The sequence below is a fragment of the Myxine glutinosa genome, chromosome 2 (genome assembly GCF_964187855.1).
Source record: "Myxine glutinosa chromosome 2, kmMyxGlut1.1, whole genome shotgun sequence".
Taxonomy (NCBI): domain Eukaryota; kingdom Metazoa; phylum Chordata; class Myxini; order Myxiniformes; family Myxinidae; genus Myxine; species Myxine glutinosa.
In genome coordinates this window covers 247,571,484-247,715,662 of record NC_136262.1, presented here as the reverse complement: position 1 = coordinate 247,715,662, position 144,179 = coordinate 247,571,484, and the positions used below count along the sequence as shown (strand labels likewise).

General features: G+C 45.8%; 1 protein-coding gene across 1 annotated transcript; it reads left to right on the top strand.

Moving 5' to 3' along the window:
• Nucleotides 1–39,352: 39,352 nt before the first annotated feature.
• On the top strand, nt 39,353–103,637 carry LOC137420682 (alpha-1A adrenergic receptor). The gene is made up of 3 exons (XM_068105946.2): nt 39,353–40,585; nt 50,118–50,370; nt 102,112–103,637. Exons 1-3 carry the CDS (start codon nt 39,959–39,961, stop codon nt 102,630–102,632), a joined length of 1,401 nt encoding a protein of 466 aa, XP_067962047.2. The 5' UTR covers nt 39,353–39,958; the 3' UTR covers nt 102,633–103,637.
• Nucleotides 103,638–144,179: the final 40,542 nt, after the last annotated feature.

Here is a 144,179-nt window from a genome sequence, read left to right as displayed (position 1 = left end):
CCAGTGTATATTAAATACCACATTTGGAATGCCTTGCAGTAATCGAAGAAACACAACACAAATAATAATAATAATAATAATTCATTTATTTTGTATAGCGCTAGGACAACACAATTGGGTTGACAACACAATAGCGCTAGGACAACAACACAACACAACACAACACACCACAAACAAAGGCACAAGTTTCATCACGACAACAAATTTGTGAATGCATTATTTTTTGTTTTGGGTTCAATTTGAATATTTCACCAAAATGCCAACATTCGAGGCCTGTTGTTCTCACAGTGACAAAATAAAGGTGTGATCCTTGTGGTCATAAACAGTCAACGGTCAAATAAATTCAAAATGCACGATGTTTTGGGTGGATATATCAAACTCAATGTGTCCATGAATGTGTTTATAAATCTATGTCAGTCGAACTCCTTTCTATTACATAATCCTCCTTTGTGGTTCACTATATTTGTTTTCATTACATGTGCACATGAGAGGGTATGTGCCAAGGGTATGTGCCATGTGGTAAAGTAGAGAAAAGAAGGGACATTCAAAAAATATCTTGTGTGACATCTAAAAAAAAGTTTTTAAATAATAAAGTTAGTATGTACTATGAACCAACCAATTCCAGACATGTTGGTTGTGATGTATTCTTCGGGACAAGCGTTGGACAAGCGCAATGTGTGTACACATTATAGGCAACAATTGGATAAGATGAAAGAATTGTACACATGTGCAGTGCGGCCTATTTTACCAGTCCCTTTTGGACCATAACTGCACATTCCATAAACTTGCAAGTGTTGGCATTGCAGACATATTGGACAACCGTGATATGTACATTATGAATACTGATGATAATTAGAGATGATGGATGAACTGTATATGTACACCCACTTCTGCAATAGAATAGAAAACTAATATTATGTTTAGCATTTTAATTTTTTACAGAAAAATGAAGGACCACGCAAAGGTCCCTTTGAAATCAAGAGACCGTAACTGCATTGAAAATACATTCACTTCTTCATGCAGCTGGATGAATCAAATTGGCACCCCTTTATTTATATGAACTTTTCTTGAGTATTACTTGGTTCTCCTAAGAACACAAGGGTAGTCCAGCATGCACACAAGATTTTTTTTCAATGTCCCTTCTTTTCTATCATTTTCCACATGGCACATACCATCTAAAGGGGCCTTTTTTATGCCCCTGGCATTTTCCCCAAGACTGTCTCTTCTTTTCTATAGTTTTCCACATGGCACACACCATCTAAAGGGGCCTTTTCTATGCCCCTGGCATTTTTCCCAAGAATGTACACAGCAATTCACCAGCACACAAATAAATACATAGGCTCTCTAGTCTCTATTTGTAATGAAATTCCCCTTCCTGTAAACATGAATGACACTTCCTGTTAAATTAATAAATTACAAAAAAATCATAATTCCGGTTTTGGTTTCCGCTTCCGGTTTTGCCAGTGAGGTCGTGTGTTTTTCCAAGCTGTCCACGCTACCAAAGTTAAGAATTTTTGCCATTTGTATTTTTGTCAAAACTGTATTTTTATTTTACGGTGTATGTGCTTACTGTGTGTTTCTAGTTAGATATCGGTGTAAATCGTGCACACCTGTGTATAATCGTCGGTTGGTTCCTGCCGCATTTTTCAGGCCTGGTTTTCCAGGCCTCGAGGCTTTGTTGTCTCCTCTCGGCGGTCGTTTGTGGTCCATTTACTTTTGTTCTCTCACTGTTTTTTCCAGTCTTTTTTTCACCCCATACTTCCCCGAACATCTTCCCCTTTGTTTAAAGTCTTAATACAAAAAATATATAATTCAATTTCCTTCTCTCCCCATGTTTGTTCGTTCTTCGACCATACGTTTCGCTCCACCTGTTTTTTTTCTCTACTTCCTTCATAACTCAATCCTCTCCAGCCGACACCTTTCCAATTCCAGTTCTCACCATACTTCTTCAACTTTATCCTTCTTCCTCTGATCCACTTTCACCTAACCTTCAAAAAAGCATTAACGAAGAATTTAAAAAGTAGGCCTCTCATCCCGTACTAACACATTTGCTTATACACCTCCCTGTTCCTTCGCTCTCTGCTCTCCTGGCTATCAATCTCCTATTCTTCTGTTCCTGCTTCTGAACCTGTGCTGGAATCCTTAATCCCCTTAGGAATCCTTCATGCCCTCATTTAGGAAATTTCCTCAGATAGTTTTCACGGTTTAGTATTAAAATGTTTAAACTTTCCACTGAAGTGTTGTATTCTGTTGTATTTTCTCCCACCTCTGGAACAAATTCCCTCACTCTCTTCAATCCCACTCTTCCCTCCAGGTCTTTAAAACAGCTGTTCACCACCATCTTTTACCTTGATATTTTATCCCCATCCAAAACCTTGATATTTTCTACCCCCATTAATTCACCCCAGATACACTTTTCTGAAATACCGACTTCTCTCCTGGAAGTCCTAGCTGTGTCAATGTGGTTTTTGCCTCTCCCACCCCAACCCCCCTTCCCACGCTTCCCCCCCTACCCCCCTCCCGAGCCCTCTCCCTCCCACAGATCTCCCGATGTCCCTGCTCTCAAATGTTGTACTTGTGTGCTTCACCCGCTCTTCCCATCTTGTCTCCCGTTCCATCTATTATGTCTTATGTGTCCGTTTGTTTTTTCGGGGTTTGGTAAACGATGAATTCGGTATTCGCAATTTCTCCATTTACTGCATGTGGAAACATTCGCTGGTTCAATGATATATCAATACAATTATGATTTTAAGTTTCCACCCAAACATCGCCGCTTTTATCTTCCACCCAAACGATGCCACTTTTATCCATCTCAAAGTGCGTGGAAGGTTTCATAAATTTCTCAATACAATAATCTTTTGATTTTGCATCCATACGAAGCGTTTCATATCCGCCCTTGCTCGCCAGCAGATTTGTCTGTATTGGTCATCATGTTTGAATGGCATTTATATTAGTTTACCTCACGAGTATTTGTAACGTTGTATTTTGTTATATTAATGGTATCGTATTAATTTGTGATTGGAATGAAGCTGTTTGGAATGAAAATACAGAAAGATTGAGTTGGAAGGGGAATGAGGAAATTATGTGAGGGTTTCACCAATGAGATGCCGCAATTTTCCACTCACATTCGCGAATTCGGCATTCACAGTTTTGCCATTGACCATGTGTAGAAACATTACCCACCTTTACTGTTTTACTGATTACTGATTGTATGTACATGTAAAAAAAAAAAAAAAAAAAAAAAAAAAAAAAGCCTTTCGTTTAACTTTTGTGACTTTTGTTCTAATGTTTTCAACATTATAGAATGAAAGTCATTACAATGTCGGAAATTGGCAAGACCCAATAGCAACAAATTTTGTAATTTCTGGCCAGTGAAAACACCAAGTTCATTTCTGCTTTTCACAAAGCATCATGCTGTCTTGTTTGTTATTTTTCCCATGCCTTCATAGGCAACAAACCTTCAGCACCGACCAATCTCTACCTTTCAACGGGTAAGCTTCTTGCTTATTTACTTCTGTTTCTAAATTTTAAACCCTTATAATTGTAGTTCTCCTTCCATGTTTCCAACATCAACTAGTTTTGACTTTCAATGCATTAGATGTGTGGAAGTCAACATGAATACTGCACTGCAACAGCTATGTGTTTGCCATGTCACATCTGTTTCTCATGACTTTCCACAATGATCTGAAAAATTAGGACTCATGAACCTTAACTCAATTTTTCATCGATTTTATTATCATTTTACTACAGCCTTTGAAGGTAATACTTTGAAGTCCATTTTTGAGTTCAGACTTACATTATCTAGTGATAAATAGCCATATTTAGACTTAAAAGCTTTTTGAGTGTTCATTGTTTGGTTATGGCTGTCCACTTACCAGGTCTAGTGAGAAATGAGGGCAGCGGTGTGCTAAAAAAGTGATCAATGCAGTGATGTGCTCAAATAAGAAAATTGGGGCCTCAGAAACCACAAAGTTCTGTTTACAATGTCATCACATTTACATCACTAAGTAATGTACAATTGATTTAATGTAACAAAAAAAATTTCAGAACATATGCTTGTTAAGTGTGACTTCAGAGCAAGTTTTTCAAGTGTGATCAGGTACACATGGATTGAAAGATCGATCCGAAGGTGGAGGTGGAAGTTTTAAGGAAGCACAACTAATTTAACAAATCGTAAAATCTATCTAATCAAATGCTACATGAAGTTCCACCCAGACACGTTTTGTATTTCCACATTATCTCTCCAGAAGTGTCGCACTTCAAATGCTCTGAACAACTTTTGTGGTCGAGGGTCTCCTAAGACATCAGCTGAGACGTGCTCTGGTCAGACCGGTATTTCAAAGATTTAATGAATAAGCAGATTTCACCCAGCAGCCTCTAAAAATGGAAGCTATTTTTTCACACTCCTCTGATGCTTACAAGGCATGACATTGTAACTCAGAATTTGTGTACTCATCTGCTCTGGGTTGGATTTGGCATCTTTGAAGCTGAACATGTCAAAGACTTCAGTCCACAGGCAGAGCTGCAGATAGCAGAATGTCAAAGTTTGTGGACAGAAACTAAAATATGGAGTCATCATAGTTGGAGTGACAATGGAAAACTACACAAATAAACATGTTTTTACTTGTGCGATGAGATACACAAAGCCGAAATGTACTTTCTACCAGTGAGGGTCATGGGTTGTGGGGAAGGAAAGAAAGAACATACACAGCAACACCACCACCAGTGTTGGGATCAGGCCTGCCAGAACAGAGGAGACAATAACCAAGGAGACACACCGAAGAGTCTGGGACATCCTGTGAAAGAAACGTTTCCATAAGACATATTATATTTGTATTGTCAAAACTGTGTGTCAAAACCGCAAATGCCAACACATGGCAGGTTGTTCCTGGAAACCTTTTTTTTCTCTTCCCCCATAGATTAGCCATTACAGCAAAGATTGGTATTTCCATCAGCAAAGCGACGGGTCTTATATTCTAGTATACTATAAAAGAGATGTTTGTCTGTCTGTCTGTCTCTGCCTGTGTGTGTCCCCATATTTCTTAGAGAATTAGATTTCTGCAAAATGTCAACAGGATTGGAACTTCACTGAGCAACACTGGTGGAAGTTTCCTTCTGTATACATCTTGTCCACCCCATGCATCCTCTCCTGCCCCCATTCCACCCACACCCATTGTTTGTCCAAGTCTTCCTCTATCTCGGCCTTCATCCCTGCTGTTGGTGTTTCCCCACTCTCTCTACTGTTCCTATTGCGTCCTGTTTTTGTCTGTTACGTCCTGATCCTTCTGTGCACTAGCTCTTCCATGTATACCCCTGCAAGTTATTGATATCATATTGTTTATTAATTTATGAAGCTTGGTGTCACCTTCATTTATGATGTCACCTACTACAGAAAATATAAAAGTCTTTTTTGTTTATACCTCATTGGGGCAATTATTATCTTTTTTTCTGTAAATAATGTTGTGAAATAGTACTATGATTATAGTACCAATATATTCTGCATTTTAAAAAAGCATACACACTCACTTTCGAGTTAATGTTAAAACCTTCTGCGAGGGTCATAATACATTCGTTGCCAGATTGTAGTTATGTTCGTGCCAGTCAGATGAAAAGGAATGACTGCATAAGGTAATGTTTTTCAGATAGAAATAAATTCAAGATGCATCAACTTTAAATACCCCTCATTACCTTCCTCATGTCAGGTTCATTATCACGCTTTCACGTTCAATCAAATGGACCACCATCATATGATCTCCTCCACTCTCTCTACTCCCCCCACCTCTCCCCAACTTGCCCCTTCTCTGGTATACACCCAACTAATGTGGCGGAGCCAAACAGCACAGTACGCTGATACAAAGAATGTTCAGAGGTGATGTTGATCAACAAACGCACATGCCTATTCACTATTTACAATGGAAATAGCATCAAAGTACTATTACCCCTCGCTTTGCGGTTGTGACGTCGTCCCCCTCACTCTGCTGTTCCTTTTGTCCTGTTATGTCCTGATCTGTTCAGTGTACTCGACTATCTCTTTCACGAGCCCTGTACTCTGTTTCACAAAAAAAGAAATATTTAGTATGCAGACTTTTGGGATCTTGTTGGTCTTTCCTTTGTCCCAATCATGGCTGGACTCCAGCATCTGCTTCCAGTTTTCAATATGTAGGTCGTGGGATTTTCTCTCTTTGTCTTCCCTTGCAAGTGCATCCTCAATGTATTTCAGATGTTGTTAGGTTTGTTGTCAAGCCTAAAATTGCCTTTCTAAAACATCCCAAAGGCCCTGCAAACAGGCTTGCTGTTGCCTGACTTCACACAATTGACCACACCAATGAAAAGCTTACATGCAACTGCTCTTGCGTAGACTACAAGGATGTATGGACTACACTCGTGCTTCATTGACAATATAACAACTCCCTGAAGTCGTATGGATCTGGGGAAGGATATTAAACAATTTCTAGAATGTGGAAAGTTCACAAGAGCACAGTGAGCTCCATCATTGGGGAAAGGAAAGAATATGGAACCACCCAGGTTCTTCTTAGAGCTGGCCGTCCAACCAAACTTGGCAGCCGGGCAAGAAGGACCTTGGTTAGGAAGGTGACCAAAAACCCAATGACCACTCTGACAGAACGACAGAGTTCCTTGGCAGCAATGGGAGAACCTGGAAAAAGGACAACAGTCTCTCCAGCACTTCACAAATCTAGGCTTCATGGGAGAGTGGCCGGATGGAAGCCACTCCTGAGAAAAAGACACACGAGAGCACACCTGGAGTTTGCAAAAAGGCACGTAAAAGACTCTGAGAGCCTGAGGCAAAATATTCTGTGGTCAGATGAGATGACAATTGAAATCTTTGGCCTGAATACAAAGTGTTATGTCTGGCGGAAACTGAGCACAGCTCATCACTTCCGCTTCCGGTCCGGTATGAAGAGGACGCAGGCGTCACATGCTCGCTGCTTCTTCGACCGGGCCACTGTCAGTTGCTTGCTTTTTTGGTGGTCATGCGGATTTTTTTGGCCATTGAGTCTGCCCTCTGCATAGCCCCGGCTCTGCTCCCTGCTTTGCCTGCCCGGCTCCTTCGCCTGCTCGCTGTTTCCTCGGGCACGCTCTCGTGGGTTGTGACCATCGCAGCGGTTTGGTGGCGGTTTCCCGCCGTGATCTAGATTTGTAGCGGCGGCGGTCGATTGCCGCTGCATTTGCCGCTTTGCCGTGATCAACCTTGGCCTCGTGATCGTCTCTTTGCTCCTGCCTGCCCTCTGCTTGGTCCCGGCTCTGCTCCTGGCTTCACCTACCTGGCTCCTTTGTTTCCTCGGGCCCGCTCCCGTGGGTTGGGACCATTGTTTCACCTCCTCAACCTTAGCCTCGTCTCGTCTCTCCGCTCCTGCCTGACATGGCTCTGCGGTACTCCGCCGCAAGGCTCCTTCTGCTCAACACCCGCTCCACCCCATCATGCATCTCTGCCATCAAATCAAATGGACTCCTCCGACGACCCAGGTACATTCACCGTGGCTCCGGTCGTAAGTTTGTATATTTGCAATCAGGTCACTCCATCCCCGTCCTCTGGTCGGCTCAGCGCACTCTCACTCTTCGTCCCAGCGCACCTGGTCACAGCAACGCACACACAACGCACCTCCTGCCTACGAACCCTGGCTAAATCACCTGAATTCATCCCTGCTGTTCAAAACAACATCAAGCTCACCCTGTTCAACACCCGGTCCCTCAACAACAAATGCCTCATCCTGAACGAATACATCCTGGATAACAAACTGGACTTTCTCTGTCTCACCGAAACCTGGCAACAACCTCTGGACTACTACACACTCAACCTCACCACACCCAATGGATATTCCTACGTCAATAAACCACGCTCGGGGGGCCGAGGTGGTGGAATTGCCGTTATCCACCGTCAAGACATCAAGACCAGCCTCATCCCCATCGCCTCATCCTCATCATTTGAACACCTGGCTTTTAAACTCTCTGGTCGCACGCAGTCTGTCATGGCTGTCGTCTACCGTCCTCCCAAGCCACACCCATCATTCCTGTCTGACCTCTCCTACTTTCTGACCCAGCTATGTTCCCTCTCCCCCTCAATCCTCCTCCTTGGTGATTTCAATATCCACATGGACTCCACTGACTCCACAATAACCACTGACTTCACTGATTTACTCACCTGCTTTAACCTCACTCAACATGTCGACTTTCCTACCCATATCCGTGGTCACATTTTGGACCTTGTCTGCTCCACTGGATTAAATTTGCACCATCTCTCTGGCTCCGACCTCACCCTCTCTGACCACTTAGCTATCACTATGACCATCAACATCCCCACCCCAACACCAAGACGTTATCGCACTATCACCTTCCGTAAGCTAAACGCTCTTTCACCTACCTCATTCTCATCCACCCTCTCTGAAAAAATGTCCACTTCTCCCTTCGTTGACCTCCACACCCCTTCCGACCTCACTGACTACTACACAACCACACTCTCTCCTCCTGCCTTGACCAGCTCGCGCCTGTAAAAACCAAAACAGTTTCTTTCACCCATTCTGCTCCCTGGTTTACCCCTGAACTCCGCCTGATGAAAACTCGTGCTCGCCAACTTGAAAGACTATGCAATAAAACAGGTCTCACAGTTCACTCCCAAGCCTACAAGGACCACCTACAGCACTACAAAGATGCCCTCTCCCACGCCCGCTCCGCCTACTACTCTCAAATTATCCACTCTGGCTCCGGAAACCCAAAAGCACTCTTCTCGACAATAAACAAACTCCTCCGCCCCCTGAACACCACCACCCAGGCATTCACAGCAGACAACTGCATCTCCTTCCTCTCTTTCTTCCAACGCAAAATTGACGACATCTACAACAGCTTGACCACCGCCGCACCCGCTCCCCCTCCAACCACCTGCCCCCCCTTGTCCTGCCATCCCCTGTCTCGGTTCTCCCCAATCTCCCCTACTGACCTCTCTGAACTCCTCACAGGAATGAAAACTGCCACCTGCACTCTTGACCCCATCCCCTCCAGCTTTGTCAAGGCCTCCCTCCCTGCTCTCTCTCCACTTATCATTGCAACAATAAACTCCTCCCTGTCTACAGGCATCGTCCCACCTTCCCTCAAAATTGCTGCTGTTACCCCCATTCTAAAAAAACCTGGTCTAAACCCTGACACCCTAAACAACTTCAGACCCATCTCCAACCTACCCTTTCTGTCAAAAGTTTTGGAACGCGCTGTAGCCACTCAACTCAAACATCACCTCTCTGCCAATAACCTGTATGAAACATTCCAATCCGGATTCCGCTCCAACCACAGTACTGAAACTGCTCTCCTCAAAATCACCAACGACCTTCTCCTCTCCTCTGATGCTGGCAACCTCAACATTCTCGTCCTCCTCGACCTCAGCGCTGCCTTTGACACCATCAATCACACCATCCTCCTCACCCGACTTGAATCCACCTTTGACGTTACCGGCACTGCCCTCTCTTGGATTAAATCATACCTCTCTGACAGACGCCAGTTCATCTCCATCAATAACTGCAAATCCCCCACTGCTCCCCTCCCCCAAGGTGTCCCCCAAGGTTCAGTTCTTGGCCCCCTCCTCTTCATCCTTTACCTGTCCCCCCTCGGTCACTTAATCCGCCGTCATGGTCTCCAATTCCACTGCTTTGCCGATGACATCCAGCTTTTCATCTCCACCAAGTCCGTCTCCACCGACACCCACTCTATCCTGACAAACTGCATCACTGAAATAAAATCCTGGCTTCAAATCAACTTCCTCAAGCTTAACTGTGATAAATCTGAAATAATCATCATTGGCCCAAAAACGCTCACAAAATCCACCCATAACTTTGCCCTCAACATCGACGGTATCCCAGTATCCACCTCCCCTCACATCCGGAATCTTGGCGTCATCTTTGACCAAACCCTCTCCTTCGACAAATACACTAAACAGATCACAAAGTCAGCCTTCTTTCACCTGAAAAACATTGTCCGTCTCCGCTCATCCCTCTCCTCCACGGCTGCAGAAACCCTCATCCACGCCTTCATCACCTCCCGTCTGGACTACTGCAATAGCCTCCTCTATGGTTCACCCTCAAAAATCACCAATAAACTCCAATACATTCAGAACTCCGCTGCCCGTCTACTCACCCATTCCCGGACCCGTGACCACATCACCCCCATCCTTTACAAGCTTCACTGGCTCCCCATCCCCCAGAGAATCCAGTACAAAATCCTCCTCTTGACATACAAAGCCCTCCATAACCTGGCCCCATCCTACCTGGCTGACCTCCTCTCCAGACACACTCCCACCCGCAACCTCCGCTCTGCTGGTACCAACCTCCTGACCCCCTCCATCCGGACCAAATTCAGATCCTGGGGGGTCAGGGCCTTCTCCATCGCTGCTCCCACCCTCTGGAACTCACTACCTCACACCATCAGAGACTCCTCCTCACTCACCACATTCAAAACATCCTTAAAGACCCACCTGTTCAACACTGCATTCAACATTCAACCCACAGCATTTAACCCCCGACTATCTCTTCTCCTTCTCCCTCCTTTTGCTTTAAATATTTCCCTATTGATTCTTGTCTTTTTGCAATTGTTGTTTTCATGTATTGTTATGCATTATGTTTTCCACTCTGTCAAAGCGCCTTTGGGCTTCTTGAAAAGCGCTATACAAAATAAATGAATTATTATTATTATTATTATTACCCATCTAAAACCATCCATACCGTTGAAGTATGGTGGTCATGCTATGGGGATGCTTTTCAATGGCAGGGACTGGGAGTCTTGTAAGGATCGAGGGAACAATTAATGGAGCCAAATATAGGCAAATCCTTGAGGAGAACCTGCTTCAGAGTGCAAAAGACATTACGCTACAGTGAAGGTTTATTTTGTTGTTGTTTTGTATACAAGATCGAGGCTCGTGAAAGAGCTAACATTAATCACACAAAAAGTCAAACCGACATACCATAACCACCTTTAGAGGCCATTTTTCCCCGCAAGGCGGGGGTTGGCCTTTTTCGGGAACCGTGGTTGTTGTTGTTTTTTTGGTCCCCTTTTTGAAGCAATGTTTTACGGCCGGATGCCCTTCCTGACGCCAACCCTTTTTGCCGCCTTTAACGACAAACAGGGAATTACCAGTGAACTGGTACTCAATTAGCCGACCTCGGAAGGATGACAGGCTGAGTCAACCCCCCTGGCGTTAATTCAGCGATCGACCGGGATTCGAACCCAGGATCCTAGGATCCTAAGCCGGCACCCTAGCCGCTAGCCCAACACCAGGGTTCCCAACACCAGGGTTGACATATAAAACATATTTGACATATAAAACATATAATAAGGGGAGCGGTAGACAAGATGGGGAAAGAGGGGGAAGGACACAAACACAACATTTGAGAGCAGGGACATCGAGAGATCTGTGGGGGGGAGAGGGCTAGGGTGGGGGGGAGGTGGGAGAGGTATAAAACATATGGACACTGCAAGGACTTCCAGGAAAGAAGGTGGAATTTCAAAAAAGTGGATCTGGGATGAATTAGCGGGGGTAGAAAAGATCAAGGTTTTGGATGGGGGAAGATAAGAGATGGTGGTGAACAGCTGTTTTAAAGACCTGGAGGGAGGAGTGGGATTAAAGAGAGTGAGGGAGTTTGTTCCAGAGGCGGGACAGGACGAAGGTTTACGTTCCAACAGGACAATGATCCCAAGCATACAACCAAAGCAACACTTCAATGGCTTCAGAACAAGAATGTGAAAGTCCTTGAGTTTCCCAGCCAAAGACCAGACTTGAATCCCATTGAGAATCTGTGGAAAGACTTGAAGATTGCTGTTCACCGGTGCTCCGCTTCCAAGTTGACAGGGCTTGAGCAAATCTGCAAGGAAGAATGGGACAAACTCCCCAAATCCATTCGGTCATTCATGAGACGAAATATCCCGGCACTGAGCTCTGAGACATATCCTGTTGGTGAGCCTCAGACATGATAATATTTTGGCTCAATCTAATGGACCACCCTTGTAAAAATGTAATGTACCACACCTCCCATACATTTGTAATAAGCATGTGGCCTATAAGGAAAACCTGCAGTTTGATGACTAGTACTATAAGGAAGGAGTTATTTTAAAGCTAGTGCCAACCATCACAAAGTCATCATTAAGGAACTAACGGGTTACGGTAATTCTGGTGCTACCCTAATTTGGGCTGGTATTGTGTATCCAAGGATTGAATAGCACAGGGTATCTGCAAGTAGACAAAACGTCAATTTACTTACAACCATCACGGACACAAAGCCGGTTGGGCAACATCGTTGAGAGCTGGCACGGTGGTTATAGCATTTCAACTCAACAAAATGTATCAAAGTTATAACGATATGGAACCAACAATGAAAGAAAACGGAACTACTGTGAACGAGACTATTACCATCTGCAGTTACAGTATGAGTCACTAACTTATTTTAACACAACTGGATATATTTTTACCACACATTACACTCGCACAGTTTTCATATGCAGCATACTGAAGATGAGAGTGAGCTATCAGAATTCAGTAAATATGAAACGATCGGTGTACATACAAAGGTAATAACAACATTGTCGGCATGTCAGATTGCTTTGTGGATAGAAAAACTCAGCCATAGTGATAGCAGCTTTTAGAATTGCCTTTGTGTATTATTCAAGCCAATGTTTGAATTGGGAAAAAAAAATTTGAGGCAAAATAGCAATTAGCCATGGGCAATAGCAGGCAAGAGAAGAAAAGGGCAACAGCACACTGTGAAATAGAAAGAAACAGCAATTAGTTTGTAATTAACTAAAAGTAATCAGAAGTAATCAACAGGATGTTGCAGTCAAGTATGCCCCAATGGAGGCCACAACATGCACGCCATGCAAAGAAGGATTACACTGAGGACGTCTTTTTTTTTAAATACTGATCTAAATAGCGACGATAATTTATCTTTTCTCTGAATTTAGGGTAAATGGTTCATAAGATCTCGACAAATCGATTTGGATGAACAGCAAAAATATCGATACCGGTACATTACAATAACACAGCTGTTGTACTTATAAGAAGGCTGATCGTAGTTTGTTGAGTGAAGAGTTCCAACAATCACAAATAGGCTAAACAAAAGAAAACTTTGGATTTCGCAGAATCTCGGAGTGATTTGTTATGTGTGTATATATAAAACGCAAAAATCTCTCTCACTCCCTCTTTGTATGTACTAGTGTGACTCGGCGCGCTACGCGCGCTTCACCACACGTCGTTTCAGAGGGATAGGCATCTTTGACCATTTCGGTGTCTTTTGGGTTTCATGGTATTTTGGGTCTTCAGGGCCATTTGGGTCTTCAGGGTCTTTTGGATCCTCTGGGCCTTTAAGGGTATTTTGGGTCTTTGAGATGATTTGGGTCTTCAGGTTCTTTTGGTTCTTTGGTGTATTCAGAGGCTTTTGGGTCTTAAGGGTCTTCGGTGTCTTTTGGGTCTTCAGGGTCTTCAGGGGCTTTTGGGTCTTAAGGTTCTTTTGGTTATTCTTGGTCTTTAAGGGTCTTTGGGTCTTCGGGGTGTTTTGGGTCTTCGGGGTGTTTTGGGTCTTTGGGGTGTTTTGGGTCTTCGGGGTGTTTTGGGTCTTCGGGGTGTTTTGGGTCTTCGGGGTGTTTTGGGTCTTCACGGTGTTTTGGGTCTTCGGGTTGTTTTGGGTCTTTGGGTATTCAGGGTCTTTGGGTATTCAGGGTCTTTGGGTATTCAGGGTCTTTTTGAGCCTCAGGGCCTTGAAGGGTATTTTGGGTCTTTGGGGGTCTTCAGGGTATTTTGGGTCTTCAAGGATCTTGGTGGTCTGAAGGGTCTTGGGGGAATTAAAGGGTCATCAAAGGTCTGAGGGGTCTCAGCAGTCTTAACGCAATTAAGAAGGTTAATTAAGAGGGTGGTAATTTTATTTGAAGAAGAAGACGACGTTTTCGTCGCATATAAACATACAGACATAGCGAACCATATACGTTTGCTCTATTATAATAAGATGTGTTCTATGCACGGCCACATATTTTAAGTTACAAACGCCAAACTCGGGGTACAAATACAACTTTGTGTGGGGGGTAACACAGGCTATGTGGCCGCAGCCTCACTCGGGGATGTCGGGGGTGGGGGCGGGCGTAAATTCTCTATGTAAATGTGTACCGTGTAGCGCCACCTTGCGGTGGCAGAAAGCATTACAATTTCCTTTTTTACCTGGGCAATGCTGAGGTTAAAGCACTCCGCATGGGTAAATTTATTTTGGCAAACAGGACTAATTGGTCCGTCAGCGAAGCGACGGCTCTGCTAGTTTAACACAAGATGCAGTATCACCACATCATCATGTTCCATATACTTAGTGGGTATGCAATAGCATTGAACTGAGAGTACTGCATCGGCATCCCTGAATGTACAAGTGTAAATCTGGCTGAAGGTTCCAGAATTCATGAGGCTTTTTAACCTGAGTAAATGCCAGAGGAATTAGCATATTTCTCTCCTGGGCCTACTGCTATTCCCCCCCCCCCCTCCCACCCTCCACTCCCCCCGGGCTCCTTTAGCATTTCTGCAATATTGCACCATCATTGGTGAGTGCGTCTTTAACACCTTCAGGGCTTTTCTTCTCCAGCTCTCTGTTTCATGTTGTTGACACCTCCAGAGCATTTTCAAAGACCATTGTTATATCCTGTGGGGTGCTAGAGTGGTGATGTCCTCAAATCTGGACATCTCTCTGACCATCCTCAGGGAGCCTGCTCAGTGTCGACGAGTCTGGCATTTCACTCAGGCCAACTGGCACGGTCTTCAAGCAGCCATCAATCATCTGGACTGGTCTCCCATCTCTACCACCTCTGACATCAACTCATCCTGGGAATTCTTCCAAAGTAAATTGCTCTCTCTCATGCACAGATTTATCCCATCTCGTCTTCAGTTGTCATACCCTTCCTCCCGTCCATGGTACACGGAATCTTGTGGTGAGGCTGTTGCCCAGAAACAACTTGCCTTCGTCTCCTGGAAAGCAAATCCAACGGAAGGAAATCTCATTTCCTTTCACAAAGCCCGAAACAAGTGTGTGTCCACCCTCAGGAGAGCCAGGAAACAATATCTCTCCGTTCTCAAGACCGAACTCTCTTATCTGTCTCCCTCTTCCAAATCCTGGTGGCGTCTGGTCAAATCCGTTTCTGGTGTTTGTTCCCCCTCCATCCCCTCCCTTACCTCAAACGGCTACACAGCTGACTCCGCACGTGAAAAAGCTGAATGCCTCAACTCTGTGTTTGCCTCTAAATCTTGTGTCCCAAACCCATCCCTCTCTGTACCCACCATACCCAGTCGTACCCTGCTGCTCCTGGACTCCGTGTCCTTTCCTCCTGACAAGGTGGAAAAGTTTCTGTCAACCCTAGACTCTGATTCTGCAACTGGACCCGACGGCATCAGCCCACGGGTCCTAAAATCCTGCTCTGCTGCTCTATCTCACCCTCTCTCTGTTCTCTTCACCCTCTCTTTTGCTCAAGGTCAACTGCCATCTGCTTGGAAATCAGCCAACATCACCGCTTTGCACAAAAAAGGTGCAAAAACAGATCCTAGCAACTACAGACCAATCAGCCTTCTCCCAATTATCAGCAAAGTCATGGAATCCATCATTGCTTCGGATATGAAATCTTTCCTCTTCTCCAATGGCTTGATCTCTGATCATCAATTTGGTTTCAGACCAGGTCACTCTACTCTGGACATGCTGCTTCTGCTGTCTCAACAATGGATGGAGGTCCTCAATGCCAAACAGGAAATTAGAGCTATCTCCCTCGACATATCACGTGCCTTCGACACGGTCTGGCACCCCGCTCTACTCACCAAACTCTCCTCCTTTGGTATCCATGGAAATCTCCATGCATGGCTGGCGGACTTCCTCTCTAGTCGTCGTCAACGTGTGGCCCTGAATGGGTTTCTCTCATCTCCTCTTCCTGTTCAGGCTGGAGTTCCCCAAGGCAGTGTTCTGGGCCCTGTGCTTTTTCTGGTCTTCATCAATGATCTCTCTGACTCTCTTGAAAATCCTCTCTATCTCTTTGCTGATGACTCCACTCTCTGCCGCTCCATTCCTCTTCCCTCAGATCGGCAGTCTGCAGCCTCCTCACTCTCTGAAGACTTGGACAAAATCACAGACTGGTCAAACAAGTGGAACATGTCTTTCAATCCTGACAAATCTCACACTCTTACTATGTCTCTCCGAAAAGATCGACTGGACAACCCTCCCATCTACTTTCTCAACAATCCTCTCCAAGAAGTTCTGTCGCTCAAGCTTTTGGGTCTCACTATCTGCCATGATCTTTCTTGGGAAAACCACATTTCCAAGCTGGCCTCCAAAGCCAGTCGCCGACTGGGCATCCTCCGTCGTGCGAAGTCCTTCCTCGGCACACCTGAGCTCCTCACCACATACAAGGCTTTCATCCGCAGCTCAATGGAATACTGTTCTCCCCTATGGGCCGGTGCTCCTGCCTCACACCTAGCTCGGCTTCACGCTGTTGAAACCAAAGCTTTCAGAATTATTGGAATCTCCCGCGATGAAGCTATCTCTGAGGGCCTTTCACTCACTCACCGCAGGCAGGTAGGTGGTCTTTCTGTCTTCTACCGACTCCTCTCCGGCCTTGCACCCCCAGCTCTCTCTCTGTGCTCTGTCCCCCAAATATTCCTACAGGTCGCACAAGATCTGCCAGCAAGCAACCCTCTGATGGTTAAACTGCCGAAATCTCGGCTCTCTGCTCACCTTCACTCTTTCATTCCTCTTTTCTCCCACCTCTGGAACAAACTCCCTCACTCCCTTCAATCCCACTCCTCCCTCCAGGTCTTTAAAACAGCTGTTCACCACCATCTCTTATCTTCCCCCATCCAAAACCTTGATCTTTTCTACCCCCGCTAATTCACCCCAGATCCACCTTGTTTGAAATTCCAACTTCTTTCCTGGAAGTCCTGGCAGTGTCCATATGTTTTATACCTCTCCCACCGCCCGCTTCCCATGCCCCCCCCCCCCAAAGCCCTCGCCCTCTCTCAGATCTCTCGATGTCTCCATGTCTCTCGGTCCCTGCTCTCAAATGTTGTGTTTGTGTCCTTCCCCCTCTCTCCCCATCTGGTCTACCGCTCCCGATGTTATATGTTTTATGTGTCGGTTTGTCTTTCTGTGTGATTAATGTTCGCTCTTTCACGAGCCTCGATCATGTATACAAAAAAAAAAAAAAAAAAATGCAACCCCCAACTATTACCCAGTTAATATACCACTGCTACACCACATACCACCATACACACTTCACCACCTCTTTGGATTTATTTCTTTCCCTTTCACGCCCTTTAGGTTTCCTGTTTGGCCCAAAACATTAGATAGAAGTGATTACCTGTGATTATTTAGGCTTTCTGTGCCACTACATGTTTTTTTATTTAATGCTTTCAATAAAACAAACTCATTATCAAGGTGTTGCTGCTCCTTTGCTTCTGTGGTGCTATTACTATTAGCCTCTAAATTAAACCATTTGGGAGACAGCAGGTTTTCACTTGATCACATCAGCAGTCTGAGATAGCATTTCGAAGAGCTCCACTCTTGGGGAGTTGCAAACTGCTGTGTGACAATTGTGACATTATTAAATTGCTTCTCACCAATATGTGCTGTGCTTTGTTTATGTGTCTCTTATGTATATATTTAACATGTAGTCTGCATTATATACGAGCAGGGGCTACCTGGGTTAGGGGGGGGGGGGAGGGAGCATAGGGAGGATACTCGAGATGGAGGAGAGTAGGGAGGGTACCTGGTGCTGACCGGGTAGGGTGGGGGCAGGGGGAGTGGAGTGAAGGCTAGGGAGGATACCCAAAGCTGTATGATGGGAAGAGGGGAGGGCGAGGGGGGGAGGGTAGAGGAAAACCGCTCCATGGAAAAACATTGAAACATGGCTCATTGTCAAGTCCCCCCCCATAATATATGTCAATGATGATGTCATTTTTTTTTTACCAGCCTTCTTATGACGTCATAATTCCACAGGCATAACACTTCATCCAATCAATATGATTTTTTTTTCTCTGCAATTATTGGTCTGATGGACACGAAATTTTCAACATAGGAGCGCCTCCTCCTGTAGAATATTTTAATGATAGTTATGACGTCACAGGGCACGTGGTACAAGCGCCATTTTGGAAAAACCGAAAAACGTTGCACCTCTATATCTCTGACACCGTTCCATGGAAAACTAGAATAGCACTCGGTAGAGAGCATACCTCCGCCAAGCTGAACAGTTTGTTTTGTATCCCACTGATAGGCCGGATCTGGATTCGGACCGGAAACAAAATCTAATCGCTTGTTCTTGTCACCAAACCAACTTATCCCACAAGTTGAGTCATAACTGGTCCACAACCTTTTCAAATATGTTATATATCGCTTTTCGTCAGATCTCTCAATGGTGAAGAATCACTGGAAAAAAAAAAAATTCATACTCGTATTCAGATCTTCATCAAAATCGAATCATTTCGTCCTTATCACATACACTATCTCCCTACCAAATCTCATCCGAATCCATCAGACTTCCCATGGTACTGGTAGTTAACATACCTCATAGTCATAACATACCCCATACTTAACATACCAGTTAACATAACATACCTCGAATCCCGGTCGATCGCTGAATTAACGCCAGGGGGGTTGACTCAGCCTGTCATCCTTCCGAGGTCGGCTAATTGAGTACCAGTTCACTGGTAATTCCCTGTTTGTCGTTAAAGGCGGCAAAAAGGGTTGGCGTCAGGAAGGGCATCCGGCCGTAAAACATTGCTTCAAAAAGGGGACCAAAAAACAACAACAACCACGGTGCCCGAAAAAGGCCAACCCCCGCTTTGCGGGGAAAAATGGCCTCTAAAGGTGGTTATAATCAATGTAATGTTGATTTCGTCCAGAAGCCGTAAAGGGATAGACATGGGCTTCTGGGTCAGAAGTTCAATGCTGAAGATGAAATAACAACTCTAAAATTCAAGTTTGAAAACAAAGACGTTAAATGTCTAAATTCCATCAGCTCAAGCCAATCCACAACCACAATTACACACTCAGGTGGGCAGAAACTACACTCAAGTGTGTAATGTACTATCTGGCTGTTTTTGTAAGAAGTCAACTGGGGATTTTAAAGAATACAACTAGAATGGCACTCAATAGAGCGTATATCTCCACCTACCTTGTTGAACAGGTTACGTGTTGTGTGTCCCACTGATAGGCCGGATCTGGATTCAGACTTGAACCAAAATCGAATCCGCTTGTTCTTGTCAACTAACCAACTCATCCACCAAGTTTTGTCACAACTCTTCCACAACTTTTTGAGATATCATGCTATATATAGTTTTTGGCCATATCACTCAATGGTGAAGAATCACTTAAAAATATATATAACATCTTCGTATCCGTATCCAGATCTTCACCAAAATCAAATAAATTCGTTCTTGTCACATTCCCAACCTGTCCACCAAATTTCGTCCTTATCCATCCACAACTTTTGAGATATCCTGCTCACAGACAGACAGACAGACAGACAGGGGTGAAAACACAAGGCAGCGGAGATAATGATGCTTTTGGTGAAAGGATCTTCAAACAATGAGCAACAATGAACCAAACAACATGAGTGCACTGCATTTACATTCATGTTATACCTCCATCACTACATAACAAAACTAACCTCAGCACAAATCCACAGATAACCGTAACCCCCAAACCAAACCCTCAACCGAAACCTATCCCAAACTCCAACCATAATATAACTCGAATCCCAATCCTATGATTACCCACAAACCAAACCCAAAGCTCAGCACCAACCCAGAGATAACCCTAATCCGCAAACCAAACCCTCAACCTAAACCTATCCCAAACTCCAACCATAATATAACTCGAATCCCAATCCTATGATTAGCCACAAACCAAACCCAAAGCTCAGCACCAACCCAGAGATAACCCTAATCCCCAAACCAAACCCTCAACCTAAACCTAAGCCAAACCCAAACTCCAACCATCATATAAATCGAATCCCAACCCTCTGATTAGCCACAAACCAAACCCAAAGCTCAGCACAAATGCAGCGCCCACCCCCAATGATTATAATCCTTTCGCATCAAAAGCTGCCATAATTATTACTCCACCCATTACTTTACATTAATTTTTGATTGCCTCATTTTTCAGTCTGTATTACCACAGCAGTGAGCACACTTGTTCAGCATAATTATAATAATTTTTCAATAATAAGAAAAACAATTTAGACTGCAGTATCCCAGCCAGCATGTCCAGCTGGGGCCCATATGGATCCTATGTGGGCTAAATTGTGGGTTCAAAGTGTGTCCTGCATGTTAGCCCCAGCATAGGCTCCACCACTGCCCAAATGGGCTCGGCCAAGTGGGCAGGCCATGAGCTTTTTGTGGGCTATCCCACATGGGCAGGGCATGTGCTATTTGTGGGCTAGCACACACATGGGATTTGCATGGGTTATACATGGATTTTTCCTGGGCTTCATGTGAATGTAAATGGGGTGTAAATCAATCCTGCATTAACTACAACTTCACATCTGCTTTACTGTCAGTATAAATATCGAATGGAGTGTAGTTTTAGAGAGGCTTTTGCTTGAAGTCATCTTAAAGAACATCCGAACATGGATCTGTTGAAACAAGCTAATAATGGTAAATACTGTACTTTGATAATTCAATGGTGTTCTTGTGGTATTTTAAATGTCTTGGAACATCTTGCTGTGGTATTCCTGCTTCCAGAATACCAAGGGTGTGAACCTCTGAAAGTTTGACGAAGATAAGATCTGTTCACCCATCCCTGAGAGAAGTGGCGACAGACACAGACACACACACACACACACACACACACACACACACACACACACACACACACACACACACACACACACACACACACACACACACACACACACACACACACACACACACACACACCTCTTATAGTATGTGTAGATTTACTAAAAATCAAACTTTCAACCCTCTACATTGAACCACCATCCGAAGCATCATAAAATTGATGACATGGCCGCTGTAGTATTATCGATCTACATCAGGGTCTACAACATGGCTGCTGATTGGAAACTGCAATGGTTCTTCAAACAGAATGATTCACTTCAGACAACAACAAACTCACGTTTAAAAACTGTTGTTGAACTGGTCCTGATACCACGTTGGCTGCCACTGCTGCCGTAGTAGTCGCTTACGTGCATGTACATAAATCAGGAACAATGAGCAGTTAGTCACCGATGGCAAATCACACTGCAGTACCGTTTGCAAAGCGAGCAGTAAATATCTCTTGATCTCGAGCCGGACGTCTCTTGATCCGATTTGGCGCCCACCATAAATCCATAATCAGAGAAAATGTATTTATACTGATCGGATCAACCGCGAAAACTTGCAGAATTATTACATCATAATGAAGGTACGAATGACATCATCATAAACTTATCTTATTCCCCATGGGGAGTACTTGACAAAGCACCATGTTTAAAAAGAAATTCCATCGAGCGGTTTCGTAGATGGAGAGGTGCAATGTTTTTTGTTTTTTTCCAAGATGGCGCCTTTACCATGTGACCTATGACGTCATAACTACAATTTTTTAAAATCTACAGGAGGAGGCGCTCATATTCTGAAAATTTGGTGCCAATCAGACGAACAGTTGCAGAGGAATTTTGTTTTTCATACCGATCACATCAAGCGTTGTACTTGTCGAATTATGACGTCATAATGAAGGCACCAATGACATCATTACATATCTTATTCTCCATGGGGAGTACTTGACAATGAGCCATGTTTCCATTTTTTCCATTGAGTGGTTTGGGAGATATAGAGGTGTAACGTTTTTCTAAGATGGCGTCCGTACCACATGGTAGTTGGGGTAGTTTGTTCATCAGTGCTGAGAGGTAGAGGGGGATCTGAGACAGTGGATGGGGTAGTTTGTTCATCAGTGTTGAGAGGTAGAGGGGGGATCTGAGACAGTGGATGGGGTAGTTTGTTCATCAGTGCTGAGAGGTAGAGGGGGATCTGAGACAGTGGATGGGGTAGTTTGTTAATCAGTGCTGAGAGGTAGAGGGGGATCTGAGACAGTGGATGGGGTAGTTTGTTCATCAGTGTTGAGAGGTAGCGGGGGATCTGAGACAGTGGATGGGGTAGTTTGTTCATCAGTGCTGAGAGGTAGAGGGGCATCTGAGACAGTGGATGGGGTAGTTTGTTCATCAGTGCTGAGAGGTAGAGGGGGATCTGAGACAGTGGATGGGGTAGTTTGTTCATCAGTGTTGAGAGGTAGCGGGGGATCTGAGACAGTGGACGGGGTAGTTTGTTCATCAGTGTTGAGAGGTAGCGGGGGATCTGAGACAGCGGTTGGGGTAGATTGTCCTTCAGTGTTGAGAGGGGGATCTGAGACAGTGGTTGGGGTAGTTTCTCCTCAGTGTTGAGAGGTAGGTGGGGATCTGGGACAGTAGTTTGGGTAGTTTCTCCTCAGTGTTGAGAGGTAGATGGGGATCTGGGACAGTAGTTTGGGTAGTTTCTCCTCAGTATTGAGGTAGAGGGGGATCTGGGACAGTAGTTGGGGTAGTTTGCCCGTCAGTGTTGAGAGGTAGCGGGGGCACAGTATTGTCCGGAGAGCCTGTCTGCTCGGTCACAGAGGGTGCAGTTCGGGGACAAAAACATTTTAAATGTTCGAACTTTCCACAAGTGAAGCATTTTAATGTCTCGGTTGACGCATATACTTGGTACGTAGTCGTGATCTTTGATACGGAATTTAAATACCACATTTAATACTTTATCCACGTTGGATGTGGGAAGTACGATGTATACCTGACGTCGGAAAGACATGACGTGCTTCGCCTGTTCACTCCGACAGCCCAGCGGCGCCATCTTGATCTGGGACACGACTGTACCATAGCGCGATAGTTCCGCTAACAGCGACTCATTCTTTAGAAAAGGGGGAACGTTGGATCGGAGTATTTTAATTTTATCAGCTGGGGTATCGAGTGGGGAAACCAAAACGAAGTGTCCATTGTCCGTGGACAGACCAGCCGCGACAACCTCATGTACGAGGCTTTCCTTAGCTAAAAAAAAAAAAACCACGATACGTTTATTCATTCGTGACGCTGCACGGATCTTTTCCACACCAATGATATTTCCAATAGCAACTAGAACGGGCACTCGGTAGAGCGCATACCTTCGCCGCAGCTACTGTTCTGTACTTGGCATGGGAGTGTAGGGAACAGAACAGTGAACAGTTTGGTGCTGATTTCATGCAAATCGGATAAGAATTGACCGAGTTATGACAAACAAGATCGGGCATTGAATTCTGAACATTTTGGCATTAGTTGCATGCCAATTGGATAAAAATTGACTGCGCTATGGTAAAAATACGATTTTGACCTTTTCGTGACCTTGACCTTGACCTTTGACCCGATTGCTCCCAAAATCTAATCAAATGTGTCCCGTATAATAACCAATCATCCCACCAAATTTCATGCAATTCGGTTGAATACTTTTTGAGTTATGCGAATAACATACACACACACACACACACAGACATACAAATAAATACACAGCGATCAAAACATAACCTTCCGCTTTTGCGAAGGTAATAACAATGTGTTCCACACTAACCTCATCGGGAGGAACACACACCACACCATGCTTCCGTGTGAGAGCTTCGAAAGCCGCATACGGGGAACGTGTCGACATTTTACCAATTCAAAATTACCCGGACTAAGCCGAGTTGGAGTCGGGGGAAAACTGGAAAAGGCAGGGGCCGGGTACAGCTTTCTGTAAAAAGCAGGGAGAATAAACCGCAAAAAAAACTCCACTCAGCATGTACCAGCACGAGAAAACAAACGCAGTAAAACACACCTCTCAATGAGGAAAAGGGCGATAAACCACAGCAACTCGTTAGAGTGCCAATATACTACCACTCACAAAAAAACCGAACCGGCGCGGGCGGGCGGGGGTTGAGGGGAATGGGTGGACAGGCGGGCGGGGGATGAGGGGAACGGGTGGGCGGGCGATGAGGGTAACGGGTTGAGGGGAACGGGCGGGCGGGGGGTGAGGGGATCGGGCGGGCGGGGGTTGAGGGGATCGGGCGGGCGGGGGGTGAGGGGAACGGGCGGGCGGGGGGGTGAGGGGAACGGGTGGGCGGAGGGGTGAGGGGAACGGGCGGGTGGGGTGTGAGGGAAACGGGTGGGCGGGGGGTGAGGGGAACGGGCGGGCGGGGGGGTGAGGGGAACGGGCGGGCGGGGGATGAGGGGAACGGGCGGGGGATGAGGGGAACGGACGGGCGGGGGATGAGGGGAACGGGCGGGCGTGGGATGAGGGGAACGGGCGGTGGGGTGAGGGGAACGGGCGGGGGGTGAGGGGAACGGGCAGGCGGGGGTGAGGGGAACGGGCGGGCAGGGGGTGAGGGAAACAGGCGGGCGGGGGATGAGGGGAACAGGCGGTGGATGGGGGGAACGTGCAGATGAAGGGGAGAATGGGCAGGGAGCTGGGGGAGGAAAATGGGAGGGGAGGATGAGGGTTGTGGTATCGGGTTTCATGAAAGGGAGTGGTGGGGTCAGATGGAGAGTAAACAATGTGAAGATAAACAAAAAATGGGAAAGAAAAGGTGAAAACGATGAGAAAAAGGGAGCGAAAGATCGAAAGTCAAAGCAGCTCGTACCTCACCACACATGCACAGACGCCATCTTACCACGCACAAACACACCAACAGCCAACAGGAGGCGAGAGAGAGAGAGAGAGAGAGAGAGAGAGAGAGAGAGAGAGAGATATGGATGGATATTCACTAGAAGGAGAACACACAGCTTGGTGGCAGCCACCCAAGTAACGGGCAAGGTCAGTGCAGGTGCACCCAGTTCCTGCGGGCCAAGTGTGGGAAGTGTCGACTTGGGCGAATTCCAGACAAGGGTGCTGTCGGTGGTGGCCTTCTTGCCGAGAAAATGCAGCAACTGTGGGCTGTGCTGACAAGTGCTTTTCGGGCAGCCCCTCTCTGGTGTGAACGCTATCTGGCTTGATGCATTCAGACAGTACATCACGTTGGATGAACTGTGAGATACAAGTGTTTGAGGAAAGAGGGCGAAAGGGAAAGGAATTATCGAAGGTCTTCAGCTTGTGAGTTCTTAGTGTAGCACGTGCGCATAGAGAAAAGAGCAAAACTCCACAAAGTGCATTTACCCCTTCTGGTTTTTTTGTAGGCCTACGTACACTTCTTTATCTCCGTGCCTAACAAACCCTCTGTGCAGGAGTTCCAACTTCTCACTCCGATTAATGACTGCTCGGCTCAAATGAGCACGTGTGCATTGCTGAGTTAGTACTGAAGGGATTGCGTGGAAGCGGTTCACCTACATTTCAACTGTCGAGTCTGGATTAAATCCTCGGTTCGACAATAAACCAGGATTGGTGCTTCGCAAGCAGGATTCTTGTCGCTAAGCGCTCGATCCCTCAGATGGACGACAAGCTTGGGACCCATCTGCTGGCATTAGCTGGCAGATGTTAAAGACTGTCACAGTGAAGAATACTGTACGTGAGGTATCGCCCACTCCCTGGCCAGATGATAAATTCATGACCTAACCCTGAAGACATTAAATTGGCAAATCAGTCTTTGTGCTCATCTTTATCTAACACTGACTTTCATTATTAGATCCAACAGCAAAAAGATTATGAGAAAAGAGAAGATTATGAGATTGCTGAGTTGAAGAAATGAGCAGAGTAGATCTCATGTAAATTGATGAGCGAATGTCCAGATATTAAGAACTGGCATATATATAATCAACGATTCAAGTGGGTATTCTTATTGTTAAGATTGTAATAAGTTGGCAGTTTAATAATGTCTTTTAAATTTTGCATAGCTGGCCTAGCTATGGTCTTCACTCTTCATGCTCCATATGCATCTGCTTTATAAAGGCTAATCAACGCATGGGGTAAGTTTATTGATCAGAATTGAAAGTATTCCAAGAGTATTTTCACCATTTCCATTCCTTCAGGGGAAGTCTTACAAGGGCTGGAGCTGCAAAAATTCTGGCCCTACCAAGTATGTACCAACGACAAATCAATCATCGACTACACGTATGATAGGATCACAGATAATTACCTCCGCCCACAAGGGTGGATAGAGGTTATGTTTTCACCCCTGTCTATTTGTCTGTTTGTCTGTCTGATTGTGAACAAGATATCTCAAAAAGTTATGGACGAATTTGGACGAAACTTGGTGGGCAGGTTGTGTGTGTGACAAATGACGCATGCTTCCAACTCATGACAATGCATCAGTCTGGTTAATATAAGACTAATAGTATTTGTAGTGAACCCCTTCCGTGAACCACGCGTGGAGTACGAGGCATCTGGTGCGGTCCAGCCATCACAATGACCTTCCACTTCCCCTTGAAACATCTTCGCTTATTTTGCTTGCAGTGGAAAATAAATTAAAGACCGTACTCTAAATCAAGCGCTCTTCAAGACGTTGAGCTCAAAGACTGAAATTCAAATCGAAAACTAATTTACCTAGCAGTTATGAGGTGGTGTTGTACATAAAATGGAAGGGTTTGGTAATTTGTGGCAAGTTTATAGAGGAAAATTTAAATTATAGCTATCAGCTATTATTGAGAATCTGTGTTCGAGAAAAGAAAAGAAGAGAATATGGTTATGGTTTTGTGGTTGTGTGATCTGATTATTTTAATGAACTCCATTTATGTAAGCTTTTTCATTCTTTTTCTGGGGCATGTGCAATGCATTTCAAGAGTTGTTTGTTTGTGCATTCACACCACCATTCCACTCTTTCCACCTTGATTTTGTTTATACTCACCATTATGAAAAGGGTGTTGTTTGGACTATGAATACATATTTCACTGCTTATACCCTTGTGCAATTATAATAACATAGAGTTCCTGTAATATCTCCGCAGTATAAATGGCTTTCCTGTTGGCATTGCCCATGGTCGATCCCCAACATTCTCTCTCCTTTAGTGTTACCTCTATATGGTCTTTGCCTGTATATGTCCATCGCTAGGTGGGCTCTCTCGGGTGTGCAAAAGGTTTCACCTGAAAACAAAGCAGCTGTTAGGGACTGGAATGAGCTTTTCAACAAATATGATTTTCCTCTGTTAAGGGGAGCTATTAGAATGCCTCGACACATTCCGCTTCGCCTGTGACTAAGAAAAGGAAACATATTTAATGAATTCTAAAATTGCAGGTTTTTGCATTTGGGGTAGATTGACAGTTCCAAATTGGCTGGACGTTAAAAAAAAATTAAGTGTCTATTGGTACTACTTATTTTATTTATAAATTTATTAATTAAACTAGCGTGACTCAGTGCACTCCGTGTGCCTCACCACACGTCATTTCAGAGGGATAGGCATCTTTGACCATTTTGGTGTCTTTTGGGTCTTCAGGGTATTTTGGGTCTTCAAGGTGTTTTGGGTCTTCAGGGCCATTTGGGTCTTTAGGATCCCCTGGGCCTTTAAGGGTATTTTGTGTCTTTGGGGTGTTTTGGGTCTTCGGGGTCATTGAATTCATTTGGGTCTTCGGTGTCTTCAGGGGCTTTTGGGTCTTCAGTGTCTTTTGGTTCCTCTGGGTCTTTGGGGTATTTTGGTTATTTGGGGTATTTACGGGTTTTTTGAGTCTTCATGGTCTTTAAAGGTCTTTGGGGTCTTCAGGGTGTTTTGGGTCTTCAGGGTCCTTTGGCTTGTTGGGGTCTTTTGGCTATTTGGGGTATTTTGGATCTTCGGGGTATTTTGGGTCTTAAGGGTCTTTTGGTTCCTCTCAGTCTTTAAGGATCTTTTGGGTCTTCGGGTGTTTTTTGGTCTTTTGGGTCTTTTGGATCCTTTGGCCCTTTAAGTGTATTTTGGGTCTTTTGGGTGTTTTGGGTATTTGGGGTATTCGGGGATTTTTGGGTCTTCATGGTCTTCAACGGATCTTTGTGGTCTTCAGGGTGTTTTGGGTCTTCAGGGTATTTTGGGTCTTCGGGATATTTTGGGTCTTCTGAGTCTTTTTTTTTGTTTGTTTTTTGTATACAGAATCGAGGCTCGTGAAAGAGCTAACATTTATCACAAAAGAAAAAATCAAACAGACAAACAAAATATATAAAAAGAGGGAGCGGTAGACAAGATGGGGAGAGAAGGGGAAGCACACAAACACAACATTTGAGAGCAGGGACATCGGGAGATGTGTGGGAGGGAGAGGGCTTGGGGGGAGGAGGCGTGGGAAGGGGGACGGGGGTGGGAGAAGTATAAAACATAAGGTCACCAAGGACTTACAGGAAAGAAGTTGGTATTTCAAAAAAGTGGATTTGGGGTGAAATTAGTGGGGGTAGAAAAGATCAAGGTTTTGGATGGGGGAAGATAAGAGATGGTGGTGAACAGCTGTTTTAAAGACCTGGGGGGAGGATTGGGATTGAAGAGAGTGAGGGAGTTTGTTCCAGAGGTGGGAGAAAAGAGGAATGAAGGAGTGAAGGTGAGCAGAGAGTCTTGATTTTGGCAGTTTTACCATAAGAGGGTTGCAGGCAGATCTTGTGCGACCGGTAGGAATATTTGGGGGACAGAGCCCAGAGAGAGCTGGGGGAGCAAGGCCGGAGAGGAGTCGGTAGAAGACGGAAAGGCCACCAACCTGCCTGCAGTGAGTAAGTGAAAGGCCCTCGGAGATAGCTTCATCGCGGAAGATTCCAATGATTCTGAATGCTTTCGTTTCAACAGCGTGAAGACGAGCTAGGTGTGAGGCAGGAGCACCAGCCCAGAGGGGAGAGAAGTACTCCATTGAGCTGCGGATGAAAGCCTTGTATGTGGTGAGGAGCTCAGGTGTGCCAAGAAAGGACTTCGCACGACGGAGGATGCCCAGTCGGCGACTGGCTTTGGAGGCCAGCTTGCAAATGTGGTTTTCCCAGGAACGATCATGGCAGATAGTGAGACCCAATAGCTTAAGTGACAGAACTTCTTGGAGAGGATTTTTCAGAAAGTGGATGGGAGGGTTGTCCAGTCGGTCTTTTTGGAGAGACATCGTAAGAGTGTGAGATTTGTCAGGATTGAAAGACATGTTCCACTTGTTTGCCCAGTCTGTGATTTTGTCCAGGTCTGCAGAGAGTGAGGAGGCTGCAGACTGCCGATCTGAGGTATGAGGAATGGAGCGGCAGAGAGTGGAGTCATCAGCAAAGAGATAGAGAGGATTTTCAAAGAGTCAGAGAGATCATTGATGAAGACCAGAAAAAGCACCGGGCCCAGAACACTGCCTTGGGGAACTCCAGCCTGAACAGGAAGAGGAGATGAGAGAAACCCATTCAGGGCCACACATTGACTGCGACTAGAGAGGAAGTCTGCCAGCCATGCATGGAGATTTCCATGGATACGAAAGGAGGAGAGTTTGGTGAGCAGAGCGGGGTGCCAGACCGTATCGAAGGCATGTGATATGTCAAGGGAGACAGCTCTAATTTCCTGTTTGGCATTGAGGACCTCCATCCATTGTTGAGACAGCAGAAGCAGCATGTCCAGAGTAGAGTGACCTGGTCTGAAACCAAATTGATGATCCGACATCAAGCCATTGGAGAAGAGGAAAGATTTCATATCCAAAGCAATGATGGATTCCATGACTTTGCTGATAATTGGGAGAAGGCTGATTGGTCTGTAGTGGCAAGGATCTGTTTTTGCACATTTTTTGTGTAAAGCAGTGATGTTGGCTGATTTCCAAGCAGATGGCAGATGACCTTGAGCAAAAGAGAGGGTGAAGAGAACAGAGAGAGGGAGTGAAAGAGCGGAACAACAGGATTTTAGGATACGTGGGCTGATGCCGTCAGGTCCAGTTGCAGAATCAGAGTAGAGGGTTGACAGAAACTTTTCCACCATGTCAGGAGGAAAGGACACGGAGTCCAGGAGCATCTGGGTACGACTGGGTATGGTGGGTACAGAGAGGGATGGGTATGGGACACAAGATTTAGAGGCAAACACAGAGTTGAGGCATTCAGCTTTTTCACGTGCGGAGTCAGCTGTGTAGCCGTTTGAGGTAAGGGAGGGGATGGAGGGGGAACATGACTTTTCGCTCTTTCACGAGCCTCGATCTTGTATACAAAAAAAAACAAAAAAAACAAAAAACACCAGAAACAGATTTGACCAGACTCCACCAGGATTTGGAAGAGGGAGACAGATAAGAGAGTTCTGTCCTGAGAACAGAGAGATATTGTTTCCTGGCTCTCCTGAGGGTGGACACACACTTGTTTCGGGCTTTGTGAAAGGAAATGAGATTTCCTTCCGTTGGATTTGCTTTCCAGGAGACAAAGGCAAGTTGTTTCTGGGCAACAGCCTCACCACAAGAATCCGTGTATCATGGACGAGAGGAAGGGTTTGACAACTGAAGACGAGATGGGATAAATCTGTGCATGAGAGAGAGCAATTTACTTTGGAAGAATTCCCAGGATGAGTTGATGTCAGAGGCGGTCGAGATGGGAGACCAGTCCAGATGATTGATGGCTGCTTGAAGACCGTGCCAGTTGGCCTAGGTGAAATGCCAGCCTCGTCGATGCTGAGGAGACTCTCTGAGAATGGTCAGAGAGATGTCCACTTTAACAAGCACATGATCAGATGAGCCGATTGGAGCAGAAGAAGAGCAGCAGACATTTTCAGGGAAGTTGGTCATAACCAAGTTCAGAAGAGAAGATGCTCCGTTGACTGAGATCCGGGTCAGGAAATTGACAGATTGTGTCAGTCCCAGTGAGTCGCAGAAGTCCTTTGCTGAGGAGCCATGGCTGGTGAGAGAGGTACCCACACCCAGCCAACTGCCATGGTGACAACTGAAATCACCACATATGAGGAAGAGAGAGTTGGGATGAGTAGATAGAAGTTGCTCCATATTATCAGACAGCGAGATGTAGATGGAGTCATCACTGTTTGGTGGACGGTACAACACACATATGAACAAAAGGTGGGAGCGAAGGGGAAGCCGTAGCCAGAGGTATTCCTGGGGGTGAGGTGGAGAGAGGGCAGTGCAGGGCGAGTGAGGAATAGAGTTTTGATAAAGATAGCAACCCCACCTCCAGGACGAGGCTCAGGTCTATCATACCGGAGGAGGGAGTAACCCGGGAGAGATACTAAGGAATCAGAGACATCATGAAGGAGGAAAGTTTCTGTTCAGCAGATCACGTCTGGTTTGTCAGAAGCAACCTGTATGGAGAGATCAGTCAAGTTTGAGCGAAGGCCCCGGATGTTTGAGGTCCATACCGTTAATGAAGAGGAAGGGGAAGCATCGGATACAGAACAGGGGGGGGGGGGGAGGGGTAGGGTAAGATGTGGAAGAGGATGAAGATGTAGGGAGAGCTGTTGTAGGTGTGTCAGAGATTTCAGAATAGCTTGGAGAAAGGGAAGGATGGGGCGGACAAACGGTTTGATGGTGATTGGGTGAGGCACAGTGAGGTGTTATTTGAGGAGGGGGAAGAGGGAGGCAGAAGGTTGGGGGAGATGGAGGTGAGAGTTGGAAGGGGGAAGAAGTGGGGAGAATGCTTTGCGGAGGAGGGGTGAGAGGGGGGAAATGGAGAAGAAATGAGGGTGGGGAGTTTGAAGGGGAGGAGCTAGGGGGGAGTTTAGGAGGGAAGGAACAAGGGGGGGATTTGAAAGGGATGGGAGATGGGGGAGATTTGGAGGGGAGGGGCAAGGGGGAAGATTTGAAAGAGATGGGTGATGGGGAAGATTTGGATGGGAGGGGCAAGGGGGCAGATTTGGAGGGGAGGGGTGATGGGGAAGTTTTGGAGGGGAGAGGTGATGGGGAAGATTAGGAGGGGAGGGGTGACATTGGATTTTAGAAAGTGTACTATTAACGGGAAATGAACATTTATTGCAAAATGAGTTTCTTGTGACCTTCGATTCAAAAATACGTTTGAGGACGCTGGAGGGGGGATGGAGTGCAGATGAGTTTACAGAATGTAGGAAAGAGGAACTGTAAGAGATGGAAAAAAAATTTGGAATGAATAGATTTGGTGAGCAAGTCGAAAACACCCTTTTAAAGAAGAATAAGAAAAAGGTGTTATAATATATGACAGAATACAGTACTTCAGGGGAAAGTTTAAACATTTTAAAAATTTAACAGTGAAAACTATTTGGGGAAATGGAGGTGAAACACGTGATCGAAGAGTCTTTTGGCTCTTATGGGTCTTTTGGCTCTTCTGGGTGTTTTGGGTCGTCGGGGTCTTTATAGGGTTTTTTCGGTCTTTGGGGCCATTTGGTTCTTTGGGGTATTTAGGGTGGTTTGGGTCTTTAGGGGGTTTTCGGTCTTGGTGGCCATTTGAGTCTTCGGGGTATTTTGGATCCTCGGGGCCTTTAAGGGTATTTTGGGTCTTTGGGGTGTTTTGGGTCTTTGGGGCCTTTGTGGTCTTTGGGGTCTTCAGGGTATTTTAGTTCTTCGGGGGCTTTTGAGTCTTTGGGGTGTTTTGGGTCATTGGGGTGTTTTGGGTCTTTGGGGTGTTTTGGGTATTTGGGGTTGTTTTGTGTCTTCAGGATTTTCAGGGTCTTTTGGGTCTTCAGGGGCTTTTGGGTCATCGGGGTCTTTTTGGGTATTTTGGGTATTCGGGGTATTTTGGGTCTTCAGGGATTCACGGCTATTTTGTGTCTTCAGGGGTCTTGGTGGTCTTAATGGTCTTTGGGGCCTAAAGGGTCATCAAAGATCTGAGGGGGCCTCAGCAGTTTAAACTGAATTAAGAGCTCACGGACTGTGTTTTGGGTGTTAATTTTATTTGAAGAAGAAGACGTTTTGTCACATATAAACATGCATAACCATATACGTTTGCTCTATTATAATAAGATGTACTAATATATATTCTTATTATTATTATTACTTTTATTATTATTATTATATTCTTATATATCTATATGTATATATCTGTCTTGTGTTGTGTTGTCTATATGTAATGAACAACTCCATCAAATTTTTGTGAAATCGTTCCAAACTTCTGGTACCGTATGCATCTATCTCTCCCGTGTGTTTGTCCTAAGGGTATTTTCCTGAATTATTTCGGGGGAAAAGTTTTTTTTTTTTTTACTTAAACCTTCAACTTCAATTGTTTACAAAATCACGTATCGTTCGTGCGACCCCCACTCTCCCCCGTTGGTAACCCATTCTCCCCTATGTGTGACCCACTCTCCCCCGTGTGTGTGACCCACTCTCCTCCGCGTGTGTGACCCACTCTCTCCCCCGTGTGTGACCCACTCTCCCCCGTGTGTGTGACCCACTCTCCTCCGCGTGTGTGACCCACTCTCCCCCGCGTTTGTGACCCACTCTCCCCCGTGTGTGTGACCCACTCTCCGCAATGTGTGACCCACTCCCCGGTGCAGTGTGCGTGATGTGGGAGGGATGGGGGCCGGGAGGGAAAGGATTTGAGCTCTTGAAGTCACATTTTACATGAGATGTAATTATACATTTCAAACTGTATTTCCCATGTGCACGCACATGCATTCACATGTTATCAGAAGGAAATAAATTGTGTCGATTACATCATTTGTGGATCTGATAAATTGCCAGTAACCATTTTGAAAAACTGAATGTGCAGGTGCGGCATCTAACTCAATCTATCTATAATTCCAGTAATCTCTGTGTGTATGTATGTATGTATGTATGTCTGTATGTCTGTGACCGCTGTTTCTCGACAACCACGGGTCCGATATACTTTAAACTTGCCAGGTATATTGCTGGGGACCCGAGGATGTGCCTTTTCAAGGTTTCATATTAATCGGACAAGTAGTTAGCGAGCTATGTCCAAAAAACGATTCAACCAATCAGAGAGCAGCGAGCTATCACGTGTGCCGAACGTGCCGAACAGACTCTGCCTCGGACGGCACATTTGAGAGCGTATTCATTTATTTCACGTTGGCAAACTATGTTGGCGTTAAACTATGTTTTAAAACTAATTAAAACTACTTTGCGATTCTTTCGCTTTCCTGCGCGTTTGTGCACGCTATGGCGATTTCTTTACCAAACTCCGCAAGCCGTTCGCTTTGGACCAAACCATTTCATGTAAATAGAGGGGGGGGGATTGTCACCGTACTCGCAAGCCGTTCGCTTTGGACCAAACCATTTCATGTAAATAGAGGGGGGGGATTGTCACCGTACTCGCAAGCCGTTCGCTTTGGACCAAACCATTTCATGTAAATAGAGGGGGGGGATATAATTTTAGATATATATATAGTACGGGCATGCCCTAGTATGTCCAAATGTCACACACGTCCATGCCCGTGGGATTCCACTAGTCTTTCCACTAGGATTCCACCCACTAGTCTTATTATAAGAGAGTAAACGTATATGGTTATGTATGCGACCAAAGCGTCTTCTTCAAATAAAATTATTAACACGCTCTGAATTAACCCTCTTAATTACGTTTAGACTACTGAGACGCCTCAGACCTTTGACGACCCTTTAAGTCCCCCAAGACCCTTAATACCACCAAGACCCCTGAAGACCCAAAACACCCCGAAGACCAAAAAATACCCGGAAGACCCAAAAGACCCCAAAGACCGCAAATACCCCGAAGACCCAAAATACCCAGAAGACCCAAAATACCCTAAAGACCCAAAACACCCTGAAGATCACAAAGACCCTTAAAGACCCTGAAGACCCAAAAGCCCCTGAAGACGCCAAAGACCCCGAAGACCCTGAAGACCCAAAAGACACCGAAGGCCCAAAAGACCCTGAAGACCCCAAATACCTAAAAGACCCCGTAGACCCAAAAGACCCCGAAGACCAAAAAGACCCCGAAGACCCAAAATACCCTGAAGACCCAAAAGACCCGGAAGAACCAAACTGCCCAGAAGACCCAAAACACCCTGAAGACCACAAAGACCCTTACAGACCGTGAAGACCGTTAAGCCCCTGAAGACACCAAAGACCCCAAAGACCCAAAAGACACCGAAGACCCAAAAATACCTGGAAGACCCAAAATACCACGAAGACCCAAAAGACCCTGAAGACCCAAAATACCCCGAAAACCCAAAAGACCCTGAAGACCCTGACCCCAAAGACCCAAAAGACACCCAAGACCCAAAATACCCTGAAGACCTCAAAGACCCCAAAGACCCTGAAGACCCAAAAGACCCTGAACACCCAAAAAGACCCCAAAAACCCAAAATAACTCAAAGACCTAAAAGACCCCGAAGACACAAAAGACCCTGAACACCCAAAAAGACCACGAAGACCCAAATACCCCGAAGACCCAAAACACCTTGAGGATCCCAAAGACCCTTAAAGACCCTTTAGACCCAAAAGACCCTTAAATACCCCAAATAACCAAAATACCCAAACGACTCTTAAAGACCCAGAGGAAACAAAAGACCCTTAAGACCCAAAAGTCCCTGAAGACACCAAAGACCCAAAACACCCCAAAGACCCAAAATACCCTTAAAGGCCCAGAGGATCCAAAAGACCCTGAAGACCCAAAACACCATGAAGACCCAAAATACCCAAAAGACCCTGAAGACCCAAAATACCCCGAAGACCCAAAAGACCCCGAAGACCCAAAATACCCTAAAGACCACAAAGACCCTTAAAGACCCTGAAGACCCAAAATACCCCGAAAACCCAAAATAACCCAAAGAGCCAAAAGACCCTGAAGACCCAAAAGACCCCAAACACCCAAAAAGACCCCGAAGACCCAAAATACCCAAAGACCCAAAACACCTTGAAGACCCCAAAGACCCTTAAAGACCATTTAGACCCAAAATACCCTTAAATACCCCAGATAACCAAAATACCCAAACAATTCTTAAAGACCCAGAGGAAACAAAAGACCCTTAAGACCCAAAAGCCCCTGAAGACACCAAAGACCCAAAACACCCCAAAGACCAAAAAGGCCCAGAGGATCCAAAAGACCCGACAGTATGACAATGTCGCGGACAATCCCTTTCCCGGGAAACCTCAACTCATTCGCGACCAATATCAAAAAAGTCCGCTCACAGCCGAAACGCGATGCACGGCTGTGTCTCTCTCCTGGCCGTCTTCTCCTGCTCCTCCTCCTTCCAGTTCTTTCCCGCTTTTTTCTTTTTCCTCCACAAACATTTATTTTTACCTTTTACTAAAGTCATCTCCATTTCACACAAAAATCTTAACAATATTACCTGAAACTAAAAATCCTACAAGTAAATAATCAACAACAAAGGCGGAAGTGACGAATCCGTAACAATATCTACATATCTGGGCAGTGTCTGTGTTGTCACTGAACTACTCCCTCAAATTTTTCTTTCCTTGGTTGTGAAGTGTTTTTAATAATGTGGTGGTGATGTGTTTTGAATTACTTGGTGTTGAGGTGTTTTGCATTACGTGGTGGTGAGGTGTTTTGAATCATGTGGTAATGAGGTGTTTTGAATTATGTGGTGGTGAGGTGTTTTGAATTACGTGGTGGTGAGGTGTTTTGAATCACGTGGTGGTGAGGTGTTTTGAAGTACGTGGTAATGAGGTGTTTTGAATCACGTGGTGGTGAGGTGTTTTGAATTATGTGGTAGTGGGGTGTTCTGAATTTTTTGGTAGTGAGGTGTTTTGAATTACGTGGTAATGAGGTGTTTTGAATCACGTGGTGGTGGGGTGTTTTGAATTACGTGGTAGTGAGGTGTAATCGTCCCAAACTTTTCAACAAAAAAAACCAAAAACATTTCAACCTAAATCTTCAACCTAAATTGCTTATGAAAATCTAATATCACAAACACTACAAATACATTTTGTGCAAAATAATTGTTGCTATTATGATTGGTGTAAATCATGACAACACAGCAACCCAGGTACAATCATTAGCCTCAGTTTTGAAGTTCTGTTTTTCCACAAGTAACTTTTCACTTTTTAAACTTCTTTTTCCCATCTGCTCATCCACTCTCAAACTGGTGATCATAAAAATGTTCCTCATATGCAATAAATAAATGATTATGAATTAAATTGTTTGCAGGTCACCGGTCATTTCTAAACTGGTTGGCCTTTTGAAGAACTCAGATTTTGGGGTTTTTTTCTATATATTTTTTGTGGGGACAGAAAACACTGCTCTACACCCACTAATGTGGCTGGGGATCATTAATTATTACCTTTCACATAACTACAAAAGCTTTAGGCACGACAGAACAATTTTTAATAAAATCCAACTTTTTTTCAAATTTCTCAAAAAATTATAAAAATAAATAAAAATATCGCACCTTTTAGAACCCTTTAGAATTACCCTTTAGATGCCTTTACAATTAACATTTAGAACCCTTTAGAATTACCCTTTAGATGCCTTTACAATTAACATTTAGAACCCTTTAGAATTACCCTTTAGAACCCCTTTAGAATTACACTTTAGACCCTTTAGGACCCTTTAGTATGACCCTTTAGAAGCATCTAAAATAGAACCCTTTATAATTAAACACAGTGGGTTAGAAAGGTTCTTCTTCATTTTTGATGGACAGATGGAAGAAAGGACAAAGCCAACTATTGGAGTGGCTTCACCATTTAAAAACACTCCATCAGCACTCACTGACGAACCTCTGAAAGTTTGACAAAGATCCGTTTGGCCATGGATGATACGGGTATATGGGCAATAATAGCAGTGGGACATAATCGTACCGGTAGCGTGTTCATTTAGCGATGCACTCTAAGAGTGTTGTTCTAATTTTGCCAATGTTTTTTGCTTCTGGTATCTGTAGAGAATCTTTACATTTTGAAACCCTTCAATGATCACTTGGTACATCTAACAGCACAGCATCCTGTCATTCAAAAAATAATTATGAGCTTCTGCGTGATCATTCAATGAACGATCAAAGGATACAAAATGGTGCCATTGACCAATATAACCATAAACTTCCTGGACATGCTATGTTGCTACTCATATTATATGGCACTCTATTGGTGTCCCCACCTCTCTCTCTCGTGGTCCTTTCGTCCTGTTGTCCCCTGAACCATTCAGTGTTTAGGCTCTTCCATGAGCCTTGACTCTGTATACAAAAATCTTGTCATAGGTTGGCAATCATTGTGCAGCCTTGATGGGCCAAATAGTCTCTTTCTGTGTTGAAGACCTTTGGAAGGGAAGTCAGATATTATATATTCTGAACCATGGTGTCAGTCCATGCGTTTGTCTGTCTCCCGTTTACGGCGGCCACTTCCCTCGCTGCGTTTGAAAAGCTTAACATTCACTTTTGAAATGACACGAGAACAGGCATGAATAATGGTGAATGTTGATGCCAAATTTTATTCCTCAAGCAGGATATTTTGCCCTCTTTTTAGACAAATCCAACTTCTTCTACCCGGTTTTCCACCTCCATTTAACGGTGGGCAGTACAAATAACCTATAGCTTTGGCTCGGAGTGAAACCAAGAGTGCAGCACAATTAACCTTTTTAAAGTCCATTAAATATCTTAAATTGACGGATTGAATTAAACTTTTCCCATAATTGGGGAGAAGTACTTTTGCTTGCTTTTACCCTCACTGGGGGCAGGTACTCTTCCTAGTATGTTACATATCAATGTATTTACTTCTTTTTTTCTGCCGACTGCAAATGACTTTGCCCTTTTGCGTTCTTGCGTCAGGTTTGACTCGAGAAGAGTCGATTATGATCAAAGCTTGCATTCTGTTATGGCACGACTTGTGCCTCGGAGCATGTCCTTCAAATTGGAAAGTGGAAGCCAAATGGAATATACCCATATATACCTTTCTGGAATATCAAACTCTTCTTTTTTTATTTTACTTCATAATATCTTCTTCTTTTTTTTCAAACAAAACCGTTTTTTTAACACAAAAAGAAGTCGGGTAGCTAAAGCTCATGATTTATGCATCATCAGTCCAAACACAATATCACAAACGTCATGAAAGCATGGGGAGATTTTGTGTGGTGAGGTTCTGCTTAACGGTCCATGCACTTTCTATTCCATGCTAATGGACAATGCACTTTGGAGGGGCCACCCGTTCCTTCAAGCTGACATGTCGAGATGGATCGTGCTCATTAACTTGGTGCGAATAAATATTCTGGAAACTCACTAGATTTTTGCCTTTTTGTCATGCCATGTTCAAGGTGTTTCCTCTTTCCAATTTATTTAGTGTCCATTTGATAATTGCTATTGCACTATTATATTCAATCAAACATTGGAATAAAATTTGAAAATGTCATCAATAGATGATAGTGTTTGTCCATGAGACCAGAGAGTCGTTTTATTTCCCTATTTTAACTGTATGCAGAAAGAAACACCGCACCTCTACCCCCTCTCCCACTCCCGATTCAGTGCCTTGATCATCCTCTCCAGTTGCAGAGAATGTGGGTCCATGCCAAACATTACGCACGACACATGTTCCCCTATCTGTCCCCTCCCATTTTCCACCCTCTCAATCCCCTCTCTCCACCTTTCCCATGCACCTTCCTGTTATAGGGGCGTTTCGCCCAAGCCTTGAAAGTTTCGCACTTGGGCAACCCACTGAGCACACTTGCTTTGGATGGTCTTGCTGGCCCAGTGGGCGCTGTGTGGTGACTGGAGCGGTGTGACCTTCATCTGGATATCAAGCTGCGGCGGCTTGTCAATCCAGCTTTCCTTGGATATCAACAAATGTTTATCCTGTACACCCTGCGCGGAATGTCACCCAGAGATTTCTGTTTATACCACAACTTTACGCTGAGATAGAGCACTCGACTGATGCCTGAGACTTCTTACAATGTTTAGTGTCCCACTGGTACGTGTTCGTAAAGACAGCAGCGAAAGCACTGCACTGCCTCTTAATGAGTAAGTACCACTACCATTATCGTGCCATGCCAACTTGTTTATACGAGTAAACGATGACACTTTAAATGGACCTTTTAATACGGATCCTTACAACTGCGAATGATATGTCAGAAGCATTGTAGATATATAACGACAGACTCTCTCTAACAAGGAATGGCAATCATTGCGTGGCCAGTTGTAGGAGCTTTTCCTGTAGTGTTTAGCAACCTGGTCAGAGAAAGTGACTGTATGGAATCTGTGGCATGTAACCAGTCAAAAATAGTACCGAAGACCAAATCAGGATGAACAACTGGTCAGTTTTTGACGAGAGGATGATCTGGACAGGAGTGCGCAACCAGAGTGTTGAGAACCCAGTTGACATCACATTTGTGAGCCTGGCTTTGGCACTGGGTTCTTTTATCTCCTTCGCCATTGTTGGAAACATCTTGGTAATCTTGTCCGTTGCCTGCAACAGTCGCCTGCAAACTGTGACGAACTACTTCATCACAAACCTGGCCATCGCCGATTTGCTCCTCAGCATCGTTGTGCTGCCCTTCTCGGCTACACTGGAAGTGCTGGGGAACTGGTCCTTTGGCCGTGTATTCTGCGATGTTTGGGCTGCAGTTGATGTTCTCTGTTGTACCGCCTCCATACTCAGCCTCTGCATCATCTCAGTGGACCGTTACATTGGAGTAAGCTTCCCTCTGCGCCACCCGACGATCATGACCGAACGAAGAGCCTTTTTTGTCCTGGTTGTAGTGTGGGTCCTTTCGGCAGTCATTTCTGTAGGACCACTGCTTGGCTGGAAGGAGTCACGTCCTGAGGATGAGACTACATGCAGCATCACGGTGGAACCTGGATACACCCTCTTCTCCTCTTTGGGCTCCTTCTACATCCCCATGTTCATCATCCTTGGCATGTACTGCAAGGTAACTTAACCTATCCTCACAAACCTACATTTTCCTCCTTTGCTCAGCTCTTCAATGATATATAACCTCTGCAATCAGATGTACAGTTAGGAATAATTAACATTTTGTTACCATGACGAATTAAAGTCAGAAGAAAGAATAATATCTCCTTGAGATACCTTTTTTGCTTGGCTCATAATCTCCTTGAGATAATAAATGCACCTATAAATTAGCAGAGTAATAATTGTCTGAAGAAGTGGAAAGAAAAGCAGGTTCAAGTTCCCTAGCACATACAAGTTCCTTATCACATACAAGTTCCCCAGCACATACAAGTTCCCTATCACATACAAGTTCCCTAGCACATACAAGTTCCCTAGCACATACAAGTTCCCCAGCACATACAAGTTCCCTAACACATACAAGTTCCCTATCACATACAAGTTTCCTAGCACATACAAGTTCCCTTGCACATACAAGTTCCCTAGCACATACAAGTTCCCTAGCAGATACAAGTTCCCTTGCACATACAAGTTCCCTAGCACATACAAGTTCCCTAGCACATACAAGTTCCCTAGCAGATACAAGTTCCCTTGCACATACAAGTTCCCTAGCACATACAAGTTCCCTAGCACATACAAGTTCCCTAGCAGATACAAGTTTCCTAGCACATACAAGTTCCCTTGCACATACAAGTTCCCTAGCACATACAAGTTCCCTAGCAGATACAAGTTCCCTTGCACATACAAGTTCCCTAGCACATACAAGTTCCCTTGCACATACAAGTTCCCTAGCACATACAAGTTCCCTAGCAGATACAAGTTCCCTTGCACATACAAGTTCCCTAGCAGATACAAGTTCCCGAGCACATACAAGTTCCCTAGTACATACAAGTTCCCTAGCACATACAAGTTCCCTAGCAAAGCATTCCAATCCATACCAAGTACGCGTTCACATTCACTGAAACGTGATGCATTCTTCATCGATTTGCTTCGGTGCTCTTTTCATACCGATCATTGCAAAGGCCGAACCTTTGGTGAGGAGCAACACCCTCGAATGTAACATTGAATGTCAAACGATGGGCTTTCCTCACCCCTCCCCGTCTTAACATTTCAAGCAACACTCCCCCAAGCAAGGACAACTGCACGTTAACTGACCAGCTAAATGCCAACAGAAAACACCATCACTCAGTTGCTCAAAACATGGAAAATCATCGTTTTCATTTTCACATTTAATTGATTTGATGATGTAGCCTCGTCATAATTTGTCGTCGGCTCTTATGGTTCATTCTGGTCTCTTTAGCAGCTCTTCATTTGTAAGTTCGACTGTTATCGCATCTACACTATTGCATTCGTTCATAGCGTCAAAGTGTTTTTGTTGAGAGATCTTTCCTTTTTTCTGGTCTGGGAAAATGGGCATCAAGCTCTAATCCGATGCAATGGATGTGCCCAATTCAGTCTTAATATTCTTCATGCAACATATGTAAAAGTTGCGCATGAAAAACAAGAACTCAGCCCCGGTTTAAAAAAAAAAAAAATTCAGCCTCTGTAATGATTAGAATGTCCGCTATGAGTTCCGGAGATCAGTGGTACAAACACCAACTGGGTCACACCAAAGACCGAAAATAAAAATTATGGTACGCACTCCTTGCTTGGTTGGTGTTCAGCATTTAAAAGGATGGGGTATTGGGGTACGCTCTTTCAGGTAATGGCAAACCACCCAAAATAACCCTTGCAGGGAAACCCCTTTGGCAGCACAGACCCCTCTCTAAGTAGAATATGGTACACGATTTTGAAATGAGCTATCACTAATGTATACCAGCTTGCCCCTTGGTTTACCTTTTCTGGTCTATAACTGCATTGATGACGCCATAAGCCTCAATGTGGTAGGAGAATGGATCCATCAAAATAATAACATACAAAGCTTTCCAACAATACCACCATGCTGTGTTGAGGAATGTGGACGTTGAGGAATATGTGTGGCTCGGGATAAGAGAAGAAGAGAGGAGACTTTGTGAAAGCAATCTCAGAAGCTGCTATTTGAGCGGTCCTCAAGTAATAAAGGACAATTGCAGGTCAACCCCATTTGCGTGCGCAATTTGTCAGACGCGTTGCCAATTTGGCATCTCCAAGGAAAGTTAATGAAGCAGAGACTTTCAAGAGTAAATAATCATAGGAGCCCAACAGCTTGGTTTGATTTCCCATGGAGTTGAACAAAGCAGAAACTCCCACCATGTATCCTGCCCGCTGGAGGTACGACATCATAAAGCACACCATTCCTCTGATGAGAAGATAATTGTCCCTTGAGAAGACAGGAATAAGATGGCTGTCCCTTAAATACAAAGCTTCCTAAAAAGTTATATGGCATCTTTTACCAAAGTATGCTTTTGGGGCTGGTTCCATGGGCAAATTACACATTTTCTGTAGGCGTCACATTTAGGGTTGACTCCACTTTACCTGGGACTGGCAGGATGGCCTAGAGGTAGGCACACTCACCGCTATGCAGTCCAGCCTGGGTTTAAATCTCAGCCCGGCTATAAACTGTCACCCAGGTGTTTCCCAGGCAGGTCGATTCATCAATGTGTGCGCCGTACCTCCGATGGACGTTAAACTGGGCATCCCGTCTGCTGGCATTAGTTGGTTGGCATTAAAGATTCCACGGTGTCCTTCACAAAAGAGTAGGCAAAACTATTGCTGGCATCTTGAATAAATTACAAATTCATGCCCGAACTACTGCTAGGAAGGCAATGGCAAACCACCCGGTACAACGTTTGCCAGGAAACTGCTTCGGCAGCACCGACGCTCAGTAACAGAGTATGGTACATCAGGATCAAAATCAGAATACTTTAGGTTACGAAGATAGATCGTTTGAGGTCGATGACTGCTGTTGCAACCACATGGATTTCCAAGATTATGGGAAATTACTCGTAGATCAAATCAGACAAATTCCTGCAGGACAATTAATTCAAAGCAATGCCTCTGGGGTGTGGGGTAAACACACCGACTAGGGTGTGCTTGTCTATCATTACTCCCGCCAGGAAGTAATGTATTCGATCGTGTGTGTGTGGTGTGTGTGTGTGTGTGTGTGTGTGTGTGTGTGTGTGTGTGTGTGTGTGTGTGTGTGTGTGTGTTCGTGTGTTTGTGAACAAGATATCTGGAAAAGTTCTGAACTGATTTGGATGAAAGTTGGTGGGATGATTGCCCTTGGGATAAGGAAGAATTGATTAGTTTTTGGTGAAGCTCAGGATATTATTCCGGATCCAGGAATTTTTTGAAAGCTTGTTTACCATTGGAAGATAGGGCTCATTTTTTTAAACATTATCTTCTATATGTTCTATATTTAACATTGTGATATGAAAATAGTTTTCATATTTGTTGTAAATGTAGTTTAAACTCGCGGTTATGCTTTAGAGCGGTGTATTTTTTAGCAGCGTCGTCTTCAATGTTCATTTTTCTTTTTTTTCTAATAAAGACATATTCTGTCATTTTAAAACCACCAAAGTGTGTATTAGGTTTCCCCGTTTCATAAAATGTATCGTTTGATACGTATAATGCTTTAAAACTGTTATTTTTATTATTATTATTTTTTAACTCGGAAGAGATATCAACATTTACCTCAGCGAATGTCAATCGCGGTGTCAGTATTTGATGAACTTATAAAGACTTAGGTGAGTTATAAGTGTGACAAGCATGTGCACGGGATTCTTCCCAGAAGAATGAGTGGTCGCATTAGCTTGTTCGACTTAAAATGAGCGAGTTTTGTTTTCACGTTTGGGCCAGTTTTACATGTTGTATCCCTAAGGAATGAAACGAACGTTTTTTTTGGCTTACACTTTTATTTGAAGTCACACGTGCCTCAAAATACACTCACTTATATAGAATTGAACGCTGAATCCGAAAATGTAAGTGAAATTGTCTTTTTTTTTTAACATTATCTTCTATATATTCTAAATATATATCTGTGCAGTGTCTGTCTTGTGTTGTCTTGTCTTGTGTTGTCTTGTCTTGTGTTGTCTTGTCTTGTGTTGTCACTGAACTACTCCCTCAAACTTTTGTGAAATCGAACTATTCCAACTTGACCCACGGCGGGAGTATGCGCTCTACTGAGTGGCGTTCTAGTCGCAAGTTATATTCTTTGGGAAGCAACCCTTATTTATGTACTGCACCCGCCAGGTGCATATCCAAGAAGGCTTCAAAACTAATTATCAGATTGCTATCAAATAAAATGCTGCTAAATGCTATTATCTTTTCCTATCATACATACAAATTCATATTCTCCCCTCCCCACCTTCAACCGTTTGACCTATCTTAGAAATACGTCTCCTATTCATTTCCATTACACGACTTCATGGAAAGATTTGGAGTATATTGCTGCCAAAATGTCAATGTATTCCCATCAGGTGAAGCTCTTCATCATTGTTTTGTCCTACCCTGTGAAGAATCACTTAATACGAAAATATGTTTCCAAAAATGAAGCGAAATATACACCACCTTTACTTTTTTACGCATGCAGCAAACCTCACCATACGATGATGACGAAACTCTCAATTTAGTTTTTTTTTTTTTTTTGTATACAAGGCTCGTGTAAGAGCTAACATTGATCACAAAAAGACAAACTGACACATAAAACATAAGATAAAGGGAGTGGGAGACAAGATGGAGGGAGAGAGGGAAGCACACAAGTACAATATTTGAGAGCAGAGACATCGGGAGATCTGTGGGAGGAGAGGGCTTGGGGGGAGGAGGCACGGGAAGGGGGGACGGGGTGGGAGAGGTATAAAACACATGGACACTGCTAGGACTAGTTGCTGGTCTTGTACCTTCCGCTGTTTCTGTACTTTGTTCCCCAGGTTTCTGCAGGGCACACATGGTCCACCATCAACCCCCTCCTGGTGAAACCATCTAAATATAGGATCACTATTCACCCACACTCTTCTGGTCCTCTTTTACCCCACATGTGGAACCAACTTTCCACATTCCTTCAATCTCATTATTTCTTCCAGGTCTTCAAGACAGCTGTTCACCACAATCTCAGATCATCCCCTATCCAAAACCTGATCTTTTCTACTCTCATTAACCCCAACCCCACCCCCAAACCATTCTTCCAAATTTCCAGTTTTCCCTCCGATGAGTTTCCTTCTGTATCCATCTTGTCCAACCCATGCATCCTCTCCTGCTCCCATTCCTCCCCACACACTCTGCTTTCCAACTCTTCCGTTTGTGCTTCCCACGTCTCTCCACTGTGCCTTTTGTCTTGTCACGTCCTGATGCGTTTGGGGTACTGGCTCTTCCATGAGACTCGACTATGTGGACAAAAAAAAAAAATCCAATAATACTGCTGAAAACTAGAACGGCGCTCAGTAGAGAGCATATACTTCCGCTTGGTTGGCCATATCACTCAATGGTGAAGAATCATTAAAAAAAATTATACTGGCTGGATCCGGATCTTCACCAAAATTTAATCGATTTTTCCCTGTGAGACACCCAACCTGTCCAACAAGTTTCATCCAAATCCATCCATAACTTTTTGAGATATCCTGCTATGTATCGTTTGGCACTATTGCCCAATGGTGAAGAATCACTTAAAAATTAAATAATTCTCATATCCGAATCCATATTCAGATCTTCACCAAAATCGAGTCGAATCGTCCTTGTCAGACACCCAACCTCTCCACCAAGTTTCGTCCAAAGCCGTCCACAACTTTTTGAGATATCCTGCTATGTATCGTTTGGACCTATCGCCCAATGGTGAAGAATCACTTAAAAATTAAATAATTATCATATCCGAATCCATATTCAGATCTTCACCAAAATCGAGTCGAATCGTCCTTGTCAGACACCCAACCGGTCCACCACGTTTCGTCCAAAGCCGTCCACAACTTTTTTAGATATCCTGCTATGTATCGTTTTGGCACTATCACCCAATGGTGAAGAATCGCTTAAAAATTAAATAATTCTCATATCCGAATCCATATCCAGATCTTCACCAAAATCTAATCGAATCGTCCTTGTCAGACACCCAACCTGTCCACCACGTTTCGTCCAAAGCCGTCCACAACGTTTTGAGATATCCTGCTGTGAATCGTTTTTGGCCCGATCTCCCAATGGTGAAGAATCACTTTAAAATTCTACGAGCCAGATCCGAATCGGATCTTCACCAAAATCTAATCATTTTGTCCTTGTCACATACGCTACATCTCTGCCAAATTTCGTCCGAATCCGTCCACAACTTTTTTTTTAGATATTTTGCTCACAAACGGACAGACACACAAACAGACAGACAGACAGACAGGGGTGAAAACATGACCTCCATCCACCTTTGGTGGCGGAGGTAATAATCACGATCATATGTCACTTTATTATGCATGACAAAACCAAAAAAAGTATCATCATCATCACTGTACTTACTCTTCAGAGTGGTGGTGCTTCCCAAACAGTTCCTGTGCAAGGGTCTCCGCTAAGATTAGCCCCTTATCTAGAGTGGCTGTCTGCCTTGTCTGGGGCGATATCCATTAAAAAAAAGAAGTTTGCAATGACCTTCCCACCAGTCATTCCAGGCAGGACTTTGGAATTTCGTGCACAGGATGCCAGCGATAACTCACATATTCCCTTTGCAAAGGACACAGAATAATCTTCAATGTCCACAAAATTGGATGGCAGCAGACACTCAGGTTAGTTCCTTCTCTGTGAAACACCAGGATGGTGGTTTATAGATGGGTCAAGATTCAAACCCAAGCTACACAGTATAAAGGTGAGTGCGCATACCTTTAGGTTATCCCACAAGCCAACCACATTATATAGATATGCTGGATTATATTTCATTCCTAAAAGTTCATTATTATGAAATAATCACTTTGCTAAGGGCATGCTGGTAAATACTATGACGTCATAATGTCGCTCAAACACTTGTTACTAAAGCTAAAAGCACGAGTCTATATTCATCCTGAGTGTGCCACTGTGGTGCGAATAACACAACTTTAAGAAGAAAACAAAAAATGGGAATGTGTTCGCATTCTTGGGGTATTTGGGGAAAAGAAGGAATAACATATATACATCTTGAATCCCAAATGTACCCCTCCCACCATCCAATTTCCTCATTATGTCAAACATTTTGTCACTTTTGAGCATTTCATAAACGTTTATATTTAGCTTTTCAAAGTTTGCTTTGGCATTGCATCAGTAAAATCCAACTGTTGCTGTAAAAGTTGTAAAGGGTCAGAAGTTGCCATTTTCAAAATGATGTCAAACCCCCACAAAAGTTATCCAGGTGGGCCATAATGGCAATATAACGAGTTGTCTACCTGGAAATCCAAAGATGCACCTTTGACCAAGCTTTAAAGAACACGAAACATTTTTAAAGTGTCCCAAACTCCCAACCTTTCTAAGCTGAAAACTTCTTGCAAAGAGATGTTTGACAAATGTGAACTTCTCAAAGCAGACTCGGTGATGTTAGACCTGTTACAGCATCTGCTCTGAGTCAGCGAGGTCGATCTGGTGAAACCGAAAGTTTTACAAATGGGATAAATGCTCAGCATTTCAAAAGGATCGAGCAAGGAGCAACCACCATAGGTTGGCAACCATTACGCAGTATTGAAACGCACGTTGAGGTTGAAATAAGTTGAAGTTCCTTGTAAGGGAACATCGAAGGAGGAACGATTTGTTTCCGAACTGGACAAACTAATCCAATGAATTAAACATCATTATAAGACCATTAACCACTTTAACCGCATCGCTCATTTTGCTTTGTTACACAGAGCGACAAACACGAACCTCTCGTCGAAACCATGTTGGTACACTAGGTAACACCATATATGGCGAGTAATGCATTTCTCCATTCCCAAACGTCATCGATTCGGCTTCGCTGGGCAAATCCAAGAGACATGTTGTTGGAAACATCATCAATTCTCCCATAACAGTCTGAAAGTTCAGCTTCACATGGAGACAAGCTGTGCGGGGGAGGACATGGACAGAGTCGACAGGGGTCTGTTATGCAAGGCCACCTGGGGGTTGTGGGACAATCGTGGGTACATCTCAAATTCAAAAACTCTTTTTGAACCACACCCCAGGTGGTTATACTGTACTTACCTGTGGGTTTTATTTATTTTAATCCGCCCTATTAGGTTCACCTGCTGTGGATGGGTCTTATGCCACCTGCTAAACCAGGTGGTGGGTTTTACCCCTGGTTAATCCGGCGTGTGGGTTTTAAGCCACTGCAAAATCCAGCTTGGGGTACACTACTGGTTTACCTGGCTTGTCGGTTTTACGCTTGGTTAACCAGGCTTTTGGGATTTACGCCTGGTTAACCCGACTTGTGGGTTTTATGCGTTGTTAACCCAGCTTGTGAATTTTACGCCACTGGTTAACCCAGCTTGTGGGTTTTACGCGTACTTTACTCAACTTGTGGGTTTTACGCCTGGTTAACTCAGCTTGTGGGTTTTACGCCTGGTTAACCCAGCTTGTGAGATTTACGCCTGGTTAACCCAGCTTGTGGGTTTTACGCCTGGTTAACCCGACTTGTGGGTTATATGCATTGTTAACCCAGCTGGTGAATTTTGTGCGTTGTTAACCCAGCTGGTGAATTTTACACCACTGGTTAACCCAGCTTGTGAGTTTTACGCCTGGTTCACCCGGCTTTTGGGTTTTGCGCCTGGTTAACCCAGCTTGTGGGTTTTACGCCTGGTTAACCCGACTTGTGGGTTTTATGCATTGTTAACCCAGCTTGTGGGTTTTACGCCTGGTTAACCCGACTTGTGGGTTTTATGCATTGTTAACCCAGCTGGTGAATTTTACACCACTGGTTAACCCAGCTTGTGAGTTTTACGCCTGGTTCACCCGGCTTTTGGGTTTTGCGCGTGGTTCACCCAGCTTGTGGGTTTTACGCCTGGTTAACTCGACTTGTGGGTTTTATGCATTGTTAACCCAGCTGGTGAATTTTACACCACTGGTTAACCCAGCTTGTAAGTTTTACGCCTGGTTAACCCAGCTTGTGAGTTTTACGCCTGGTTCACCCGGCTTTTGGGTTTTACGCCTGGTTAACCCAGCTTGTGGGTTTTACGCCTCGTTAACCCGAAATATGCATTGTTAACTCAGCTGGTGAATTTTATGTTTGTTAACCCAGCTGGTGAATTTTACACCACTGGTTAACCCAGCTTGTGAGTTTTACGCCTGGTTAACCCAGCTTGTGGGTTTTATGCATGGTTAACCCACCTTGTGAATTTTACGCCACTCGGTTAACCCGACTTGTGGGTTTTACGCCTGGTTATCCCAACTTATGGGTTTTTTACATTTTTAACCCGGCTTGTGAGTTTTACACCTGGGCAGAGTTACAGCAAACACTTTAAAATGGTATGAGCGCCTCTTTACTGGACGTTCAACATTGACACGGCCAAACAACGCTGGGAAGGCAATGGCAAACCACCCAGTATAACCCATGCCAAGAAACGTATTCGCCAGCACCAACGATCTGTAAAGAGTCGGGGACATTAAAATGAGGTTTTATTACCTGTAGACTTCATCACGGTGACGCTGCAGCACCCGATGCCCTCTACCCTCCGCAGGTGTACGTAGCTGCTCGACGACAGAGCCAAAGTCTCCAGGCTGGAGTGAAGAAGGAGATGGAGGTGACATTGCGGATACACAAGCGGCACTCGGACGGCTGCTGTGGCTCCGGCCATGGGCCCGTGCTGCGAGGCTCTCTATCCATGCGTCTCCTCAAGTTCTCCCGAGAGAAAAAAGCCGCCAAAACCGTTGGCATCGTGGTGGGGGTCTTCGTGCTTTGCTGGCTGCCCTTCTTCTTGGTCCTACCATTGGGTGAGTCACTAACATTGATGTTTCCTCGATTTCTCTCGCTCACGGCAATCACCTCCACGAAGACGCTTCCGCTAGGCCGCAATGGCGGTGCCATATTGATTATTGTACGTAAAGGATGTTTGTAATTAGATTATTGAAAGTGCTCGAATTGGCACGAAACGTTCGCTTCGCATGAAACAACCTGATGCTTTTAAAATAAATATTTATCTCGAACAAGTGGGCAGTTATTAGGCCTACAGTGACAAGGCTTTCTCTTTCCCTCAGGTAATAAGGCCTTTGAGTTGGTAAATGGATGCCTTCCAGCTGTTATACTTGGGTAGGGGGTGAGAGGGGTTAAGATTCTGAGGAATGGTTAGAATCATGATGCTGAGATCCAAAATGGACTTTTTCTTGGCATGTGGTTTCACTGAGCAGACAAGACTCAGTAGAGCACAAGAAAATGGTCTTTCATGAAAGCAAATGGATTCTTTTTCTGCTTTGTTTCAGTCGTTTGCCTTCGGTATGAAATGTACACAAATCGAACCCCTTAACTTGACATAAATATCAGTCTGCAAAGACACCTGAGTGCTAAATGGACCCCATCCTACGTTGGAGGTGATGTGTTGGCATAATGCATGTGTTACATCGTGTTACATCTATGGTAAATGTGCTCATATGTATGTATACAGTCATGGCCAAAAATAATGGCACCCTTGCACTTTTTTCAAATAATGCACCTTTTCTCCCAGAAAATTGCTGAAATTAAAAAATATTTTGGCATCCACATATGTATTTCTTTGGTTTGCAGTGCAACAAAACAAAAAAAAGCTGAAAAAATCACTAAATCTTCACTTATTCCACACAGAAATCCTCAAATGGCCCGGACAATATTATTGGCACCTTTTAGAGGTTGTTAGAGATAATTAGGTGATTCTCCTTTACTTTGGAATTGAACTCACCTGTGGTGAGTTGTCGGTGCCTGAAATATAAAATCACTCATTCAACCAGTTTGAACAGAGAAAAGGAGTCATTCTGCTGTTTGTGTCACTTTGTGTACCACAATGAGCATGGAGAAAAGAAAGAAAACCAGAGAATTGTCTGAGGAGGTCAGACACAAGATTGTAGTCAAGCATGGACGGAGAATCTCAAGGCTACAAGTAAATCTCCAGAGACCTTGATGTTCCTGTGTCCACCGTACGCAATGTTATCAGGAAGTTTAAGGCCCATGGCATTGTAGCCAACCTCCCTGGACGTAGCCGCAAGAGAAAACTTGATCGAAGATTGCAGCGAAGGATTGTTCGAATGGTGGAGAAAGCGACTCGATCAACTGCCAAACAGATTCAAGCTGACTTTCAGACACAAGTTATGACAGTTTCAACTCACACCATCCGTCACCAACTCAATGAAAGGGTTGAATATGGTAGGAGTATGGTATGGAGATATGGTATATATAAATATGGAGATATGGAGGATATGGAGAAATGCAATATGGTAGGAGACCCAGGAGGACCCCACTGCTGGGAAAGCCTGATTAGACTTTGCCAAAATCACATCTGAACAAGTCAAATTCCTTTTGGGAGAATGTCCTGTGGACATATGAGACCAAATTAGAGCTTTTTGGTAAAGCACATCATCTCTATGTTTAGAGAAAACAAAATGAAACCTTCAAAGAAAAGAACACCTTCCCGACAGTCAAACATGGAGGAGGTTCAGTGATGTTTTGGGGTTGCTGTGCTGCCTCCGGCACTCGGTGCCTTGAATGTGTGCATGGCATCATGAAATCAGGAGACTACCAAGGCATTTTGGAGTGCAATGTTCAACCCAGTGTCAGAAATCTGGGTCTCTGTCGAAGGTCATGGGTCTTGCAGCAGGGCAATGACCCCAAACACACTTCAAAAAGCACCCAGGAATGGTTCAAGACAAAACGCTGGACTGTTCTGAAGTGGCCAGCAATGAGTCCAGATCTAAATCCCATTGAACACCTGTGGGGAGATCTGAAAACAGCAGTTGGGAGAAGGCACCCTTCAAATCTGGGAGCACTGGAGCAGTTTGCACAAGAAGAGTGGGCCAAACTGCCAGTAGAGAGGTGTCGGAAGCTCATTCATGGCAATAGGAAGCGCTTCACTGCATTTATTTTGTCCAAAGTCTGTGCTACCAAATATAAAGTCTAGGGTGTCAATAATTTTGTCAATGCCATTTATTTTTATTTTCTGATTTAAAAGGACATATTAACCCTTTGAGTATGGATGACGTCCAGTCACGCAACACGCGAAAAAGTTTTGTGTATGGATGATGTTACTACACGTCATCGACTATACCTATAAATAGATCGTCAGTACGTGGCTGCATTCCCGTACCAAAATGCCAAAATAATCCCGTTTTATCAAATTTATCGAGGTTCGAGAATTTTTTTTAAATTTGTTTACGTTGCTGGGCATCCCGGGATTATCAAAAAAAATCCCGTACTCAAAGGGTTCAGTTCTGAATCAAAAACAAAGGTTCTGTAAAAACGAGCCTCGATTCAGTATAGAAAAAAAAAAAAAAAAAAAAAAAGGTTCTGTAATATTAACAGTGAAATAAAGAATTGTGGTGACCAAATACTTTTGTCAATTTCAACTTATTTTTGAGAAAATTCTGAGTTATTTGAAAAAAGGGCAAGGGTGCCAATATTTTTGGCGACGACGGTATACAGTCACGTGGAAAAGTAAGTACACCCCATATAAAGTTTTGATTTTTTCAACATATTTCAACATACAGCTATTTGATCTTCATTTCAACAATATTGATAGATAAAGGTGATATAATATAACAAATATCATGAAACATTTACATTTTGTAGTCCATTGTATAATTTAAATAAACATAAATGCAAATTTCGCATGTGGAAAAAGTAAGTACACCCTTGGCTCTAATAGGTGGTATTGCCCCCTTTGGCAGAAACAACCTCAAGTAGGCGTTTCTTATAACTGTCTACCAGTCTCTGACATCGACTGGGGGAAATTTTTGCCCACTCCTCCATGCAGAATTCTTTCAGCTGTGCGATGTTTGAGGGGTTTCTTGCATGCACAGCTCGTTTCAAATCCCCCCACAACATCTCGATGGGATTTAGATCCGGGCTTTGACTTGGCCATTCCAGAACCCTCCATTTCTTTCTTTTCAGCCATTCCTTGGTGGATTTACTGGTATGTTTGGGGTCATTGTCATGTTGCAAGATCCACCTTCGGTTGAGCTTAAACTTTCCGACAGATGGCCTCACATTATCCTCAAGCACCCTCTGGTACAATGAAGAATTCATAGTGGCTTCTATGATGTTGAGCTGCCCAGGCCCTGATGCAGCAAAGCTGCTCCAAACCACAATATTTCCACCACCATGCTTTACAGTTGGTATCAGGTTCTTGTGGTCAAATGCTTTCTTTGGTTTTCACCAAACATGTCTTCTGGTACTGTGGCCAAATAGCTCTACCTTTGACTCATCTGTCCAGAGCACATTGTTCTAGAAGTGCTGGTCTTTGCCTCGGTGTTCATTGGCAAACTTTAGTCTTGCCATGATGTTCTTTCTGGACAGCAAAGGTTTCCTCCTGGCCCACCTCCCATGTAGATCAAATTTGTGCACCCTGTTTCTAATGGTAGACTCGTGCACTTTGACATCAACAGTGGCAAGAGCTACCTGTAGGTCCCGTGATGACATTCTGGGGTTCTTAGAGACTTCTTTCAGCATCTTGCGGTCTGCTCTCAGGCTGAACTTGCTGGGGCGGACTGGCCTGAACAAGTTGGCAGTTGTTTGGAATCTTCTCCACTTGCAGATGATCTTCCGGACAGTCGCATGATTGATTTCAAATTGTTTGGAGATCTTTTTAAATCCCTTCCTAGACTCGTAGGCATCTATAACCTTCTTTCTGAAGGCCTCAGAGAGCTCTTTTGATCTAGGCATGGTGACGCCGCACACTTCAACAACAAAGAGCAAACCAAACGAAATGTCTGAGGTTTAAATAAGACAGGTTCCTCAAAGATTCTCTCTAACGATGTTCTAATCATTTGCACCTGAGCTGGTGCACCTGATTCTAATTTTAGGTATTTGAAGTGGTGATAAATGTAGGGGTGTACTTACTTTTTCCACATGCGAAATTTGCATTTCTGTTTATTTAAATTATACAATGGACTACAAAATGTAAATGTTTCATGATATTTGTTATATTATATCACCTTTATCTATCAATATTGTTGAAATGAAGATGAAATAGCTGTATGTTGAAATATGTTGAAAAAGTCAAAACTTTACATGGGGTGTATTTACTTTTTCACGTGACTGTATATATATATATTTTTGCGGTTTTGGGAAACAAAGTCAAACCCAAGCAGCTTAAGCACTCCAGCAAGCACTCCAATGAAATGGGTGATAAGGAACGGCTGGCTTGGCAAGCGATAGCAAGCTGATTGCTTCTAGTTGAAATGACAAAGGAATTTTAAAAACAGATCGCAGGCACAGTGGAGTGACACCCTAACCCATGGAAGTATGAAGTAAGTTAATTAATTAATTAATAAGTTAACCCCAGAATGAGAATGGCAGCCTCACTTAAATAAATGCATACACATACTTAGTTATAAAAATCGCTAGAAATGGTAAATTTTGTCAGATTTCACTCCAGATTTGGACATTTATTTAGTCTACACTCTACAGCATCCAATCCTCATATCCAAATGCAGATTTTGATGATATGAATCAATTATGTAATGATAATCGATCGTTTTTCAAAGGCAAGGTACGTTTGAATATGTCGAAACAAAATAGCGGCTGAAGAACCCAGCTTGTGGCAGTGGGCTGACCAAGATGGTGGGCCACAAAAATGGTAAACCTTTTTCGTGTTTTTTTTCTTATGAGCACCTCGTTAATCATCTTCAAAAAGGGTGTTATAACACACCCAAACACTATTGTAAAGGATAGCACACTGAGCAGTAACATATATATATATATATTATATATATATATATATATATATATATATTGTTACGGATCGCGGATTTGATGTTATTTACCGAGCGGTGGTATTGCCGCGACCTAACAATTCCCCCGATTCTTCCCCAACTCACCCGAATCCACCCGACGTTGACCAAATCGCGCTATGCTAAATCAATGAAGGAAAGGACACAACGGCTGGGATAAATGAAACGACACAAGGGGTACAGTTCTCAAGACCTCCGGAGGAGGATATAATTGGTGGTGCAGAAAAGGGGTAGATTACAAGGTAAGAGGTAAAGCACAGAAAAGATGGGCACTTAGACACAATCTTATCTATCCCCGACAGACCACAGACAAACGGAACAAGACTGACTTACACAGGGATTGATGGCAAGGAAGGACAGGCAGTCGATAGCACAAGGTGCACCTTGGCTCAGGGGCAGAATCAAACACGGTCCGGTCCAGAGATGCGGGGAGGTATTGCAGCGCTCGGAGGTGGCGTCTTCTCTCTCCAAGCTGAGGGCGCATCTGACGTCACCTCCCTCTTCCTGCGCATGCTCAGCGGGGAGTGCCACGCCCTCGGCTCGTTGGCTCCGCCCCAGATGGAATCGGTCCGCCGCTTCTATTGGGTGCGGGGGGTTACCGGGCTCCGCCCTTGACGAGGAGCTGACAGCGAGCCCCTACGTGGTAACCCTGTCGGAGCACATGTTCGATGGTGGCTAACCAAGCCGGAGTGAGGACGCGCACTCCCCGCGCCGCCGCCGTTGTTGTTGCTGTTGTTGTTGTTGTTGTTGTTGCTGAACCGTGAGGAAGAGCTGCGGGGAGGTATTGGGAGGTCCTAAACTTCCTAACGGTGCCATACAATCACATTCTGGTGCAACGAAGAGTCAGAATTAATGGAAACAAGTCCTTAACTGACAGACTAAGAATAACTAGCAAGATGTCCTATAGTTTTCTACGTGAGATGCGGTGGACCTGGATGCGACATTTAATGGGGGAAATAGGGGGAGGTCGGGTCTACAGAGTGTTGTTTACAGAAAATGGGACTAGGGAATGGGGGATTGGGGATAGTTGGGAAGTATTGGGGAAATAGGGGAATATTTACAAGCGGATATGGATGGATGCCAATCTCATATCCGCAACATTGCACCCTTCTCTACCTCGGGGCGTCCCGACCCGATAAATTTTTACCTACGTTAGTGTGGCACTCAGATGTAGTTCCCTCTACTATTAACTCAACCCTGAGTGCGACAGTCTTACAGATGTTCACAAATGAGTAAATATGTCCCCCTGCGACGTTGCACCCTTCTCCTCACAGAAACACACCCACAGGATAACCGAATCGCGGAAAGAATCCTCAAACTAAACATACAGCCGGTAGGGAGCATCATTTATACAAGACTACACTGATATTTACACTACGATCCAGGACCTGTTCTTTGAGGAACACATGCAGATGTTATGCATAGAGAGAGAGCACGCATGCCAGCATCGATACACCAACCCACGAGTGCCCTGTGGCCCTACGGCCTTTAATAATGTGCAGAGCACCCCATCCAAGCACCAAAAGCACCACCCCATACATACAGTCAGCACCATCCGGTGCACCAATAAAGTGTTCATAGTCACCGGTGGTGTCGCAGCCGGCCGATGTTCTGCCGCTGGTCTTGCCTTGGAGCCCACTTGGCCTTCTGGCTTCTTTAAAAATAAAGAAAGGCGCCAACCGCGTCCATTTCTAAATTGTGGCCGTCAGGGGGCCAACTAAAAGTGGTTCACCTGTATGGCATAGGTGCCACGTTGACCCATAGGTCCATCCACGGGTGGTGCTTGCCCGCAGAAGAACTGCGGTCCATGGTGGGCGGCCACAAAAATTGCGGTCCATATGGTGTATCGATCCAGGCAGCAAGCAGCGAAAGTACAGGCCCACAACTGCGGAGCCAGCACCTCTCTCTCCTCTCTCTCTGCCCCAAAGCCAGATCCTCGGAGGTGGGAGACAAAAGAAGACAATTGAGTAAGGTGGTAAGGGCGCAAAAGTGCACGCAATACAAGGTAATGCACACTGGGGGCACATGGGAACCAGGTGAGACAGGTACGTTCCTACCGTACGCCCCCCCCCCCCCCCCAACCAGGTAACCTACATTGCCCCTCCCTTACCCCTTACTGTATCCACAAAACACAACACTACCCATAAACATCTACTTTACACATCAACAAACGTCCCTACTGTCTTCCCCGTTCCTCCCATAAACCAAATTCGTCTTCTCTCCCTCCTAACCAATCAAATTTGCCATTTCCAACTCTCATCAAAATTTGCCATCTCCAACTCAACATCAAAATTTGCCATCACCAATTCATCATCAGTCCCTCCTAAGGAGGGAGAGATGGAATCACCCCAATGTCTCATCCACGTCGTGATGCGTCTCACAAATCCACACAGCAATTCTCATTTCCTGCAACACAAAACAAAGAAACACAGGTGTGGAGTCATCATCATCACCTCAGGTAAGTGGCTGCGTATGGTGCGACAGGTTCATCAATCCTAACTATTTCCTAAATGACTTTAACAACTTTACATTACCCGGGGTCTTTCCCTGCCAATCCATTGGCCAACTTACACTATGGGTTCTAAAAACCAATTCCCATTGACCAAACTGTGGTGCTTCTCAATTTGGGGTCTCACTCCCCCCGATTCATCTCCCGGTGCCCTCGCACAATTTCTGGGCTGTGACGTGTAGCTCTCCCAGCAGGTCTACCCACCTGCACACCTCCACCACTGTAGTTGCCACCCGAGCTTACCTGCTCCTCACCCTAACCTAACTAACTGGGGAAGGCCCTCTCGCACTCTCACCCCCTCAGTGCCCTCTCTGGCACGGGCTGCCCGATCCACACCCGGGATCCTCAGGCCCCCACTGACACTAACGGCTCCCAGAGCCCACCTGCGGCCTCACCTGGCCGACATCCTCACAGTGGTGGAGTGCCCAAACCAACTACACACACTAACAGGCGACACGCCCAGCCATTTCCACAACACTAATGCACCCATCCACAATACCATTCTGCAACCGCACCACAAATGCCAATATCCAACCACAATTTACCTATACCCTCTACCTAACACTTACACTACCCGCCCCGGGTACTTGTGAAAGGGGTCCACTCTTCCCCCATCCACACCTTCGCACCATGCACACCACTCCGTACCACTTACTCCATGTATTCCACACACCTGTACTTGCACACCTGTGCTCTCACACCTGGTGCCACCTGCACCCTTCTCTCCCCCAAGCGCATTCGCGCTGATCCACAACACTCACTACTCATACACTGCTCCACACACCTGTCCAGTTCTCACACAGCATCATCTCATCTAACTACTCCCCTCTGAAACTTGCGCTTCCCAGTCGTCCCTTTAAACTATTGCGCTCCCTCGTCATTATCAAACACTAAGCTACTACGTCCCCACTACAGGTATCAGTCACTATCTAACCTTAACGTCACCTAATGTCATCTTCTAGGTCCCTACACACGATATATCCTAACCCACCCGGGCTAGTTTTCACTGCCATACACCCCCATAAGCTATAGCGCATTTGCCCCACATTTGTGAGGGATGACAGAGTTGCCATCCCACCACATCGGGCATCTCCCACTACCAATTTTGCACATCAAATTTCAACAAATCAAAAATTTGCCACTCACTACCCATCATCTGCCAATCATTACTGCCAATCCTTTGCCAATCATCAAATTTTGTTTTTCTAATTTCGGGGCCAAAACACTAACCTCGTCATTACAGTCTACTTATTAGATCCTCTCGGTGCGCCAATTCACGTCTACAGCCCGGCTTCGTACAGCCGAGCAATGAATACGGGTTGTTTTGTGCCAGCGGCTGGATACGTCCCGCATTTGTGGCAGGGACGGGGGCTTACCCGGGCCGAGATCCCACGCACCACCTCGGCGTGGAGCCATCCAATGTCCCGATCTCAACCTGCCGGCACGTCTCAATAGAAAGTGGTCGCCATGACGACCCTTCCTATCGGGCTGCCCGCTCCACCTAGTGGAGCCCGGACGCGGCCGTTCCAAGCGAGGCACAGCGTGGATCGCGTACGGCGGTTCTTTCGAAACCGCCGTGGTTCGGATCCCCGCTGGTCCTCGCGGCACGCGAAGCTGCCCGACGCGCACCGAGGGCCCGATTCGGCTATAAGTCGTTCTAACCTCTAACCCGGTTACCGTCGATGCTTCACCTGCATGCTTACATGCATACGCTACCCCTTTCTTGCTCATACCTCCAGCTGTTCCCATGCTCCTCGTACCTTTCCTTACACACCTCGGTACACTCATTCCGCTCACCGACTTGGTCACACACCTGACCACCGAACACCTTGGCACACATTCGTCGCTCGCACACCTCACCAACACACCTCTTCGCGCCCCTTCCTCGGTCACCTCCTCTGTGACAATCACAGGTGTGCTTTCACTCGCACACCCAACCACGTGCCTCACTACCAATTCCAGCGTGCATTCCCACACACGCTCTACCATTCCAGGTGTGCTTCCTTTCATTCCAGGTGTACATCCTTTCTCACCTGTCACAACCAACTCACGCTCCGTGTCACTCTTACTACTCTCACCTCCACTCTTGACAGCGCACTCACCCTTACTCTCGACAGCGCACTCTTTCCTCATGCACCCGTCCGTTACACACCTTTCTCGCGCACACTCTTGCGCACACTCTCCCATCACACCCTCTGTAACACTCACCACAGGCGTGCATTCTTCCTTACTTTTGACAGCGCACTCTTTCCCCATGCACCTGTCCGTCACACATCTTTCTCGCACACCCTCTCCCGTTACATCCTCTGTAACACTCACCACAGGCATGCATTCTCCCTTTACACCCTCCGTAACACTCCTCACTACGCGCTTCCATGTGCTCCCTCGCACACGCGCTACGACCGACTCACTCTCGACAGCACCCTCACTCCTTGGCACGCACTTTTTCCTCACACACCCCAGAGTCGGACTTTCTCGCACACCTCCTTTTTCGCACACCAGACCTGTCGCACACACACCAACGGCCTCTCACGAACACCCGGGTCCATCTCGACCCCCAAGCTCATTAAATCACCTGGCGCATCATACGCACGACCATATTGGTCACCACTTACACCGGGTCCTCTTTCTCTTCGCTTCTCCTCCATCACCTGCGAATCCCTCATCCGGTTAATGAGCACATCATCACGATCCGAACACAGACTTTGGACCAATTCTTTTACTTCCTCTTTTATCTCTTTCTTATCCCCTCTCCGTCGCTTCTTAATTTCGCTCACCCCTGCTTCCACTTCTTCTAATTTCTGCTTTACCTCTTTTATTTCCCGGTACGTCTCCTCAAGTTCGTCCTCTAAGGCTACGTTGATCGTTTCCATGTGCGTCCTCACCTGCCGGTCCTTCGTCTCCATTACCTCTGTCACCTCGTCCAACCTCGTTGTCAGTCCCTCACGTACCATCTGACATTCTTTTTTAATTACCCCTACGTCCTTTTTCATCTCCTTCTGTGTCGATTTTAAACCCTCTATTACCGCTGTGTTCTTCTTTACCTGGTCCCCCAACTCCTTTTGTCCCACTGTCAGTTGTTCTACTCCCAGCGTCAACTCCTCTATACCACCTTGCAATTTTACAGTCCCCTTTCTCACCTCCTTCTCCATGCGCTCCTTACAGTGCCTCACCTCCTCGCGCACTCCTCCGACCTCCTCACTCACACCTCTTCTGATCTCTTCTCCCATCACTTGCATCTCCTGCCCAGATGCCACCCTCATCTGCTCCATTTCCTCCCTGTGAGCATCCAATTTAGTTTCTACCCCCATTCTGACCCCCTCTATCTGCTGCCCCATTTTTTAAACTTCCCTTTCCGCTTGGTCCCTCATGTCCCTCAATTTGCCTTCCATACTGTTTTCTAACCCCTCTAACCCCTTTTTCATCCCTTCCATTTGATTCTCTTGAGCGGCCATTCTGTTTTCTACCCCCATTAACCCATGTTTCACCCCTTCTATCCCATTGTCTAACCCCTCTAATTTCTTGTCTAATCCCTCACCGGTACCCCTCGCTTCGTCCCTCATTACCCCCAATTGCTCACTCTGAGCCCTCGCTTCGTCCCTCATTACCCCCATTTGGCCCTCCAATCGCTCACCCAATCGCTCACTATCAGCCCTCATTTGCTCACTATTAGCCCTCATATCGTCCTTCTGCAGGTTGAGGGACGCCTGCATTTGTACCATAAATTGCTCCATGAGGGCCTGCATTTGCGCCATCCCTCCCACTTGTGCAGCGGGTGCGGCCGCCGTAGCAATGTGCGAGGCGCCATTTTGCGCGCCCGCAACCTCGTGCGCGAGGACGCCATTTTGCGAACCTGCCGCCCTCACTGCTTCGCTCTCCTCATGTCCCTCAATTTGGTCCTGGATCGACCCTGCCTCACTCTCCTCTACCGGAACCCAGCCGTCTTGATCCGCCATAGCGCGACTTTCAAAATTCGGGTATTTTTTTTTTGTAAAACAAAATCAAATTTCGCCATTAATAATTTCGAGCGCGTGAAGCGCGCTTCGGGTCCGATCTCACTCCTCGACACCAATTGTTACGGACACGACTTAAGATGTTGCTTGACCGAGCGGAATGGCCGCCGTGTTCGCACAGTTTACCCGATTACCCCCAACTCACCCGATTCCACCCGACGTTGACCAAATCGCGCTATGCTAAATCAATGAAGGAAAGGACACAACGGCTGGGATAAATGAAACGACACAAGGGGTACAGTTCTCAAGACCTCCGGAGGAGGATATAATTGGTGGTGCAGAAAAGGGGTAGATTACAAGGTAAGAGGTAAAGCACAGAAAAGATGGGCACTTAGACACAATCTTATCTATCCCCGACAGACCACAGACAAACGGAACAAGACTGACTTACACAGGGATTGATGGCAAGGAAGGACAGGCAGTCGATAGCACAAGGTGCACCTTGGCTCAGGGGCAGAATCAAACACGGTCCGGTCCAGAGATGCGGGGAGGTATTGCAGCGCTCGGAGGTGGCGTCTTCTCTCTCCAAGCTGAGGGCGCATCTGACGTCACCTCCCTCTTCCTGCGCATGCTCAGCGGGGAGTGCCACGCCCTCGGCTTGTTGGCTCCGCCCCAGATGGAATCGGTCCGCCGCTTCTATTGGGTGCGGGGGGTTACCGGGCTCCGCCCTTGACGAGGAGCTGACAGCGAGCCCCTACGTGGTAACCCCGTCGGAGCACATGTTCGATGGCGGCTAACCAAGCGGGAGTGAGGACGCGCACTCCCCGCGCCGCCGCCGTTGTTGTTGCTGTTGTTGTTGTTGTTGTTGTTGTTGTTGCTGAACCGTGAGGAAGAGCTGCGTGGAGGTATTGGGAGGTCCTAAACTTCCTAACGGTGCCATACAATCACATTCTGGTGCAACGAAGAGTCAGAATTAATGGAAACAAGTCCTTAACTGACATAGACTAAGAATAACTAGCAAGATGTCCTATAGTTTTCTACGTGAGATGCGGTGGACCTGGATGCGACATTTAATGGGGGAAATAGGGGGAGGTCGGGTCTACAGAGTGTTGTTTACAGAAAATGGGACTAGGGAATGGGGGATTGGGGATAGTTGGGAAGTATTGGGGAAATAGGGGAATATTTACAAGCGGATATGGATGGTATGCCAATCTCATATCCGCAACAATATATATACAGACAGTATATATAATATATATTAGCGTGGGCCAAATTCATGAGGTAAAATTTGAAAATCAAAATTCCTCTATTGGCTGAATGTGCAAGGGCGAATCCTGGAATTTCAAGAGGTGAAGGGGGATTGGAGGGGTGCACCAATTAATTGTGGGATCCTCCCAAGGGTCCTCACCCAGTAAATTTTGAAAGAAAAACATCATTGGAAATGGCATTTCCTGCATTCTTGGAAGTTGCTGCAGTTCCTTGCGTTCCTCCTGGCTCAATAGTTCAACATATTTGCAATGACTGATGGGCCAAAGTGGCGAACTGGTGAGCAGACTTATCTAGCTGGTATCCTTAGACAAAGCAAAAATGACTGCACTGTGATCACTACCTGCGACAAAATCCTGTAACGGCCGATTGGGAAACAAACATTTAAAACACTCTTAAAAGATGAACAGCTCCATTAGGAAACACATTTAATGCGCTATGAAAAAATTAACTCGACACCTCTCATCCACGTCAGCCTCCTCCACGGTTATATCAGAATGAGCTGATTCGTCATACGGTCACTGATTGTATAACCCAATATGGGGCCATTCAAAAATTACGTAACAGTATTTTTTTTAGTAATGTAAGCACAATAGTTAGTTCGTTATAATATGTAAGCACAATAGTTAGTTAATTATTTAAATGCCTGGATCTTCCTGGAGGGACTTCCAGTTGTTGGTTTTGGGGCGCAAAGAGGGGATGGAAGTGTGACCTTGAGGTGCTTGAACTCTTAGTGTGTGCTACACTCGCTTGGAGTAATTGTTACGCTGTATGGTTCTGGATTGAATATACTGCACTTGGAAGAAACTCCTCCCCTGGTCCTTTTGTTCATCTATTTGGATGTAACACCCACAAACATACATTGGGTGTTATAGTAATTTACATAACCTAACGCTTGATTACCGTGCATTCTGATGTGCCGATTTAGAAACGTGCATTTAAACCACTCTTAAAAGATGAACAGCATGATTGGAAAAAACTTTTAAAGCGCTATTAAAAGATGAACAGCTCTATTCAGAAACACATTTACTGCGCTATTAAAAGATGAACAGTGCGATTGAGAAACAAATTTAATGCACTATTAAAAGATGAACAATGCGATTAAGAAACACATTTAATGCACTATTAAAAGATGAACAGCACAATTGGGAAACACATTTTTTGCTCTATTAAAAGATAAACAGCATGATTGAGAAACACATTTTATGTGCTATTAAAAGATGAACAGTGCGATTGAGAAACACATTTAATGCGCCATTAAAAGATGAACAGCACAATTGGGAAACACATTTATTGCTTTATTAAAAGATGAAGAGTGTGATTGAGAAACACATTTACTGCTCTATTAAAAGATGAACAGTGTGATTGAGAAACACATTTATTGCTCTATTAAAAGATGAATAGTGTGATTGAGAAACACATTTATTGCTCTCTTAAAAGATGAACAGCACGATTGGGAAATACATTTAATGTGTGATTAAAATATGAACAGTGTGATTGAGAAACAAATTTAATGCCCTATTAAAAGATGAACAGCATGATTGAGAAACCCATTTATTGCTCCATTAAAAGATGAATAGTGTGATTGAGAAACACATTTGTTGCTCTATTAAAAGATGAATAGTGTGATTGAGAAACACATTTATTTCTCTCTTAAAAGATGAACAGCACGATTGGGAAACACATTTAATGCGCGATTAAAATATGAACAGTGTGATTGAGAAACAAATTTAATGCCCTATTAAAAGATGAACAGCATGATTGAGAAACACATTTATTGCTCCATTAAAAGATGAATAGTGTGATTGAGAAACACATTTATTGCTCTCTTAAAATATGAATAGTGTGATTGAGAAACACATTTATTGCTCTCTTAAAAGATGAACAGCACGATTGGGAAACACATTTAATGCGTGATTAAAATATGAACAGTGTGATTGAGAAACAAATTGAATGCCCTATTAAAAGATGAACAGCATGATTGAGAAACACATTTATTGCTCCATTAAAAGATGAATAGTGTGATTGAGAAACACATTTGTTGCTCTATTAAAAGATGAATAGTGTGATTGAGAAACACATTTATTTCTCTCTTAAAAGATGAACAGCACGATTGGGAAACACATTTAATGCACGATTAAAATATGAACAGTGTGATTGAGAAACAAATTTAATGCCCTATTAAAAGATGAACAGCATGATTGAGAAACACATTTATTGCTCCATTAAAAGATGAATAGTGTGATTGAGAAACACATTTATTGCTCTATTAAAAGATGAATAGTGTGATTGAGAAACACATTTATTGCTCTATTAAAAGATGAATAGTGCGATTGAGAAACTCATTTTATGCGCTATTAAAAGATGAATAGTGCGATTGAGAAACACATTTAATGCACTATTAAAAGATGAACAGTGCTCATGATTGAGAAGCAAATTTAATGCACCATAAAAGATGGATGATGCGGTTGAGAAAAACATTTTATGCACCATTAAAAGATGAACAGCGTGATTGAGAAACATATTTAATGCGCTATTAAAAGATGAACAGCACAATTGGGAAACAAATCTTACGCGCTATTAAAAGATGAACAGCGTGATTGAAAAACACATTTTATATGCTATTAAAAGATGAACAATGCGATTGAGAAAAACATTTAATGCGTTATTAAAAGATGAATAGTGCGATTGAGAAAAGCATTTAATGCACTATTAAAAGATGAACAGCACAATTGGGAAACACATTTATTGCTTTATTAAAAGATAAATAGTGCGATTGAGAAAACATTTTATGCACTATTAAAAGATGAACAGTGCGATTGAGAAACAAATTGAATGCGCTATTAAAGGATTAACTCGGCACCTGTCACCACGTGTGTATCCTGGAAATACACACATAATTGGCTCACACATGGAGAAAGTTGAATGGTGCAGCACAACCCCTGAACCCCTCCTCCCCTCCCCCACCTTGAATCCGCCTATGATGCGTCCTTATTCCACTATATCAAATGACTACAACTCAAAAAGCAACGAGATCAGAGCTAATTTAGAGGTCACGCCTGAGTATCGTTGTTTTATACAATCTATTTTTACGGCGTAGCCTATAGGGCAAAGCCATCTAGAACAGCGTTTGTCTGTCCGTATGTATGAATGTATGTATGTATGTATGTATGTATGTATGTATGTATGTATGTTCCTTCAAATGTATACCAATCAGAGCTGAGGATCTGGTCACATGACAGGTTGATGTGATTACATTTGATGTCATTATGGTGGTATGGTGGCTGACTCTTCGCACACCGCCATTTTCGTTCAGGCCGTACATATCGTCGAACCTGTCATATGTCACAATTGCCATGCTCTGGGCTTCATGCCTCACCTTTGGGCCGCTTCTGACAAATTAAGCCCTGGTTTCTTAATACAGGACTGTATCGTTTCATTAGTATCGCTTTCGTAATAATAATAATAATAATATAGTAAATATCACCATACCACTTTAATCCCAATGTCGTGAATACATAGTTAATGGATTGAAGCGGTGTATGGTTCATGAATCAATAATAAGTGGTGTACGGTAGTCATAACCGCGGAAGTAAGGAATTCGCCTCGGTTTTACGATGTAGCCCATAGGGCAATGCCGTCTAGAACAGTGGTTGTCCGTCTGTATGTATGTATATATTGTTACGGTCCGCGGTTAAGGATGTTGGTTTGCCGAGCGGAGGCACCGCGGCCGAACAGTTTCCCCGATTCACCCGATTCCCGAACGTTGGCCAGATCGCGCCACAGATATTCAATTTGGAAACCTCTAAAACGACCGAATGTAAAGAGGAAGAAGAAGACGTACAGAAGAGTAACGGGATTTATTATTTACACACACAAGCAAAAGGAGCAGTCAAAATTATTTACAGGGAACATGGAAAAAGCAGGTGACACAGTGAAAATTACTAGCTTATACAAACTTAATTAACTACCCAGGGACAAAACAAACAGAACAAACTCACGTACACCAAAAGGATGGAAATTGCAGGCAGGAATGACAGGAGGTGGGTGGCTGGAGGGGGGGAAAGGCACGGAGCTGGCTGGAGCTTGATCCCGCACGGGACGTCGGGCTGGACCTCGATGGCCGCCGATGCCACCGATCCTGTCGTGTGTGCGGGGTAACGGGTCAGAGCTGCTTGGTGGAGCCAAGCCAACGCTGCTGGTGGGGGGTCTGGCGTGACGAGTTCTCTCTCCCTCTCTCACTAACTCCAGGACTCTTTCTCTCTTGCTTAGTCCAACTCTTCCTCTCTTGCTTGGTCCAATCACCCCTCACCACCGACAACTCAACGCAACCACTGACCACCACTGACGACCAACCCCCGCTCTGACCAAAACCACACAACTCAGCTCTCCTCCAAAGCTCCTCTGGATCTTCTTGCGCGCGCGCCTTTATAGCGCCTCCGGCGATTAAGCCGCCGGCCTTCAGGACACGCCCATCGGTGTGCTCACCTCGGCCCTGGTTGGTCGCGCGACCCTCTGGCTCCGCCCTTGATGACGACGGGCGGGCACGCCTTTCTTCTCCGACCCGAGCACATGTTCAATGGTGGTTTTGGAGCGAAAACAACCCACAGCTGTAACAAACTGGCAAACTGCCCAGTGCAGTTGGCAATGGAGACTTGGAGGGGATGTAATTGGCCATTGAAGCTTGGCAATGATGAAAGGGGAATGTGAAAGGAAATGGAGATTTTGGGGATGGGAATGAAAGATGAAGGGAATCTGTCTTATTTCACTTGGTGCAATGGAGTGTCATTTTAATGGAAGACAAGGCCTTACCCTAAAACACATAATAAGGAAATAAACTACTGAACAGGGATATTATAGTGTCCTTCAATGTATGCTTTATGGAATTAACTACCGGAACGCCCTTTGACCTTTATACACACTGGAGCAAGGAGGGCTCAGACTAAACAATAATTCATAACAATTTACAATACAATACAACACAATCAAAAAAATACAATCCTCATTTCCGCAACACTGCACCCTCCCCCTCTTAGGCACGGCTCGGGCCTATAACTTTAATTTAGTGTGACACGTAGGTGTAGTTCCCTCGACTTTTAACCTGACCCTGAGTGCGACAGTTTTAAAACACAAATAAATATGTCCCGCTGCTCCATTGCACCCTACCTAACAGACTCACGCCCACAGCTAACCGAATTGTGGAATGGTCTTCAAACTATACATTGACGGTGGGGAGCATTATTTACACTGACGTTACTTTTATTTACAAAACGCAACCCAGGACCTGTGATTGTTCTTTCTGGGGGGGGGAGACAGTCTGCTCTGCATCGACGCACCATGAAAGCACCCAAAATGCACCAAAGCACCCTCAAGCACCAATCGGTGCACAGTCATCACTGTTCATCAATAAAAATAAATCAACAACCCCTAACCCTGCAGGTGGTCTCTTGCTCTTCGGCTCCCTCTGCTGGCTATTTGCTTTCTTCCAGATGTTGTCATTTTCTTTTGCTGGTGGCCTATTTGTATTTATTTATGGCCCACAGGGGCCGACTATGTATGGTTCACCTGTGGGGCATCGGTGCCCTGTGGCCAAGGTCCGCCAGCAAGATTTCGGGCCTTCATGGCCGGTTCCAGCAGAGGGGCCATGCCCCAACCCATTGGGTCCATCAGTGGTGCTCGGCCACAGACATGTGGTCCATAATGTGGTGCATCGATGCAGACAGCTGGTTCTGGGAGTTCCGGGCGCACAATGGCGGACTCACGCACGCTCCCCTCGGCGCCCAGTGGCGCTCAGGTCCTCATGTGGGAGACAAAAGGGGGGACAGACAGATGAGCGAGGGGTAAGGCCACAAGGGTACACATCAAACAAGGCAATGCAAGGCGAAGTGCGTACGGAGAGCGAAGTGAGAAAGCTCGTCCCTACCGTACGTCACCCCCCCTGTCACCTACTCTACCCTTGCCCTTACCCCATATTTACAAAATCTACACATTTACAAATTCGTCACTACTATCACATCTTCCCCATATTTCCCCTATTCCAAATTCGTCTCCACAATCCCTCTATCCAAAATTTGCCATCACCCAATTCATCATCAATCCTCATAAGGAGGAAGAGATGGAACAACAAAGCACAATGTCACACCCACGTCATGATGCGTCTCACAATCCAAACATTTGCAGCATAAAAATAATAAAAACAACCTGGCATGGTGTGGAGGTACGTCATCTCAGGTGAGTGGATGCAGATGGTGCGAGGCGACTTCAATCCTAACTATCCTCTAAATGACTTTAACACACTTTACACTACCCGGGGTCTTTCCCTGCCAATCCATTGGCCAACTTACACTATGGGTTCTAAAAACCAATTCCCATTGACCAAACTGTGGTGCTTCTCAATTTGGGGTCTCACTCCCCCGATTCATCTCCCGGTGCCCTTGCACAATTTCCGGGCTGGGTCGTGCAGCTCTCCCAGCAGGTCTACCCACCTGCACACCTCCACCACTGTAGTTGCCACCCGAGCTTACCTGCTCCTTAACCTAACCTATCTACTGGGGAAGGCCCTTCCTGGCACTGTCACCCCTCGGTGCCCTCTGGCACTGGGCTACCCGGGTCCGTCCTCCGGATCCTCAGGCCCCATCCACAACAACTCTACGGCTCCCAGAGCCCACCTGCGGCCTCACCTGGCCGACATCCTCACAGTGGTGGAGTGCCCAAACCAACTACACACACTAACAGGCTACACGCCCAGCCATTTCCACAACACTAATGCACCCATCCAATCACCATTCTTCCACCCGCACCACAGATGCCAATATCCAACCACAATTTACCCATACCCTCTACCTAACACTTACACTACCCTCCCCGGGTATTCGTGATGGGGGTCCACTCTTCCCCCATTCACACCTCCGCACCATCCACTCCACTCCATAGTTTCCACCATACTCACTCCACGACCATCCATTCCAATACTCCATATATTCCATACCATGTATTTCACACAACCATTCTCCATTCACCTGCAGTTGCACACCTGTGCAATCATACCTGGTGCCACCTGCACCCTCCTTCTCTTCCTGGACCATTTGGTCAACACAACACCCATCACCTTCACTCACTCATACACTGCTCCACACACCTGTCCAGTTGCACACCTGTGCAATCACACCACAATTCACACTCACAATCATTTACTCATACCCTGCTCAATACACTTCCAATCCTCAACCACACGGCATCATCTGAACTACCTGGTGCCCTGCTAACTTAGTGCTCCCCGTCTTCCCTTTAAACTAAGCACATACCACGTCATTATCATCCACATTACCCTCTCTGCGTCCCCACTACAGGTGTCATTGTCACTACCTAATCTTAACGTTACCTAATGTCAATCTCTAGGGCCCTACACATTATCCAAACCCTCCCGGGCTAGTTTTCACTGCCATAAACCCCATAACTAGTGCTCCTTTGCCCCCGCTGTGAGGGATGACAGAGTTGCCATCCCACCACATCGGGGCATTTCTCACTACCAATTTTGCACACCAAATTTCAACCAATCAAAAATTTCCAATTACTGCAAATGCTATTCACTTTTCTAAATTTCGGATCAAAACCACTATCACTATTATCATCATCACAGTCCACTATATCCTAGCCTCGGTGCGTCATGACATCATTAAACTCGGCTTCGTAAAGCCGAGCAATGAATTCGGGTGGTTTGGTCGCCTGCAGGTTGAATCCATCCGGCTTTCGGTTCAAGGGAGGTGGTTTGGTCGGGCCGAGATTCCACGCACCATCTCGGCGCGGTACCTTGCGGTCCCGGGCCCGATGGCTGAGGCTCGCCCGGTCGGAACCCCGTCCCCGCCAGGGGGCACCGGTCCGCTTCCTCCCACTCGCCCTTGAACCGGACCGGTCGCCTCGCCCGACAAAGCCCGGACTCGACCGTGCAGGGCGGGGCCAAGCCCGAATCGGCAATGACGCTTCGAAGAGAAGCGACGCAGCATCGATCCGGGCCGGGCCTGGCATCCAACAAAGCACACCGCGCCCCGAGTGCTCGCATCGGCTATCCGTCGCTCTAACCGCTAACCCGGTTACCGTCGATGCTTCACCTGCATGCTCACACGCATACACTACCCCTTTCACCCTCACCGAGCTCGGTGCTCCAACGCCGTCCGTACATTCCACCAACGCTCTCCCTGTTACACACCACACCTCTCGCGCACACTCGCCGTTCGCACACTTCGGTCCACACCTCTCCTCCGTTACGTCCTCCGTAACACTCACCATGGGCGAGCACTCTTGCATCCACCCACTACCACGCTCCGATGTGCTCCCTCGCACTCGCGCTACTACCAACTCAGGTGTGCTTTTGTAAAGTATCTCGACAAACTGCGATCAATTGTCGTACGCGTTTATTCACTCTGCCGATCAAGGCCCGATTCACAGCAGCGCCATCCGAGGTCTGGCGTAGGGATACAACCCGGTCCCGGTGTAGGGATACAACGGTGAATATTTGCACTGCATACATGACATCCTCCCCTTTAAGTCCAAAATTACCACGAGCAATACGTGCTAGATTTCCAGAATTGACATTTCAAAAGCAACATTTCCAAAACATGTGAAAATATGTGTGCAAACGGTTATGAGAATAATGAAAATACGTGAAAATAGAACATGTGTCAACGTGAAAAAAAACATCTTCAAAGATTCAACTGGTCGGGTGCTTTTCTCTCACGCATTGAGCGTCGCGGTGTACCAGTGGATACAGAGTCCGAGGTGATTCCTTTGGGTCGCAGTGTACCAGTGGATACAGAGTCCGAGGTGATTCCTTTGGTCTCCACGAAGGGTGTAGCGTTTGCAGAGGTTTTCGGGGCATCCGAGCCGGCTGGAGCGGCCACGACGATCTCCGGCAGTGGCGGGTCGAACTGTTGTCCTGACTGTGACGATGCAACAGGCTCCATCGACTCACAGTGACGGTAGGTTATGTGGTCCTGATGTCGACGAATTTCGCGGCCGTCCTGCAGGCGAATCACACAGGACAGTGGACCTGGCTTCTCGATGATGTCCCCCGGTAGCCACGTCGCACCTGCACCAAAATTTCGGGCAAACACTGGATCTCCAATGTTGATACATCGACTGTTGGACGTCTTATCGTGCACCAACTTTTGATTAAGCTGGCTCTGATAAACATTTGATGATATGTCTGGTTTGAGATTGTCAAGTGTCGATCTCAAGTGTCGTTTCATCAATAACTCAGATAGAGCTGCACCGGTTGTTGATTGTGGCGTGATACGGTATTTGAACAGGAGATGAGACAGCTTTGTTTCCAGGGTTCCCTCCTGAAGTTTCTGCAATCCGGATTTGATGATTCCTACGGATCGTTCGGCCAAGCCATTTGAAGCCTGGTGATGTGGGCTGACAAACTTATGTTTGATGCCGTTCCGACGTGTGAACTTGGCAAACTCGGTACTGGAAAAACACGAACCGTTATCACTCACGATCATCCTGGGCAGACCATGAGTGGCGAAACAGCGTCTGAGTCTTTCGATGACAATGGCTGACGTAGTACCACGCGTCACATAGGCATCAATCCATTTTGTGTGCGCGTCCGTAATTATTAGAATCATGCTGCCGTTAATAGGCCCGGCATAATCGAGATGTAGGCAATGCCAAGGTTCGCTGGGCCATTCCCAGGGATGCAGTGGCGCTTTCGCAGGTGTATTCCGGGTGCTCTGGCAGGGGTAACAATGTCGAACATGATGTTCGATATCAGCATCAAGATTCGGCCACCACACATAGTTTCTGGCGAGTGACTTCATCTTCACAATCCCGGGGTGACAGTCATGGATTTCATCCATGACCCTGGAACGCAGATTTTTCGGGATCACGACACGACATCCCCAGAGTAGGCAACCATTTTCCACGCTGAGTTCGTTTTTACTTGCTTTAAAAGCCGCAAAATCTGGGTCACCCTCAGGTAGCAAATGCCATCCAAGCTGTACAGCCTGGACAGTTCTGGACAGAACGGGGTCTCGTCGAGTATGAGTGCGGATCTGGCCGGAATCGACAGCACAATCTTCCAGATGATCCATCAGTGCGATAATGGATCCTGGTGTAGGCGAATCATCAACGGATTCTGGAAGGGGTAACCGACTCATGGCATCTGCATTTGTGATAGACGAACCGGGCTTATAACATATGGTGTAGTCATAAGCAGCGAGAAACAGGGACCAACGGATTATCCTGGGCGGTAGTGTGTCAGATGTCGCCTTAGTTGGACCAAACAGACTGATCAGCGGCTTGTGATCAGTGCGAATCGTGAAATGATGTCCAAGAAGGTACTGGCGAAATTTGCCGACACCGAAAACGATTCCCAATCCTTCCTTGTCAAGTTGGGAATAGTTTTTCTCTGCCGGGGACAACGTTCTGGATGCAAATGCAACCGGTCTTTCCGTACCGTCAGGCATCACGTGTGATAATACACTCCCCACTCCATACCGACAGGCATCGCATGTCAGCACAAGATCCTTCTCTGGATCAAAATGAACGAGAACATTGGACGATTTGAGCAGATCCTTAGAGGTCTGGAATGCTGATTGTTCAGTAAACCCCCAGCTCCAGGAGACTCCTTTCCTCAAAAGCCGATAAAGGGGGCCCAAAACGTCGGTCACATTCGGGATGTAACGACCATAGAACTGAAGCAAACCGAGGTATGACTTCAATTCGGTCACATCTCGTGGAGCAGGAGCATCCTTGATAGCTCGGACTTTCTCATCTGTCGGGTGTAGACCCTCGGCATCAATCGTATGACCCAGGTACGTGACTGATGGCACCATAAACTTGCACTTGTCTCGACGCAAACGTAGGCCGGAGTCCGAAATCTTCTTCAGAACTCTCTCCAGGTTCTGTAGATGTTCCGCGTCCGTACGACCAGTAACCAGAATATCATCCTGGTAACAAACGACGTTGCGTTCGGCGGCAAACAAACTGTCCATGACACGCTGATAAATTCCAGGTGCAGATTTCACTCCAAAACTAAGTCGGTGGTACCTGTACAACCCACGATGCGTGTTGATGGTAAGGTACTGTTTCGAATTCTCGTCCAAGCAGAGCTGTAGATAGGCGGATTTGAGATCGAGTTTCGTAAAAGTCTTGCCTCCCGTGAGACGAGCATAGAGGTCTTCGATCCTCGGGATTGGATATTTATCCAATGAAGAACACCTGTTCACGGTCATTTTATAATCTCCACATATGCGGATGGACTGGTCCGATTTTATGACCGGAACGATGGGCGCGGCCCATTCAGCATACTGGATTTGCTCGATGATCCCCAGATTTTCAAGATGATCCAGTTCCTTGTCAATCCGCTCACGCAGGGCGAAAGGGACTGGGCGAGCCCTGCAAAATATAGGATTGGCATCCCGGTCAACCCTGAGTTTAGCCGTATGTCCTTTCAAGGTTCCAAGCTCATCCTTGAAGACATCCGGGTACGTATCCAGCACATTTTTGAGTGTGTATGCTGCGGTAGGAGAAATGTTGGCTGCCCGGAGTTGATGAATGCTTTCCCACTTCAGTCGAATTATGCTCAACCAGTTCCTGCCGAGTAAGGAAGGGCCCTTTCCAGGAATGACGATCAGGGGTAGGTGAAACTCTCGGTTATCGTAGCCCACCGTGACGTCACATGTACCGCAGGGAACAATCTTCTCACCTGTATAGGTGGAGAGTCCATAGGTAGTAGGTTTCAGATGGGGTCGGTCAGCATCACTCCACAGGTTTGTGAAAACAGCATGGCTGATGAGCGAGACGGCCGCACCAGTGTCGACCTCCATTTGCAATGGTCGATTGTTGACGACAACATTGGCAAGAAGAGGGTCCCGCCTATGGTGAGAATCAATATGAAGCAGGTCATACGATTCTGAGTTGTCGGAAACAGAGCTCACCTGGTCAAGCTCGGGTTCCTCCGAACCGATAAACTGATGAATCTTGTCAGCAGCTTTTCCTTTTCCCGATTTGCGAGTGATGCAAGCTGGAGCAATATGGCCAGTTTTCGAACAGAAATGGCAGGTGGCATCTTTGAACCGACACGTCTCCGGAGGGTGCTTTCCGTTGCACCGAAAACAGTTGTTGTGGGTTTGAGACTGCACTGGCTTCTGACGAGGAGCCTTGTTCCAACGTTTTGGCTGAACATGATCCAACCGATTCACAGCAGGGCTGGTACCAGACGAGCGAGTGGCACCGATGCTTGTAGCGTTGCGTTCAGCACTTTCCATGGAAATGGCGGTGTCTCTGGCATTTTGGAACGTCAGTCTTCTCTCAGCAAGCAGGCGTCTACAAGTGCGGTCATCGGACATGCCAACCACCAGCAAATCACGAAGCATGTCATCGATCGTGTCCCCAAACTCACACAGATGTGACAGTTTTTTGAGGTGTGCAATGAAGTCTGCGATCGACTGACCTTGCTGCTGTCTGCACATGTAAAAATTAAACCGACACAGGATGACTGAAGGAGATGGGTTGCAATGTTCCTTCAAAGCGGCCTTGAGCTCTGCATACGTGAGCTCCTGGATTGTCCGAGGCCGAATCAGGTTTTTAACAAGTGTGAACGTCTCACCTCCGCAAACGGTCAGGAAGACGGCCTTCATCCGGCCTTCGGTCGCGATGCCATTTGCCTCGAAGTAGAAAGACAACCGCTCAGAATACGTGTCAAAATCCCCCTCATGAGGGTCGAATTCATCGACATGGCCGAAAGAAGTCATGGTCTAGATGTTTATCCTCGTCGCCATGTAAAGTATCTCGACAAACTGCGATCAATTGTCGTACGCGTTTATTCACTCTGCCGATCAAGGCCCAATTCACAGCAGCGCCATCCGAGGTCTGGCGTAGGGATACAACCCGGTCCCGGTGTAGGGATACAACGGTGAATATTTGCACTGCATACATGACAGCTTTCTCGCACACCCTCAACCATTCCAAGCGTGCATTCTCGCACCCGCTCCACCACCAACTCACTCTCTGGGTCACTCTCACCCTCGCACGTACACTCCGTATCGCTCTCACTCCCTGTGTCACACCCCGTACACCCCGACGTGCATTCTCGCTCGCACTCGGTATCACTCCCACACTTTATAACACGCTCACTCTTTGACGCACACTTTATTTTCACACGCGTGCCATTTCCACTCACACGGGACCCTTCACCAACGCCCGGGTGCCATATCGATCCCAATCGCGTGAAAATTATTTTGTCGTCAAACCCCCTCTTACAAAATCTCCCGGCACCACATGCAGCCCGTCTCACCTTCGGGGTTCTTCTTCCTCCCTGCACCAAAACCTGCAAACTCTTTATTTGGTTAGTGAGAACAACATCACGATTTGAGCACCGACCTTGCACATATTCCATTTCTCCCTGCAATTCCCGGGCTACCTCCGTCGTCTCTTCAATTTTAATTGTACCAACTACTGCTTTGTCTTTGTTCCCCTCGACGACCGTTGGCTTTAATAAAACACCCTCTTCTACCTCAGCGGTCGCCGGCTGCTCCATACCCCGTGTCGCGATTTCTACCCCCGTCATTTTACCCGCGCTTTCCTCCACTTCGCTCAACCAGCGCTTCTCGACCCACGTTACCTCGTCGTGCACCCTGGGACCCTTTCGCCCAACCTGCGGTCTCTGTCCCTCTGCTCCCTTTCCTCCCTATCGGCCCTCATTCCGTTCGTTGTTGCTTCAATTTGGTTTCCCAATCCTACAATTTGGTTTCCCATTTGTCCCATTTTGGCTTCTAGCCTGTCCATAAGGGCCCCCATTTGTAACAAACAAAGGTTCGAATCCACCGGCGGCGCTGCTACGGTCGCGGTCGCCGTAGCCATGTGCGAGGCGCCATTTTGCGCGCCTGAAACCTCGTGCGCGAGAGCGCCATTTTGCACGCCTGACACCTCCTCAACCACCTCCTCATTGCCCTCCTCCACATACATTTCCCCGAGGTCCTGGGTCGATTCTACCCCGTCTATCTCTCCCACCGACATCGCATCGCCTTGACCAGCCATGGCGCGATTTCAAAATTCGGGTTTTTCTTTAAAAACAAAACAATTTCCAGCAGCTCGTAATTTTGAGCGCGTTAAGCGCGCTTCGGGTCCGACCCCGCTCCCGACACCAATTGTTACGCCAATAGTACAATTGGTGTTCCAAAATTTGGGCTAAATAAATTTAGTCCCAGGTCCGAATCCGACATTCCTGACACCAATTGTTACGGTCCGCGGTTAAGGATGTTGGTTTGCCGAGCGGAGGCACCGCGGCTGAACAGTTCCCCGATTTACCCGATTCCCGAACGTTGGCCAGATCGCGCCACAGATATTCAATTTGGAAACCTCTAAAACGACCGAATGTAAAGAGGAAGAAGAAGACGTACAGAAGAGTAACGGGATTTATTATTTACACACACAAGCAAAAGGAGCAGTCAAAATTATTTACAGGGAACATGGAAAAAGCAGGTGACACAGTGAAAATTACTAGCTTATACAAACTTAATTAACTACCCAGGGACAAAACAAACAGAACAAACTCACGTACACCAAAAGGATGGAAATTGCAGGCAGGAATGACAGGAGGTGGGTGGCTGGAGGGGGGCAAAGGCACGGAGCTGGCTGGAGCTTGATCCCGCACAGGACGTCGGGCTGGACCTCGACGGCCGCCAATGCCACCGATCCTGTCGTGTGGGCGGGGTAACGGGTCGGAGCTGCTTGGTGGAGCCAAGCCAACTCTGCTGGTGGGGGGTCTGGCATGACGGGTTCTCTCTCCCTCTCTCACTAACTCCAGGACTCTTTCTCTCTTGCTTAGTCCAACTCTTCCTCTCTTGCTTGGTCCAATCACCCCTCACCACTGACAACTCAACGCAACCACTGACCACCACTGACGACCAACCCCCGCTCTGACCAAAACCACACAACTCAGCTCTCCTCCAAAGCTCCTCTGGATCTTCTTGCGCGCGCGCCTTTATAGCGCCTCCGGCGATTAAGCCGCCGGCCTGCAGGACACGCCCATCGGTGTGCTCACCTCGGCCCTGGTTGGTCGCGCGACCCTCTGGCTCCGCCCTTGATGACGACGGGCGGGCACGCCTTTCTTCCCCGACCCGAGCACATGTTCAATGGTGGGTTTGGAGCGAAAACAACCCACAGCTGTAACAAACTGGCAAACTGCCCAGTGCAGTTGGCAATGGAGACTTGGAGGGGATGTAATTGGCCATTGAGGCTTGGCAATGATGAAAGGGGAATGTGAAAGGAAATGGAGATTTTGGGGATGGGAATGAAAGATGAAGGGAATCTGTCTTATTTCACTTGGTGCAATGGAGTGTCATTTTAATGGAAGACAAGGCCTTACCCTAAAACACATAATAAGGAAATAAACTACTGAACAGGGATATTATAGTGTCCTTCAATGTATGCTTTATGGAATTAACTACCGGAACGCCCTTTGACCTTTATACACACTGGAGCAAGGAGGGCTCAGACTAAACAATAATTCATAACAATTTACAATACAATACAACACAATCAAAAAATACAATCCTCATTTCCGCAACAATATGTATGTATATCCCCTCAAACGTATACCAATCAGAGCTGAGGATCTGGTCACATGACAGGGTGATGTGATTACGTCTGATGTCATTACAGTGGTACAGCAGCTGACACTCCACACACCGCCATTTTGATTTATATGCTGTTCATGCTGGACATATCGTCAAACCTGTCATATATCACAACCGCCATGCTCTCCCTTTACCTTTTTCATTCATTGTGAAACACAAACAAACTGATTGTTAAAATGGCCATCAAATATCGAAAGCATCGGCGTTACATCTCTTCCAACAAAACGGTACGTACCCAACCCTTGTGGGGTACAATCTAGATTACAGTAGATCTTCCCTCAGTTCTGTAAGTAAAACATTCCTCACGGATGACTGGATTCCTCCAAATTTCTTTGTTTAATGTTACAGACAGCATTAGCGACTGTTTAAAAAGCTAATCATATGTGTTTGTGATTTATAATATTTTACAAGCCTGGCTATGCTGCTGTTAGACTTTCAGTCTTGTTTCTTAAAATTTGGATCGAAAGCATTGTTCACGTGGTTGTGTGGTCAATGGTTTGGCCTTGTGCCAAAAGTTATCGACCAATTTGCTTCAGACAAAGCTAATATATACAGGAATCGTGGCTGGTGCACAAGGCAACAATCTTTCAACAAATGGGTCAGTTCATTGAGAAAAAAAAGTCAACTTGTGGCGCCACCTCTAAATGTTACCGAAATAATCTAAAGATTGGCACAAATAGTTATTGGGTGATAACTAACTGGGGCGACTACAGCCAAGTTTAAAATTCGGAATTCCATTTTTTCCACCACCCTAATATGTATGTCACCCGTCGCACAGTGAGTGGTTCTGACAATTCATTCCAATTCAACCACACAACTGAACTTCCTTTATGATATATAATAATCTCACATCGAGATGACAGCTTGAGAAAAGCGAGAAAGATCGTCTCCAAGCTGCGCACATCTCTCCATTAAAGCTTTGCCCATTTTCCCTTTCAAGCTGTTATCGATTTCAGAAGGAAAAAAATTCAAATTTATCGCCATCGAATAAGAATTTAAAATTTTATTTTAAAGCCATTTTATTTTGGGGGAAAAAATTGGACCAAACTTAACTAATTGACCATTACCAACCACCTCTGCCACGTCACAATCCCAAGCCTTCAACACCTTTCTAGCAAATAACTGGTGCATGCGTATGTATGCATTTATGGACACAGTCCTAAGGAAAGGTAGCTGAGAACACAAAACAGTCAAAAAGAAGTATAGAACTGGTATCTCCAAACAGAAAGCATAAAAAGGCCATAGGTTAGCAGGAATGGGCAGGAACCTGAACTGGTGCTCTTGTGTCGGCTCGACAAGAATGAGTCTACAAATGTGCATTTTTGTACACAGTTCATTTCTTTCACTCGGTGTTTTTACAAGCAAGCGTCATTGAATTTCGAAGACAGCAATCAGAAAAAGAAAACACAACTGTGCTGTGAGTGTCTGAGATCATTAATGATCCTTTTTGGCTTCCAATTCGTTACACACAATACTTGCGTAAACTTCAATCATGTTCCACGTCAAGTCATCAACCCACTACCTTAACCTCCACCTGCACCCTAACCCCCTCCTCCAATGAACCTCAACTCTACAAAGACTTTTAATATCATTCTCACAGAATATCAAAGCTGTTTATTTAATTCCGAAACTGATCAATGTCAACGCAAGGTCATGCGTATACACGCACACACACACACACACACACACACACACACACACACACACACACACTCTCTCTCTCTCTCTCTCTCTCTCTCTCTCTCTCTCTCTCACACACACACACACACACACACACACACACACACACACACATTTGAAGCCTAACAGAAGAAAGAAAATCCAAAAGAAGAATTCCAAAATTTCAGAAAATCCAAAAATTAGTCATAGGTGGAAGGCTAAAGAGTAATAGGCAAAAGAAGAAAATACAAAATTATAATACAATTGTAAAATCGAAGACAAAGACCAAGAAAGTTATGATCGGTGCTGACCAAAAACTCAAAATATAAATGCTAGCAGGGAAGGGGAAAAAATTAAATTAATTACCTACAGTTTAAGTCAAGAATGGGAGAAAAAAAACCCAGTTGTATGAAAATAACCAGAAAATGATTACATAAACAAAATTTGAATGGATCAAGTCCCCGTAAAAAAAATAAACAATAGGATTTCTGGAAGGAGGCGGAATGAAAGTCTTCGTAGTGTCAATTTGTTTTGTACCGTGTACCTCGCCCCAGCCCTCTCCCTTCCACAAATCTCCCGATGTCACTGTTCTCTACTGTTGTTGTGCTTCCCTCTCTCTCTCCCCCTCTTGTCTCCCGCTCCCTTTATTATATGTTTCATGTGTGTTTCTGTTTATGTTTTTATGTGTTTTATCTGCCAGCTCTTACACGAGACTCGACTTTGTACACCAAAAAAAAAATATCCAAAAATTGTTAAAAGTTTCGGATCCAATCTGATTCCTTTACCCCCAAATGACTCCATTACCAAGCACCCCCCTTTTCCATATTATTGTGATCCCTTCCTCCGTCTCTATCACCTCATTTTATTAATTAATTGTTGGTTGTTTGTTCTTTTTCTGTTTCATCTCAACTTTCCCCTTACTCTTCCTACTATATTTCATTCAGCTTGTGGGCAGCTTGTTCATCCCTCCCCTTGATCTCATTCTCGCTCTCACTTCTACTCTGCTGTTTTTGTTTCCCGCTTTACATTTTGTTTGCCTCCATTCTGCCTACGCTCTTCCATGAGCCTCGATCACACATACAAAATACAACATCTAAATAAAATGTCCCCAGTGATAATTGATGAAGAAAAAATGAAAAAAACAACAAGCAAAAAATGACAAACTTTAAAACCGCTGCTTCGGATGGAATTCCAAACTTCTGTCTAAAGCAACTACAGTCACATGAAAAAGTAAGTACACCCCATTAGTCTCGGACCTGGCTTAGATATGTATGCACATAATTTAGGAGAGGATAACTCAACTTGAGATCTCGCGAGATCTTGGAGACGGCGGCAGGGATTTTCGAAGCTCCACACGGTCTCCACGTTTTTCGAAGTTAAGTCTGTTCACAATTGTATTTTGTCGAAACTGTATTTATCTTTCGGTGTGTGAAGTTATTGTGTGCAACTTTGGTTGTTTCTCGGTGTTTATCTTTCATAAATTGATCGTCTGTTTGCCGTGTCGCGAGCAAGGCCTTGTACAGTGTGCACTGTACAACCTTGAGGCTTTGTTTTTCTCTCAGTGGTCCGTCGTTTGTGATCCAATAACTTTCGTTCTCTGTATTCCCAGTCTTTTCACCCATAGCCTACTTCCTTGTGTAAATCTCAACTCAAAAAAAAAAAAAAAAAAAAAAAAAACATTTCCTTCTCTGTTCTCATTCGTTTATTCATTCTTATTCGTTCGTTCGTTCTTCGACCACGTGTTTCTCCCCCATTTCCCCAGATAGTTTTCACTCATTAACCTTCAATGTTTACACTTTCCCCCCAAGTTATGTATTCCGTCATATTTTATAACACCTTTTTCTTCTTCTTCTTTAAAAGGCTGCTTTCGACTTGCTCACCAAATCAATTCATCCCAAAAAAAATATCCATCTCCTATAGTGCCTTTTTTCTACATTCCCTAAACTCTCCTGCACTCCATCCTCCATCCAGCGTCCTTAAACGTATTTTTAACTCGAAGGTCACAAGAAACTCATTTTGCAATAAATGTTCGTTTCCCATAAATCGTACACTTTCAAAAATCCAATCTCACCCCTCCCCTCCAAATCTTCCCCATAACCCCTCCCCTCCAAATCTTCCCCATCACCCCTCCCCTCCAAATCTTCCCCATCACCCATCCCTTTCAAATCTCCCCCCTTGCCCCCTCCCTCCTAAACTACCCCCTCACCCCTCCCCGCCAAGACGCCCCCTCGCCCCTCCCCTCCTAGACTCCTGCCTCACCCCTCCCCTCCAAATCTCCCCCATATCCCATCCCTTTCAAATCCCTCCCCTTGTCCCTTCCCTCCCAAACTCCCCCCTCACCCCTCCCCTTCAAATCTCCCCACCCTCATTGCTTCTCAATTTCCCCCCTCTCACTCCCCCTCCTCAAAGCGTCCTCCCCGCTTCTTCCCCCTTCAAACTCTCACCTCCATCTCCCCCAACCTTCTGCCTCGCTCTTCCCCCTCCTCAAATAACACCTCATTGTGGCTCACCCAATCACCATCAAACCTTTTGTCCGCCCCATCCTTCCCTTTCTCCGAGCTATTCTGAAATCTCTGACACACCTTCAACAGCTCTCCCTACCTCTTCCACCTCTTCCACATCTTACCCTACCCCTCCTCCCCCCTGTTCTGTATCTGATGCTCCCCCTTCCTCTTCATTAACGGTATGGACCTCAAACATCCGGGGCCTTCGTTCAAACTTAACTGATCTCTCCATACAGGTTGCTTCTGTCAAACCAGACGTGATCTGCTTAACAGAAACTTTCCTCCTTTATGATGTCTCTGATTCCATAGTATCTCTCCCGGGCTACTCCCTCCTCCGGTATGATAGACCTGAGCCTCGTCCTGGAGGCGGGGTTGCTATCTTTATCAAAAACTCTCTTCCTCACTCGCCCTGCACTGCACTCTCCCCACCTCACCCCCAGGAATACCTCTGGCTACGGCTTCCCCTTCGCTCCCACCTCTTGTTCATATGTGTGTTGTACCGTCCACCAAACAGTGATGACTCCATCTACATCTCGCTGTCTGATGATATGGACCAACTTCTATCTACTCATCCCAACTCTCTCTTCCTCATATGTGGTGATTTCAACTGTCATCATGCCAGTTGGCTGGGTGTGGGTACCTCTCTCACCAGCCATGGCTCCTCAGCAAAGGACTTCTGCGACTCACTGGGACTGACACAATCTGTCAATTTCCCGACCCGGATCTCAGTCAACGGAACATCTTCTCTTCTGGACTTGGTTATGACTAACTTCCCTGAAAATGTCTGCTGCTCTTCTTCTGCTCCGATCGGATCATCTGATCATGTCCTTGTTAAAGTGGACATCTCTCTGACCATCCTCAGGGAGCCTGCTCAGCGTCGACGAGTCTGGCATTTCACTCAGGCCAACTGGCACGGTCTTCAAGCAGCCATCAATCATCTGGACTGGTCTCCCATCTCTACCACCTCTGACATCAACTCATCCTGGGAATTCTTCCAAAGTAAATTGCTCTCTCTCATGCACAGATTTATCCCATCTCGTCTTCAGTTGTCATACCCTTCCTCCCGTCCATGGTACACGGAATCTTGTGGTGAGGCTGTTGCCCAGAAACAACTTGCCTTCGTCTCCTGGAAAGCAAATCCAACGGAAGGAAATCTCATTTCCTTTCACAAAGCCCGAAACAAGTGTGTGTCCACCCTCAGGAGAGCCAGGAAACAATATCTCTCCGTTCTCAAGACCGAACTCTCTTATCTGTCTCCCTCTTCCAAATCCTGGTGGCGTCTGGTCAAATCCGTTTCTGGTGTTTGTTCCCCCTCCATCCCCTCCCTTACCTCAAACGGCTACACAGCTGACTCCGCACGTGAAAAAGCTGAATGCCTCAACTCTGTGTTTGCCTCTAAATCTTGTGTCCCAAACCCATCCCTCTCTGTACCCACCATACCCAGTCATACCCTGCTGCTCCTGGACTCCGTGTCCTTTCCTCCTGACAAGGTGGAAAAGTTTCTGTCAACCCTCGACTCTGATTCTGCAACTGGACCCGACGGCATCAGCCCACGGGTCCTAAAATCCTGCTCTGCTGCTCTATCTCACCCTCTCTCTGTTCTCTCCACCCTCTCTTTTGCTCAAGGTCAACTGCCATCTGCTTGGAAATCAGCCAACATCACCGCTTTGCACAAAAAAGGTGCAAAAACAGATCCTAGCAACTACAGACCAATCAGCCTTCTCCCAATTAACAGCAAAGTCATGGAATTCATCATTGCTTCTGATATGAAAGCTTTCCTCTTCTCCAATGGCTTGATCTCTGATCATCAATTTGGTTTCAGACCAGGTCACTCTACTCTGGACATGCTGCTTCTGCTGTCTCAACAATGGATGGAGGTCCTCAATGCCAAACAGGAAATTAGAGCTGTCTCCCTCGACATATCACGTGCCTTCGACACGGTCTGGCACCCCGCTCTGCTCACCAAACTCTCCTCCTTTGGTATCCATGGAAATCTCCACGCATGGCTGGCGGACTTCCTCTCTAGTCGTCGTCAACGTGTGGCCCTGAATGGGTTTCTCTCATCTCCTCTTCCTGTTCAGGCTGGAGTTCCCCAAGGCAGTGTTCTGGGCCCCGTGCTTTTTCTGGTCTTCATCAATGATCTCTCTGACTCTCTCGAAAATCCTCTCTATCTCTTTGCTGATGACTCCACTCTCTGCCGCTCCATTCCTCTTCCCTCAGATCGGCAGTCTGCTGCCTCCTCACTCTCTGAAGACCTGGACAAAATCACAGACTGGTCAAACAAGTGGAACATGTCTTTCAATCCTGACAAATCTCACACTCTTACTATGTCTCTCCGAAAAGATCGACTGGACAACCCTCCCATCTACTTTCTCAACAATCCTCTCCAAGAAGTTCTGTCGCTCAAGATTTTGGGTCTCACTATCTGCCATGATCTTTCTTGGGAAAACCACATTTCCAAGCTGGCCTCCAAAGCCAGTCGCCGACTGGGCATCCTCCGTCGTGCGAAGTCCTTCCTCGGCACACCTGAGCTCCTCACCACATACAAGGCTTTCATCCGCAGCTCAATGGAATACTGTTCTCCCCTATGGGCCGGTGCTCCTGCCTCACACCTAGCTCGGCTTCACGCTGTTGAAACCAAAGCTTTCAGAATTATTGGAATCTCCCGCGATGAAGCTATCTCTGAGGGCCTTTCACTCACTCACCGCAGGCAGGTAGGTGGTCTTTCTGTCTTCTACCGACTCCTCTCCGGCCTTGCACCCCCAGCTCTCTCTGTGCTCTGTCCCCCAAATATTCCTACAGGTCGCACAAGATCTGCCAGCAACCCTCTGATGGTTAAACTGCCGAAATCTCGGCTCTCCGCTCACCTTCACTCTTTCATTCCTCTTTTCTCCCGCCTCTGGAACAAACTCCCTCACTCCCTTCAATCCCACTCCTCCCTCCAGGTCTTTAAAACAGCTGTTCACCACCATCTCTTATCTTCCCCCATCCAAAACCTTGATCTTTTCTACCCCCGCTAATTCACCCCAGATCCACCTTGTTTGAAATTCCAACTTCTTTCCTGGAAGTCCTGGCAGTGTCCATATGTTTTATACCTCTCCCACTGCCCCCTTCCCACGCCCCCCCCCCCCCCCAAAGCCCTCGCCCTCTCTCAGATCTCTCGATGTCTCCATGTCTCTCGGTCCCTGCTCTCAAATGTTGTGTTTGTGTCCTTCCCCCTCTCTCCCCATCTTGTCTACCGCTCCCTATGTTATATGTTTTATGTGTCGGTTTGTCTTTCTGTGTGATTAATGTTCGCTCTTTCACGAGCCTCGATGTTGTATACAAAAAAAAAAAAAAAAAAAAAAAAAAAAAAAAACTGTTATAGGCTAATATGACCCCAAGGAACAACTTGGGATGTGTGCCAAAATCTCTATCCGGGACGAAAAGCCCGAAAATGACCACGCCCTTTTAAAATGACCACGCCCTATTTCATCAGAAGTGCTACTTCCGACATAGCTGTATCTTCGAAACCGTTGGAGCTACAGATTTTCTGAGGTGCTCAAAATGTTCAGAATGGCCATGTTTAGGGGGATCATAGAAGAGTGTAAAATTTCTAATTTGATATTTTACGAGAAAATGGCTAAAAACCGTTAGGTCAACTTATTACCATACAACTACCTACATACTGGAATTGCCATATATTTATTAACTTGAACTTTCCGGACTTAGAGCAAAGTTAGAACATTTGTGTCATCTACTAGAGTTGAACTGACAATTTGCAATTTGAACAACACAAGGGATTTTTTAAAAAGAAAGAAAGCGAGCATTTGGTTAATATAAAGAAATACTATTTTCAATCATTACATACTATTTATCAATGGAATGTGACCTTAAAATAAAAAACAAAAAACAAAACCTATTGCTTTAGTAGGCAGCAGTATCTGGAGAGCTTAAATGTTTCAAAGATCAGCAGGGAAATTGTCCAACAGCGAACAATACAACTTTTAACACCACATTAGTAATGTTTATGTGTCATGTAAACCAGGGTCAGGAACATGAAGAGTAACACAACAGAGTCCAGGTATGAGGATGATGAGCAGCGTTCATTCAGTGATAGGGTTTTTACAACAATCACCTCCCTTGCATTTGCAGTACTTGCAACACTTGATCCCAGCTACCCTGCAGGGACACCCATTCTTGCGAGCACATTTGCCACACGTGCAGGGATCTGGCAGGCCTTCGGGTTTTGAGATCACAATCTCAGGGACTAATAAACTGCCCCTTCTTACAAAACCATAAGACTCGGCATTCATAATCAAGGTGGCGTCTCAAAATGGGGCTTGGACCCACAGCTGCTGATGGTGATAGCCTCCATGGATGTGTTTCCTTGCATTAGTTGAGGTGCAAGTGGTTCTCTCAAAGTCCATTTTGAGGGCGTTGTTGACAGACACAGCAGAGCAAAAAGACACAGCAAAGTATGTTGAGTAATCCATTGCCACATCTGCAAACGTCTCAATATCCTAGCTCCAGAAAACTCGTGGAAAAATGAACCAAAAGCAATCACTGAAAACGAGGAAGTAATGCCCAGGTATGAACTAAGGGTCCCATCAAGTGTGAACATTGAAAACAAAGCTTTGTGACCAGACATAGTACTAAGGTACAATACGGAAAATAAGGCATTGCTAATGGAGGTTTCAGTACCCAGTCATTTTGGTGGAACTAACGCAGAAATGACCAAATGAAAGAAATGACTGAATGACCAAATACCAAACCTTCAAAAATGAAGTCAAAACATCCTGGAAGCTTATGAGCGCCGAAATTGCAACGGGATAATTGTAGCAATGTGAATGACAAAAAATAACCTTAGAGATCTTAAAAAACAGCCCTGGGAATATTGCTACAAACAAACTGCAGTTGGAAGCTTTCCGAGGCTCCTCCGTGGCGATCCTCAAAAGAGCCCTCGGCACAAAAAACTTTGAGAACAAGAAAACTTCCCATCTTGGTCAATGAACCATACATGACCTCTTACTGACTCCGTTCCGCCTTCTCAAACCCACATATGGAGATAACCAGCAACGCATGTTCAAACACATACACACACACGCATGCACACACAAACACGCACGCATACACACGCACACACATGCATACACACACAAACACGCACGCATACACGCGCACACAAACTCATGCATACACATGCATACACACGTGTATACACATGCACACACGCACATAAACACACACACGCACGTACAAACACATACACACACGCGCGCATGCACACACAAACACGCACGCATACACACGCACACACATGCATACACATGCACTCACACATGTATACACATGCACACACGCACATAAACACACACACGCACGTACAAACACATACACACACACAAACACACGCACACACAATAAATGTAATTTATGTCTTAATTTTTAAATTGTTCATATTTGTAGTTTCTTCATAAACATTACAATGAAGTCTAACTCCAAACAAAGACCTTACAGAGCCATCCTGGAGCTTTCCAATGATGGTGAAGCAGAAAGAAGCCAAGCAAAATGTTCAGGGCAAGAGCTGATATACTGATGTCATTATAACAAAACAAAGTGGGCATAGGAATCTCTCTCCATAGAATTCCGAGTACAGTATTTCCAAATTCGTCCTTTCCCACAAAAGCAGCATGGTGTCTCAACCATAAGCATAAACAAATGCACCCCCTCCTCCCACATGTATGATCTCCTTGCTCATGGCAATATGTTTCGTATATTCAACGTCTGCACCACAGGGTTTTATAGCTGATGGTATAGTGGGTAAACAAATTGAGGTTAATGTATACGGTATCTATGGGGTCGTGAGGGAGAGCGGGCATCGGGGATATCTGTCCATTGAAAACAAATCACATGGAGGTTTCCTCAAAATATTTCTGCACGATGACATTTTATTTACTCCCATAATAAAAGCATGGCGCATGGAAGAGTGAGGCGAGAGAGGGCAAAAAATGCAACAAATTGACAGTGAGGACATATTTCGGCACAACAAGCAAGGGGAGTGAACGAAAAACAGGAGAGGAGTGGGACACAGTAACTTGTTAGAAATAAGGTTGAGTTGAATTAGTTGGGTTATTAGGATGGGACAGGGGAATATATGGTGTGTGGAGGTGTGCAAAGGGGTGGGGGGTGGGCTTGTGGGTGGGGATAGTGGATGGCATGAGATGATGTTACCAGATCAGTCTATTGTCTATCTGAATGTCTAATTGTGGTTGGGTAATGTCATATCTTCTGTTAAGTTTCCGGGAACAACAACAACAACAACAACAACAACAACAACTCGAACAGCACTCAGTAGCATGCACACCTTCACCAGGCTCAACGGTTTACATTTTGTATCCCACTGATAGGCTGGATCTGGACCTCTAAATTCGAATCAGCTTGTTCTTGTCTCCTAACCAAATCATCCACCAAATTTCGGCCGAATCCGTCCACAGCTTTTCGAGATATCCTGTTCACAAACAAACAAATAGGCAGGGGTGAAAACAACCTCTCCCCACCTTCAGTGGCAGAGGTAACAACATGACCAGTGGAAAGAAAAAACAGTTGTGGAATGGAAAGAGAGGGACAAGGACGAAGGAGAACAAGAAGAGCCTGTGTTCCTTGGTGGGGACTTCTCTTGAGCATCCCGCTCTGTGTCCAGTGGTGCAAATCATTTAAATCCGACATCCACAGTAAAGGAGATTCGGGGGTCTGCCGTATGCGAACCTGTCAATGTTTAATGACTCATCGATTCCTTTGCCACGATGACTCAAGGTTAACCTGTTGTGCGCTGGTTAGTGGAGGAGATTCAGATATCTTTTTATATCTACCTCTTGTGGTTTTCTTCTCCGCTGAACTCCCTCGACTATTCGCTGGACCTGCGGGTGAGTGTCGGACATTGCACTTCTGATATCTTGACGACAATATCAGACAATATCACCGCAGTTCACCGCTCCTTGTATTACCTCATTGGTGCCATTTTGGTGTTTTACATGCAATTTCGAGAAGGTGATAGGTGTGTTGACCGATGCTTACTTTCGGAGCTTATCTCCTGTCCTTTAACCAAATTGTCCTTTTCATCTTGGAGTTCCCTTCTTCATTATCTATGGTACAGCTGTAATGGCTGAATCGGGTTCTCCTCAATGCTTCGGTGTTTCACCTTTTGAGGACTTATTGAATGTGACTGCTTGTCTTGGCCTCACCATTTGTGCGCACACTCCGGACGCTGATCCTCCCAACAGAGTTCACCGCTGACCCTTCACCCACTTATGACCTGCTGAGTGTAATGTGTGAACTGCTTGATTTAGCTGAGTTGTGACATCGAGTCTTGAGTTATCATAGAGCGAGCTGCATTGCTGTCTGTGACGTTCCTTCTCATTTAATTCAGGGATTCTTCGGAAAGTCACTTATTGCAACATTTAATTAATATTCGTGTGCTTACGGCAGACATTAGGGATTATTACCTCCGCCACCAAAGGTGGATGGAGGTTATGTTTTCACCCCTGTCTGTCTGTTTGTCTGTCATTTTGTCTGTGAACAAAATATCTCAAATAGTTGTGGACGGATTCGGACGAAATTTGGCAGAGAGGTAGAGTATGTGACAACGACGAAATGATTAGATTTTGGTGAAGATCCGGATTCGGATCCGGCTACTATAATTTTTTAAGTGATTCTTCACCTTTGGGAGATCAGGACAAAAACGAAACATAGCAGGATATCTCAAAAAGTTGTGGACAGATTTGGACGAAACTTGGTGAACAGGTTGGTTCTCTGACAAGGACGATTCGATTCGATTTTGGTGAAGATCTGAATATGGATTCGGATATGAGAATTATTTAATTTCTAAAGTGATTCTTCACCATTGGGAGGTAAGGCCAAAAACGATACATTGCAGGATATCTTAAAAAGTTGTGGATGGATTTGGACGAAACTTGTTGGACAGGTTGTGTGTGACAAGGAAGAATCGATTCAATTTTGGTGAAGATCCGGTTCCGGATCCAGCTCGTAGAGTTTTTAAAGTGATTCTTCACCATTGAGTGATATGGCCAGCCAGGTGGAGGTATGTATGCTCGCTACTCAGTGCTGTTCTAGTTAAATAACTGTTATAACGTTACCCTTCTGTTTCCTGCCGTATGTTGCTTTCACCCTTAAAACAACATCAAGGGCACATCAGTGTCTTTATTTATTTTTTGCCGTGACGCCTTCTGGGCTGCCAGTGTACTCACTTGCGGTGCCTTGAGGTCGGCATGTAACAATGGTAGTGCCCCACCTGCAGGGAAGTGTTTGATTGAACAACCTCAGGAAGGTGGTTCTACAATTGAGAGAAAAGCAAAATGAAAGGATTTGAGGTTTATCAGTAAACCTGAATTTTGGAAGTTTAATCTGAGGATTGTACTTCCGAGAAAAGCATGGCAGGGTCAGAGGACTTGGAGAGTGGCTGGAGCAAGACAGGAGAAGAGATGGTTAACAAATGGAGAAGCCACCAGCCCGTCTGTGATGTGAGAGCAACTGGCCTCGTGCTTCGGCCTCATCGCAAGAGATGGCAATCATGTTCAAAGTTTTAGATTGCACGGATTCCAAGAGAAACAGATGTGATGCTGGAGCACCAGGCCACAGTAGATAGCAGTACTCCACTGTGCTGTGTACAGAGGCATTGTAGACTGTGGGACACACTACATCACCAAATATACAAACACATTCATGTATCTGGTGCCCTTGATAGCGTAGTATCTGAGCATTAATTTTGAAGCCTTTTGTGACATCCTTTTGTGTACAATCTATTTTTTGTGAAATCCTTTTTTTGAAGGAACAGATTTGAACGATGAGTCCGTCGAAACATTTTGCATTTCCTCGCCTGCTGCTGCTTGCAGAAGATAACATATGGAATGATGGAAATAATATGTGAAGCCTCAGCAGCAATGATTGAGGAAATGTGGCGAGATTTGGATCTTAAGAAATTTGCCGGAATAATTGGGTGGCACCTTCGACATCACATCATTAATCGAGAAACTATCTACAAAGAAAAACCTCAAAGAGAAATACAACATCGGATGAAGAAAGGTCTTTCTTGCATGAGACACAAACATTAAATATGTGAAGCTCTTTCATTCTCACAAAGTATTGTTACAGGTCGCGGACAAGATGTTGCTTTGGGCCGAGCGGATGGTCAACCGCGACCGTTACAGGATCCCCGATTGGCCCGACTCCCCCAACGTTGACCAGATCGCACCACAGATATTCAATTTGGAAACCTCTAAAGCGACCGAAAGAGAAGGAAGAGAGAATAAGACAGAGTACGGAGGAATAACAGGATTTATTATACACCCAAGCAAAAAGAAGGAGCGATCAAAGTTATTTACAAGCAATGGATGGAAGAAGCAGTCACACAGTGAATCGTTAGCTTATACTAGTCAATTTACTTAACCCCAGGACAACGATTAGGACAGACGACGTTCACACTTACACGGGGGAAATTGCAGGCAGGAATGGCGGAGGTGGGTTGCTGGAGAGGGAGGCAGGGTCAGGTCCCTGCAACCGGCAGGGCTGGAGGTAGCAGCTCCTTTTTGGCGGGAAAACCCTCGGTCGCGTCGACGCTGCTGATGCTGTGGACGTCACGCGCTGGCTCGGTCACACCTGCTCCTCTCCTTCTGGTGGAGCCGTCTCCCTCCTCTCAGCGCGTCTCTCCAAAGCTGGTTTCATCTCCAAGTACCTCTCCTTTTTGGTTTGGAGCGTCTCTCATCTCTCATCTCACAGCTCACAGCTCATCTCTCCTCTCATCTCTCATGTCATCTCATCTCTCATCTCTCATGTCATCTCCTGAAGCAGTCCCTTCCAGTCGCTTTTATTACTCGGGTCGGAATCAAGCCGCCGGCTGCGAGGGCACGCCTACCGGGTCGCTCACCGCGGTGCTGGTTGGCTGTTAGGGCTGTCCGATTCCTCCTTTGATCATTACGACGTGCCACGCCTGTGAGTTGGCGGCTCCTACCCCCCTCTTCTCCGAGATTAGCACATGGGCAATGGCGGCTTGCAGGATTGAACACCACTCGCACCGCTTTTGAAAGGAACTTTGGAGAGCGGAGATGATTGGGGAAATTGAAAGGGGCCTACGCTTATTTCGTTTGATACAATGCAGAGTCAATCTAGTGGGAAACACATATTTAGCCTACATAGAATAAGGAAATAAGCTATTTAAAAAGATATATCGTGGCCTGTGTGTAAGTTTCATGGAATTAACTAGGAGGACGGGCTGCGACCATTATTTACATTACGAGGGTGTTACACACAACAAAACCATACTTTTCACATTCGTTACACTTTCTCAAAATTGTTACACTTCTCAAAACCGTTACACTTCTCAAATTCGTTACAGTATATTTTTGATACAAGATTGTCGAAGCACAAAGCTAAGTTGAAAATGTGAAATAGCATTTAGTGAAATTGGGTAGAAACAATCTGGAGGTAAAGATAACAAGCATGTGAAATAAAATGTAACTAGAGTCTCCATGGTGAAGGTTAGCCTCGACATGCATCGACAGACAGGTAGAACAATGGCTGAAGTCAAAAGGAGGTTGATTGAGTTTTGATAAGAAGCTGACGTTTCAGGCGTGAACCCATCATCGGGAAAACGGAGGGTTGATCCACAAAATGTCAGCTTTTTGCTTTCCACGTCAATTGACATGCAATTGGCGTCCATTAATCTTGGCATGCAATTGGCGTCCATTAATCTATGAATAATCTGGAGAATTACTTGCATTCATTGCTCACAACGAACCTCTGAAATGCAACGTCACAGCATCACCAGTTCTGGGGGTTAATTAAAGAGAAAATATTCACCATCAGTCAAACAGCTTGGAAAGTTCAACCTTTGACCTGGAAACCAGCCAGATATTGATAATCGATTCCAAATGGAATCTTTGATACTATATTGCAAATCCCACTCCACACCCCACCTACCTCCCATCTCCCATCCCACCACCACCACCACCACCACCACCACCACAACCACAAATCACATGCGAAGGACTTTCATGTAATGAATCTAGCATCAGTTTGTTGTCTGCTACACGAGGCCAGCAGGATAACTTGAAGGTATACGTACTCACTCGTGAACTGTCGCGACACAGCTACTAGTACCGACTGCAAAGCCGCAATGAGCCGGCGAAGCCAAAGCCTCTTGCCACTATTTTACCCATCACTATGGCATCAGTAGGTTAGGTAGTTGGTAGTAGGTAGGTGTAGTAGGTACCGTACTTGGTAAGACTTGGTAGGTAGTTGGTAGTAGGTAGGTAGGTAGGTAGTTGGTAGTAGGTAGGTGTAGTAGGTACCGTACCTGGTAAGACTTGGTAAAAGAGAACAGCAGACAGTCCTCCCCAATACCTGCATCTATCTTCTATCTATAATTCCAGTAATCTCTGTCTGTACGTTTGTACGTCTGTTTGTCTGTGACCGCTGTTTCTCGACAACCACGGGTCCGATATACTTTTAACTTGCCAGGTATATTGCTGGGGACCCGAGGATGTGCCTTTTCAAGGTTTCATATTAATCGGACAAGTACTTACCGAGCTATGGCGATTTAGCCGTTCGCCGTTCGCTTTGGCGTTGCGAATGGACCAAACCATTCATGTAAATAGAGGGGGGGGGGGGTTCTGTGGTCGTTCGCTTTGGCTTTGCGAATGGACCAAACCATTCATGTAAATAGAGGGGGGGGTTCTGTGGTCGTTCGCTTTGGCTTTGCGAATGGACCAAACCATTCATGTAAATAGAGGGGGGGGGGGGTTCTGTGGTCGTTGCGAATGGACCAAACCATTGTTTTTTTTTTGCAGTTTTTTTTTTTTTTGCAGTTTTTTTTTTTTTTGCAGTTTTTTTTTTTTTGCAAGGAACGGGCACCCACGTACGGGCACGTCCTAGCTTATATATAGTACGGGCATGCCCTAGTACAATAAATGTCAAAAGAAGCTTAAGGAAATAACTATACGATGTGATAGCTTAAGGCCTATTTTAAGAAATTTTAACTGGGCTTAACATACATTTTCACAGTATGTGTGTCGTCTTCTAACTTCAGTCGCTGGCAGGACTGGTTCTCTCCGGGCACGGCGGCTTCGTCCACCAGAAGAAGTTAGCTTGCAGTGATTAATTCGTTGAATTCCGTCTCAACTTCGGATATTTCCGGCCGTGAAAAACTATCCGTATTTCTAAACTAAATATGTAAACCGCTTATACTGTATTTCTGGCCGTGAAAAACTATCCCATACGGACGCGAGATTTCTAAAAAATAATTATTCGTCAATGTTAGAATATTTGACGCCGTTTTCACCGTCCGAAACGTGTAATAAGCTTTAAAAAAAATATTTTTTCAAATGCTCGAATCTCATTGGTTCTGGTGTTTGATGACGATTTTCGTTGAAGATAACGAGGTTGGTCTTAACGTATTTTAATTACTAATGAGAGGTTTCATTAGATTGTGAATCAAAGAACGACGGGTGAAACAAACTCCTATTGAACTTTTTCGCAATTGTTTTATGCAAACTTCCGCATCCGGTCGATGGCGCCCACCATTGAGCGCTTTCATTTTAGAAATATTTTTGCAAATGCTCGACTCTCATTGGGTCCGGTGTTTGGTGACGCGTTTTGTTGAAGATAACCAGGCCCGTGCGGGCCGATGTTGGTCTTAAATTATTTTATTAATACATCGGAGGTGCATAAGATTGTGAATCAAACGACGACGGGTGAAAGAAACTCCTAATGAACGTTTTAAATTTGTTATGCATACTTCCGCATCCGCAACATGGCTGCGACCACTGCGCTTCGGATTCTCGAGCCAAGGCATAATCAGGTTTTCAACATAATACGTACTCGTTTATTGACAACACCGGCTTTGCCGGCTATAAACTGCCACCCTGGTGTTTCGCATGCAAGGTGAGTCGTCAAAGTGTGTGTGTTGTCCATCAGGACATTCAGCCGGAGGACTTGTCTGCACACACGGGTTGTTGGTGAATGTTAATATGCAATCCTTCGCCAAGCATAGGCGAATTATTGCCAACATCCTGATTCATGACTAAACTACAGACTTGGCATTTAATATGGAATATTTTTTTTGTGGGGGTGAACTCACTTTTCAAGATGTCTTAGAACCAAAAGTTCATTGGAATTATGTTGAAATTATTCTAGATTTTGTTAATGTGACCTTTAAAAGAAACAAAAACCACATTTGACATTTCGAAACAAATAAATTGATCCTTGAAAGTGATGTAAACTGATATCGAACTCAATTCATGGACAGTACTGTGTTAAACTTCTGTACGTTTTCCAGAAGTATCTCTTTATTTTGCACATTAGCCAAAATTTTTTTTAACAAAAACAAAAGTTAAATTACGACTGGGATTACGGACAGTAAAATTACAGTTCAGTACTTCGTGTAACCCCCACGAGCATTCAGGAGAGCACGTACACGTTGAGGCATGCTGTTCACGAGATTTGCCAAGGTTTGGACAGGAATCGCTTGCCATGCAGTGACAATAGCCTGCTGCAATTCACGCACAGAGGCAGGCTGTTGATCCAAGTGGTCGATTTGACGCGTTAATTCTGCCCACAAGTTCTCTATCGGATTCATATCTGGGGACATGGCAGGTCACTCCATATGCTCTACACCACGGTCAGCAAGAAAGTGTTGGATCATGCGAGCAGGATGAGGCCGTGCATTGTCATCTTGGAAGACAAAGTTTCCTCGAAAAGCTGCACGAGCAAATGGAAGCAATGTTTCTTCCAGAATGGCCCTGTACTTGAACTGGTTCAGGTTTCCATTCAGAACAACCAGGTCAGTTTTGCCCCCTGCATGAAAAGCAGCCCAAACGGTCACCCACCACCTCTAGCTTGGACTCTTGGCACTATACAATCTTTGTTGTAGGCTTCATGCATTTGTCTGCGCACTCGGACGTGGCCATCTTGACGATAGACCAGAAATCTAGACTCGTCACTGAAGATCACGTGATTCCAGTGTCCTGGCTGCCATTGACGGTGCTCTCTGGCCCACTGCAATCGGCGCTGGCGGTGTTGTCTGGTCAGGCGTGGCTTTCTCAGGGGACGCCTGGCACGGTAGCCTGCTTGAACCAGTCGTTGGTTGACTAGCCTTCTGGATACAGGCACATTTGTCAGTTGCTGCCACTCAGCCCTAAGCCGATTAGCTGACTTGGTAGGGCCATTGCGGACTAACCGGTGCAGCTGGCGATCATCCCTCCTTGTGGTTCTGCGGGGACGTCCTCGCCTCGGTATTGGAGTAGGGACACCCCTCTGAGCATGTCTTTTCAGGATCTTTGACACCTGACCTTGAGTGATGCCATACTGACGAGCAATAGCACGCTGTTTCATGCCGTAATTTCGTAAAGCCACCACTCCATGACAAACAGCATTGTCGAGTTGACGGACCATCTCCAGAGGAAGCGGTAATAACTTTTGGAGATGTGCAGCAGTTGTTTTCCACTAATACATAACGCAACAACCCTTGTATACCCGACTGTGAAGCCAATCATCAAATGCACCTGTCCGTACATTTTGCCACGCCACCTGTGATATAATCCTGTTGTTGACTTCTTGCTGCGACAGACAATCAGTGACATGGTTCTTTTAACAAATAAATCACCAACGTGTAAAAGAAACTCACCAGATTGATATACTGAGTGAAGAAAGTAAACCCAAGTCAAGAAAAAAAATATATTCTATATTAAATGCCAAGTCTGTAGATGGTATTCATGGAATACTTAACCTGCGCAGTCAACTTGTTGAGAGCCAACTCTTCTGTTTTTGAACATTTTTTTCTTTGATCCAATATGGCTGCCAGACCACGTGAGCGATGGCATCATCAATTTATATTCTCTAATATAATTGTTGCAAAGATCACGCTCAATATATTTCAAACTGATCAGACGAAGTGTTTTCACTGTCGGATTATGACGTCATAATTATGGCACCAATGATGTCATTGTTAACAACACCTATACCCCATATGGATTTCTTTACAATGAGCCACGTTTAAATTTTTTCCATGCAGCGGTTTTGGAGATATAGAGGTGCAACATTTTTCGGTTTTTCCAAGATGGCACCTGCACCACATGACCGATGGCGCCATGATTATCATCAAGATATTCGAAAGGAGGAGGCGCTCCTATGGTGAAAATTTCGGGTCCATCAAACCAACAGTTGCTGAATTTTTTTTTAATAATGATCGCATAAGTGTTGTATTTGTCGAATTATGACGTCATAACGAAGGCACCGATTACATCATTAACATAGCTTATTCCCCATGGGGAGTCGGTGACAACGAACCAGGTCTCAATTTTTTCCATGGAGTGATTTCAGAGATATAGAGGTGCGAAGTTTTTCCAAGATGGCGCCTGTACCAAGTGACCTATGACGTCATAATAATCATTTCAATATTCTACAGGAGGAGGCCCTCCTATGGTGAAAATTTCATGTCAATCGGACCAACGGTTGCCGAGAAAATTAGTTTTTAAAATGCAGACACGTACGGTGCATGGCACACGTACGGCACTGAATGCTTAACCCCGGGTTTCGCTTCGCGAGCGCAGGGTAATTACATATCTCTGCCATCTTCTGGCTAGCCGATTCGTGAAAGACTTGGGACATTTTTTTTCCTCTGGCCGACTCCACAAGAGGGTTAAATCTGGGCTGATAAGAGTTTCCTCTGACACCATGTTTGTAAATATAAATAGTTATATGTCAAGAAAGTCGACTTGACTGATCGCAGGTCGACAAGAGCTCCGCAAGGTTATTACCCTGCTCTCGCGAAGCGAAAAGCGGGTTTAAACGATCGATCATTGCGTGCGTACGTGCAATCGTGGCCAAAAATATTGGCACCCTTGCACTTTTTTCAAATAATGCACCATTTCTTCAAGAAAATTGTTGTAATTAAAAAATATCTGGGTATCCACATTTGTATTTCTTTGGTTTGCAGAGTGCAGCAAAACAAAAAAGCTGAAAAATTTACTAATTAGCTTATTCCACACAGAAATCCTAAAATGGCCCAGACAATATTATTGGCACCTTTTATAAGTTGTTACAAATAATTAGATTTCAAGCAGGTGTTTCTCCTTTACTTTGGAATTGAACTCACCTGTGGTGAGTTGCAGGTGCCTGCAATATAAAATCACTCATTCAACCTGTTTGAACAGAGAAACGGAGTCATTCTGCTGTTTTGTGTCACTGTGTGTACCGCAATGAGCATGGACAAAAGAAAGAAAACCAGAGAATTGTCTGAGGAGGTCAGACACAAGATTGTAGCCAAGCATGGACAATCTCAAGGCTACAAGTCCATCTCAAGAGACGTTTATGTTCCTGTGTCCACCGTACGCAAAGGTATCAGGAAGTTTAAGGCCCATGGCACTGTAGCCAACCTCCCTGGACATGGCCGCAAGAGAAAACTTGTTCGAAGATTGCAGCGGAGGATTGTTCGAATGGTGGAGAAAGCACCTCGATCAACTGCCAAAATCGCCCCATCTGTCACCAACTCAATTAAACGGGGTTCTATGGTAGGAGACCCAGGAGGACCCCACTGCTGAGAGGCAGACCCATAACACACCTGACAAAGCCAAAATCTTTCTGGGAGAATGTCCTGTGGACAGATGAAACCAAATTCGAGCTTTTTGGTAAAGCACATCATCTCTATGTTTACAGAAAACAAAATGAAGCCTTCAAAGAAAAGAACAACTTCCCTACAGTCAAACATGGAGGAGGTTCAGTGATGTTTTGGAGCTGCTGTGCTGCCAGCACTGGGTGCTTTGAATGTGTGCATGGCATCATGAAATCAGGAGATTACCAAGGCTTTTTGGAGTGCAATGTTCAACACAGTGTCAGAAATCTGGGTCATGGGTCATGTGTCTTGCAGCAGGACAATGACCCCAAACACACTTCAAAGAAGAGAAAAATGACCACAGTGTGGTCACCAGTTGCGACGTGTAGAATCATGAGGATATCCGTTGCAATATGTTCTTACCTCATACCAACGCACGTCCGAGTGTATGCGCATGCGCTATTCAAAAAGGCACCCCAACAACAAGAACAACAATGCGGTCCTCTCATAGAGCTGCTCGTAGCAGCTAAAAACACCCAGGAATGGTTCAAAACAAAACGCCGGACTGTTCTGAAGTGGCCAGAAGAGTCCAGATCTAAATCCCATTGAACACCTGTGGGGAGTTCTGTAAACAGCAGTTGGGAGAAGGCATACTTCAAATCTGGGAGAACTGGAGCAGTTTCCATAAGAAGATTGGGCCAAACTGCCAGTAGAGAGGTGTAGGAAGCTCATTCATGGCTATAGGAAGCTGGTTCTCATGTAGGTTCTCATATAGGAAGCGCTTGACTGCAGTTATTTTGCCCAAAGGTTGTGCTACCAAATGCTGTCTCGGGTGTCAATAATTTTGCCAATGCCATTTATTTTTATTTTCTGATTTGAAAGGATTTATTAAGTTCTGAATAAAAAACAACGGTCTGTAATATTAACAGTGAAATAAAGAATTGTGGAGACCAAATACTTTTGACAATTTCAACTTATTTTTCGAAAAGATTGTGAGTTATTTGAAAAAAGTGCAAGGGTGCCAATATTTTTGGCCACGACTATATGTGTACGTACGTGTCGTACGTATCTGTATTTTAAAGATTCAATTTCCCGGCAAGCGTTGGTCCAATTGACACGAAATTTTCACCGTGGGAGCGCCTCCTCCTGTAAAAAGTTTTGCGATAATTATGACGCCATACGTCACGTGGTACAGACGCCATCTTCGAAAAGCTTTGCCCTCCATGTCTCCGAAACCGCTATATGGAAAAAATTGAAACATGTCTCGTTCTCAAGTACTCCCCTGTGGGGAATAAGATATGTCAATGATTATGGCATCGGTGCCTTCATGTTGACGTCATAATTCGACAAGTTCAACGCTTGATCCAATTAGTACGATTTTTTTCCTCTGCAACTCTTGGTCAGATGGAAACGAAATTTTCACCATCAGAGCAACTCCTCCTGTGGAATTTGTTTAAATGATAATTATGACGTGATAAGTCACGTGGTATAAATGCCATCTTGGAAAAACCGAAAAAGGTTGCATCTCTAAATCTCCGAAACCACTGCATGGAAAAAATTGAAACGTGGCTCATTGTAAAGAACTACTCACAGGGAATACATTTTGTCAACGATGACCATCGGTGCCTTAATTATGACGTCATAATTCGACAAGTACAATGCTTAGTCTAATCAGTTTGAAATTTATAGAGCATGATCTATGCCACAATTATATTGGAGAATGTAAATTTATGATGTCATCAGTCACTTAGTCTGGCAACCATATTGGATCAAAGAAAGAAAAACTTTGAAAAACAAGAGTTAGTTCGTACCAAATTGACTGTGTAGGGTAAGTATTCTGTGTATACTATCCAGTTATTGTTGTTCTGGTTCTTGTTGGGGGTTGATTTTTGAAGGTGCACCCATTGGTCAGACAGCTTCCAGACCCCACCCACATTTGTCACTTGACTTCACCCACCATGGCACCCAGACTAAATAATATGGTCACCATCTTGGTTTTCTGATGGGCCGAAGAAATAAGGCCTGTAGGCCTCTGCTGATTATACACTGCCCGGGTGTATTGCATCAGATATCCATTGGCTTTGTTTGGGTCGAGTGTTACTCACAATGAGGGACCCCAAAAAATATAAATATGTCAATAAAAATTATCAGTAAGGTTTAATCAAGCCCTTTAGGCATGCGCTTCCCTAAAAACAGCGTTACAGAAGTTTTGAATAGCCCCATATCGGTGTTAAACAAACCGTGACCTTGTGACAAGTCAGCTCATTCTGATATAACCATGGCAGAGGGTGACATGGATGAGAGGTGTAAAGTTAACTTTTTTATTCGCGCATTAAATATGTTTTTCCCAATCGCTCTGTTCATCTTTTAAGAGTGCTTTCATGCGCCTTTCCCAATTGGCCCGTTACCGGATTTTGTGGCATGTTGTGACCATAGTGCAGTCATTTTTATTATGTGATATTCACCTCCAATGTACATGCGATTTCATTGGTGCACTGATAAATCTCATTTTCACATTTAAACTTACACAATGTCATTAAAAAAACTGATTGTGGTTTATTTTTTGTTTTTTTATGGTTTGATTTATTGAGTGATTAGTGTTTGTTTTTACCCACACCCCTCAAAGGCGCATACTTTCCTCAGTATAAACCCAACGACCTCGTCTTCAAGATCATCTTCTGGCTGGGTTATCTCAACAGCGGCATAAACCCACTCATCTACCCATTTTCCAGCCAAGAGTTCAAGCGAACCTTTATGCGGCTCCTTTGCTGCTGGCCCCATCATAGGTGGGTGCGCCATGCTGCGAAGAGACGCTATGGCATCTATCCTCACAGGGCCCCATCGGTATGCCAGCAGGTATGTCCTCCAGCACGAGGTCGCATCACTGGAAGGCAGAGGAACCAACGGTGCAAAAGATGCTCGAGGGAGCTTTCAATGCACTCGCTGAGTTGGGAATCAGCAATATGTCCTATGTGGGACTTCTCGAACTGCCGAAAGGGACAGCAGGCCCAGTTTACAACTGGCAGGGAAGCTGTTGATTATGAGAATCATTCCAGCACCAACACGGTCAGTACAGTTGCTAGAAATATGACCACCTGCCCAGACATGATCAGAGGAACAGGCGGAGGCTTAATAACCTCAATGTAGTTTTATTGGTCCTTAAGTATGGCACACACATATGGGTACCGCTGTTTTCATAACGTGAGCTCTGGCAAGTCTTTACGGATGTAATAATAAAAAGATTAATGCTCATAGTTTTTTTTTCTTTTTCAAATAACACAACCCATAAGAAACCATTTTACACTGCCACAAAATAGCACTGAAGAAATAAAGCCATCACTATTTCACACAAAGCTTTCCATCCAGGTCATACAAGACATAATAAGGACTTCAGTGTAGCTTTACTTGGGAGCTCGGATCAGTTCCAGATTCCAAGGATTTCATAGTGAGGTTCTCCTATATGCCTGCCTATAGAGTGCACTGACCCTACGTCTCAATATCCCCTCTGCTCCACGATTAGAACGCATGTATCTGACTTAACAAGCATTCTGAGTATTGCGCTGCAATACATGTCCCCTACCGGCAGTCTGTCGTCCCGAAAACTGTTGGGGAAATTACCAAAGTTCAAAGCGCCATAACTTTGTCAAAAATGATCGAAACGTCGTGAAGTTCGAACTCGATCTGTAACTTATCATGAGGAAACCACGTGCCAAGTTTGAAATCATTAGCATTAAGAGTTTAGAAAAAAAGTCCGGAAACTGTTCTTTGCGTTACGGACTGACAGACTGACGGACGGACAGACTGACAGACGGACGGAGGGATGGCGTGCAAACCCATAGTCCCCTCCGGTGTACACCGGTATGGGACTAATAAGCGGCATGTAGAGCTACTTGCCCCAAATACGTTTTCCCAGTGGTTTATTTTGGCCATACTTGTACAGAAATGGATCTTTTCCCTTGCGATTTGCGTGCAAAGGCAATTCAGTCTGGAATGTAAAAGAAAAGGAAAATATATCTGTACAGATTATATTGTTTGAAGCCATTGTGCAATGTGTTTACATTTTAAAGTTATATGTGCAAATTATGTATTTATGTTCGGTTGAATATTGTATTATTGTGCACAAGTTGTATAAAACCTTTTGTTTTCTTTGTTTCCATGTGTCAGGGGTGTGCTGCTGAGGTTTTTAGGGATTTGGAGGCCGCAGCAGGCTCTGAATGTTCTCTATTGACCAAATTGACATCTTACAACACACACACACATATCTCTATATATAAAGGAGTGTGTGTGTGTGTGTGTGTGTGTGTGTGTGTGTGTGTCTGTCTGAATGTCCGCTTATAACTCAAGAACGACACATCGGATAAAAGTTTTAGACACAGATTCGGAATCAGCATAAAATCCTGGTGGTTATAGGCTACGTTTTATTTTAATATCAATGGTTTAAAAAACCGCGGCAGCTGCAATTCCATGGTGTAGTTTGTGGCGGCGCATTTGCCCCTTTCCAATCCCGCGGTTGCGCGTACGTACAGTATACTGTACGTACATATTTATATATTTTCAATGTGCTTTTTATTGTATTTTAAATTGTTTTTTAGCTTCTTTTATTGTTAATTTATGTACTATTGTATTTATTTTAAATATATTTTTAAGGAAAACAAATGTTTTCACGTCCGTAGGAGTGACGTAAACTCGCACATAATGACAAAATGCGCGCCATTTTTTCGCGCCAAGAACGAATAAACGGTAGTTGAGATTTTATTCGAATTCGAATGCCATTAAATTTCAACTGTTGGAAACAATAATTATTTCAACTGTTGGAAATTGAAATAATTATTGTTTCCAACATGTTGAAATTTAATGGAATTCGAATTCGAATAAAATCTCAACTAAAAAAAAAAAGTCGCGTTTTAAAATTATGACGTCATCAGCGTATTTCGGAACGTTAATTTTTCAACTTCATATTCGGAATCAGTACGTCCCAGAGCAACTACAGCACACCTTAAATGTTTAAAAAACCTTCGGGTTTTAAAATTATGACGTCATCAGCGTATTTCGTAACGTTAATTTTTCAACTTTGCCGACAATGACTTCCGACTTCCGGGTTCGGAATGCGGGACCAATGCCATTTGACAGGGAATAAAAAATAAATGCGACATTCAATTGACGACAATGACTTCCGACTTGACTCCCCCTCCCCTCCCCCCTAACCTCTCCCCTTCTCCCCTCCCCCTCCCCCCTTTCTCACTCCCCCCTCCCTTCCCCTCTCCCCCTCCCTTCCCCTCCCCCTCTCTCCTCCCCCTCCTTTCCCCCTCCCCCTCCTGTCTTGGCACCAAGTAAGAAAACCAGAAATGTTGTATGCCAAGAGGTTTTGAGAAATTGACAATTGACAAAACGTCATGTAGGAAATGTACTGTGATATTGCTCTAAAATATACATGTTCTTTTCATCATATATTTGTCTTATTCTTATTCAACCCGGGCGAAGCCGGGTACCTCAGCTAGTATATATATATATACATACATACATACATACATACATACATACATATATACACAGGATGGCACAAAAGTCCAGTCATAGGGTTAATATTGTACAAAGTAAAAATTATGTTGAGACTAAAAAATTATATTTCTGACATTGGTGTATGAAATGTAGTAAAGAAAATTAAATTTTTAAATTGATTGCCATGTGAGATTCCCACTCATAAATTACAGTCAATGTTTGAATTGTTCGCCATTAACCTGTAGGAACTTTTCAATTCTACCTACACATATCTCAATACTGATCTTTGCAAACTTAGTCACGATATTTCCCCCTTTAAATATTTTGTGTTCTTCGGATGGTCAACATGGTCCACTGACTTAGATGCTCCCACAGAAAACAATTGAGAGGTGCAGCCATCCTCCCCACCTGTGCAGCCATCCTCCCCACCTGTGCAGCCATCCTCACCACCTGTGCAGCCATCCTCCCCACCTGTGCGCAAGCGCACCTACGCTAAGGCTGACCCCCGTAACAGTGACATAATCAAGTCATTTCGATCATCAACTTTCAATTCCCTAGCACGCATCACACGCTCTACCTCTTCGATGAAATCCCCAACAGGACGCCCATCTACACTGACCTCATCACTACAGGGCTTAATGTCACGCTCTCTGGGCACATACACATAGGAGTGTGAAGCTCCTTGCCCCAAAGCTGCAATAGCTGCCATTGCCTGTGTGAGGTCCATAACTGCACCGGTATATTCCTAACGACTTTTTTCAAAATCAATTTACAATGGCTACCAATCTACAGTGACTGTTACAACAAACACGGAAAGATATACACTTTTCGATCACTAAATTTCTCGCCCGTGCAAATATCCTCCGCTGTACCGTCGACTGGGTCCTGTGCAGCCTCGTCGAGGTTGCAGTGGAATCGTACCTCCGACCCACGTGTCCGCGCACACCTGGATCTCCAACCGCTTCACCGTCCGTATTCGCCGCACCCCAGCTGTACTCGCCGACGTCACACCTGTGAGGCACGCTTCACCACCACCATTTTTTGTCTTTGCCCTGATCTTCCAAACTTCCAGACCCCACTCCTGGTACCAAAATATGTTACCCAGTACACTCGGGTATACAAATTACTCGGGGTTCTCGCTGGAATAATTTTGCTGTAGAGTCGCAAAATTCAGTTTTTGTAATTTTTTTGATTTTTTGGAAAAAAAAATGGAAAATTTTGGAAAGAGTTTTTGGAATCAACACTTCGCAAAACAAAGTCACCGTCACACAGCGGTGACTTTACACAGCAAAATAGTTGAGAAATGTACAAGAACAGCAAAAGACAAAAAATGGCGAAGACAAAAAATAGCGAACGGCCTGAAACATAGAAAAATAAACAATTCTTTTTCTCCCCGAGTAACATTATATAATAACGTGCTCGGCTCTCGGATCCAAAACCATCAGCCAAACCAACACTTATGATGATCCACTTACAAACGGGACCCAAAGGATGTGATTATTTAATGTAAAGGGGAACCACCTTTAGCTGCCATCCTCCCCCATCCTCCCCACCTGTGCAGGATGTGATTATTTAATGTAAAGGGGAACCACCTTTAGATGCCATCCTCCCCACCTGTGCAGGATGTGATTATTTAACGTAAAGAAGAACCACCTTTAGATGCCATCCTCCCCCATCCTCCCCACCTGTGCAGGATGTGATTATTTAACGTAAAGAAGAACCACCTTTAGATGCCATCCTCCCCACCTGTGCAGGATGTAATTATTTAATGTAAAGGGGAACCACCTTTAGCTGCCATCCTCCCCACCTGTGCAGGATGTGATTATTTAATGTAAAGGGGAACCACCTTTAGATGCCATCCTCCCCACCTGTGCAGGATGTGATTATTTAACGTAAAGAAGAACCACCTTTAGATGCCATCCTCCCCACCTGTGCAGGATGTAATTATTTAACGTAAAGAAGAACCACCTTTAGCTGCCATCCTCCCCACCTGTGCAGGATGTGATTATTTAATGTAAAGGGGAACCACCTTTAGCTGCTATCCTCCCCCATCCTCCCCACCTGTGCAGGATGTGATTATTTAATGTAAAGGGGAACCACCTTTAGCTGCCATCCTCCCCCATCCTCCCCACCTGTGCAGGATGTGATTATTTAATGTAAAGGGGAACCACCTTTAGCTGCCACCCTCCCCCATCCTCCCCACCTGTGCAGGATGTGATTATTTAATGTAAAGGGGAACCACCTTTAGATGCCATCCTCCCCACCTGTGCAGGATGTGATTATTTAACGTAAAGAAGCACCACCTTTAGATGCCATCCTCCCCACCTGTGCAGGATGTGATTATTTAACGTAAAGAAGAACCACCTTTAGATGCCATCCTCCCCACCTGTGCAGGATGTGATTATTTAATGTAAAGAAGAACCACCTTTAGATGCCATCCTCCCCACCTGTGCAGGATGTGATTATTTAATGTAAAGGGGAACCACCTTTAGATGCCATCCTCCCCACCTGTGCAGGATGTGATTATTTAATGTAAAGAAGAACCACCTTTAGATGCCATCCTCCCCACCTGTGCAGGATGTGATTATTTAACGTAAAGAAGAGCCACCTTTATATGCCATCCTCCCCATCCTCCCCACCTGTGCAGGATGTGATTATTTAATGTAAAGGGGAACCACCTTTAGATGCCATCCTCCCCACCTGTGCAGGATGTGATTATTTAATGTAAAGCAGAACCACCTTTAGATGCCATCCTCCCCACCTGTGCAGGATGTGATTATTTAACGTAAAGAAGAGCCACCTTTATATGCCATCCTCCCCATCCTCCCCACCTGTGCAGGACGTGATTATTTAATGTAAAGATTATAAGTAAAATGGTGAAATGAAATATAATGTTGTGTTACATTGTCTCCTCCATGTCACGTGACTACAAATTGGTCATATTTTCCTTACAGTGAAGATTCCCTCAATCATTTCCACTGTTGTTGGGTAAACCGACCGGAGTTGCTGATATTAAAACAGCATTGGCATGTCGAGGATTTGGTGGTGAATATATCGACCCCTTAATTACTTTCCTAATTCCAACCTGCCCTGGACAAGTTGACCTATTAATATACAAGGTTATCACAACAATTCTCTAAACACAAACACAAAATGGAGGTTCTGTGAAAGTGGCCAAGAAATGTTACAAACGGGATTGTGATGTGGTCACATATTGCTTGCGGTACATTTTACCCCTGTTCTCCCCAAAAAATATTGTTTCTGTTCATGACGAATACTACTAAGTAAGTAACAACCATCAGGGATGCCTCTTCGTGGTGGTTGTACCCCCCAAAGCAAGTCAGGGGCCAAATCTTCCCCCCATTCTTCCCTGCTGCCCGGATTCGTCAGGGCAGAGCAGTCACTCTTTCTAACCCGATTGTGGCCTTGACTTCGTGAATGTAGGGGGTACACCATCCTGGATGTGGGTATCTCTGGGTCGCTCCTGGGAGATCCATCCGCTGTCTCCAGAACTGTCCGGGCCTACACAACAAACAACAACAACAACAAGGCCGCCAGACTGAGAAGGACGATTACAGAGCCGACACAAGCTATTTCACACCTCCGTACACACCTGCAAAGACTTTTCCCCAAAGGCAATTTTCAAGGAACCATTTGTGCACATGGCATGTACTCTCCGAAGGGAAAAGATGATGGCAAATAACGACCTCGCGTAATGGCTGCAAAGTCAGAATAACGCGAAGTTGATGATGCCATCACTCGCAGTGGTAAAATGTTATGCCTCATAATTTCCCTTTCGGCCTGTGAGGAACAAATACAGGAAACCATTGTCTTCAGCAAAGTTACGATGTAATCGCGTTGAATTAACGACGTCCGAGCCCTCGGGCCTTGTTTACCCGTGGTGAGAGCACAATGTGACTTGGAGTTTGTTTTTCTATGTCCAAGCCATAACTCGAGAGTTCATTTCACAGCAATGCTGCACTTCCTGTTTTTGTTACGTCTGCCAACGTGTAGCACTGCAGAGTCTCATCTTGGGGAGTAGCAATGGCTTGTTTGGATAATCAAACGAAGAAAAGCCCCAAGCACAAGGTCCTGATGAACTGCGGAGTTTCAATAAACCATGGACTTTCAGAATGCTGTGTTTGGTGTTTTGCTTTCTGTGTGAAAATCCTGGTTTTTTTGCCAATGTGATGCCCGTTGGTAGGACGAATGCTTCGCAAACTTCAGCGGTCAGCAAGAATGTCTGCTCCGGGTCTGGAAGGTCGCCGGTCGACCCGACTCAAACTAGGCCGAGCCACACCAAAGACTTTAAATTTTGGCAAAGACTTTTAAAAATGGGATGTGCTGCTTCCTTCATGGACACTCAGAATTTTAAAAGGATAAACAACTATTGGTTGGCAACCATTAGGCAGACCTCATGGGCCTAATGCCTCCCTCTACTTTGAGGTTCCTTGTAAGGGAACTCGTATTTAAGTAATTGGAGAGAAAATGCTGTTTTGTCTCCATTGCATGTTAAGTAATTTTTGGGATGGACATGTTAAGCATCCCTGATAGCATGTTAAGCAATTTTTGGGATGGACATGTTAAGCATCCCTGATAGCATGTTAAGCAATTTTTGGGATGGACATGTTAAGCATCCCTGATAGCATGTTAAGCAATTTTTTGGATGGACATGTTAAGCATCCCTGATAGCATGTTAAGTAATTTTTTGGATGGAGGGGAAAGAGGAGTATTTTTTTTTCAAACCAACAAAATACGCAACTAGATGGTATTCATAGAATACTTGCCCTGTGCAGTCAATTTGTGGCTGCCACACCACGTGAGCGATGGCATCATAAATTTATATTCTCTAATATAATTGTTGCAGAGATCACGCTCAATACATTTCAAACTGATCAGACTCAGCGTTGTCCCTGTCGAATTATGACGTCATAATTATGGCACCAATGACGTCATCGTTAACAATACCTATTCGCCATATGGATTTCTTTACAATGAGCCATGTTTCAATTTTTTCCATGCAGCGGTTTTGGAGATATAGAGGTGCCACGTTTTCGGTTTTAACAAGATGGCGCCTGTACCATATGACCTATGACGTCATGATTATCATTAAAATATTCGAAAGGAGGAGGCGCTCCTATGGTGAAAATTTCGTATCCATCAGACCAACAGTTGCTGAAATTTTTAAAATAATGATCGGATAGGTGTTGTACTTGTCGAATTATGACGTCATAACGAAGGCACCGATTACATCACCATTAACATATCTTATTCACCATGGGGAGTACTTGACAATGAGGCAGGTCTCAATTTCTTCCATGGAGTGATTTCAGAGATATAGAGGTGCGAAGTTTTTCCAAGATGGCGCCTGTACCACGTGACCTATGACGTCATAATAATCATTAAAATATTCTACGGGAGGAGGCGCTCCTATGGTGAAAATTTCATGTCATTCGGACACACGGTTGCCGAGAAAATGAGTTTTTTAAAATGCAGACACGTACGGCACATGTACGCGGTCGAATGCTTAGCCCCTCTGTCGCTTCGCGAGCGCAGGGTAACAACCTCAATACCAATCATGGGTATTTTCACCCCTGATGACATCTGTAACCAACAACTCTCGCTTGTTGAGCACAGCTGTTTAAAAGCGCCAACACAAAACCTAAATAAGTTTTAGTTGGAGGCATCATCGGGATTGGTGTCGACCCCGTAGTCCTGAGAGGCCAAAGACAATAAGTGAGAGTTATTGGCTTCGGCCACCATCATTGATTGGCATTGAGGAAGGGATCATGGAGGGAGCTCGTCACCATTTTGAAATCCACGAGTCATCGGCACGGACGTTTGGCCTTTCATGTCGCTCGCGTCCATCCCGATCCACGTCGACACAAGGACCAAAACGAATGGGTCCGTTGGCTTGAATTTGAACCTGGATTCCCAATGGATGACTGCATCGTGCTGGTGTCCTGTGGAATTCATCTTTAGCTGTGAAAACTGCCTCAAGGAATATGCATCTCCGCAGCTACTGCAATTGGCGTTATTAACCCTACATAGGTGTACCCCGTACAGAATGGGTACATCTCCAGTGGTACACACATCTAGGGTTAAAAACACCTTGGATAGTGGACAGATTATTACCCTGCGCTCGCGAAGCGAAAACAGGGTTAAGCAATCTACTGCGTACGTGTACGTAATCAAAATTCATGTAATTAACGTAATCGTGTGCCGTGTGTATGTCGTGTGCCGTAGGTGTGCCGTATGTGTGCTGTACGTATGCCGTGTTTGTGCCGTACGCGAGCCGTGTTGTACGTGTGCCATGTGCCGCAGGAGTGCCGTGTGCCGTGTGTATGCCGTGTTGTACGTGTGCCATGTGCCGCACGAGTGCCGTGTGTGTGCCGCATGTGTCCCGTGTGCCGCACGTGTGCTGTGCGTGTGCCGTGTGTGTGGCATGTGCTGTGCGTGTGCCATACGTGTGCCGTATGCCTGTCGTGTGCCATGTGCCGCACGAGTGCCGCGCGTGTGCCGTGTGTGTGCGGCACGTGCTGTGCCGTGTGCCGCATGCGTGCCGCACGTGTGCTGTGTGTGTGTCGTGTGCCGTACGTGCTGTGCGTGTGTGTGGCATGTGCCGTGCGTGTGCCATACGTGTGCCATGCGTGTGCCGTGTGCCATACGTATGCCGTACGTGTGCCGTACGTGTGCCGTGTCTGCATTAAAAAAATTCATTTTCTCGGCAACCTTTGGTCCGATTCGCACTAAATTTCACCGTAAGAGCGCCTCTGCCTGTAGATTTTGTTGCTGATAATTATGACGGCATAGGTCACGTGATACGGACGCCATCTTGGAAAAACGTTACACCTCTATATCTCCCAAACTGCTTAATGGAAAAAATTGAAACATAGCTCATTGTCAAGCACTCCCCTTGGGGAATAAGATATGTTAATGATGATGCCATCAGTATAGTAATAAAGACGTCATAATTCGGCAAGTACAACGCTTGATTCGATCAGTATTGTGGCGGACACGATGGCTCGCTGGCGCGGTGACATCATTCCGCACACCAAGAGGGTGTCGGCCACGCCCGAGGGGTAGGCGTGGCCTCGGGATATACACGGGGCGCGCAGCCCCGAGCACGTCAGTGCTACAGTTTGAGCTATTGAATAAAGACTCTTTTGACCCTACGGGTTGTGGCTTACCTTCGTTGGCAAACAAGTTGCGTGCGTAGTACCACGCTACATTGGTGACCCTTTTGGTTCAGCCGTCGCTGACCACAGAACGCGCCATGGCCAACAACGCGGTAGCGGTGAAGCTCCCTGAATTTTGGGAAGCTCAGGCCGAAGTATGGTTCGTGCAGGCTGAGGCACAGTTCCAACTTCGAGGCGTAATGGCGGATGAGACGTGTTATTACCACGTCATCGCCACCCTCGGGCCCGGCACAGCCGCCCGAGTCGTGTTCGTCCTGCGGACCCACCGGCCGACCACAGGTACGAGGCGCTCAAGCATCTCCTCATCGCCACGTTCGGCCTCGCGGAGTGCGAGCGGGCCGACCGCCTCCTGGACCTTCCTGAACTCGGCGACACACGACCATCGGTCCGGATGGACTACATGCTTTCGCTGCTGGGTGACAAAGCCCAGGATTTTTTATTCCGGGCGCTCTTTCTACGCCAGCTACCGGCACAAGTACGCCTCGCGTTGGCCGGTTCCAAAATAAAGGAACCCCGCGATCTGGCCGTCGAGGCCGACAAGTTTTTCGCGGCTTGTGACACGCGGGTGAGAGTCGGTGCGGCCGTCGCGGATCCCAAGGCTGATGCACACCTCGTGGATCCCGAGGCTGATGCCGATGCACACCTCGTGGCCACCGCCACGCCCCACCCACCACCACCACCGCAAAAGCCGCGGCCTCTGCCTCCGCCGCAAACCTGGTGCCGTTTCCACGCCAGGTTTGGCCACAAGGCTAGGAATTGTTGCCCGCCGTGCTCGTTTGGCAAGTCGGGAAACTCCCGGGCCGGCGCTCAGTAGCGGCTTTGAGCATTGGCCTTTCCGGCAGCCTCCTTTTTGTCACGGACACCTTGTCTGGGCGTCGCTTCCTCTGCGACACAGGCGCACAGGTGAGCGTTATCCCCCTGCCTCCACGTCCGACAAGCGAACCGCGGCCCGGGGCCCCGCGTTGCTTGCAGCCAACGGTACACCCATATGCACATTCGGGAAGCGCTGCCTCTCCCTGCGGTTTGGAGGGCAACGCTTTCAATGGACGTTCGTAACCACCAGCGTGCCCATGGCATTGCTCGGTGCGGACTTCCTATGTGCAAACGGGTTGTTGGTGGACGTGAAGCATAGACGCCTCGTCCAGGCCGAAACGTTCAGCTCGCTTGCTTGCGCTCTGAGCAGTTCGTTGGGCAGCTCCCTGAGCGGCTCGCCAAGCGGCTTGCTTTGCGGTTCGGTCCCGGCGAGGTTGGTCTGTATGCTTCCGGCAGCGGACGAGTTCACCCGCCTCCTCGCCAGCTTCCCGGCCCTCACGCGGCCCACCTTCTCGGCGGTGGCCGTCAAGCACGGGGTGGAACATCACATCCCCACCGTCGGGCCACCGGTCTACGCCCGGGCACGCCGCCTCGAGCCGACGAAGCTCGCGGTGGCGAAGGCGGAGTTCGCTACGCTGGAGCGGCTGGGCATCGTACGGCGCTCCAAGAGCGCTTGGGCGTCGCCACTGCACATCGTGCCGAAGCCCGGCGGGGGATGGCGGCCGTGCGGAGACTACCGCCGCCTCAACGATGCCACCACCCCCGACCGCTACCCGGTCCCTCACATTCAGGACTTTTCCACCCGGTTGGCGAAAATGTCCTTCTTTTCTAAGGTGGACCTCATCCGCGGATACCACCAGGTCCCCATCAGGCAGGAGGACATACCGAAGACGGCCGTCATTGCACCATTCGGCCTCTTCGAGTTTCTTCGGATGCCCTTCGGGTTGAAGAATGCGGCTCAGGCGTTCCAACGGTTGATGGACAGCGTCTTGCGCGACTTGGATTGCATTTACGTCGACCTGGACGACATCCTCGTCGCAAGCGCGTCCCGCGAAGAGCACCTCCGCCACCTCCGCACGCTCTTCGAACGCCTGGGCCAGCATGGCCTGATCGTAAACCCCGCCAAGTGCCAGTTCGGCGTCACCGAAATCGACTTTTTGGGGCACCGCGTCACCAGGCACAGGGCCACCCCCTTACCGGCAAAGGTGGAGGCCGTCAAGGGGTTTCCGCGCCCCCGCACGATCAGGGGGCTCCAGGAGTTCCTGGGCATGGTGAACTTTTACCACCGTTTCCTGCCCCGCGTCGCCCAGCTCCTGCGCCCCCTGCACGAGGCCCTCCGGGGGAAGCCGGGCAAAGGTGACGTTGTTTGGACCGAGCAGATGGCCGCGGCGTTCGCGGGCGCGAAGCTCGCCTTGGCTAACGCCACCATGCTCGCGCACCCGGCGCTCGATGCACCGATCGCCCTCACCACCGACACGTCGGACTACGCGGTGGGCGCGGTGCACGAGCAATGGGTGCGTGGCGCTTGGCAACCGCTGGCGTTTTTCAGCCGGCAGCTTCGCCCGCACGAACGCCGGTACAGCACCTTCGACCGCGAGTTGCTCGGGCTCCACCTGGCAGTCCGGCACTTCCGCCATCTGCTCGAGGGCCGTTCATTCACGGCCTTCGTCGACCACAAGCCCCTGGTCTTCGCGATGGCCAAGGTCGCCGAGCCATGGTCGGCCCGGCAGCAGCGTCACCTCTCGGCCGTGTCCGAGTACACGACGGACATCCGGCACGTCGCGGGAAAGGACAACCCGGTGGCGGATTGCCTTTCCCGATCAGTCGCCCACGCGGTCCACTTCGGGATCGACTATGCCTGGATGGCGGCGGACCAGACCGCCGACCCCGACGTCCAGGCCTTGCGGACCACCGTCACGGGCCTCCGCGTCACCGAGGTGCCGTTCGACGGCGCGGGCACGGCCCTCTTGTGCGACGTCTCCCTCGGGCAGCCTCGCCCCATCGTGCCCGCGGGCTGGCAGCGCCGGGTTTTTGACGCCATCCACGGCCTGTCCCACCCGGGCACGAATGCCTCCCAGAGGCTGGTCGCCGACAAGTTCGTCTGGCATGGCCTCCGGAAGGCCGTCCGCGATTGGACCAGGACGTGCCTCGCGTGCCAGCGGGCGAAGGTTTACCGCCACACCCAGGCCCCGTTGGCCCCGTTCACGGTGCCCGAACGTCGGTTCAACCACGTTCACGTGGACTTGGTGGGACCTCTGCCCCCCTTGCGGGGTTTCACCCACGTCCTCAACATGGTGGAGCACACCACCCGGTGGCCGGAGGTCGTGCCTTTGGCGGCGACGACAGCGGCAGACGTCGCGCAAGTGTTCATCGCCACCTGGGTTGCCCGGTTCGGCACCCCCTCGGACATCTCGTCCGACCGCGGCCCCCCAGTTCACCTCGGAGCTCTGGGGGGCGGTCGCGCGGGGGCTCGGCGTCCAGCTGCACCGCACCACGGCCTACCACCCCCAGGCCAACGGCCTGTGCGAGTGCTTCCACCGCTCCTTGAAGGCCGCGCTCTGGGCCACCCTCCGCGACGGCGGCTGGGTCGACAGGCTCCCCTGGGTCCTGCTGGGCCTCCGGACGGCGCCCAAGGACGACCTGCGCGCATCCGCCGTGGAGTTGGTCTTCGGACAACCGCTGCGGGTGCCGGGCGAGTTCCTCACCGACTCCACGGCACCATGGTCCGCGGCGCAGCAGCGCTCCGCACTGCAGGAGACCGCCCGGAGGTTTGCCCCGGTGCCGACGGCGCACCACGGGCGCCCGCCAACGCACGTCGCCCCGGAGCTTCGCACGGTGGAATACGTGTTCGTCCGCCACGACGCCCACCGGACACCGCTGCGGCCCCCGTACGACGGGCCCTTCCGCGTACTGGAGACCGGGGAAAAACACTTCACCCTCGACATCGGCGGTACTCCTGACCGCGTTTCCGTGGACCGCCTCAAGCCGGCCCACCTCGACGTGGACCACCCCCCGCCAGTGGCTCGGCCCCCGCGTCGCGGCCGCCCCCCGGCGGGCGGACCTCCGGCACCGCCCAGCCCCGCCGGCATGCCCCCCCCCCCCCGTCCTGTACCCATCCTAGGTGCCGCCGGGGGCATCCCAGATGACATCCCGGCATCCCAGATGCCGCCAGCCGCCATAGGGCGCTTCGGCCGGGTCATCCGTTTGCCCCGCAAACTGACCCTTCAGGTGCGCGGGAATTCTGGGGTGGCGCTTGTGGCGGACACGATGGCTCGCTGGCACGGTGACATCATTCCGCGCACCAATCATTGGAATCTCCCGCGATGAAGCCATCTCTGAGGGCCTTTCACTCACTCACCGCAGGCAGGTAGGTGGTCTTTCTGTCTTCTACCGACTCCTCTCCGGCCTTGCTCCCCCAGCTCTCTCTGTGCTCTGTCCCCCAAATATTCCTACAGGTCGCACAAGATCTGCCAGCCACCCTCTGATGGTTAAACTGCCGAAATCTCGGCTCACTGCTCACCTTCACTCTTTCATTCCTCTTTTCTCCCACCTCTGGAACAAACTCCCACACTCACTTCAATCACACTCCTCCCTCCAGGTCTTTAAAACAGCTGTTCACCACCATCTTCCCCCATCCAAAACCTTGATCTTTTCTACCCCCACTAATTCACCCCAGATCCACCTTGTTTGAAATTCCAACTTCTTTCCTGGAAGTCCTGGCAGTGTCCATATGTTTTATACCTCTCCCACCCCCACCCCCCTTCCCATGCCTCGCCCCCAAAGCCCTCTCCCTCCCACAGTTCTCTCGATGTCTCCATGTCTCTCGGTCCCTGCTCTCAAATGTTGTGTTTGTGTCCTTCCCCCTCTCTCCCCATCTTGTCTACCACTCCCGATGTTATTTGTTTTATGTGTCTGTTTGTCTTTCTGTGTGATTAATGTTCGCTCTTTCACGAGCCTCGATCTTGTATTAAAAAAAAAAAAGAAAAAAAGAAAGAAAAAAAAAAGAGGGTGTCGGCCACGCCCGAGGGGTAGGCGTGGCCTCGGGATATACACGGGGCGCGCAGCCCCGAGCACGTCAGTGCTACAGTTTGAGCTATTGAATAAAGACTCTTTTGACCCTCCGCGTTGTTAGGGTTAGGGTTAGTGGTTTACCTTCGTTGGCAAACAAGTTGCGTGCGTAGCACCACGCTACAGTATGAAATTTTTTCTCTGCAATTAATGGACTGATTGACACGAAAATTGTACCATAGGAGCGCCTCCTCCTGTAGAATATTTTAATAATAATTATCATTAAACTAACAACCCTAACCCTAACAACAACCCTAACCCTAACCCTAACCCTAACAACGACATAGGTCAGTTGGTACGGGCGCCATCTTGCAAAAAATCGAAAAATGTTGCACCTCCATATCTCTGAAATGCTCAATTAGTCAGGTTCATTATGTTCAGATTTATAATTTCGTTCTTTTTTTGTGGAGATTAGCAAACCTATACATTTTTGGAAAGCTTATAGCACCAGGAATCCGAAAAACCATGTTTCCATTTGCGCAAATTTTTCTTTGGCGGCCATATTGGATTTTCAAAATGGCCACCATCGGAAACCTATTTTTCGCGATATCTCAACATCCGAACCACCTAGAGTGCTGATTCCAACACCTATACCCACATTTTTGGGGATGAGGAATCACATGAAGCCATCTAAAATAATCTACACCTACCCTGGGATACCAGGTGGCAGCCTACAGCGGATTTTCAAGATGGCCACTTTCAGGAAACATGTTTTTTTCTGAATATGTATACCACATTGAGTGATGTTTTGCCTCAGTACAGTCATAGTCATAAATGGGATCATTTCAACATGTTCAGTTCATGTACATGGAAAGTCATTATATCAGACCTAATAGTTCATTTAAAATAAACCTCATGAAGCTCACAATTACTTACCTGTTGTCGTTTTATATATTTGCAGGTCTTGAGAGAAGATGAGTGAAGTTACGACTCAGCCCACACAGTGGCAGCACTGCATAATTTGTCAAACCGCTTCAGCAAAATATGGAACGCTTGTCCAGCAGCCCAAACCGGACTCGTTTGAACACTTGCTACAAACCCTTAATGATAGAGCAGCCTACCATGATGGAAAATATGTTAAAATTCACAGTCGCTTAAAGGATGAAACAAGTGAAAGTCTGCAATTCAATAATGCAGTTTGGCATCGTATCTGTTATTCAAATGCAACCAACAAAGAGAAGGTACAACGTGCCAAAGACCGCCATCAATATCACATTTCAGCCGGCTCCTACACAGAGAAAAAACGTGGACAAAAGCGAAAAAGCACAGAACTGGACGAACCATCAACTTCCACCACCAGTCCGTTTACACGTTCTGCAACAGCTCCATTCATTAAGGAACATTGCTTTTTCTGCCAGGAAGATAACGAGCAAAAATTGTACACATTGAGAACAGAAAACGGTGGGAAAGCATTACACGATGCTGTGGAGCTGTCTGGAAATCTCACCCTGCAAACTAGGTTAAACACATCCATCTCACCCACTGATGCACATGCAATCGATGTTCAATACCACAAGTCATGTTGGACAACAAATGTATTCCATGTGTTACGTACCAAGGATAACAAGGGAACAACAGAGAGAGGTCATCCGTTTCAAACATCATGTTTGATTGAGTTGATTAGCCTTGTCGACTGTCAAACTCAGAATAAACAATACTTATCCATGGCACATATTGAAACAACATACATCAACTTGCTTGGTGGCACAGATGCATTGGTGCACCACTTCCCTGCATATAGTAGACACTGGTTCAAGGAGAGAATTCTTCTAGAACTACCACACGTAACGTCTGTTAGGCAAAAGGACAGGAGAAAACCTTCTGTTCTTTACTCCCCAGATGCATGCGAATCCGATATGGTTCAGTCTGCCATGATAGAAAGTGAAGTAGACGATCTGAATATTATCTATAAAGCAGCAAAGGCATTGCGCAGAATTATCAAGAACTTCCACCAACAGGAAAACTCATCCGATGCTATACAGGTCACTAGCAGCACAGATGATGTTCCAGCAGCACTCCACGCAATGATCAGATGGGTTATGGTGGGGCCAACAGAAACACTAGAAACTGAAAAACGAACCACTCACGTTAACAGAGAAGTACTCACTGTTAGTCAGATGCTATTGGGTGGATTCAAATCTGACAAGCAAGTGAACTATAGGCCCAAAACTGATTCTGCGACCTTCCGATCAACCAAATCACAAGAAACTCCACAGTCTCTAGGATTAGCCTTGGCAGTTCACCATGACACAAGAAACAAGAAACTCCTGGAAAGTCTCTGCTCTCAAGGTTACTGTGTCTCGTACAGTCGTGTTATGCACCTCGAAACAGCCCTAGCAAATGCCATTGTGGAAAACACCCTGAAGTTCCAAGGACTTTATGTTCCTCCATTTTTGAAGAAGGGAACTTTTGTGTTTTTTGCAGCTGATAACACAGACTTTGCTGAAGACAGCATGGATGGCAAAGGGACAACCCATGGAACAATCATTGCTGTTTATCAAAAACGTGACACTCAAGGAGAAACATTGGCGCCACAACTGAGCATAGCTGACACTACCAGTTTGTCAGTGACCCCGTACCAGGTTCCTATGCTTCATTGTGACAAGCCGGTGCCGAAAACCATAAAGAGAACAGACACATTCCACATCAGCAAGGATGGTATATCACCAGCGTATCACCTTACACATCTAGGATGGTTGGTTGCTTCTATGATCACCAGAATGCAGAAATCAAACAGCACATATATACCTGGTTGGGCAGGATACCACTCATTGCTGTCGGGTAGTCACAGTTTGACACAAGTCGGAGTCTTACCCCTTCTACCTGAAGTAGCACACGAGTGGTCGACTCTTCTGACCGTCATCTCTCAGACAACTCAGCTAAAGAACTTAGTTGTTGGTACAAGCCACCCTACAGTCATTTCCTGGGATATGGCCCTCTATGAAAAGGTGATAAGGCTGCTGGATGCAAGGCCAGACCTGAAAGGTACCGTTGTACCTCGGCTTGGCGAGCTGCATGTGGTCATGGCTGCTTTGAGAGCCCTGGGTACTTCCATTGAGAACTCAGGTATTGATGACGCGTGGATAGAGGCCGACCTCTACGGACCTTCAACAACAAGGCAGATCCTGAGATGTTCGCATTACAAACGCACTCTCCGTGCTCATATTTATTCATATATAGCACTTTATGAAATGGCGCTGGACCTGTTCTTCAAAGATTATCCACAGTTGAAAGCCGTTTGCTCAGATATGTCAGAAGAAATAGACGAGGCATGTTCAGAAAAGGACAAGTTCACCAAAGCCACAAGTGTGAAAGAAGCCAACACAAAACTGTTGAATGTCATCACTACAGCTGATGTTGTGAACATATTCAAGACTTGGGAAACAGAACAATCCAAAAAAGCCATGTTCAAGTCCTTGATGAATTACCTGCATCGAGTGGAGACAATTCTGTTCTTTGTGGAAGCTTCTCGGGACGCAGATCTCAAACTCCACCTCGAATCTGGTGAGGCACTCAGCAAGCTATTTTTCTCCATGGATCGTATCAAATACAAACGTCTTTGGCCGCGATACATAGCAGATATGTATGACCTGAGGAAGACGCATCCGGCCACATACAGGGAACTCGAGAATGGAAATATCTCAGTAACGAAATCTAGCATCCCCTTTGTATCAATCGGTGCAGACCACGCTTGTGAACAGGAAAACAGAGCAATGAAGGTTCATTCTGGACTTCCAGGCATCTCCAATAATGCCAATGCAAGGCAGAGATTCTTTATGGCCTCTCCAGAATTGTCACGGCTGACCAGAGAATTCAAAGATCAGTTCGACACCAAAACAGACAAAGTGACAGAACACCACGAACTTAGTCCGAGGGCAGTGAATCTGAACAATACAGCGGTTGAAAAGATCAAGGCTGCTATCATGAGTCATGGCAATCCATTTACCACAGAAGGAAATAGCATATACAACTTGATCACACATGCCTATGTCCCAGAGGAGCACACGTCACAAATCCTGAATATCGACAACATTGGTCAACACTTGTACGAAGAGTATGTTGACGAAAGAATCAACGGAACAGTCAGCTTATTTGCACCCGTGAAAAAAGAAAACAACACGATGTACTTGTCTGGTGTGAAGAAGACCAAGATCATGCTCAGGGACAAGTCAGTCGACTTGAAGGAAACAAAAGACTTGTATGGAAGGCTGATGATATTGACAAAATCAAGCCGTGATGTTGACCAGAAAGACGCAATAGGCAACTACGAATTCACCCTTACACCTCGCGCCTTGTTCGCACCAAACGGTGACCTGCTTCCTTGCCTTGACAAGTCAAAGTTAATCCATCTCCTTGTGAAACATGGAGACTTAGCTCCGGGTGACTTAGCTCCGACCTCAAGTCCTCAAGCTCAAGTCCATAACTCTGCAGCTATGAAAATAGCAGTAGTCGACGCCATGGTTCTTGTACAGAAATTGTCGACAAAACCAGCTGCAACAGTAACCGTTGAAGATCTCAGTGTCAGCTTTAATACCAGATTGATGTCACTGACATGACATTTTGACGAAGTTATCCTCGTGTTTGATACTTACAAGGCCGATTCGTTGAAGCAAAGCACAAGACAAAAAAGACGAGGGGGGCACAATCCAGTCCAGTACCAAGTGAAGGACAATACCAAGATCCAACACATCACCATGAAGCGGTTCTTGTCACACGCTCAGACAAAGTCAGATTTGGCAGAATATCTGGCTGAGAAAACGTTGGAGTACAACAGAGATGCCTCCAAGCTGATAATTATATGTGCAGCAGGAAAGGCCAAGAGTAACAAAGGCGTGCATTTTGAAGACAATAATCATGAGGAGGCAGACACTCTGATGATTCACCAAGCAGTGCTGGCAACTCGCCGCAATCCCAACGCAGAACAGCTTACCTTCTTCTCTCCTGATACGGATGTCCTGGTCTTGGTCATAGCTAACTATGATGTTCTGCTCAAAAACACTGCTGTCTCCCTTGTGTCGGGCCTTGTGCAAGTACAACCAATCTGGAACAATCTTGGCGTCGAAAAGGCCAAGGCATTGCCAGCATTCCACACATTCACAGGAGCAGACAATACTGGACGGTTTTCGCGAATAGGCAAAACAACATGGTTTGAAGCTTTCGTCAGAGCCGATAGTGACATGATACAGGCCATGAGAATGCTCGGTGATGCTGCAGATGTGACCGCAGATCAGATGTCCAACTTGGCAAGATTTGTATGTGCAGTGTACGTACCAAAGGGAATATGTATCAACAGCATTCCGGAGTTGCGCTGGTACCTCTTCTGTAAACACATGACTGAAAGTCACAAGTTACCTCCAACGCTAGGGGCTCTAAATCAGCATGTTGATCGTGTACATCTTCAGGCAAGGGTATGGGCTCAGGCTACTATCGCACATCAAGTGTTCCTGGATCCACAGCAACATGGCTACTTCAAGGACAACGATGGGGAATTGAAACCACTAATGACAGATGTACCACCAGCACCGAAAGCAATACTTGAGATGGTCAGATGTCAGTGCAAAGGAGACTGCTCATCGAGACGGTGTTCGTGCCGTGCCAATGACTTGGCATGCACAGACTTGTGTTTGTGCAGCTCCGAATGTGAAAACGACGATGACTGTCAACCTGTTCTCTGCTCTGACGACAGTGATGAGGACATTTGAAAACCTATGAGGACAAAATGTTGATGAATGTTGACAAAGATAAAATTTCATCTATGGGAAATATTCTATGTTCAAATAAAAGTAATTATTACATGTATAATTATGGATTGTATAGCCTCATCTCTATATACTTACCTCTTGAATACATAAATCACCTGTTTAGGATATATGAGGGATGTGGTTTCATAATTATGATCCGTGTGCCACAATGTAGCGAAACATCACTCAATGTGGTATACATATTCAGAAAAAAACATGTTTCCTGAAAGTGGCCATCTTGAAAATCCGCTGTAGGCTGCCACCTGGTATCCCAGGGTAGGTGTAGATTATTTTAGATGGCTTCATGTGATTCCTCATCCCCAAAAATGTGGGTATAGGTGTTGGAATCAGCACTCTAGGTGGTTCGGATGTTGAGATATCGCGAAAAATAGGTTTCCGATGGTGGCCATTTTGAAAATCCAATATGGCCGCCAAAGAAAAATTTGCGCAAATGGAAACATGGTTTTTCGGATTCCTGGTGCTATCAGCTTTCCAAAAATGTATAGTTTTGCTAATCTCCACAAAAAAAGAACGAAATTACATAACAAACCTGACTAAATGGAAAAATTGTAAACATGGCTCATTGTAAAGAACTCCCCATGGGGAATAAGATATGTTAGTTATGATGTCATCGATCGTTCGTTATGACGTCATAATTCGATAAGTATAATGAATGCTTCATCTGATGAGTATGAATTATTTTTTCTCTGCAACTGTTGGTCTGATTAACACTAATTTTTTTTTACCATAGGAGCGCCTCCTGAAGAATATTTTAATGATAATTGTGATGTAATAGGTCAAGTGGTACAGGCGCCATCTTGGAAAAACTGAAAAACGTTACACTATATCTCCAAAACCGCTCCATGGAAAAAATTGAAACGTGGCTCATTGTAAAGAACTCTGCATGCAGAATAGGTGTTGTTAATGATCACGTCATTGGTGTCGTAATTATGACGTCATAATTTCACAGAGACAACACTTAGTCTGATCAGTTTGAAATGTATTGAGTGTGATCTATGCAATAATTATACTAGAGAATATAAATTTATGATTTAATCGCTCACGTGGTCTGGCAGCCATATTGGATCAAAGAAAAAAATCCTTCAAAAATAAAAGAGTTCGCTCGCACCAAGTTGACTGTGCATGGTACATATACTAAGAATACCCATCTTGTTCAACATGCAATGCATCGTCTGAGCACTTGATGTTTTTTGCTCAATTCTGATACAGTCACGTGAAAAAGTAAGTACACCCCATGTAAAGTTTTGACTTTTTCAACATATTTCAACATACAGCTATTTGATCTTAATTTCAACAATACTCAGAGATAAAGGTGATATAATATAACAAATATCATGAAACATTTACATTTTGTAGTCCATTGTATAATTTAAATAAACATAAATGCAAATTTCGCATGTGGAAAAAGTAAGTACACCCCTACATTTATCACTACTTCAAATACCTAAAATTAGAATCAGGTGTACCAGCTCATAGTCAGGTTCACTATGTCAATAAATTATATTTCGTTCAAAATCATGGTAGATTAGCATACCTATACATTTTTGGAAAGGTTATAGCATAAGGAAACTAAAAATCAATGTTTACATTTGGAGAGATACCTGTATGGCGGCCATTTTGGATTTTCAAAATGGCCACTGTAAAATACATATTTTGTTCTATTTCTGCCTCTAATTACCCTAAAAACTTTTAAAAATATACTAAACCTATATTTTCAGGGACAAGGAATCCAATGAAAGTATCAAATTAGTGCTATGGGGAATGGTAAGACACGAATCAAAGGTTTTGAATTGCAAAATACTGTCTTTATATTCGCGATAAGTTGCATAATCAAATACATGTTATCATTTTGTACAGGCAGTTAATAACATCAAAATGTGTCACAATAATTCATATCACCAAACATACACAGGCAGTCAGCAAAATCATATATACACATGCAGTCAGTATAACTTCACATCTACACAGGCAGTCAATGACAAAACATACACAGGCAGTCAATGGCATCAAACATACACGATTACAAAATATGCCATTTAGAGTTCGTCATCACTGTCCTGTGTGTCGTATCCGACAATATAGTCCGCATCGTTTTCACAGTCCGTTCCACACAAGCAAAGGTCGGTCAAATTGATTGGCAAATCGAATTGGTCGAATGGTCGATCGAATCGAATTCGATGAATCGAATCGAACCGAATCGATCGAAATGGTCGATCGAAGCGATTGGTCGAATGGTCGAATTGAATTGGTTGATTGGTCGAATTGGTCGAATTGGTCGAATCGAATTGGTCGGAATTGGCAAATGTAAACATTGATTTTCAGATTTTCCATGTGATAACGTTTCCAAAAATGTATAGGTTTGCTGATCTACCATGATTTTGAACGAAAAAACATAGTGAACCTGACTATCAGGTGCAAATGATTAGAACATCGTCAGAGAGGATCTTGGAGGAACCTCTCTTATTTAAACCTCAGACATTTTGTTTGGTTTGCTCTTTGTCGTTGAAGTGTGCGGCGTCACCATGCCTAGATCAAAAGAGCTCTTTGAGGCCTTCAGAAAGAAGGTTATAGATGCCTACGAGTCTGGGAAGGGATTTAAAAAGAGCTCCAAACAATTTGAAATCAATCATTCGACTGTCCGGAAGATCATCTACAAGTGGAGAAGATTCCAAACAACTGCCAACTTGTTCAGGCCAGGCCGCCCCAGCAAGTTCAGCCCGAGAGCAGACCGCAAGATGCTGAAAGAAGTCTCTAAGAACCCCAGAATGTCATCACAGGACGTACAGGTAGCTCTTGCCACTCTTGATGTCAAAGTGCACGAGTCTACCATTAGAAAGAGGCTGCACAAATTTGATCGACATGGGAGGTGTGCCAGGAGGAAACCTTTGCTGTCCAGAAAGAACATCAGGGCAAGACTAAAGTTTGCCAATGAACATCTAGGGAAAGACCAGCACTTCTGGAACAATGTGCTCTGGACAGATGAGTCAAAGGTAGAGCTATTTGGCCACAGTACCAGAAGACATGTTTGGCGAAAACCAAAGACAGCATTTCACCACAAGAACCTGATACCAACTGTAAAGCATGGTGGTGGAAATATTATGGTTTGGGGCAGCTTTGCTGCATCAGGGCCTGGGCAGCTCACCATCATAGAATCCACTATGAAGTCTTCATTATACCAGAGGGTGCTTGAGGATAATGTGAGGCCATCTGTCGGAAAGTTGAAGCTCAACCGAAGGTGGACCTTGCAACATGATAATGACCCTCAACATACCAGTAAATCCACCAAGGAATGGCTGAAAAGAAAGAAATGGAGGGTTCTGGAATGGCCAAGTCAAAGCCCGGATCTAAATCCCATCGAGATGTTGTGGGGGGATTTGAAACGAGCTGTGCATGCAAGAAACCCCTCAAACATCGCAAAGCTGAAAGAATTCTGCATGGAGGAGTGGGCAAAAATTTCTCCCAGTCGATGTCAGAGACTGGTAGACAGTTATAAGAAACGCCTACTTGAGGTTGTTTCTGCCAAAGGGGGCAATACCACCTATTAGGGCCAAGGGTGTACTTACTTTTTCCACATGCAAAATTTGCATTTATGTTTATTTAAATTATACAATGGACTACAAAATGTAAATGTTTCATGATGTTTGTTATATTATATCACCTTTATCTATCAATATTGTTGAAATGAAGATCAAATAGCTGTATGTTGAAATATGTTGAAAAAGTCCAAACTTTACATGGTGTGTTCTTACTTTTTCACGTGACTGTAGATGGCAGCATCGTGGGAGAAAATGAGAGTTTCCGCTCTTGGATTTGAACAAGAGATAGATCAATAACAATAATGATTTTTGGAAGTTTGGGTTGAAGTTGATCGTTGCTCGCAAAGGTGAGAAAAGCGGAGTTAATTCGCTGCTGCTTTGAAACATTCCATGTGATATATTACGAAAGTTTAACGATTCAGGCAGAAAGGCCAAAATAATATCACGATTAAACACCAAGTGATGGGATTGAGACTGGAGAGTGAGCAAATCCCACTTGGGTGATGACATCATTTGCTGAAATGAATCTTATTAATGGCGGCGATTGTTACCTCCGCCATCAAAGGCGGATGGAGGTTATGTTTCACTCCTATCTATACTGAAACGCAAAAGAAACTTACCACCTTTGAAACCTTTAAATATCAACAATAACACTGCGTGTAGTAAATGTGTGAACTTATTTGTGGACAATAGTGTCCTCGCTGTCAGACAAAACGGTCACGGATGGTCACTTGAACCTTCAATGGTCACTTCATAGCACAGCTGTTGAACAGCCGTTTTGACTGTCAGTGATTAGCCAAGGGGTATGGGATGATTTTAATGAGCTGCACGTGATGTCTTGATATTGGCTTTAAAAAGGCCAGTGCAAAATGGGCATTTTGACCGAAAAATTTGACCATTTTGACCAACTTCAAAAAGACCGAAAACACAAAAGAAACTTACCACCTTTGAAACCTTTAAATATCAACAATAACACTGCGTATAGAAAATGTGTGAACTTATTTGTGGACAATAGTGTCCTCACTGTCAGACAAAACTGTCACAGATGGTCACTTGAACCTTCAATGGTCACTTCATAGCACAGCTGTTGAACAGCCGTTTTGACTGTCAGTGATTAGCCAAGGGGTACGGGATGATTTTAATGAGCTGCACGTGATGTCTTGATATTGTCTTTAAAAAGGCCAGTGCAAAATGGGCATTTTGACCGAAAAATTTGACCATTTTGACCATTTTGACCAACTTCAAAAAGACCGAAAATGCAAAAGAAACGTACCACTTGTTTGAAATGTAATAAAATTGTAACAGTTCAAAATAAAACAAACCAACAATTGCTAATTGAAACATTGGCATTTTATTGATGACATGTCAAGTTTTTGACCAAGATACACCATCTCATCAGTTTGTTCTACAGTACAGAACAGCACAGGGTGCAATGTCAGTCCCCTTTCAATAGCGTGTATGGCCACCATTGTTTTGGATACAGGCAGTGCATCGTCGGCGTATACTGCCTACCAGTCTTTGGATGGATTGCTGCTGGATTCTGTCCCACTCAGTCCTCAATGTCTGAAGCAGCTCTGCCCATGTCCTGGCCCTGCCAACTACGTGTCTCCCAAGCTCATCCCACAGGTGCTCTATGGGATTCAGGTCAGGGGAGAGCGCAGGCCACTGCATGGTGTTGATGTTCTCGCCTTAGAGAAATGCAGTGGTAAAGCGAGCAGCATGGGGACGAGCATTGTCATGCTGAAAGGTTATCAGTTCTGGGTGGTCTAGCAGGAATGGCAGCAGATGAGGTCGCAGGATGTTATCCACATACCGCTGGGCGTTAAGATTCCCATCCACAACCACCAGTGGCGTCCTGTACCGGCCTGATATGGCTGCCCACACCATCACACTTGGGCCACCCCACCTGTTGGCTTGACACACGCAACAATCGGCATATCGCTCGCCAGTTCTTCTCCAGACACACTCACGCCCATCAGGACTGTCCACACAGAACCTTGACTCATCGCTGAAAGCGACCTCGTTCCACTGCACCAAGGTCCACCGCTGATGCTGCTGGCACCATCTCTGACGGTTGCGGCGATGGGCAACCGTCATCACGGGGCCTCTGTATGGTCTTCTGGCAGTCAGACCATAGTCATGCAGTCGTCTTCGTGCAGTATCATTGGAGATCCGTGGGTTTGCACGCCCTGGAGTTTCTGCCGCAGTGCGGGATGCTGGACGGAATCGATCCCGCAGGTGACTTCGGACCATCTGCCTGTTCTGCCTTGCAGTGGTGACTCTTGGCCTCCCTGATCAAGGTCTGTCATCTGCAGAGTTGTGGAGGGTGTCTCTGTCCACCAGGGCCGATATCGTCTGGTGTGAACAGCCAAGGCGACGTGCCACCTCACGGTAGCTCAGTCCGCCTTGCAGCATGCCCAGGGCACGCTGCCGTTGATCCCTTGACAATCGTGGCATGTTGATTGAAATGCCCATTTTGCACTGGCCTTTTTAAAGCCAATATCAAGACATCACGTGCAGCTCATTAAAATCATCCCGTACCCCTCGGCTAATCACTGACAGTCAAAACGGCTGTTCAACAGCTGTGCTATGAAGTGACCATTGAAGGTTCAAGTGACCATCCGTGACCGTTTTGTCTGACAGTGAGGACACTATTGTCCACAAATAAGTTCACACATTTACTATATGCAGTGTTATTGTTGATATTTAAAGGTTTCAAAGGTGGTAAGTTTCTTTTGTGTTTTCGGTCTTTTTGAAGTTGGTCAAAATGGTCAAATTTTTCGGTCAAAATGCCCATTTTGCACTGGCCTTTTTAAAGCCAATATCACGACATCACATGCAGCTCATTAAAATCATCCCGTACCCCTTGGCTAATCACTGACAGTCAAAACGGCTGTTCAACAGCTGTGCTATGAAGTGACCATTGAAGGTTCAAGTGACCATCCGTGACCATTTTGTCTGACAGTGAGGACACTATTGTCCACAAATAAGTTCACACATTTACTACACGCAGTGTTATTGTTGATATTTAAAGGTTTCAAAGGTGGTAAGTTTCTTTTGCGTTTCAGTATATTTGTGAACAAAATATCTCAAAAGGTTGTGGACGGATTCGGACGAAATTTGACAGAAATATAGCGTATGTCACAAGGACGAACTGATTCGATTTTGGTGAAGATCCGGATTCGGATCCGGCTACTCGAATTTTTAAAATGATTCTTCAGCATTGGGAGATCGGGCCAAAAACGATACATAGCAGGATATCTCAAAAAGTTATGGACGGATTTGGACATAACTTGTTGGACAGGTTAGGTGTTTGACAAGGACAAACAGATTCGATTTTGGTGAAGATCTGAATATGGATTCAGATATGAGAATTATTTAATTTTTAAATGATTCTTCACCATTGGGAGATCGGGCCAAAAACTATACATAGCAGGATATCCCAAAAAGTTATGGATGGATTTGGACGAAACTTGGTGGGCAGGTTGGGTGTGTGACAAGGAAGAATCGATTCGATTTTGGTGAAGATCTAAATATGGATTTGGATATGAGAATTATATAATTTTTTAAGTGATTCTTCACCATTGAGTGATATGGACCATGCGGAGGCTTGCTCTCTACTGAGTGCCGTTCTAGTTTTAAATTGCAATCTCAAAGACGAAACTGATCAAAGGGATAAAAAATATTCGATTCTAAAGCAGGAATAATGAAGTAAGAATCTGAAAATGATGTTTCATGCCATTTTGTTCGAGGCTGGTGGGATGGCATAGAGAGAGGTACGATGCATATGTGCGCTGTCCAGCCTGGGTTTGAATCCCGGCCCAGCTACAAACGGTCATCCTAGTGTTTCGCAGGCGTGGCGAGGCATCAATGTGGCTATGCCATACCTCCGATGGAAGTTAAACCGGGCATCTCATCTGCCAGAATTAGTTGGTGGACGTTAAAAATCCCAAGGCGTCCTTCACGAAGAGTTGGCGAGCTATTGGGCGACACCCTGGCCAAATGGTCCAAGGTAGGTGGCCTTTCTGTCTGCTACCGACTCCTCTCCGGCCTTGCTCCCCTAGCTCTCTCTGGGGTCTGTCCCACAAATATTCCTGCAGGTCGCACAAGATCTGCCAGCAACCCTCTTATGGTTAAACTGCCAAAATCAAGACTCTCTGCTCACCTTCACTCCTTCATTGCTCTTTTCTCCCGCCTCTGGAACAAACTCCCAAACTCCCTTCAATCCCTCTCCTCCCTCCAGGTCTTTAAAACAGCTGTTCACCACCATCTCTTATCTTCCCCCATCCAAAACCTTGATCTTTTCCACCCCTGTTAAAACACCCCAAATCCGCCTCTTTCAATCCCCCAACTTCTTTCCTGAAATTCCTAGACGTGTTCATTTGCTTTATACCGTGTATCCCTCCCTCCTCCCTCCCCCCCCCCTCTTTTACAGTTCTACCGACGTCCCTTTTCTCTTCTGTTGTTGTGCTTGTGTGCTTCCCTCTCTCCCCCTGTTGTCTCCCGCTCCCTTCATTGCATGTTTTATGTGTCTGTACATGTTTTCATGTTCAATGTGTTAGCTCTTACACGAGCCTCGATTCTGCATACAATTTTTTTTTTTTTTTTTTTTACAATTTCCTGCCCTAACCTATAAGGGGCACTGCATCACCAGCAAAGCTGCACCTCCTCAGGCAATGATGCTACTCATAGCCACACTGCGAAAAAAAAAAAAATCGAAAATATTTTCTTAATAAGAAAATTCCTTTTGGCAGTGAACGTGCTCCATCCGAAAGAAGAAGAAGAAGAATTTCGTTAACAATCGTCATCAAAGCTGGAAGTCTGCTGTCCAGTCAGGTAGGGTAAGAATGCAATAACTATGATCTTTCTCGTTCAAGGACAAGGATTGTATGAAGTTCATCAATTTTGCATCCATGGCCTTTGTGCTGGAGAATACTGCAATTACGCATGGCGATACAAAACGTAATTCGGTGCTCCGGATTATTTGGAAAGCCACAGAAGTAAGATACCACACTAAGATACCACACTGAGATACCACACTAAGATACCACACTAAGATACCACACTAAGATACCACACTGAGATACCACACCAAGATACCACACTAAGATACCACACCAAGATACCACACTGAGATACCACACCAAGATACCACACTAAGATACCACACTGAGATACCACACTGAGATACCACACTAAGATACCACACTAAGATACCACACTAAGATACCACACCAAGATACCACACTAAGATACCACACCAAGATACCACACTGAGATACCACACTGAGATACCACACTGAGATACCACACTGAGATACCACACTGAGATACCACACTGAGATACCACACTAAGATACCACACTAAGATACCACACTGAGATACCACACTGAGATACCACACTGAGATACCACACTGAGATACCACACTGAGATACCACACTGAGATACCACACTGAGATACCACACTGAGATACCACACTGAGATACCACACTGAGATACCACACTAAGATACCACACTAATGAAAGACCAAAAAACCTATAAATACCAGCATGCCCAGGCGAGTGATTGCAATTTGATTTTTGTGTTGAACTTTTCAGGAGCGTGGTTTTGTGGGTTTTTGGGGGGTATGAGCTTGTGAGTCGATGCATGTAATTAATCTGCAGTGTTCTTCAGCTTATAACCATCAACTGTGTAATAATACTTTCCTTGTGCGTGGAAAAAGGAAATCCTTGCAGTGCAGCGAAGGCTTAAACGCATCGGTTCTGGCTATTTAATTACTTGACGACTCCATGCTTATCACACAACTGTGAAGACTGCTAATGATGCCTCACCTTTCCAACAGCAAAGTGCAATATTGCTTGACAATTCGAATTTGGACTTTCCAACGTTGGCAAATAACAAAATGTATAATTTGTTTTGGAAAAAAGACCCCCCCAAAGTGCTCGTTTATTACATTTTTCTTGCATAATTGTGCAATAACATAGAATCTTAGGCAAAGGAAGAGTTAGGTGAGCGATTAAAGGGTCACGTGCTGACATTTGGGTGGTTGGGAAAGAACCGGATGCATACTGTCCATTCCAACATTTGGCTGTACCTGAAATGTGTGTGTACACTCTACACTCTATAGGATGCACTCGCGGCGCAACAACTCACCGAGGTTTCGTCATCAGCACCTCCCAAACCAATAACCTCCAACACCGAGAAGGACAAGGGCACCAGGTGCTTGGTAACAACAAGTTCCACTCCAGGTCAAACACCATCCTGACCTCTTTTGTATACAAAATCTAGGCTCATGCAAAAATTAGGTAACAGAAGACAAAATGTCAACATAGAGACACTGGAGCAATGCAATAGGCATTTTCAATAAACGGCAATTCATGAACAGCAAAACATGATGAGAGAGAGAGAAAGAGAGAAAGCGAGAAAGAGAGAAAGAGAGAAAGAGAGAAAGAGAGAAAGAGAGAAAGAGAGAAAGAGAGAAAGAGAGAGACTTTTAAACTCTTTTTATTATAAAAGTATAAAACAAGAGTACCACCAAAAGCAATTCATCCAGGAAAATCAGTAAAATCATAGCAATCCCGGAAGGAAAAAACAATCGGTGCACTGCAAACCAAGCGACAGAAAAGGTGCAAATACCAAAAAAAACACGCGGAGAAAATCTAGGCATAATTTCTAAACAAGGCATAATTTTATATGTACAAATTTACAATCGCATCTGCAACCCTGAGGAGAGACTTAGGAAAGAAAGAGTAGGTCAAGACCAGGGGGAGAAAAACGCCGGCAAGGAGCAGCATAGAACAGTGTATAAGAAACACCCGCACTGTATTATACAGAAATTAACAATTTGTTATCTTGGACCTCACAAATCCCTCCAACACACCAGGTCGCAACAAAATTTGCAAGGTCGTTTGCAGTTTGGACACAGCCAAATTCAGGCTTGAGCCTTGCTGACACCAACGAACTAAAAAACACCATAATACTGCATTCCTGCATGGGTCTGCCGCCCAGCTTCGCCTTCCGCGACAGGTATACGGCCAGTTTAGCGGTAGCGGTTAGGAACCCGAATACAATAGATGTGGTTCCCTTTTTGGGAGGAAAGCCAAAGATGTAAGCTTTCAAAGAAAAGGTAACCCGCAATCTATGGGAAATAAAATTTAACCAATGAAACAAAGGAGAAAGTCTTTCACAATTAATGAAAGCATGAAACAAATCTTCCCTCACCGGACAAAAAGGGCAACAGCCGGAAATGGGGGGAAAAAAACGAATGACAGCATTGGAAGGAACAATCCAGTGGGCCAAACGCCACTGAAGGTCACCTGTTCTTTTAGAAATAAGTCCAGCATACATTGTATCCCATAAAGGCTCAGAGGGGGGACCGGGAGGCAAGAGTCCTTTCCACCGGGTAACCCCAGCTAGAGGTGGGTCCCCAAGAAGGAGTTTCACACAAGACCTATAAATACTCTTGCTGCTCATAGCATGGAAGGGGGGTGACCCTGCGCTCATGGGGGGCAGCTCGTTTGGGGTAAAAGCGACACCTAATTTTGGGACTGTGGGCTCAACCTCTGCGTCCTGCGTCCACTGTAGGCCTAGCTGGTGGCCCCTTCGGATCACCGCTCTTAGTACGTTCCCGATTTGCCTCCTGGACCGAACACCTGTTAGGTCCGCCAGCTCGTTCGCAGGCTTCCATCCCTGTCCAGAGTCATGCCGGAGATGACACACTTTCAGGATGTTGGCCACTATAAAATGCTGGCAGAAGTCGCGACTCCTCGGGATATCGGGGAAAAGTGGGTTGAAAAATAAAGGCTCGTGTGCATACATGTTAGTGCCATACGAGTCTGTTTGGCGACTTATCGAAACGCCCTGCCAGGCATTCAAGAGGCTCTGATAAAAGACTGGGAGCAGAGATGTATCGACGTGTTGAAGGTTGGGCAGGAAAAGTTCCTGTCCGTATCCGAGCCTCCCAGCTCGTTGAAGAATGGAGCAGGCTAGGGGCTTTCCTGGTAGGTGTTCTGCATAAAGCAAGCGTTGGATGGAGCGGAGCCGGAAGGCCAACAGGCGGCATTTCACATCGACTAGGCCATGACCACCCTCGGCCGAGGGACAACATATGGCGCTGGGTCGAAGCCAGTGGTAGCCTCCCCCAAAAAAATCCACCAGTTTCCTCTGGATAGCTTGGAGCAAAACCTCCGGTGGTTGCAGGCAGATGAACCGGTGCCACAAAAGGGTAGTGACGAGGTTGTTGACAACTAGCGCGCGACCCTTATAGGAAAGGTGGGGTAGAGCTCTTTTCCATCGGCTCAAACGCCCATCTACCTGGTCAATGATGCTGTCCCAATTTTTCTGGGCATATTGAGGAGGACCGAGGAAGACGCCCAAATACTTGATGCCATCGTTTGCCCACACTAGCTCTGCAGGAAGGGGAGGTGGTGGTAATAACGGTGGCATAGGTAAGTCATTTTTTGGAAAGGGGATCCACAGAGCCTTGCTTTTCCCCCAATTACACCTTAATGATGAGGCAAGGTTGAAGTCCGACAAACACTTTGCCATGGCGTCACTGTCGCATTTTCTTTTTATAATGACACAAAGGTCGTCGGCATAAGCTGACAGGGTCAAAGGTGGGTGTCCTGGAGAAAGGACAAGTCCAGGGATATCCTTTCTGAGGGCGATTAAGAGGGGCTCCAAGGCGAGGGCAAATAATAGACCTGAAAGTGGACAACCTTGCCTTACCCCTCTCTGAACCTTTATGGGTGGGCAAAATTCGTTGTTAACTTTGATCAAGCTGGAGATGTTTGCATATAACAAAGCTATGTAGGCTCTAAAATTAGTGCCGAGCCCACAAGCTTGTAACACATGACACAAAAACTCATGATCAATGCTATCAAAGGCCTTTGCAAGGTCAAGAAACACCAATCCAAAATCCTCTTTGACACATTTACCAGTTAACAAATCTCTGACTAGGAATATGTTGTCATAGATGGATCTGCCAGGGATGCCGCAACTTTGATCAGGTGACACCAGGTCCCCAATAACTGTCTTCAACCGGTTCGCAAGGACCTTGGAAAACAGTTTGTAATCCGTGCACAACAAAGAGATCGGACGCCAGTTTGACAGGTGTCGGAGATCGCCAGTCTTGGATAGCAGGCAGAGTACTGCTCTTCTAAAACTGAGCGGTAATTCTCTGGATAAAAGAGATGCATCCAGAACATTGAGCAGCTCTGGGCCCAAAATGTCCCAGAATGCCGAAAGAAATTCGGCCCGTCGGCCATCGATGCCAGGGGCTTTTCCCGACTCCATCTCAGCAAGTGCACCGGTTAGCTCTGGAAGGGTAATTGGAGCATCCAGTTCCAGACGTTGGGCCTCAGCCACGGAAGGAAGATGAGAGGTCAAAACATTCATCATTTCGTGAGAAACTGTTTTGGCCTTGAAAAGTTCAGAAAAGAAATCGATTACATTTAATCTTATATCACTCGGATTTGTTAGGATGTTCCCCCCTGGGTCCAAAACCGAAGATATAAGTCGTGCTGGTTTCTCTACAGTTTCTAGGTGAAAGAAAGCCTTAGTTGGGGTATCTGAAACCTTTATATTCTGTATTCTTAGCCGAACTAGTGTGCCCGCTGCTTTTTCATGGATCAAATCCCTTAATTGGGCCTTCTTCTCGAGTAGCAACCGATAGTTCACTGGGTTGCTCTCATTGGCCAACTTGCTCTCTAACCTTAAGATGTCTGCTTCCAAGCAAGCCATCGTGATATGTTTTACATTGGTACAGTGCGAATTAAATTGTTGACAAAATACTCGAATTTGGGCCTTTAGGTTATCCCACCAGAGACTAATTGAGGAGAAAGAAGGTTTTTTAGTACTCATTTCAGCCCAGAAATCACGAAAGGAGTCTGTAAATAAACTATCTTCTAAAAGTTTAACGTTAAACTTCCAGTAACTATTTCTGCATGTGGGTCGAGGAAAAGAAAGATCTAAGGTTACCATATGGTGGTCTGAAAACAATGACGGAAAACAACCTGAAGAGGCCGCGACGTTCCTAAAGGGTACATTAATGTACCAGCGGTCGAGTCTTGCCGAAGACACCCGGCCATTGGCACATCGACACCAGGTAAACTGGACTATGTTGGGGTGATGCAATCGCCAAACATCCAGTAGACCGGCCGTCTTAAAGAAACGGGATAGGTCCACATGGGACTTGGGGTGGGGTTCTGCAGAGTTTCTATCCTTCGAAGGGTCAAACGTGCAATTAAAGTCACCACCAATGCACACACATTGGTCGAGATCAACTGATTTCAGGTGGTTTACCATGGAGGTGAAGAAGGCCTTTCGGTCCCTGCTCTCACTAGGTGCGTACACATTGAAAATGGTACAGCGGAAGTTTTGATGTGCAAGCTGAAGGGAAATAAGCCGGCCTTTTATGACTTCCTGAAAATGACAAGACTCAAAAGCTAGACCTGGCTTTAGAAAAAACCCAACCCCAGCAGATGAGGCTGACAGATTGCTAAAATAGCATTGCCCTTTGAAAGTTTGGCACCAGTCATGTTCCACGTTAGGTGTGATGTGGGTCTCTTGTAGTAAAAGAACATTTGCCTTTTTACGGTCAAACAAGTTTTTGACTTGGGCCTGACGGAGGTGACTTGCACCCCCACCATTCATGTTTAAGGTCGCAAAGGAAATGTTTTTCATTCCGTGGTAATGAAATCGCCCTGTGCTTGGGAACACTCCGCACCTGCTCGGGTAACAAACTTTCTTAACCTGTGGAATTGAGATTTCGTCAGGTCAAAATCCTCACGCGCTTTGATTATTGACTTTGCGGTGCACATGAATGCAGCCAAATCAGGGAAATAGTCTTTAATGACAATGTTGCGGTGACGATACGTTTCGTTAAGGAAGGTAAGAATGAGTTGAGGGGATACCTGCGAGTGACCTGTCATCGCTTGTGACAGCGCGGTTGCCTCAATGTCATCTTCGGACTCAGACACGTCAGATAACATGTCGTCAGGATCTGGGGTATTACCCGCTGCCCCCGCGGTCTTGTCTGGAGGCACCTTCACAAGTTTCCCAAGGTGTTCCCGAGAGCACTCGTTAACACTTTGGTGGATATTTGTATCTGGGGTCGGAGCTTGGGTTTGAGATCCCGGCAAACTCAGATTTACCGGCCCCGTTTGTACAGTGGGAACGTTTATTGAATCCTTAGTCTGCTCGGTATTTAAAGGGGGGACAAGCGGAAAAACATTTCCCAGCTCGGAAATGGTAATACTTTCACTGGAGGTTTCGCACTCGGAAACTTCCAGGTGAGAGGTACAAATTTTATTTTTCGGCTCATTTACATAACTAGGGCATGCCCGTACTATATCTATATCTAAAATTATATCCCCCCCCTCTATTTACATGCAATGGTTTGGTCCAAAGCGAACGGCTTCCGGAGTTTGGTAAAGAAATCGCCATCGCGTGCACAAACGCGCAGGAAAGCGAATGAATCGCAAATTCGTTTTTATTAGTTGTAAAACATAGTTTAACGCCAACATAGTTTGCAAACGTGAAATAAATGAATACGCTCTCAAATGTGCCATCCGAGGCAGAGTGTGCCCGCCACGTTCGGCACACGTGATCGTTCGCTGCTCTCTGATTGGTTGAATCGTTTTTTGGACATAGCTCGGTAAGTAATTGTCCGATTAATATGAAACCTTGAAAAGGCACATCCTCGGGTCCCCAGCAATATACCTGGCAAGTTAAAAGTATATCGGACCCGTGGTTGTCGAGAAACAGCGGTCACAGACAAACGTACAGACGTACAGACAGACAGACAGAGATTACTGGAATTATAGATAGATGAGACTCACTGGTGTCATTGACAACGGTATTCATGTACTCAGTTAGTGAGGGAATGTCAGAGGGACACTCGGACACATGTGCACCGGAAATGGTGCCGCCCATGACCGCCTTCTTTGCAGCACCAGCGAAACTGCTTGGCGCTGGTGCTCTTCGCTTTTTACCATACACTATGGATTCTTCGTTCATGGGTTCGGGAAAGGGGGCAATGCTAGTTGTGTCAGTCACATCGGTGGGTGTCATCACATTGGAATCGGAAAGCACCGGTGTGACAGACGACTCAGTCGGGGTGTCAGAAGGTACGGTCGGGGTGTCAGAAGGTACGGTCGGGGTGTCAGAAGGTACGGTCGGGGTGTCAGAAGGTACGGTCGGGGCGTCTGAAGGTGCGGTCGGGGTGTCAGAGGGTACGGTCCGGGTGACGGAAGGTACGGTAGGGGTAACAGGAGATACGGTCCGGGTGTCAGCGAGCATGGTCGGGGTGTCAGAAGGCGCGGTGGAGGGATTGGCCTTTTTACAAACCCTTTCGTTATGTCCCGGTTCACCACACTTCGGACAAGAGGCCCTAGGACAGAATCTTTTAACGTGTCCGAATTCTCCACAATTAAAGCAAGTTAAGGAGGCTGAGGAAGCATACATGTGGTATTCCCGATCATCCAACGATACTTTAAAGGATATATTTAAACCTGTATCGGCTCCGCAATCCGGGAGGATCATGTACACCTGCCTCCTAAAGCTCATTACGTGTTTAACACGATCGTTGCGACACCCGAGCGGAATCATTGAGATTCGGGAAACAATTTTACCATAACGAGACAGAACGGATAGGAGTTTCTCGCCTGGCACAAACGGTGGAACGTTGGATATTGTTATCTTGGTAGCTGGCCTATCCATAGGGGATACCGTAATGTAATGGCCCCCTTTTATGGTTAGACCGGTACTAACGACGTCATGAACGAGTTTTTCTTCTGACACGAAGACAACAAATTTCTGGTTCATTCGTGACGCCGCACGAACATTACCGTCTCCTATGATGGATCCCACGGCAAGGATAATGTCCTCAGCCGGAGCTCCTTCAGGCGGAACACATGCGAATGCATGCTTACGCGTTAAATTTTCGAACGCCTCGTAGCGAGAGCGTGTATTCGCCATACCAGCGATGTTTTACAGGTGTTTTACAGGCTCACATTTGGATTGCCATGCATGTGCCACTTGTGAATGTCTACAGCTGTGGAGGAATCCGGATATGGTTTGAAACAGAAAAGAGCTTACCTTGTGCAGCTTTATGCTGCTTTCTTTGATTGGAAGGGCAAGGAGGTTATTATACACATATATGTTGTGTGTGTGTGTATATGTATATATATACATATATATATATATATATATACATATATATATATATATATATACATCTATATATATAAAGTAGAGTTGGCCTCTATCTATGATCTCTAAGATCTCGAGAACCCGTGGACGGATTTGCGAGCGGAAAGTACTGTTCGACTCGGGATGGTCCCAGGAATGTCACGGAGACATAAACATTTAAAAAATTTCGGGTTTTAAAATTAGCGTATTATTAGCACTAGCAGAAGAGAGAGGGATTCGAAGGGAGGGAGCGCAGCGCTTCTAGCGCTTCTGACTACAGCACACCTTAAAATTAAAAAAACTTCGGGTCTACAATCTCTAAGATCTCGAGAACCCGTGGACGGATTTGCGAGCGGAAAGTACTGTTCGACTCGGGATGGTCCCAGGAATGTCACGGAGACATAAACATTTAAAAAATTTCGGGTTTTAAAATTAGCGTAGCAGAAGCATTGCCGGCGCAGAAGCGGCAGAAGAGAGAGGGATTCGAAGGGAGGGAGCGCAGCGCTTCTAGCGCTTCTGACTACAGCACACCTTAAAATTAAAAAAACTTCGGGTTTTAAAATTAGTGTGTTACGCGTAATTAGCGCTAGCAGAAGAGGGAGGGAATCTAAGGGAGGGAGCGCAGTGCTCCCTCCAGCGCTTCTGTTAGCGTAATTAGCGTATTTCGGAACATTAACCACAGACTAACGTCTACCGTCTACAACACCACTACCGTCTACCGGACCGCCTGCAACCCCACTTCCATTAACCAGCCCGCCGGCAACCCCACTACCGTCTACCAGGCCACCTACAACACCGGTAACAGGTGAGTTAACAATATTAACTTACAAAATATGTTAAGTGTTCAAGTTTTTGTAAATTTGCATCATTTAACAAGCCGCAATTTTACATTGTCAATTAAACCACCCAACCCCACTACCGTCTACTAGCCCGCCTACCAGTGTTCACAATAATCATAATTTTTAGAATTATGTATCCCGATAACGTCTGCCAGCCCGCATACACTCTCCACTACGCCCAGTTTTGACTTGCGCATTTTTTTTTTTTACTACGCCGCTGAACTATTGTTGCTATAATCTCTGCTTAACTTAAGGCAGTTAAATTTAACATTTATGGTTATTGTTCACTTCAGATATGCCAAGAAAGAGGCCAGCTCTCGGACGCAATACGGCTGCCGCCAAAAGATTCCGTGCTGCGCGGGAAGCAGAACAGCCAGAGCAACGGCAAGTACGACTTGATGCAAATCGCCGTCGCAACGCCGCAGCTCTACAGACTTCACAAGCACGAGCCAGTGAGACCGTCGAGCAACACCGTCACTCCAATAGCATGGCCTTCACCTATGACCGCGGTAACCCAGTGAATTTTGCAAATGTTGGACAAATGAACGACAAGTGCAGGCATTGTGCAGCTATGAAGTTTAATGGAGAGACAAAAGGGGTGTGCTGCAGTGATGGCAAAGTCATCCTTACCCCTTACCCAGCCCTACCACCATTTCTCAATGAGCTCATCTCTGGTACAGATGCCACCAGCAGGCACTTCCTTGCCAACATCAGAAGGTACAATGGATCATTTGCGATGACAAGCTTTGGTCACAAAGACGCAGCAGTCCAGGGTTGGAACCCCAGCTTCCGCATTCAGGGCCAGGCCTTTCATCGCATTGGTTCCTTGCTACCACCTGAGGAGGGTCAGCCTAAGTTCCTACAAGTCTACTTCCTGGACTCTCATGCTGATGAACTGACAGCCAGGAACCACAGCAGCCTTAATCCACATATTCTTAGGAATCTTACCATCTGGTTTCATGACAACAATCACCTGATCCGACAACTCAAGACAGCTCATGATGTTCTTGCTGAGGGAAGCAACAATGAAGAGAGGCAGATCATCATCAGGGAGGACAAGAGGCCACACGGAGAGCATGCCCGTCGCTACAATGCCCAGTCAGCACCAGAAGTGGCCATCCTGATGGACAATGAGCCTACAATTCCCCGAGACATAGTCCTCAGGCTTCGAGATGGTGAACTCAAGAGGATCAGCGAGCTGCATGCATCCTATGATTCACTCCAGTACCCAATCATTCTTCCCGTATGGCACAGACGGATACAGTGTGTATCTACAGGCCCGAACTGCTGCAGGACAGGATGGAGGGCGCAAGGTCAGCCAGCTTCAATACTACAGCTACCACCTCATGGTAAGAGAGGGCAACCACCTACTGCAAATGGGACGCCTCTTTCAGCAATTTCTGGTGGACATGTACTGCAAGATAGAAACTGAGAGATTGGGCTGGATCCGTCGTGAGCAGAAGACCTTGCGCGCTGATGACTATGTGAGCCTGCGTGACAGCCTGTTTGCTGGTGATGGAGATCCACACAATGTGGGACAAAGCGTTGTACTCCAGCAACATACACTGGTGGCCCCCGCTGGATGCATGAAAAACAGAGCGATGCCATGGCCTATGTCCGCCGTTTTTGGAAAGCCTGACTTCTTCATAACCATGACCACCAACCCCAAATGGACTGAAATTCAGGAAAACCTGCAGCCAGGACAAGAGGCACAAAACCGCCCTGACATCATAGCTCGGGTCTTTCGTCAAAGCAAAAGAAGCTCATGGAACTACTCAAACGTGGAGCTTTCGGCAAGATGCAAGCCTTCCTGTACACCATTGAGTACCAGAAGCGTGGTCTCCCTCATGCACATATCCTTCTGTGGCTTGCTCCCGAGAGCAAGGTCAGACCTGATGACATTGACCTGGTGATCAGTGCTGAGATTCCCGACAAGGAGATAGATCCGGAACTGCACAAGATGGTCATGGCTCATATGATCCATGGCCCATGTGGACATCTCAATCAGAACAGTCCTTGCATGAGGGACCGCAAGTGCGCCAAGGATTTTCCAAAGCCATTCTTGCAGAGCACAGAGCAAGGAAATGCCTGCTACCCCAAGTATCGGCGTCTCAAGCCAGAGGATGGTGGTCACCTTGGGGAGATCAACATGCACCAGCTGGGAAGACAATTGAGCAAGTGGTCAGGCAACCAGTGGGTGGTACCATACAACCCATTCCTCCTCCGCCAATTCAACAGCCACATCAATGTTGAGATATGCTCCAGCATTAGTAGCATCAAGTACATAACCAAGTATGTGACCAAGGGGACTGACCAGGCTGTCTTTCAACTGCAGCGCATCGGGGCTGGAGACTGTCCAGTGGACGAAGTCACTCAGTTCCAGAATGCTCGCTATGTGGGTAGCAGTGAGGCAGTATGGAGGATCCTGGAGCACCCATATCTCAGCACTTTCCCCCTGTTGTGGGACTTGCCGTGCACCTAGAGAATGGTCAGAGAGTCTACTTTAATGCTGAAAATGCCCTGGAAAGGGCACAGAGACCACCGCCAGCCACCACACTCACTGCTTTCTTTGATCTCTGCAGCCATGATGATTTCGCCAAGACACTCAAGTACCATGAGGTGCCACAGTACTACACCTGGGATAAGTCAAGCAAGAAGTGGACCAGGCGCAAGCAAGGAGGCGTGGTTGTTAGAGGAGATTTTACTGTCCACGAAGTTTCAGCTATTGGCCGCATGTACAGCATCAGTCCACGGCAAGGCGACTGCTACTACGTTCGCCTCCTTCTGACTGACATATGTGGTCCCACTTCCTTCAATGCCCTGAGAAGTGTAGATGGTCAAGAATTGTCCTTCCGTGAAGCATGCCTGGCAAGAGGACTCTTGGAAAATGACCAGCATCTTCACCTTGCTATGGAGGAAGCAGGAATCAGCCAGTCAGCATCAAACCTCAGGAGCCTATTGGCCATCATTCTCACCAGCTGCTTCCCCAGCAATCCACGTGCACTCTGGGAGGACTTTCGTAACGTTAATTTTTCAACTTCATCCGATTGACATGGGACCAACGGCATGTGACAAAGAGTGAAACATACAGGCTACATTTATTTGACGACAATGAGTTCCGACTTCCGACCTCGGTGGGATGACAGGCTGAGTCAACCCCCCTGGTGTGAAGGGGGAGGAGGAGGGGAGGGGGAAGAGAAGGGGAGGGGAACGAGGGGGAAGGGGATGGGAGGGGGGAGGGGGAGGGGGAAGGGGGAGGGGGAGGGGGGAAGGGGGGAGGGGGAGGGGGGGGGAGGGGAAAGGGGGGGGGAGGGGAGGGGGAGGGGCCCTTCTTCCCCTGGGCACCCCCGCACCCTTCCCTCCCCCCTTCCCCTCCCCCCTCCCCCCCCTTCCCCCTCCCCCCCCATTCCCCTCCCCCCTCCCCCCCTTCCCCCTCCCCCCCATTCCCCTCCCCTCCTCTTCCCCCTCCCCTCCTCCTCCCCCGCTTCCCCCGCTTCCCCCTCCCCCCTCCCCCCCCGTTCCCCTCCCCTCCTCTTCCCCCTCCCCTCCTCCTCCCACTCCCGTGCAAAGCCGGGTACCTCTGCTAGTATATATATATATATATATATATATATATATTGTCGTGTTCCTGGTGATTAAAATCGTCCAAGGAAACGGATTGCCGAACCAGCTTTAACTCCGAGGTGTTCAGTCAAAATATAGCGGAGAGACGCGTGGGGGCAAGTTGGGGGGGGGGGGGGAGAAGCCGGAGCGCTTACCTTCACGAGTCCACCTAATGTCCT

What these genes read in the sequence shown, in the direction of transcription:
- LOC137420682 (XM_068105946.2), top strand. Translation starts at nt 39,959, where the DNA reads ATGAACAACTGGTCAGTTTTTGACGAGAGGATGATCTGGACAGGAGTG. An exon ending in TCCTTGGCATGTACTGCAAG is followed by an intron (nt 40,586 to 50,117) that starts GTAACTTAACCT and finishes TACCCTCCGCAG; the next exon opens with GTGTACGTAGCTGCTCGACG. An exon ending in CTTCTTGGTCCTACCATTGG is followed by an intron (nt 50,371 to 102,111) that starts GTGAGTCACTAA and finishes CACCCCTCAAAG; the next exon opens with GCGCATACTTTCCTCAGTAT.